The following is a 144179-nucleotide window of genomic DNA, read 5'->3' on the forward strand; positions in this document are numbered from 1 at the left end:
GAGAACAAATTTTAAACAATTGTCAGAACCAGTTGTTGCATCAGCATCTTGTCGACTCGGATCTGACCTCTCCCCAAGAATTGGGAAAGAAGGCAGACAGATGGGTTCGTACGAGAGTTAAACAGAACCAGGGCCCGAATCAAGGTGGTCAGAAGAAAGCAGACCAGAAGGGTAAAGATTCTAAGGGGGAACAAAATGACCAGAAGTCTTCGACAGGTCCCCAACAACCCAAAGAGGGTGGGGGTCAGGCTCCCCAAAAGAAGAAAGAAGGCCAATCCAAACGATGGTGCCAGTACTGTAAAAGTAAATCTCACTGGTTTAGTGAGTGCACCAAGAAAGGAGGAGGGCAGACTCCTGCCACTGCAGCCCCTAAGGCACCTGTGCCCCCTAGTACAGCCAGCAGTGGTAGTGCGCCTCCCAAGGGTTTAGTAGGGTTAACCCTGGGTTCTGAGGGGCGTGACAACTTAGTTGGCACACTCACTCAGGCTGTCCTTGTCAGTACAGGGGATGCGGACGTGTCCCCTGACATAAGTCCCAGTACTTTGGGCAAATACAGACAGACGCCTTTCATAAATGGAAAGATGGCTCAGGCCTATAGGGACACTTGTGCCAGCGTCACCATGGTGACGCCTAACTTTGTGGACCCTGGACAGATCATGCCAGGTACAGAATTCCTGGTGACCAATGCAAGCAATGTCACTACCAATCACAGTATGGCAATTGTAGCTTTCTCCTGGGGAGGGGTAACTGGCCAAAAGAAGGTTGTAGTTAGTCCAGACCTCCCAGTGGATTGTTTGTTGGGCAATGATTTGGAGTCGTCACAATGGTCAGAAGTGGAGCACCGGACTCACATGGAGATGTTAGGTTTGCCAGCACATGTGTTCGCTGTGACCAGGTCACAGGTCAGGAAATGCCCCACTGAACAGGTGCTGGATCCTGGAACAATGGACCAGACGCCTTCCAAGAAAAAGAGCGGTAGGGTTAAGGCTGCGCCTTCCCCCTTGCCCCAGGTCGTGGATCAAGTCTCAGAGGAGGCTGACCTACAGGAATTGAGGGAAACTGAGCCCAGAGAGTTCGAGCTTGATCAAGTGGAATTCTTGGGTTCAGGGGGACCCTCAAGGGAAGACCTGGGGAAGGACCAATTAGACTGCCCTTCTCTTGAACCCCTCAGACAGCAGGCTGCTGCTGAGGCTGCTGGGAACGCCACAGGTGCCCACAAGGTATACTGGGAAGATGGACTCCTGTACACTGAGTCAAGAGACCCCAAGCCTGGCATGACCAGGAGGCTGGTCGTACCCTTGTCTCAGCGTGGTTTCCTACTTACCTTGGCCCACGAGATTCCCTTAGCAGGACACTTAGGCCAGACGAAGACGTGGGACAGGCTTGTCTCGCACTTTCACTGGCCTCACATGAACGAAGATACCAAGGAGTTCTGCCGCTCCTGTGTCACTTGCCAAGCCAGTGGTAAGTCAGGTGGCACGACAAAGGCCCCCCTTATACCAATGCCTGTGGTGGGGGTGCCCTTTGAACGGGTGGGGATCGACATCGTCGGTCCCATGGAACCACCTACAGCCTCAGGGCACAAGTTTATACTGGTGGTAGTGGATCATGCCACCAGGTATCCTGAAGCTATTCCCCTTAGGACCACTACAGCACCTGTTGTGGCACGAGCCCTAGTTGGAGTGTTCTCCAGAGTGGGCTTCCCTAAGGAGGTCGTCTCCGACAGAGGTGCAAACTTTATGTCGAGCTACTTAACTGCTATGTGGAAGGAATGTGGTGTCAACTACAAGTTCACTACACCCTATCACCCACAATGCAATGGGCTTGTTGAGAGATTCAACAGGACCCTTAAAGGGATGATTCATGGACTACCGGAAAAGCTTCGGCGTGGATGGGACGTCCTGATCCCCTGCCTCTTGTTCGCATACAGAGAAGTCCCACAGAAGGGGGTTGGCTACAGCCCTTTTGAACTTCTGTACGGGCATCCTGTAAGGGGACCCCTGTGTTTGGTGAAGGAAGGATGGGAGAGACCTCTCAAAAAGCCTGCAGCCAACATAGTGGACTATGTGCTTGGCCTCCGCTCGCGGATGGCTGAATACATGGAAAAGGCATCTGAAAACCTTAAGGCCAGCCAAGAACTCCAGAAAGCTTGGCATGACCAAAAGGCTGTCTTGACTGTTTACCAGCCCGGACAGAAGGTGTGGGTGTTGGAGCCAGTGGCCCCAGCAGCACTCAAGGACAAATGGTCCGGGCCCCACACCATCCTGGAGAAAAAGGGAGAGGTCACCTACCTGGTCGACCTGGGAACTCCCCGGAGCCCCCACAGGGTGCTTCATGTCAACAGGCTCAAAGCGTATGTCGACAGGAAGGACATGAGTTTGCTCATGGCCCTAGATGAGGGACAGGAAGAGGAGAGTGACCCTCTCCCCGACCTGCTCACTCAGAATCCTGACGATGGATCGGTAGACGGTGTTGTCTTTTGTGGCAGCCTCTCCGAACATCAACAGAGCGACTGTAAACAGGTTCTTCAGTCGTTCCGACATATGTTTTCTCTAACACCCAGTCAGACCAATTGGTGCACCCATGAGGTTGACACTGGTGACAGCTTGCCCGTGAAGAGTAAAATCTACCGGCAGCCTGATCACGTTAGAGACTGCATCAAGAGTGAGGTGCAGAAAATGTTGGAGTTGGGAGTCATTGAACCCTCGGATAGCCCCTGGGCTAGTCCCGTAGTTCTAGTGCCGAAACCTCACACCCAGGGTGGTAAGAGAGAGATGAGGTTCTGCGTAGACTACAGGGGTCTCAATGCAGTCACTAAGACTGACGCCCACCCAATACCAAGGGCAGACGAGCTTATCGATAGATTGGCTTCGGCCAACTACCTAAGTACGTTTGACCTGACAGCTGGGTATTGGCAAATCAGGTTAGCTGAGGACGCCAAGCCTAAGACAGCATTTTCAACCCCTGGTGGGCATTATCAGTTCGTGGTGATGCCCTTCGGTCTGAAAAATGCACCTGCCACCTTCCAACGGTTGGTGAATCAAGTCCTTACTGGGCTGGATGACTTCTGTGCGGCGTATCTTGACGATATTGCTGTCTTTAGCTCCACCTGGGAGGATCACCTGGTCCACCTGCGGAAAGTGTTAGAGGCGCTGCAAGCGGCAGGCCTCACTATCAAGGCCACCAAGTGCCAGATAGGGCAGACACAGGTTGTATACCTGGGCCACCTTGTCGGTGGAGGCCAGGTTCAGCCACTGGAGAGCAAGATACAGTCAATCAGGGACTGGGCTCCTCCAACCACCCAGACTCAGGTTCGAGCTTTCTTGGGCCTGACTGGTTACTATAGGAAATTTGTCAGGAACTATGGTTCAATTGTGACACCATTAAACGAACTGACAAGTAAGAAAATGCCAAAAAAGGTTCAGTGGACAGCGAGCTGTCAAAAAGCATTCGATGACCTAAAGCAGGCCATGTGCACGGCGCCTATCCTCAAGAGTCCGGACTACTCCAAACCATTCATTGTCCAAACATATGCTTCTGAGTTGGGTGTGGGAGCTGTTCTTTCTCAACTGAATTTTGATGGTCAAGACCAGCCCATTGCTTTTATAAGTAGAAGGCTGACCCCTAGAGAGAAGAATTGGTCAGCTATTGAGAGGGAGGCCTTTGCTGTGGTGTGGGCCCTGAAGAAGCTGAGGCCATACTTGTTTGGCACTCACTTCAAGATTCAGACCGACCATAAGCCCCTCTTATGGCTAAATCAGATGAAGGGTGAAAACCCCAAACTGCTAAGGTGGTCCATTTCCCTACAGGGGATGGACTTTACAGTGGAACATAGACCTGGTACTGATCATGGCAATGCCGATGGGCTCTCCAGATATTTCCACTTAGAACAAGAAGACTCACCTGGTCAAGGTTAGCTTAGTGTTCCGACGTTTGGGGGGGGGTCATGTAGGAGAGTAGGGTCTGCAATCCTATGATCACCCAGATTTTTTGCTTTTGTTTCACTGGTTTACGACTTTCTCTGGCTGTGGGCCTGCTAATCAGACCCACAGCCTGGCTGTTCTCTTTCTAAATTACGAGATGTACCCTAGGTGCATTTACCAATTGGCACTGGGCCACCCTATCAGACCCTGTAACTCAGGGCAGAGGTGTACCCAGGGCCGCCAGGGGCTGCAGCATGTATTATGCCACCCCTGGCTGGCCGCCTAAATCTGACACAACTGGCTGCACGACAGCTGGGGCGAAGTCGTGTAATCACGCTTTGCTATAGATATAGTAGCCCTATATCTAACCATCCAATGGACACTCGAGTCCCTATCAGTCACTCCTATGGCAGGCCTTGACAATCCTGAAGGCAGAGTGCATGGGCTCGTGTGAACTAGGCTCTGGCCCGAGCCGAGCCCGGTTGCAGCTTGCGGAATCAAGACCCAATGGCTGTTCCATGATAACGCGTACCACATCGGTAACTTCGGTGTCGCGTTATCAAGACATGTCGAGTAAGGTGTCATACGAATCGGGGTGCTGCCCTCTCACCAACTCTGGCGACGAGGTTAGCATTCCACCCTTCTAGAGGGACACGACATGTACGTAACTGTGAACCCCGGTTAAAGTTAACGAAGGCCTCAGCTCCACAAAATGGATGCTGCCACCACAGACACGAGTCTGACCTCCTGCTGCTGGGAGTCCTTCCAGCGAGGAGCGCTTGGACAAAGGGTTTCCTGTCGAGGGCGGTGTTCGCACCGTCCCAGACAGGGTTTGTGTATTCTGGGTAGGTAGGGCTTTTGCGAGAAGGTGACTGCGGAGTGGCACCCCGGTGCTCACTACGCATCTGCCGGTCTGAACCAGTTCCAGGGGCGCCAGCCCTGGCCTGGGGAAAGTCCGACAGGGGAGAGGGGTGTAACTACCCCCCTTCCTGGTCCCACCCTTAGGGCAGGACCTAGTCATGCACCCGCCCCTTTCTTTAGGATAAAGGCCGGAGCGGGGACCCTTCCAAATTAGATCATCTTTGAATCAAGAACTACTTTCTACGAAAGGACATTCGAGACTCTTCTCAAGATTTCTCCCTTGTGGCTATGGAGTAGTCACCCTGCATCAGCGGGCACCATCTAAGAACTCTGCGGTTTGCTGCAAGTCCTTCCTCAAGGAATCCGACGGCCCAGCTCGACGAGAACCGGCTTCCCTGGCACCTCTGACCTCTACCCACGTCATCAGCTCAGCTGTGATCTGTGGGTGCGACGAGACCTCGAGGGACCGGCCATCATCAGAACCTGCACGCTCTTAATCAGCACGACCTACGAAGCAATTCCCTGGTGAGTGCTCTGGGGTCCGAGAAGCCCCGACCCTGAGCCGCTCCAGCACCGAAGTGCAGCCTCCCAGCATCTCCACGATCTGCGTGGGGCCCTTCTGCTCGCTGCTCAGCACGTTGTCTGGTCACTAGCCGCTGGCTTGTGCCCTTCTTTGACGACAACCAACAACCAACGCTGCTGGTCTGGTTGCTCCAGACTGGCCCTTGCTTCCGTCTCTTCGAGAAGCACCCCGGACCCTCCTGGTCCAACCAAGACGCCATCTTAGGCCCACCACGTGGCCCTGAGAACTGCCAAGGCTTGTTGCCCCATCCTGGGCCCAGCGACGCCGACAGCATCATCCTTCGTGGGACAGCTCGCACCTCCACCGTGGTCGCCGACAACGCCTCCTGGTCCGTGAGACTGCAGAGCCTAGCGTCGCCCACTCACCTAGTCGAGGTGACGGCCAACCGGTGCCTTCCTGGTACCACTCTAACTACTGGCTAGTAGTACGAACTTGGTCCCCTCTGCTTTCAGGTGTCATCACTTTCTGATCCAGGCTTGGATCTCTCCGAACTATTCAGCACTGGTCGCCGGCCAGCAACTCCTTTCTTCCGGCTCCTGGCTCGTCAGCGAAGACCCCGACGCCTGTAAGACTTGTGCAGCCGCAGCCCTCGTGGCTAGGTAACTCGGCATTTCGGTGCCTGCATAGCCTCTTTACTCTAGGGTCCCGAGTCCCTCGCTTCCGACTTGCCTTATCGGGTCCGCCCGAGACCTTAACCTTTCCGTGTCCCCGGACACTTGTTTTTAAACTGTGCACTTGAAGTATTTGCCTAAGAGATTTGGTTTGTGCTTAGTACCCTGTCCTCATAAAGAGTACAGGGCTGTTGTGATTCTTAATAAATATATTGTTTATTTTCATAACACTTGTGTGGTGTCCTTTCACTGGGTGTTCAAGGGGTACATGTGTGGTAAACAGCTGGCTTAACGCGCCCTCTCGAGTCTTTAGCCTTAGACTGCTCGTATCCACGCTACTAGGATAGCTGGTCTATAGGTTGACTTACAACCAAACACCATAAGGGTCGTTGGAACGATACATAGCGGTCGCTAGAATAGCGAACGTTGCATATCGGGCCAACTTCTCACAGCAGGGACCCTGCGGCTGCACTCTAGGTGCACAGTTCGGGTGGCACTACATGGCTTTAAATATTTGGTTGTGTTCATTACAAGAGAGCCACAGGCAGGAACATTCTCCCGAAATTAGACCGGTGTCGCAGGGATACCCCAAACTGGCAGGCGCTCTGGCTCTCCTTACTGGGCCGGGTGGCCCTATTTAAAGAGATGACCCTCCAGGGTCTCCCGTACATCATGCAAAAAACGTCCTTTAAGATCCCACCAGACATTTTCTTTCAAAAGATAGACTGAGAACTTTGGCTCCTGTTGTGGGATGGTGGCACTTCACGCTGAGTAAGTTGCAGAGGGGAGTTTAATAAGGTGGACTGGCGGTCCGGAGCATTCTCAAGTATTACTGGCCCACGCAGCTAGTGGCAGTCAACAACTGGGTTTTTGCGGACCGTGAGGAACCTGCTTACCAGGTAGATAGATTGGCCATGGGCAAGAGAGGTTACCCCACCCCGGTGTTGTAATGAAGAACGTTCCGCCAGCCTCGGCCCAGAATGTGACGTAGGTGGTCCGCCGACCCATGCGGCACCGCCAGGGCCGATTCAACCTCCGGCTCGGCCTCTGACAGCCACCTGCGTGGAGGGCCGAGAGGGGCCCGGAGCGGAACGAAGGGTCCCCGACCAGCCTCGACCCAGAGCGGGACGAGGTGGTCTACTGACCCCTGTGGCGCCGCATGGGCCAGCCGGCGCTGATGCCGTAGCAGCATCAGCTCAGCCGTGGACAAGGTTGTTGTCTGTCTAGAGGGCCAAACAGGGCTCGGGGATGCAACCCGAGCCCTGCTGACCTCCTGAGACACCACAGGGACTCCCGCAGGAGTTTGCGGCGAGGCAGAGGTGCCGAGGTCCGAAGGTGGGAGCCCTGAAGGGCCGAACCCCAACAGCACCACATCCTCCAAGCCTGGAGACGAGCCAGGCGGCACCAGGGCGCCGCGGGGACCCCCGCGCAATGCAAGGGATCTACCGACGTCCTAGGAGGGGAAGGAGAAGGAGACGCCAGCGAGGCCTGCAAAGACGCCGCATATGTCTCCATCTGGGCTCACGACGCTCCCTCACCGGGAAACGGTTGATAGGAGGACGACACGCGGGCCGCATTACCCATGGAGAGCCCATGCCCCCGGCAGGCCGAACACCAGCCCCCGGGGACAAGCTGCGACACTTACCCACTGGGGAGCGACGCTCGTGCGACATCAGAGAGGGATGAGGACGCCGACGATGACGGCCGCTTCTGATCCATCTGCGGAGGCTGATCGAGGGGATAAAGCCGATTTTGAGAGACGCGCCGAGAGTAGTTTCTTCCGGCGCTCCCGCCGTGACTTTGGCTTCAACTGTTGGCTCGCCTCACAATCAGTGGTGCCCTGATCTTCCCCTAAAACCACATGCAAATGAGGTGAGGGTCTGTCGCCGACATAAGGCGCCCACACGACGTGCCTGTCTTAAAGCCCGAAGGCATTCCCACACTGTTCCACCAAAAGATATCACAACGATGAAAGAAAAAGGGGCCTAAACAGGCCCGAACAGAGACCGTATCTGCGTTGCACGCAGAAAATAAAAAAAACGACGTAGGCGCGCCGGGGTGGGACTTATGTGACCTCGCTTATGTCAAGTACGCAGACGACGCCTGGGCGGAGTCGCGTGATGCCATCTCCCCGGCACGCAGGGATGCTGTGGCAAAAAGTTTTCCAGATCCAGTCTCATGCCTAGGGGATAATTCTACGTCAAGGAATCTGCAGCTAGTAGTCTCTATCAGATACTGAGGCTTTTGTGCTTAGTACAGGTTTAATCTTACGGTGTGTGTGTGGGTTTATTTGAACCTTGTGGTTTAATCTGCACTTGTTGTTTATGCGGTGTTGTCACATCCTTCTAATTATAAAAGGTATGTTACAGGCGACTAGCTGTTTCTTGTCCGTGACTTCTCAGAAAGTAAGTGTGCACAGTTAACAGCAGCAACATTGTAAAGTGTCAAGAGCCTGATTTAGAGATCGCTAGCCGAGTTACTGGCCGGGTTACTCAGACACAAACGTGACGGATATCCTGGCCGCCGTATTACAAGCACTACTGAATATACTATAGGGGAGCCTTGTTTCTTTCCTTCGTACTTTCTATTTCTCTTGTTTATATTATCTTTATTTTACTTTTTTTTTCTCTTTCTTACTGCTTTTTCTGTTTCCCTCTATTCCTGGTTTATCTTTCTTTCATTTCTTAATTTAAGAGTGCTCAGCCTCCTAAAGCATTTTATTCATTCATTTTAATTTCTTTTTTCCTGTCACGGGGATGACTGCACAGATATCCTTATAAGTAGGATCTTATGAATTCTGCATGAACCTGTTTACTAATGGTCCTAGTTGAAGGTGTCATTTAGAAGTTAAATACGTGTTTCTGATGTGAGGCAGGGTGGGTATGTGTGACAATATGTGTGAGAGAGAGAGACAGAGAGAGAGTGTGTGTGTCTGTCTGTCTATGTCTGAGTGTGTGTGAGTATTTGAGCGTGGGGAGCCGGCTCTCACTAGACTATACCAAAAAGAGGTATAGTGTGCAGAGAGTCCAGTGGATCCCCAGAGATTTTACAGAGGCTAAAGTAGATAATACTAATGCTCTTTTGTGGTAGTGTGGGGAAGCAGTTAGATTATACGAGGGTAGTTGTAAGCATTTGTTGTACACACAGTGCCAATACATGACACACACTGTTGTACCCACAGTGGTAATAAATGACACACACTCAATGAATAAATCTAAGACCAATTTATAAAATGACACTTTGTTAGATTTATTTTGCGGACCCACAGAATTTCATCTTGAGTAGATACGTTTTGCAATAGAAATTCTGTTCAATATAAAAAGGGGACAATTAGTGCAATTTCCAGACTTTGCAATGTTAACCTAGGGGGTGAAGAAAACATTCAACATACGTACAGGGAACATCTACTTAAAAGACCATTCTTCGGAAGTTAAGGTTAGTATTGGACAAGGTTCAGTTCAGAACCAACAGTGCATCACCAGCGGCAATGGGGCGCCCAGGTGCAAGTGCAAGTTCAAGGTTGGAAACCCAATACAAACTAAGGGGGACTGGGGCAATCGGACAGAGGCTGCTTACAGGTAAGTAACAGCGGCTTGGGGGAACTAGTCTCTGGGGGTTGAGGCCAACACTGGACATGGCCCAAGGCAGCACCATGACTACACCACACCACCAGCGGTACGGGGACGCCCGGGTGCAGGATGCCAACACAGCATCAAAGACAGGCCAAGTTGGAAAAGGTCTGCAGGCTCGGGCCAGGAGGCCGGTCGAAGGAAACCAAAAGCTGTCATGGTAAGTTTTGATTCTCAGAAACGTAGCAACACCCTTTGTCCTCTTCTCCAAAGCCCAGGACAATGGTTACAAGGGTGCCTTTTGGTGTCAGAAAAGGCATACCAGAGCACGTCAGGGTTGAGGGGGGTGTCCTTGCAGAGGCTGCAGGTAACGTTGAGGAGTCCAGACGAGGTCCGTGTAGGAGAGTAGGGTCTGCTATCCTATGGTCACCCCAGATTTTTGCTTTTTGCTTCACTGATTTACGACTTAATGTGGCTGTGGGCCTGCCAATCAGACCCACAGCCTGCTGTTCTCTCTCTAAATGTATGCCAAGGCACTTTAGGTGCCTTACCAATTGGAACATGGATCACCTTGTGAGCCCCTGTACAGTGTACTCTAGGTACCCAGGACATAGGTGCATCCAAGGCCTACCAGGGGCTGCAGCACGTATTGTGCCACCCCTGGCCTGGCCTTACTATTTGACACAACGGGCTGATCACTCAGCTGGGGCAAGGTGGTGTAATCACCCTTTGCTTTAGGTATAGTATCGCTATATCTAACACATACAAGGACACACAGTAACCTATAAGTCACTCCAATGGCAGGCCTTATCAATCCTGGAGGCAGAGTGCCTGGTTATGTGTGAGATGGTGCTCTAGCATGAGCTGAGCCTGTCTGCAGCTTTCGGAACCATGTCCTTTAGCTGTTTCCTGATAGCGTCATACCATATACTCTTAAGTGCATTATGAACCTCACGGTTAAATGCTAACTCTGGTTTGACACTATCACAACATGTCGAGTAAGGTGTCATACCAATTGGAATACTACCCCCTCTCCAATTCTGGCGACGGGGTAGCATTCCACCCTTCTAGAGGGACACGACATGTACAGAACCTGAACCCCGGTTAAAGTTAAACAGAGCCTCAGCATCACAAAATGGATGCTGCCACCACAGATACAAGTCTGACCTCCTGCTGCTGGGAGTCCTTCCAGCGAGGGAGGCTTGGACAAAGGGTTTCCTGCCTTGGGAGGTGCTAGCACCACCCCAGACAGGATTTTGTGTATCTGGCTAGGTAGGGCTGAATAGAATCAGACCTGCCCGGGGCACACAAGGTGTCCCCGTGCATAGGCCAGTTCAAACCGGTGCTGGGGCACTCCAGCCCCAGCTCTGGCGCAAAACTGGACAAAGGAAAGGGGGTGTAACCACCCCCCTTCCTGGTCCCACCCATAGGAGGGACCTAGTAGGTAGTCCAGCCCCTAGAATTAGTTTAAAAGTAGGAGCTGAGCCCCAAGACGGCAGATTACCCTGAAATTCGACTACAAGAAGAAGAAACTCTGGACCTTTCGACGTTCTGCTGCTCAGAAGACTGAAGAATCTCCCTTGTGGCCAAGGAGAGGCCACCCTGTGAACATAGGCACCATCCAGCGATCAATGACTTGCTTTGCCGCCGCCTCGAGCCAGAGCCCGACAAGAACCAGACTCCCAGACATCTACCAGCCCGATCCACAGTCCCTGCTAAGCTTTGACGAGTGGAGGCGACCTGAGACGTGGGACCGGACCTCTTGAAACGTCCACGAGAAGCTGACTGCGCAGCCCCTGAGGTACCCTCATCACTGTGCTTGGGGTCTTGAGAAGCCCCACCACCGAGCTACATTTGCACCAAGGACCAGCCCCCCAGCTCTCACGAGATCTGAGTGGGACCCTTCTGCTTTATTCCACTCGACTCGCCTATCTGGTTACTAGTCCGTTGGCCAGTGGCCATTTTGGTGACCAAGCGACAACTTTCCACCGCTGGTCTGGGTTCCCCAGCGGTCTACAGCGCGGAGATACCCCATGTGGGGTGATTCATGCGCTTTACAAGACATCATTACATTACATTACATTACTGTGAACACTGTCCCCTCTGCTTTCAGGTCTTCACCTCTTCAGATCCACCCTTGGATCCACCGGAACTCTTCACATCAGGTCGCCTGCAGCATCAAAACTTCAAGGCTCCATCCGGACTCCTCCAGAATCCCGACACACATTGGCACCACTGCACCCGCCTTCTCGGGGTGGTAATGCTGGCACTCCGGTGCCCCCGAGTAGTTTAACACTTCTAGTGTCCAGATTCCAAAGGGTTAAGTCTTAGACTGACCGGAAGACTTCCTATCTTCGCCTTTTTAACTTTTACGCATCCATTGACTTCAATGTAACTTGCTTCTAACTTTGCGCACTGTAAACCAGATCCCGTGGGACTCCTAGTTCCTAACCTGTGTTAGTCCAGCGTAGCCCGAGCGATTCCCAAGGCCCTAGGCCTTACTTCCTTTCAACTTGTGGTACTTATACCACTTCTTTAGTATATGGTTTTAGGGGCCACCCGGGCCTATCCATATTTGTGCTACTTTTGTATATTATCAACTGAATTGTTTTAACGTGTTTGCTCCTGTGCTCATAAAGAGTTCAGGGGACTATTTGTAGTAATAAATACATATAGATTTTGAATATATATCCTGTGTGGTGTCCTTTCACTTGGTGTTCAAGGGGGTTACATATGGTAATACAGCTGGCTTTACATGCCAAAAGAGTTTAGCCTAAGACTGCTTTGTCCACGCTACCACTAGGATAGCTGGTCTATAAGGTTGACTTACAACCAATCACCATAAGGGTTGTTTGGACTGATACAAGGTGGTCACTAGAACTAGTGAACATCATATATCAGGCCAACTACTCACAGTCCGCTCATGGTGGACTCTCGCTCTAGACTGACTGGGAGCGATCCTCTAGAAAGGAGCTAATCAAACTAAGGGCTGAGCCCTGAATGCCACTCCTCCTTGACATGCTTCACCAAGATCCCCTGGTTGACCGTGTCAAAGCGACCGAGAGATCCAACAGCACCAGGGCCTATGGAGTACCCCTGTCAGCCCTCTTTCGCAGGGAGTCTTATACCGCCAGTATTACGGTCTCCGTTGAGTGGGCAGGCCAAAAACCAGCTTGGTGTGAGTCGAGATAGTTGGATTGTTCAATAAAATTGGACAGACACTTCACCACATGAGACTCCAGTACCTTTGCCAGGTATGGGAGCAGAGATTGGGCGGTAATTCAACAGGATCTGGGGGTCTTCCCCTGATTTCTTCAGAAGGGAAACCACAATTGCCTCTTTAAAGGCCTTAGGCACACAACCCTAAAATAGGGACTCATTCAGAAGAGAGAGTGCTGGACCCGGGAGGCCGGTGAAGGCTTCTTTTAGGACATGTGGTGGGCAGCAGTCCGTAGGGGATCCAGATTTTTCTTTAGACAAAAGGTCCTGGTACACCTGTGTACAGTAGTTCTCTGCAATCTTCTCTGCTGGTGCACATCGGTAGTGCCCGGCTCTTCTTAGGCCATCAGGAACTGAAGTTCAGAGACTGGGGATGCCACCTGAAAACTAGATTTAAGGGCGTCACAAGGGAGTGACAGGTAGTGTCCAATGGGCCCTCTTCCTGGGGTGTCTACGCCCTCTAACATGCCCACCTTCTCTGAGAGGAGGACACAGTCCTAGCCCTAACTGGATAAGTCCCATCATCTTCAAGATGGTGGGCACTGAAAAGTGTACTTGACCTAGCCTCAAGCACCCGAGGGCTGGAGTTGGCAGAGGGGGCACATCTGCTCTTCTATCACAGGTTTCCCACCTGTCCTGCCGCCAAAAAGGGGGTGAGGACAAGATGGAGGCCAGCTCCTTCGAACAGGAGAGGCTGGGGTTGCATTACAAAGGAGGCAAGACCTTTGAAGCTCCCCACCACGGATGGCTCTTCCTGTCCAGGGGAGACGTGAACACCTCCACCCAGAAAAGTCATTGTTCTCAGCCTCAGAGTGCGCAGGCACTCTCCCCTGAGGTCAGAACACACTCTGGTGGAAGCAGGCTGGCTCAGGCCAGTCAATGACCACACTAAGGATTGGTAGGTTTCAGGGGACACCTCTAAGGGGCCCTCTGTGTGCAATGTTTAATAAAATCTACACTGGAATCAGCACAAGTTTATTATGTTGAGATGCTTGGTGCCAAACATCACATATTTCAGTGAAGCCATCATGGAGCTCGCGAACTCATAATGACGAGTGTCCAGCCTACGTATAGACTATGACTTCCCTGGTCACTTACAATATCCAAGAATGGACTAGGATATTGCAGGGGCATCAGGGGCATTTCATGCAGATATGCCCTCACAGGGGGGAGAGGATGTGGTGCAGCAGCCAGAGCTGCCGACTCGGGAACTGGGGATCCGGGTTCAAGTCTGTGCTTCAGCGCAACATCCCGTGATTCTGGGCAATCACTGTATCTCCCGATGCCCATAGACAATGTCTGTAAACCCTCACAGGTGATGAGCTGCAATATATAAATCTGCGAACTTTAACTCACTGCCTGAGATATGTGTAAGACATCCCTCTAGCAGTGTTAATGGGAATGGCACACAGGGATGTGTGCCAGGTCGGCTCTTCAGTTTTGTCAGTAGGTGACGGAGTCTGAATTTAATAATTGTCCCACTAAGTAAGGAGGGGTCTATCACCCACTCCCCTTCTTCTCTGTTGTCGTCAGTTGTGTGTGCGTCCTCCGGGTGATGAGACATCGATGCCACCGGAGGGGGCAGCCCGATGATTGATGAAGGCAGAGGAAGAGGCGTCTGTGGGACAGATGAGGCCAACTCCGAGGGAGGAAATCGGTGGTAGTAGTCATTAAACACATGTTGCAAATTAGAGATGAGAGACATGGGTATCTGCACAGTTGGATTCTCAAGTGGTGGTTCAGTATTAGGCTCAGGGTAATAATCATATCCTTGGTCATCATCAATATCTTGTCATTTGATGAGAAGCTCGGAAGGAGTACGAGCAGCACGGAACCGGTCATCCTCTTCCGAATCCTCCTCATTAGCCCCATAGTCAAAAAGCTCCACAGAAAGATTTGGAGATGGTTGAATTGGCAATAGATCCAAAGAAGAGTTCCTACGTTGACATTGAAGTAGGTAAACATCCGTCGTTCCTGAAGGCGGCAAAAGTGTTGCTGAAGATTTCAAGGAGACTAAAAACATCAAAGCTGAAGGTGAACCAAGGATGCCGCCGCCGACTCAGCGGTCGACGACGAAGAGCGTGGTTGAAGTTCCATAAGGAAAGGTGTCTGTGCTGTCAACGAGGCAACTGTCGACGAGGCAACCGTCGACGAAGCAGGTGGAGCCTTGAGAGCCATCGACCGTCTCGTCAGCGAGGAAGCATCCGTCGATGACTGACCGGAGACAGACCTCTTTTATGTCAACGACGAAGTGAGGGAGGTGGCAGACGAACGAGGCTTCACCGACACCATGACAAACGTCGACGGAGAGGACGCTGACGACATAATCATTGTAGGTTGAGGAGAAGAGAAGGTGGAAGTCGTCGTTGTAGAAGTGGCGACGGAAGTCATTGTCGACGAGGAACTAATTTTTTAGGCAAATTTGTTGCAGGAATAGACTAAGACGTCTGAGACTTAGAGGCAGATCTCGGAGGCTTAGAGGGCATAAGTAGTCCCTTAGAAGGAGCAGGAGCCCTTTTTGAGGAGGAAGTCTGGCCTTCATGAGTAGAGGTGTGGTGTTTCTTGAGCATCTTAACCTTAGCAGATACCATCTCCGCCTCACAAGCCCTCTTCTTAGAGATGACAGTCCCGAGAGAGGAATCACTCTCAACATCTGATATCCTTAGTCTTGAGTTTCTGTAACCACAGAAGTAGACGTCCCTCTCTGTCTCTTAAAGTCTTTTGAGGGAAAGTCCTGCAGATTTTACAATCTCTCACCTGATGCTCAGGGTGGAGGCAGTAGATACACTTTTTGTGGGGGTCTTCGGAATGAAGCTGGAGTTTCCCACAAGACTCACAGTGTCGGATGAGTGACCTCTTTGTAGTAGACAAAGCAGTGAAGATATTCTGACGAGTTTCTGAAGGGAAAAGGTAGAGGTGCTGAGCAGAGCTCAGGGAGACTCCCTTCACACGACGTGCGGTAGAAAATCTGAGAGCCTGAGCCTCTGAGGAGAAGGTTCCAAAGGGTGCTGTCGCCTGATTGGCTGGAGTTTGTACCATATCTAATGACTTGGACAAGTTATTAAAGTGGCAACTACCCATTGTCTGTATCTACTCGGGTCCAGAGATATATCCACACTCGGGATCTTAGGTCTTCCCATTTGAATCCCCTAGCTACTTCGTCCTTTAAACGCTGAAATTGAGGGGACTAAGATTTGCAGTCCTGGACCCTCAATTTTGGAATACTCTCCCTCAGGACATTAGATCAATGATATCATATCCTCAATTTTGGAAACTCTTTAAAACCTGGCTCTTTCACCAGGCTTATGAATGAATCACTTAGCGGCAGGACTCCCTTGTTCGCAGCGCCATGAAACCTTGTGGTGTGCACGCGCTTTATAAGTATTTTTAACATAACGTAACATTTAACATCGTCTAAATAGGACAACCTGGTAAGTCCATCTGCATTGGCACTCCCAGGTCTCAGTTTCACTTCAAAGTCCATTCCCTGTAGGGAGATGGACTACTTTAGCCAATTGGGATTTTCACCTTTCATTTGCATTAACCATCCGAGAAGCCTGTGGTCTGTTTGAACTAGGAAGTGAGAGCCAAAGATGTTTGACCTAAACTTCTCAAGGGACTAAACCACAGCAAAGGCGTCCATCTAAATGGCACTTCAACGCTGTTCCCTGGGGATTAGCCTTCTACTGCAGAAAGCCAGAGTCTGATCTTGACCTTGGTCATGTTTTTGGGATAGCACTGCTCCTATACCATGTTCAGAGGCATCAGTCTGCACAATGAATTGCTTGCCATAATCTGCAGCTTTCAGAACAGCTGCAGAGCACATTGCTACCTTCAGCGTGTCAAAAGCCTTTAGACAGCTCACAGTCCAGTTCACTATTAGTGGGCATTCTTTTTGAAGTCAGTTCTTTGAGGGGTGCCACAATGGTGCCATAATCCCTCACAAAACTCCTATGGTCGAAGGGAAACCAAGGAAGGCCCTCACTTGAGTCTGGGTAGTTGGAGCCGTCCAGTCCAGAATGGTCTAGATCTTGGGTTGTAAGGGTGAACCTGGTCTCCACTCACAAGGCGACCCAAGTATGCAACCTTTCCCTGTCCTATCTGGCACTTGCATTTCTTGATAAGCCTTGCACTTCTCAGAGCCTCCAGTGTTTTCCTAAGGTGGATCAGGTGCTCCTGCCAGGTGGAGCTAAAGACAGCAATATTGTGTAGAAATGCTGCACTCAAGGATTCTAATCCAGCAAGGGCTTAGTTCACCAACCTTTGAAGAGTGGCAGGTGTATTTTTCAAACCAAAGGGCATTGCAGTGAACTGATAATACCCATCTGGGGTTGAAAATGCAGATATTTCTTTTGCTCCTGCAGTCGTCAGTCCTATCTGCCAGTACTCTGATGTGAGATCAAACATACTCAGATACTTGGCTGCTCCCAACCTGTCAATAAGTTCATCTGCCCATGGAGTTTGGTATGCATCGCTTTTGGTCACATCATTCACGCCCCAATAGTCCACACAAAACCTCATTTCTTTCTTACCATCATGGCTATGAGGCTTGGGGATTAAGACAACTGGGCAGGCCCAGGGGCTCTCGGAAGGCTTTAGAACTCCCAATTCCAGCATCAGGCTTACTTCAGCTTTGATGCTCTCTTTCACATGTTCAGTCTGCCTGTATATTTTATTCTCAACAAGTAGTCTTTCATCAGCGTCTACATCATGGATACACCAGCGAGTCTGGCGAGAGGTCAAAAGGAAGAGCACAGCAAACTGATTTAGGACTTGCCTGCAATCAGTCTCCTGATGGGCAGGTGGGGTGTCTGACAAGACCACACCTTCCACTGACCCATCTTTTGGATTGTCGGACAGGTCAGGGGCAGGTTCACTCTTTGCTTCCCGATCCTCATCTGGAACCATGAGCAAGGTCACATCTGCCATGTCATAGTAGGGTGTAAGGCAGTTGAGATGGAAGACCTCTTATGGTTCCTATTAGAGCCAGGGTCTACCAGGTAGGTGACCGCCGCTTTTTCTTTCTAGGATAAGGTAGGGTACACTCCACTTACCTAGCAGAGCCCTAGGAGCCACATGACCTAAAACCCACACCATCTGCCCTGGCTGGAACTCAACCATAGCAGCCTTTTGGCATTACCAGGGCTTCTGCAGCTAGGCTGGCCGCAACGTTTTTGCTTGCTTTTTCCACGTACTCATACATCCTGGAGCAAACGCCAAGCACATAGTCCACTATATCTGCTACGGTTCTACAAGAGGTTTCTCCAATCCCTCCTTCACAAGGCACAGTGGTCCCGACAGGAAACCCAAACAGAAGCTAAAATAAGGAGGACCCCACTCCCTTCTGTGGCCCTTCCCAATAGGCAAAAAGCAGGCATGGAAGTGAGACATCCCTTCTTCTTTTGAGTTTTTCAGGAAGTCCACCGATCATGCCCCTCATGGTCTTGTTAAATCTTTCAACAAGGCCATTACACATAGCAGAGTGGCTTTGGCCACACTGACCAGGACGTATGCAGCGGGGGGTTGGAGGTCCCATATTTAGACCCCTAATATTATGCCGTTCAATTGCAACACGCAGCTCGATGGCTCAACCCAGACCCTAGTTGGGAAATGCAGCTCTTGGCGGGAATAGTGGACGCTGGTTGTCTTCCAGAGCTGTTAATGGATGGAATCAGGTACATCGAGAGATACTCCATATATTGTGCGACAGATGGCAATGGTTTGTAGTGAGAGTACTTAAGCACGCACCATTCCATAGGGAGCTCCCAATCTAGATATTAAAACCAATCAGGCAGATAGCACTCAGTATGTCCTTCCAGGCATGGAGGGAGGGGGCTGTGAGAAATAGGGTGAATTGTACCCAGATGAGACTTATCCCCTTTAAACATGCCCGCAAAGAGTTTGGTCTAAGTCAAGGGCAATTTTTACAACATGTGGTGCTTGGCAGACACAACTAAGCACACCTGGCCATGCTATCCGACAGCTCCGCAGCATACTCAAACCCTTGAGATACTGCTAACGTATGGAGCGTGTAGACACCTAATTAAACATCTTTACAGAACAATGTGATCAAGTACAGTAGGCACTACACACGGGCCCGAGAGGCCTGGAATTTAGACTTTGACATTCCAATGGAAGATCAAGACTGGCAGCGGGCCTATGAACTAATACGCATGGTTTCTAGTAATGCCTATTTTCGACTGATACATTATAATTTTCTGCATAGATCCTACTTAACGCCACAACACCTTCATCGAATGGTCGGGTCTTGCCCAGATATATGCTTGCGCTGCAACACTGTGGGGTCTGATTTCTTACATTAACCATGATCCTGCGATGAAATACACTCCTTCTGGCAACTAGCTGTCGAAGAAATGGTGCATGCCACATAACTAAGTATTGAGCTGACACCCAAATACTGTTTATTAGGCCTCTTTAGATGCCAGAATGGCACAAGATAACCTATACATTTCGTCAGTCGCCTATGGTACTGGCATGATGTAGAATTGCAATCACATGGCTGCCCCAGATTGCCCCAACGATTGCGCTCTGGCACAGAGATGGGCCTCTTCTTCTATGGCGGGCGCTTCTATCTCGTCTTATTCAGTTTCTTTCCCAAAGATATCCAGAGTGTGTTGAATGCTTTGACGCTGCCTCTCTCGTCATCGAGCCTGATGATCGGGTAGAGTCCTCTTGGACCGAAACGACTTAGAAGCGACGCAGGCTTCCTCCTTGTGCTCTGGAGAGAGGCACAGGTTAAAAACCTGATGTACGTCGGTGCGAGGGTACTTGGCGTGGCACCCAGGACAGAAATAGAATGGAGTCCATTCCATTTGCAGATGGCTGGCCCAAAGCAGCAAAGCCCGACGGTGGCCCACAAGGTTTTCTATCGAAAATGGAGAGTTTGTCGATCTATTTGAAACGCGGAGAACAGGGAAACGGGTACTGAAACAATACCGTTGAGGGTAGAGTGGACTGCGAGGAACCCAAAGAGCGGTTTTGGAGCCCAGCAATACACATCCGAACCCGTTTGGGGTAAAAAACAATCTATCAATGGAGTCAATGCCCATGTGCACTATCACCGAAAGGTGGAGTCACCTTACCTCGTGACTGGAAAGACTTCTTCAAAGAAAAACAACTTGCAAACATCCGGACCCAACACAAGATGGCAGGAGTATGCAAAGCATGTGCATCTACAGCACACAAGCCTCGAACAGAGGATTAATGGCCCCAGATCCCTGCTGTGGTATCTTGTCATGTGGCTGAGTGTGCCATGTGATGTGGTAGGCTATAGTGCTTGGTGTAATTTGGTCATTTTTAACAAGGTGGAGTGCTGAACGGTTAGGCAAATTTAGATTTTCTTTGTTTTTGGGATCGTGTGAAATAAGTGCGGTACCTACCGTATGCTGTAAATAAATTACATTTCTAATATACCATAAGGATGTGGAGGTGAGTGTTATTAGGGCCGAAGCCTTGCTGATTATATGCAGAATAACAGGTCTGGGAGATCACTATTCTATTTCTATTTCTATTTTTAATGTTTATAAAGCGCTCGATTGCCGTGGCGTCTTGGCGCTAATGTGTGTGAATCCATAATCCTGAAAGCTACAACCTGAGCCAGTCTAAGTTACAAAGAGCAGCGTCTTCAGACTCTTCCTAAACAGCCTTGTGTTTGGTTGAAATCTCATGTCCAGAGGTAGTCTATTCCACAGGTGTGCCGCTCTGTTGGATAGTGTCCTACCTCCCCATCTGGCTCGTTTGACTCTGAAGGTTTTAAGAAGTCCTACATTAGTGGATCTCAGAAGGCGAGGGGGAGCATAAGGCGTAAATAGCTTGGAAACTTCAGCGGCACCCCCTCCATAAAGAGCCTTATGAACCAGGCACGAGGCCTGCAGTACTGGTAACCAATGCAGTGATTTAATACCTGAAGAGGTGGGGCAGCCCCTCGGAATTTTCAGAAGCAACCTGGCTGCCGCATTCTGAAGTGTCTGAAGCTTTCTCATCTGCAATCTATCTATGCCCATGAACAAGGCGTTGCAGTAGTCTAATTTGGAGAGCAGAAGGCTCACCATCACCGTTTTCTGTAGATCCTGCGCGATGAATGGGAAAATCTTTCTTAAAGTTTTAAAGAGAAAGAAACCGGACGATGTCAGGCTATTAACCTGAGCTGAGAGGTTTAGCTTATCATCAAAAATGACCCCCAAGTTCCTAACCTTAGAGACCGGGACCGGGCATTTCCCAGCCTCAACTGGCCACCATGAGTTGTTCCATACGGGGGGGTCCCCCTCCAAATTCTATCACCTCCGTTTTGTCTGTGTTGATCTTCAGAAAATTGTGGATCATCCAGACCATGATCTCAGATATGCAAGCGTGGAATTTAGCAGCTGTGACCTCAGGCTGTTTACCAATAGAGATAACCAGCTGTGAGTCATCAGCGTGGGATACCAACACGAAACCATGTCTTTTGATGGGCCTCGCTAACGGGGTGACATATATGTTGAAAAGTGTGGGGGATAGGGATGATCCTTGTGGGACACCCCAAGGAAGATGGAAACTCTTGGACTCCAGTCCATCCCAAACCAGCCTTTGCTCTCTACCCTCCAAGAAGGAGGTGAGCAGGGAAAGGGCAGTGTCCGCAACCCCCAGATCCTTCAGCCGTTGCACTAACACCCTGTGATTCACGGTGTCAAATGCAGCCGATAGGTCTAGGAGTATGAGGGCTGCTCTACCCCGTTCGTCGACCACCCGTCGAATTTTCTCAGTTGCAACAATCAGAGCTGATTCAGTGGAATGGCAGGCGCGAAAACCATGTTGAGTTGGGTCTAATAGCTTGTTAGCATTTAAATAATCACCCAGCACTTTGTTCATTGATTTCTCAATGACCTTCGCCACCATCGGTAATCCTGCAATCAGGCGGTAGTTCTTTAAAACCTCTGGGTTTAGGTTTTTTTTTTTAGTAAGGGCCTAATGGCCGCTTGTTTCCACCGAGCCAGATATAATCCCGTTGTCAGTGCCTGGTTGATAAGGGGCGTCAACTTTTCGCAAATCTTCTTAGGGGCTAGATGCATGATGGCAGGGGGGCAAGGGTCACTTGGAGAACCTGATTTTATAGAGAGGAGCAGCTCTTGCACCTCCTTGTTTACCAGTTCAGGGAAACAGGAGAGTTTACATTGCGTCGCCGGCCAGGCATCCTCTGCATTGCGTATGGTAGTATACTGGAGTCCCTGAGCTTTTAGAAGATCATCATATATCATCTGTACTGTATTTTGAAAGAAAAGGGCTAGATTGTTACATATCTCCTGATCAGCCTTAAAAGCATTGTTCTGCTGAGGTTTTGACAAAGAGTTAACTACTTAAAAAAGTTCTTTACTACAATCGGCCGCATTTCTAATTTTGGTGGAAAAATAATGCTCTTTTGCAGAGATGATCTCATTTTTATATTTCTGCAATGCAAGATTGTACATTATTTTGCTACTCTCACTATAATCTTGTCTCCACCGGCTTTCCGCTCTTCTACATTCAACCTTTAGAGCCTTAAGCTGAGGACTATACCAAGGAGAAGATATCCTTGGCTTCCTTAAGGCTATCTCTTTCACAGGGGCTACCTGTTTAGCTGCCCTATCAATCCATTCGTTGAATGCAGAGGCCGCGGCGTCAATATCAGATATGGGTAGGTCAGGGCCCATATTCAGAGCGGTCTCAAAATCACTGCCCTGCACCTTTTTCCAACCTCGAATCTTGATTTTACCAGGGTTCGTCACAGGCTCTCGGCCCGGATTTGTGGTTCGGAGAGTAAAATAGATAGCCTTGTGATCCCTCCAAGTCAAAGGCCTTATGTCTCGGAACTTAAGGTCGGGATTGTTGGTGAAAATGCCATCTAAAGTATGGCCTGCCTTGTGAGTCGATCCTGTGACTATTTGACTAAACCCATACGCCTCCAGGGTGTCTAGTAGTTTGGAGGAGTCTAGGTTGTCTAACAGTTCTAGGTGATAGTTAAAATCTCCCTATTGACTAGAGCAGGTTAGCAGCTGCACAGGCCTTTGGCATTGATCCTATTGAGGATAATATGTGACGGACACTGGTAACTGGAGCTGGCTAGCAACAACGCTGGCCTCTGGTATTCATTATAAGCAGGGTAACAATGCATGTCAATATTGACTGGAACTGGTTGGCAGTAGAGTTGACCTCTGGTTTTGTAGATTAGCAGGATGTAAGGTACAGGGGTCACTACTGACTGGAGTTACTTAGCAGGATAATAGATCTCAGGGAGCCAATACTGACTGAAGCTGGTTAGTATGATCACTAGTCCCAAGGTGCTACTAATGACTCAAGTTGGCTAGAATGATAACAAGTCCCAGGGGCCAGTACTAACAGGAGCTGGCTAGTAGGCTTAAATATAGGCCCAAGGGGCCACTACTGACTGGAGCCGGCTAAAAGAATAACAGGCCCAAGGGTGGTGGGGGTGCGAGTGGCACCAGTGACCGGAGTTGGCTAGAAGTATTGACGACCTATGGTATTGATTAAATGCAGGATTCCAGGTCACAGGTGGCACTGCTGAACACAGCTGGATAGCAGCAGAGGTGGCCTCTAGGAAGAAGGAATTGAGAAAGCATAACTGGATATACTGGTTTCTTTAATACCGATAATTGTTTACACATCATACACATCAATGCCACAACGTGCATTGATATATTACATTACCAAATTACAATATTCTTATATTAATTTGATGTGACTGTTCGCCTTAATATGCCTGCAAAGTTACATGATTCTATTAGGGCCCAGAACCCTTTTATTTAGTGATGTCCATCTGCACACTTTCCTGCATCTTGTAGTAACTTGAATATTGACAAACAGAAGTGTTATTTCCAGAAACAGTGACTTCTGCATCTTTCATCTGCACCTCACGGACTCCTCACATTCCCCTCGAAGGAAGATCCTACCTCCTACTCATTAGTGATGTTTCAGTAACTGTTTCTATCACGTGTTCATGTTTCATTGACTTGTATTAGGAGACAAGTGTATAAAAATACATTGTGTAGCATTAGCATTATATACTCCAACTTGCTTTAGGGTGGATGCTCTCGTCCATTGCAAAGACAATTGTCACTTGTTAGTTTGCTTGGCCTTTTGCTATTTTTGCATTACATGTATGATAGATGTGTTGGCCTCCAGATGTGTTGTGTTTTATTTTACATATCATAAGAAATGCTGAGGAAAATGGCAGTCCAGTATACACATTCTTCATATAAATCAACTCACAGTATACTGTTCTGGAGGTTCAGTCCCACAGACATTATCTCTAACTGAACGCAGACACCCTAGGAAGCATGTGCTTTTCAAACCAGTTGCCCTCTGATGCGGCGTCCTCGCTATTGGATAAGTCAAAATGACCTGAATTTTAGGAGGGTTACCGTATCTAGTGCACTCTGTTAGACAGTGCTCACCTGTGGTAGTAAGAGGTTAATAGGCACCGTATCACCTATGCACGGTGCAGGGCTTTGAGTTACAGAGCTCCTCACGCTGTGGAGAAGATTAGGTCACATTTACCCATTTTCCCATATTTGTTCCTGATGAAATGCCAACAGATTGCTCCATGACTACACAGGGCATGAAAAAGGCTGACCTGAAGTATAGACCCCAGCTTACCAGCAGATCCATAGATGATCGACACTTTCACAGAGTGATAGGGGCCATTAGTTCCTCAATTTCTCTGCCACTGTTTTTATCTCAACATGGACCAGGAAGATCACATTAACTATATTGTGGCCAATGGTCGATAGTTGATCTTATATTCAGACTTTCACCAATCTCACATCTTATGACACAACATCCTCTGTCCTACTATGCGCATCTGGAGTATTTTTAAAAGATCTCTGACAAAGTGCCCTCTTGTGGTGCCCGCCAGGCATTGTAGCGCCGGCCTGGTGAGGAGTATAGCCCAATGATGAAGCATGTCACCTTCAGGTGAGTGAACGCAACTTGTCTTAAAAGCACATGCTTCCTAGGGTGTCTGCGTTCAGTTACAGATAATGTCTCTGGGACTGAACCTTCAGAACAGTATACTGTGATTTGACTGTGTTTTATTTTAACAAATGTACATAGCAGATATTGGCCCTTCCTTGTTTCACAAAAATGATCGGATACCTTCCTCGGAGCGCACTTCTTACAGACGAGTATGGGGTTATCATGTTGCTTCTACAAGCTCCTTACCTGTGCGAGTTATCGGGAACGATGCAGGGGGCAGACCCAAACCAGCCACACGTGGAGATCAATGACAAATTCAGAAGAATTAACAGAGCTTCCAAGTGACCATTACTTATTTGACCTTGAAAATAAAAGACACGTTTTTAGTATTCTGGTGACTCATGACCATAAAAAACAAAGGTTATAAATTCAATATTGTGTAAAAATACTTAAAAAATGGAACTGGATGTGCTGAATCGGATGTTGCCCAAGTCATGCGTGACACCTTCCACCACTGTTGATTATGGGACTTGTAGTTTTGTTTTTCTCATTAAAAGGATGGTCTCTAAAGTCCCAGTGTTCTAAGCGATGTTGGTCAAAATCAGAGGCCTGAGTGAGGGTGAAGCATGACACTGCTCTGCTTAGCAGTGAGATGAATGACAGTTCCCCAGCCCTTCCATTCTTTGACCTACAGAGGTTCGTCGGCCATTCATATTTTTTTGCAGCGACAAAGAAACTTATATTGCAGCTTGTGTCACTAAAGAGATAAAACCCCAGGGCGTATTTAATTAACTACTGACAAACATGAACAATCAAGAACATGAGTTTCTAGAAAACTATCAAGCACCCAATCAGAATCAGCCGCCCTTCACACCCAGGAATTCTTGAGGCTTTGGAGAGGGTGAATTGCACGTGGTATAAGAGGAACACTACATTGACTCAAAGCTCACTTCTCAGGGATGTACTGAACTGCCAGCCTCAGGGCACACTTAGCCAGCTCTTCACCTCCTCCACCTCAAACTGTTGACCAGCTATCAGGGCAAATGAGCCTGCAGCAAAGCATCGCTGGCTTGGTTCCACTCCAGACCAGGCAAGGTGGTCAACTCCATACTCCTCCAAGTCAGCAAGCACTCTGGTCGGGCCAGTCCTAACCCCACATGAATGTTCCCCATCACAACTATTTTAATGGTACTAAGTTATGTTTCTGCTAAATGTACGAGTCAAAAAATGAAAGGCTTTACATGAAGTGCTGAAAGAGAAATCAAGAAGTTTTTCAATATTCTGAGTCTGCCAGAGTACACAGGAGCATTATTTCTCTACAGCAGCAAATCATGTATGTGCCCTGTAGAAAGCATGTTTGAATGAAACATGGAATGCATTGCAACCAAAAATCTGTGCAACATCATAGCAGAGTACAAGATAACTTGTGCTATTATTCCAGCAGAACAAAATGCCATTCCTAATGTGTAAGTCATTTTAAAGACGGTGCCAGCAAATGTATGGTCAGTGTTGTTCTTCTGCCAGTTAAAAGACTATCACCATTAATGTGCCAGGAAATAAAATACTATGAGAAATCCTACTTGTTGGCAGGGTGCTGCCTGCCACTATATTGCAGGTTACTTCCAACATAATCTGATTTATACATACATACTCCAGGGTGCTGCCAGCTATCGGGTCTGCACACAGCAGTCTGGAGCCACTCAGGAAGGAGGTAAGCTCTTCATTTCATCTTAAGCCCTTAGGTTACATTCACAGCCTGATGGGTCCGGATAACTTTATCCGCGCTCTAACTGCGCCAAGCAGATAGACGTAGCCCTTCATAGGCTGTGTTGTGTGCTGGGTGATGCCTGGCATCATATTATCGTTGGCGGGAGGATGAAGCTCTGATAGGAGCTACTACAAGAAGAGCAGAGAAAGAGGACCACAGATCGCCACAGAGCGACAACTGCCCAGAAGCTGAAGAAAGAACTCTGGAACAGCAAACCTCCTGCACCCCGGAGATTCCCAGGATAAGCAAATGATGGTAATGAAATGCAAACTGCAGCATTAAGGTCACACACTACAACATCTTTCCCTTTAAACCAAAGGTATCAGCCTACAAGAAAAAACTAAACAAAAAGCATCACAACTAGAAAATGCTTCAAAAGAGGAACAGTTAATACAAATGAAAAACATGAATCTCTGTTGGTACCTTAGTAATGTGCTGCTTCCGGCTTCACTCCATCTGCAGCAATAACGCTCTGAAAGGAGAAAATACTGCTGTGAGTCTCAGAGTCTTCAGTGTTACTGGTCTCAGTCACGAAGACTGCGGTGTCGGAAGATAACTTTCTCTTATTTGGCTTTATAGATCCACCAGTCATGCCATCGCTTTTAGCAGACACGCTACTGTCGGCAGCATCATAACTTCAGCCAGACCAGCAATTCGGATCTCACCACTCATATTGGTTGAATATTCAACAAGCACGGTCTCGGCTTACCAAGCAGCACAAAAGTATTGGGTCTCATAACCATACCCAGAGCCACAGTTAGCTCTGCCGCCACTTGAGCACACCCAAACACCTCAGCACTTACGCACCAGTCCCAGGGGAGACCATCTATGAAGTCCTTGTTAACTTGCACCACTCCTGGGTGAGCACAAGCAGCATCATGGACAGCGTCTAACACCGCTGCCACAAACATTCATCAACATCCAAATCCTCGTCACCCAAACGTGGCTTTCTAGATAAGCAGCCAGCCCTGTAGTGTCTGCCTCTGTGCACTAATTTGATGCCAAAGTCATAATTTTAAAAACAGCATTCGTTACATTACAGGGGCCTGACTGACACCATTATTGGGCATTCTGCAGATTAAAACATCACCCTCTTAGCTTGCAATACTGTCCATGTTTCGCCAAACACTGGCAGCATGGAAGAATGGCAACAACTGTTGTCGCACTCGAGTTTGATTTTTAAAGTCGCGCCCCAATGGGCGTATGCGCGCTAAGCATTGTGGTTCGTGCAGTTCAGCCTTATCACAACCATAGTGAATGCCGCTTTTACTTCTCAAAATTCAATTGTTAGAAAAGTTAATTAAGCAGCTTTTGTAGGTGATGTTAAGCTCTGCATTATTTTTCGCCTCACCCCAAACGGACACGCCGTTCCACACGCACCTTTCAAGTTTCTATGCACGGACCTGCATGTTTGCAGTGGGATGCCTTCCTGGCCGGAGCAGGCCATATATATTCCGTATGAAGGTGCTCAAAAGTGAAGGGGCCACACACGACGTTGGTTTATCCTTTTTTTGGGCAGACTGCAGATTAAAACACCATCCTCTTCGCTTGCAATATTGTCCATGTTTCCCCAAACGCGTTTCGGGTAAGTACCCTTGACCTCTGTGTGTGCTGCTGTCTGCCATTAAAAGGTTAAATTGGAAGATTGGGCTCTTATCGCCCATTAGCACTCCTCAACACTGACTACAAAGTTTTTGCATCACTATTGGCAAGGCGTCTATCTCCCGTAGTGAAAACATTGGTACACTCTGACCAAAACGGGTTTGTTCCAGCCCGGTGCACTTCTCTTAATATTCGTAATTTTTTAGAATACAGCAATATACAACGCATAGTTGGCCTAGGTCGGGTTGCTTAGTTCTTGACCTGGAGAAAGCCTGTGACTCTCTGGAATGGCCTTATCTGGCAGCAGTCTTAGGCAAATTTGAACTGGGAGATCCCTTTTTAAATATGGTTCACCTATTGTATCAGCGCCCCAATGTCCGAGTCCCCATTGGTGGGTTGATCTCGGACCAATCAGGGTGAGACGTGGGACACGCCAGGGCTGTCCCTTGTTTCCGTTGCTATTCTCCCTAGCAATGGAGCCACTGGTAATGATGCTCCGAGGAGATGGGGAGGCATGAGGCATTCCGTTAGGGGATGGGCTACATACTATTTCCCTTTGCGCGGATGACCTATTATTATATCTTCGGAATATCACTGCGATCGCGACGTCCATTGCAGATATACTGAGACCTTTTGAGGAAATGTCTGGACTCCGGGTTAACTGGACCAAGTCAGAGATGTGGCCCTTCAGCGCTGCCACAGCAGAGAAAGCTGTGATCTTAAATGGCTCACCTCTCACATGGTATCCCACCACGTTTAGATACCTTGGGATCTTTGTATATCGGATGCCTGACGACCTGTTTGAGGGTAACCTGATGAGAGCAATCTCGGCACTACGGGATCAGATGCGCTTCTTGAAGACACTTCCCCTAAACGTTATCAGTCGTATTGCGCTGTTGAAAATGATTGTGTTGCCTAAGCTGCTGTATTATTTTTCAAATCTCCCGCTCTATGTTCCGCCCAAGCTATCGAGAGTTAGAATAGCTCTTCCGGAATTTCATATGGAATAACGGGAGGCCGCGAGTGGCTCTGTGGAAATTGCATGCTCACACTGGTTGGGGAGGACTGGCTGTCCCTAATATGGAACTGTATTATTTGGCTGCCCAACTCCAATGGGCAACAAAATGGCTTGCTGGTCAGAATCTGGAGGACACGGCGGCCATGGCACGGCCCTGGACCCACTCTCAGATCTGCCATCTGTTTCACCCCGTTGCAAAACTTCCAAGGCCAAAACAACTACATCTCGGATTGGCAATACAATGTTATAGGAGAAGCTTATATATTACCCATGCGACCCTCCCATATGCCCCTATATTTCCACTGCTCGGTACATGACGTGGCAGGCTGGGTACATCAGAAACAGCTCTGATGATCTGGCACGCTGCAGGTTTGACCACGCTGGGTGATCTTTACAGCGACGGTGGGCTATTGCCGTTTGCGACACTAGCTGAAGACGCTGAGTTGCCGGCAGGTCAATTCCTTTTACACGCCTCCATTCTGAAAGCACTATCAGCTGTCTGGGGGGACTTAACGGTGGAACCACCGACACACTTGCAACTTCAATACCTGCATGTAATGGGGGAAGGCTCCCATGTGGTGCACTGGTTAGTGGAAGCGCTCCTCATGCACACACTCCAGCCCATGTTGCGACTTCGTGTTAGTTGGGAAACAGATAGATGTCGGCCATGGACTGATAAGGAATGGGATGCTGTGTTAGCAAGCTCCAGGCACATACGAAGAAACTCCAGATTCAGACTTATACAGACGTTTATCTTCCAGAGGGCGTATCTCTCGCCTGATAAGATAAATAGATATTTCCACATTGCCACCTCTGCATGTCCACGCTGCTAACAACCAGACGTGGATTTACTACACGTGCTTTGGGCCTGCCCATCCCTGCAGCAATATTGGCGGGGGTAGTTACTACGCTAGCCTTATGCACAGGCACGCCCTTACCGCTGTCTTGGGAGATTTGCCTTTTAGGACTCTATGCCAGATCAAAACACAATAAAATCACCTCAAGATTCCGCGATCTGGGTTTAATCGCGGCAAAAAGACTAATAACCAAAAAATGGAAACATGCGGAGAGATGGTTGGCTGGAAAAGTTCACTTGTAACATGGGCACAGGCGGAGAGCACGGCGCTACACAGGGAGGAAACGGCAGGGCTTCGTAAATACCCTATAGCGCAGGACTGGGACTCTATGCTAGCTGCCCTTCGAAGCGGTGCCGCGGTGAACGATGAAGGTGTGCAACCTGTTGATCTGCAATAGACATGATAGTACCCAGTGTCATGATTACAGGACGATGTTGTGCCCAGACATGCAGACAATCACGTATTCATAAGATCCCTGGTACATCAGTAGTAACCATCAAGGTCCGGCACACTTTTGGGAGGGGGAGCTGTTGTCTTTATGGCTGTACGTAGGCACATGCCTTTGTTTAGCCCCTGCATAGGCGAGCCATAAGATAATAAGGTGCAGATAATGAATCATTATGCTCAGATATGAAACGGTGACCCGACTTACATAGTTTAGATGGCAGTTAGTAGTATTGTATGTTTTCGTTTTGATTATATGCTTATTGGATGTACAGGTCTTATTGGTATCCACGAGTGACTACCTACTGCGAAATGCCAATCTATATTATTTCCCTTATATTGTTGTTCAAGTCTGAACAACAGGTTATTTTTGTGTGTTAGAATAGAATGTACATCAGATATTGTAGTACTGGCCCCGATAAGATATGTATGGATCATGCTATGTATGGCCTTGTTTCTGATTCATAGACCATGAAGTAGCAGCACCGGCGAGTAATAGCACACTGAGATTTTTCCATATGTGTCCAACATAATGCATGTATCTGGCAGCAGGACTGCAGTGTTGGTTTTATGTTCTCATTATTGACACTTGCACTATTGAATGTCACAGGGGTTATATAATTTTGCGGTGGGCAACAGAAAGTACTGTATAAAACTATGATGCCAGGTATGATAAAATCCGAAAATACCAATAAAGATATTTAAACAAAAATAAGCAAATAATAAGGCCACCTTCATCAGGACCCGCAGATTATCACACAAAAAAGTTCTCAAACACCCTGGGAAGACATGGAAAAAACATGTATGGAAACGTCCATCGGTTACTAGCCCAAGGCGACACAAACTCTTTATATATGGACATTGATTGGACCGAACACATGCAAACATTATACTATACATAAGTCAAGTGTGATACAGTACACACGCGCCACCTTATACCCAGAAAAGATAGTGTCATCCATTATCAAGGTCATCCTAATGTGTTCATCCTATAAGGCTCACTAAGGCACAAAATAAAACACACATTGTTAATCTGCGCCACCATAATCCCTAAAGTTATAAAAAAGCAAAGGGGGGAAAACCAAGAGCTTACTCCATTTGTCCTCAGATACTCACTGTAATGTATCATGTATCAAAGAGCACACTGCTCATCACTTAAAGGTTAGTGTGCCCCAATACTCTGTAAACGTTCAAAGGTCTGCCTGGTTCCTAGCAGGGAGTAGGAGGTGATCTATCACGGTCAGATAATTTTAAACCTACGTATAACGCATCTCACCCATCAATAGACAGCTTTCTTACCAACAATATTATATTTTTTTCCCATAGTTCCTTTGATATGAATTTGGCACCTATGGAACACCCTGTCGTAACATCGGGTTTCCGCCTAGAAAACAACAACTTGTCCGAGGATTTCATTAGACTAAGGCATCCTTTTATAGAGTGGTTAAAAGGATTCTCATTTAAGGACTTAGGGCAGGACAAAATACCTTGAATAAATGGGGGTACTCCCAACAGGAAGATCTTCTAAGAGTAGCGTCTCTGTGTACACACACAGCCGGAGGTCCAGAATCTTGGCTCCTTTTGTAACTTAGTTTTGATACTGTCAAAGAAAATAAAAATAAAAGAGGAGGAAAGTAATATCTAACCAAGCTTGGGACCCAGTCGCATACCAAAATACACTAAGATCTAGGACTCAGGCATTGAAATGTAAACCAGCCCTTCAGATATTCCTATATGTCTACTACTCCTATAGCAAGACTGAATCAATCATAATGTTTGTCATCCCACTGTCTCAAACTGCATAGTGGTTAACACATCCAGCAGGTATGTCGTAGACTGGTTACCCATATTAAACCACCAAAGAGGTGGTAGTATTTGATAACATCCTCAAGACTCTGGTATGTTTCTTATACGGAACATGTCCCACCGGTTTTAAAAGGCAAGTTAGTAATATCTGCCCTCCATGCCGGTAGTGATGTGTGACAGTTTACTATCCTCCGCTAGACTGTACATACGGGCTGGACTCCCATATTTTGCCCCGGTCGTACCGCTTCCCATTTTTTTATTCATAAAACCCATTTGCCTGTTTTACCTCTGACTGCCCCCACCTTACACGGAGCATTCATGAAACCCCTAAAAATACAATACCGAAACTGACTGGATAACCCACTTCAAAAACTCACCTTCAACAACGACATGTGTCTCATCCAAAATAGCGTGGCAGATCTGGGGTCTGAAGGGGGCAGATTTAGGGTCTGGGGGGGCAGATCTGGGGTCTGAAGGGGGCAGATCTGGGGTCTGGGGGGTAGATCTGGGGTCGGGGGGGCAGATCTGGAGTCTGAAGGGGGGCAGAACTGGGGTCTGGGGGGCAGATCTGGGGTCTGATGGGGCAGATCTGGGTTCTGAAGGGGGCAGATCTGGGATCTGGGGGGGGCAGATCTGGGTTCTGAGGGGGGGCAGATCTGGAGTCTGAAAGGGGCAGATCTGGGGTCCGAGGGGCAAATCTGGAGTCTGGGGGGCAGGGGGAGATCTGGGGGGCAGTTATGGGGGGTCTGTGGGGTCTGAAGATGAAGTTAACTGCCCACCAGACAGGGCTCCTTCCTCCTCTGCAGCAGGCTGTACACAGGAGGAGAGACAGGAAGTGATGTCAGCAGCGCTGCTGGTGCTGTCTCTGCCACCGCTGACCTCCTGAATGTCACGTCTGTTCCTTTGCAGAAGTTTAAAAAAATGAACACATTGCTGGTATTTCACTGAGGGAGGCGGCAGAGCTGGCATGAGGGGCTGAATATGAGACTCCTCAAGAGCACACCAAGTAAGGGTGAGGCCTGTCCTTGGACTGTGAGTGTCTTAAAAACACCCATGTCTTTGTCTTTACAGGCGCCAGTGCTTGTTTCCCTGCTGGTGCCTGGAGGCGGCGGTTCTGTCAGGGGCCACCAGAGGGCGCTCCTCTCCTGCAGATGAACCCGCCTGAACTGCACATGGGATGGGAGAAGAGGGGTTTCCTCTTCCGGGTCAGCGGTGGCAGAGACAGCACCAGCAGCGGTGCTGCATCACTTCCGGCCTCTCCTTGTGTGTTCAGCCTGCTGCAGAGGAGGAAGGAACCATTGTCTGTCTGTGCAGTTACCTTCATCTACAGTCCCCCCTCAGACTCCAGATCTGCCCCCCTCAGACCCCAGATCTGCCCCCCTCAGACCCCAGATCTGCCCCCTTCAGGCTCCAGATCTGCCCCCCTCGGACCCCAGATCTGCCCCCCTCAGACCCCAGATCTGCCCCCCTCAGACACCAGATCTACCCCCCCAGACCCCAGATCTGCCCCCCTTCAGACCCCAGATCTGCCCCCTTCAGACCCCAGATCTGCCCCCTCAGACCCCAGGTCTGCCCCCTTCAGACCCCAGATCTGCCCCCTCAGACCCCAGATCTGCCCTCCCTTCAGACCCCAGATCTGCCTCCCTCAGACCCCAGATCTGCCCCCCAGATCTGCCCCCTCAGACCCCAGGTCTGCCCCCTTCAGACCCCAGATCTGCCACGCTATTTTGGATGAGACACAAGTCGTTGTTGAAGGTGAGTTTGGGAAGTGGGTTATCCAGTCAGTTTCGGTATCGCATTTTTTGAGGGGTTTCATGAATGCTCCGTGTAAGGTGGGGGCAGTCAGAGGTAAAACAGGCAAATGTGTTGTATGAATAAAAAAATGGGAAGCGGTACAACAAGGGCAAAATCTATGGGAGTCCAGCCGTATGTACAGTCTAGCGGAGGATACTAAACTGTTACAAATCACTACTGGCATGGAGGGCAGATATTAATAAAACCTGTGGGACATGTTCCTTATAAGAAACATACGAGAGTATTGAGGATGTTATCAAACACTACCACCTATCTGGTGGTTTAATATGGGTAACCAGTCTACGACATACCCGCTGGATGTGTTAACCACTATGCAGTTTGAGACAGTGGGATGACAAACATTATTATTGAATCAGTTTTGCTATAGGAGTAGTAGACATATAGGAATATCTGAAGGGCTGGTTTACATTTCAATGCCTGAGACCTTTGAACATTTACAGAGTATTGGGGCACACTAACCTTTAAGTGATGAGCAGTGTGCTCTTCTCCCTGCTAGGAACCAGGCAGACCTTTGAACGTTTACAGAGTATTGGGGACACTAACCTTTAAGTGATGAGCAGTGTGCTCTTCTCCCTGCTAGGAACCAGGCAGACCTGTGAACGTTTACAGAGTATTGGGGCACACTAACCTTTAAGTGATGAGCAGTGTGCTCTTCTCCCTGCTAGGAACCAGGCAGACCTTTTGAACGTTTACAGAGTATTGGGGCACACTAACCTTTAAGTGATGAGCAGTGTGCTCTTCTCCCTGCTAGGAACCAGGCAGACCTTTGAACGTTTACAGAGTATTGGGGCACACTAACCTTTAAGTGATGAGCAGTGTGCTCTCCTCCCTGCTAGGAACCAGGCAGACCTTTGAACGTTTACAGAGTATTGGGGCACACTAACCTTTAAGTGATGAGCAGTGTGCTCTTCTCCCTGCTAGGAACCAGGCAGACCTTTGAACGTTTACAGAGTATTGGGACACACTAACCTTTAAGTGATGAGCAGTGTGCTCTTCTCCCTGCTAGGAACCAGGCAGACCTTTGAACGTTTACAGAGTATTGGGGCACACTAACCTTTAAGTGATGAGCAGTGTGCTCTTCTCCCTGCTAGGAACCAGGCAGACCTTTTGAACGTTTACAGAGTATTGGGGCACACTAACCTTTAAGTGATGAGCAGTGTGCTCTTCTCCCTGCTAGGAACCAGGCAGACCTTTGAACGTTAACAGAGTATTGGGGCACACTAACCTTTGGGTGATGAGCAGTGTGCTCTTCTCCCTGCTAGGAACCAGGCAGACCTTTTGAACGTTTACAGAGTATTGGGGCACACTAACCTTTAAGTGATGAGCAGTGTGCTCTTCTCCCTGCTAGGAACCAGGCAGACCTTTGAACGTTTACAGATGATTGGGGCACACTAACCTTTAAGTGATGAGCAGTGTGCTCTTCTCCCTGCTCGGAACCAGGCAGACCTTTGAACGTTTACAGAGTATTGGGGCACACTAACCTTTAAGTGATGAGCAGTGTGCTCTTCTCCCTGCTCGGAACCAGGCAGACCTTTGAACGTTTACAGAGTATTGGGGCACACTAACCTTTAAGTGATGAGCAGTGTGCTCTTTGATACATGATACATTACAGTGAGTATCTGAGAACAAATGGAGTAAGCTCTTGGTTTCCCCCCTTTGCTTTTTTATAACTCTAGGGATTATGGTGGCACAGAGTAACAATGTGTGTTTTATTTTGTGCCTTAGTGAGCCTTATAGGATGAACACATTAGGATGACCTTGATGTTTGATGACACTATCTTTTCTGGGTATAAGGTGGCACGTGTGTACTGTATCACACTTTGCATGTGTTCCGTCCAATCAATGTCTATATATAAAGAGTTTGTGTCGCCCCGGGCTAGTAACCGATGGACGTTTCCATACATGTTTTTTCCAGGTCTTCCCAGGGTGTTTGAGAACTTTTTGGTGTGATAATCTGCGGGTCCTGATGAAGGTGGCCTTATTATATGCTTATTTTTGTTTAAATATCTTTATTGGTATTTTCCGATTTTATCATACCTGGCATCATAGTTTTATACAGTATTTTCTGTTGCCCACCGCAACATTATATAACCCCTGTGACATTCAATAGTGCAAGTGTCAACAATAAGAACATAAAACCAACACTGCAGTCCTGCTGCCAGATACATACATTATGTTGGACACATATGGAAAAATCTCAGTGTGCTATTACTCGCCGGTGCTGCTACTTCATGGTCTATGAATCCGAAACAAGGCCATACATAGCATGATCCATACATATCTTATCGGGGCCAGTACTACAATATCTGATGTACATTCTATCCTAACACAGAACAATAACCTGTTGTTCGGACTTGAACAACAATATAAGGGAAATAATATAGATTGGCATTTGGCAGTAGGTAGTCACTCGTGGATACCAATAAGACCTATACCTCCAATAAGCATATAATCAAAACTGAAACATACAATACTACTAACTGCCATCTAAACTATGTAAGTCGGGTCGCCGTTGCATATCTGAGCATAATGATTCATTATCTGCACCTTATTATCTTTTGGCTCGCCTATGCAGGGGCTAAACACGTACAGCCATAAAGACAATGGCTTGCACCTCCCCTCCCAAAAGTGTGCAGGACCTTGATGGTTACTACTGATGTACCAGGGATCTTATGAATACGTGATTGTCAATCAATCAATCAATACATTTATAGAGCTCGCTACTCACCCGTGAGGATCTCAAGGCGCTGAAGGGGGGAGGGGGGTCACCAACTGCTCGAATAGCCAGGTCTTGAGGTGTCTCCTGAAGGTGAGATGGTCCTGGGTCAGTCGTAGGTGTGCCGGGAGGGAGTTCCATGTTTTGGCTGCCAGGTAGGAAAACGATCTTCCTCTGGTGGTGGTTCTGCGGATTCGTGGGACGGTGGCGAAGGTCGAGGTTGGCGTAGCAGAGCTGGCGGGTGGGGGTATAGAACGTGAGGCGGCTGTTGAGGTATTCGGGGCCTTTGTCGTGGAGCGCTTTGTGTGTGTGGGTGAGGAGCCTGAACGTGATCCTCTTGTTGATGGGGAGCCAGTGCAGGTTTCTCAGGTGGGCGGATATGTGGCTGTGGCGGGGAATGTCGAGGATGAGTCGTGCGGAGGCGTTCTGTATGCGCTGTAGTCGTTTCTGAAGTTTGGCTTTGGTTCCTTCGTATAGGGCATTTCCGTAGTCCAGTCGGCTGGTAATGAGAGCTTGGGTGACGGTCTTTCTGGTTTTGGTGGGGATCCACCGGAAGATTTTTCGGAGCATGCGCAGGGTGTTGAAACAAGATGATGAGATGGCGTTGACTTGCTTGGTCATCGTGAGGGAGGAGTCCAGTATGAATCCCAGGTTGCGTGCGTGGTCCGTGGGTGTTGGTGCGGAGCCCAGTGCTGTGGGCCACCAGGTGTCGTCCCAGGCCGATGGGGATTGTCCGAGTATAATGACCTCCGTCTTGTCTGAGTTCAGTTTCAGGCGACTGAGCTTCATCCATTCTGCGACGTCTTTCATTCCGTCCTGGAGGTTGGTTTTGGCTGTGGCTGGGTCTTTGGTGAGGGAGAGTATCAGTTGGGTGTCGTCGGCGTAAGAGATGATGTTGATGTTGTGTTTGCGTGCGATGACAGCGAGGGAGCTCATGTAGATATTGAAGAGGGTTGGGCTGAGCGAGGAGCCTTGGGTTGCGCCGCAGATGATCTCGTTGGCTTCTGAGCGGAAGGGAAGGAGGCGGACTCTCTGGGTTCTGTCGGAGAGGAATGAGGTAATCCAGTCTAGGGCCTTTCCTTGGATCCCGGTGTGGAAGAGGCGGGTTATTAGGGTGCGATGGCAGATGGTGTCGAAGGCTGCCGAGAGGTCTAGGAGGATGAGAGCGGTTGTTTCTCCTTTGTCCATCACGGTCCTGATGTCGTCTGTGGCTGTGTTGAGGGCGGTCTCGGTGCTGTGGTTGGCTCGAAATCCGGACTGGGATGGGTAGAGCGAGTTGTTTGCCTGGAGGAACGCAGTCAGCTATTTGTTGACGGTCTTCTCGATGACTTTAGCCGGGAAGGGAAGAAGAGAGATGGGGCGGAAGTTCACGAGGTGTATGGGGTCTGCTGTAGGTTTCTTTAGGAGGGCGTTGATTTCTGCATGCTTCCAACTCTCAGGGAAGGTGGCTGACGTGAAGGATTTGTTTATGACGTTCCAGAGATGGGGTGCGATGATGGTGTCGGCTTTGTTGAAGATATGGTGGGGGCATTGTTCAGAGGGGGAGCCGGAGAGGATGGAGTTCATGACGTTGGTGGTATCTTCGGTGCTGGTGGGGATCCAGGCGCTGAAGGTGTTGGTTGGGGTTGTTGGTTCGGTGACTGGAGGTGGAGTGTGTGGTCCGAAGCTGTTGTGTATATCTACGATCTTCCGGTGGAAGAACGTTGCGAGGAAGTTGCAGAGGTCTTGCGACGGTGTGATGTCGTTGTTGCTGGCGCTGGGGTTGGAAAGCTCTTTGACGATGTTGAAGAGTTCCTTGCTGTTGTGGGTGTTGTTGTCCATCCGCTCTTTGAACGGTGTCTTTTTGGTGGTGCGGATCAGCTGGTGGTGTTCGCGAGTGGCATTCTTGAGGGCTGTCATGTTTTCTGTTGTCCGTTCTTGGCGCCAGGTTTTTTCGAGGGTGCGGCAGGATTTCTTTGGGTCTTTGAGGGCATCTGTGAACCACGGGGTTTTCCTGTTTCCGGTTTTTGCCTGGGTGGTTCTTCAGTGGAGCGAGGTCGTTGGCGCATTTGGTAATCCACTGTCAGAGGTAGTGGGCATCGAAGTTGATGTCGGCGGTGTCAGTTGGCGGGTTCTGTTTCAGTGATGCGAGTAGCTGGTCTGTGGTGATTTTGCTCCAGCATCTGCTGGGGATTTGTTGCGTGCGGTGGTGGGATGTAGTCTTTTTGAAGGTGAAGTGGATGCATCTGTGGTCGGTCCAGTGTAGTCCGGTGGAGTGGCTGAAGGAGACGTGGTTGCTGGCGGAGAAGATGGGGTCAAGCATGTGGCTAGCGAGGTGGGTGGGGGTGTTCACCAGTTGTTTGAGTCCGAGGTTGGCAAGGTTGTCGAGCAGGGTGGTGGTGTTGTTGTCGTCTTTTTTCTCCAGGTGGAAGTTCAGGTCCCCTAAGAGGATGTATTCTGGTGAGGCTAGGGCGTGCGGGGTGACGAAGTCGGCGATGGTTTCGCTGAATTGTGTGCGTGGGCCCGGGGGTCTGTAGATGAGCTTTTCTCTGAGGATGGTCTTGAGGTCTGTGTGAATCTGGAAGTGTAGGTGTTCGGCGGCAGGTAGTGTGTCTTCGGCGTTGGTCGTGATGTTGATGGTGTTTTTGTAGATGATGGCGATTCCTCCTCCGGTTTGCTTGATGCGGTCCTTCCGGATGATCTTGTAGCCGTCCGGGATGGCTATGGCGATGTCGGGGGCCGAGGAAGCGTTCATCCAGGTTTCCGTGAGGAAGGCGACGTCTGGTGCTGTTGTGTCGAGGAGGTCCCAGATTTCGATGGCGTGCTTGTGGAGGGAGCGGGTGTTGAGGAGGATGCACTTGAGGTGGTTGTTGTTGATGTTAGGTCCGGGCGGTGGTCTGCAGGTTCGGAGGCAGGTGAATTTGCAGGCTTGACAGGTGAAGGTTCCGTGTGTTCGCTTCGGGGTGGCTTGGTAGCAGGCGGGTGGTCGTCCGATGTTGAGTGCATTGAGGGCGGCGGTGTCGTATCTCAGTCGAGGTCCTCTGCTCCGTCCGGGGCCAGGGGTTCTGGTGTTGGACGCGGTCCAGGCGCGGACAGGGGCAGACGGGCTTGCTTTAGGCCCGCTACACGGCCTCCATATGAGGGGCTGTGGGAGGGAGGAGCAGCTGAGAGGCGGGAGCGGGGTGGCGAATGGGAACAGCGGGGGCGGGGCCGCAGGGGCACAGCGGCGGGAAAATAGCACAGAGGGAGGTGGCGGGGAGGAAGGGCACAGAAGCAAAAAATGGGGAAGGGGGCTCAAGGGCACAGAAAGCAAAAACGAAGGGAAGGGGGCACAGGACAAAGAAGCAAAAAACAAGGGAAGTGGGGGCTCAAGGGCACAGAAAGCAAAAACGAAGGGAGGGGGCACAGGGCACAGAAGCAAAACGAGGAAACGGGGCTCAAGGACACAACACAGCAGTACAGGGAAAAAGCGAGATGCAGTTGGCAAGGGCTCACGCAGCAACATACAGCGGGAGCAGGCTACAGCAGGCTACAGCATCACTGGAGGTCCGTGTGGCGGCTGGGGGGCAGCCTACCTGTGGACAGGACAAGGGTCTGCATGTGTGGGCACAACATCGTCCTGTAATCATGACACTGGGTACTATCATGTCTATTGCAGATCAACAGGTTGCACACCTTCATCGTTCACCGTGGCACCACTTCGAAGGGCAGCTAGCATAGAGTCCCAGTCCTGCGCTATAGGGTATTTACGAAGCCCTGCCGTTTCCTCCCTATGTAGCGCCGTGTTCTCCGCCTGTACCCATGTTACAAGTGAACTTTTCCAGTCAACCATCTCTGGTGGCTCTGCATGTTTCCATTTTTTGGTTATTAGTCGTTTTGCCGTGATTAAACCCAGATCCCGGAATCTTGAGGTGATTTTATTGTGTTTTGATCTGGCATAGAGTCCTAAAAGGCAAATCTCCCAAGACAGCGGTAAGGGCGTGCCTGTGCATAAGGCTAGGGTAGTAACTACCCCCGCCAATATTGCTGCAGGGATGGGCAGGCCCAAAGCATGTGTAGTAAATCCGCGTCTGGTTGTTAGCAGCGTGGGCATGCAGAGGTGGCAATGTGGAAATAGCTATTTATCTTATCAGGCGAGAGATACGCCCTCTGGAAGATAAACGTCTGTATAAGTTTGAATCTGGAGTTTCTTGGTATGTGCCTGGAGCTTGCTAACACAGCATCCCATTCCTTATCAGTCCATGGCCGACATCTATCTGTTTCCCAACTAACACGAAGTCGCAACATGGGCTTGAGTGTGTGCATGAGGAGCGCTTCCACTAACCAGTGCACCACATGGGAGCCATCCCCCATTACATGCAGGTATTGAAGTAGCAAGTGTGTTGATGGTTCCACCGTTAAGTCCCCCCAGACAGCTGATAGTGCTTTCAGAAGGGAGGCGTGTAAAAGGAATTGACCTGCCGACAACTCAGCGTCTTCAGCTAGTGTTGCAAATGGCAATAGCCCACCGTCGCTGTAAAGATCACCCAGCGTGGTCAAACCTGCAGCGTGCCAGATCATCAGAGCTGTTTCTGATGTACCCAGCCTGCCACGTCATGTACCGAGCAGTGGAAATATAGGGGCATATGGGAGGGTCGCATGGGTAATATATAAGCTTCTCCTATAACATTATATTGCCAATCCGAGATGTAGTTGTTTTGGCCTTGGAAGTTTCGCAACGGGTGAAACAGATGGCAGAGTGGGTCCAGGCCGTGCCATGGCCGCCGTGTCCTCCAGATTCTGACCAGTAAGCCATTTTGTTGCCCATTCGAGTTGGGCAGCCAAATAATACAGTTCCATATTAGGGACAGCCAGTCCTCTCCAACCAGCGTGAGCGTGCAATTTACACAGAGCCACTCGTGGCCTCCCGTTATTCCATATGAAATTCCGGAAGAGCTATTCAAACTCTCGATAGCTTGGGCGGAACATAGAGCGAGAGATTTGAAAAATAATACAGCCGCTTAGGCAACACAATCATTTTCAACAGCGCAATACGACTGATAACGTTTAGGGGAAGTGTCTTCAAGAAGCGCATCTGATCCCGTAGTGCCGAGATTGCTCTCATCAGGTTACCCTCAAACAGGTCGTCAGGCATCCGATATGCAAAGATCCCAAGGTATCTAAACGTAGTGGGGTACCATGTGAGAGGTGAGCCATGTAAGTTCACAGCTTCCTCTGCTGTGGCAGCGCTGAAGGGATACATCTCCGACTTGGTCCAGTTAACCCGAAGTCCAGACATTTCCTCAAAAGCTCCCAGTATATCTGCAATGGACGTCGAGATCGCAGTGATATCCCGATGATATAATAATAGGTCATCCGCGCACAGGGAAATAGTATGTAGCCCATCCCCTAACGGAATGCCTCATGCCTCCCCATCTCCTCGGAGCATCATCACCAGTGGTTCCATTGCTAGGGAGAATAGCAACGGTAACAAGGTACAGCCCTGGCGTGTCCCACGTCTCACCCTGATTGGGTCCGAGATCAACCTACCGGTGCGGACTCGGACATTGGGGCGCTGATACAATAGGTGAACCATATTTAAAAAGTGATCTCCCAGTTCAAATGTGCCTAAGACTGCTGCCAGATAAGGCCATTCCAGAGAGTCAAAGGCTTTCTGCAGGTCAAGAACTAAGCAGCCCGACCTAGGCCAACTATGCGTTGCATATTGCTGTATTCTAAAAAATCTACGAATATTAAGAGAAGTGCACCGGGCTGGAACAAACCCGTTTTGGTCAGAGTGTACCAATGTTTTCACTACGGGAGATAGACGCCTTGCCGATAGTGATGCAAAAACGTTGTAGTCAGTGTTGAGGAGTGCTAATGGGCGATAAGAGCCCAATCTTCCAATTTAACCTTTTAATGGCAGACAGCAGCACACACAGAGGTCAAGGGTACTTACCCGAAACGCGTTTGGCGAAACATGGACAATATTGCAAGCTACGAGGATGGTGTTTTAATCTGCAGTCTGCCCAATAAAAGGATAAACCAACGTCGTGTGAGGCTCCTTCACTTTTGAGCACCTTCTTGTGGAATATATATGGCCTGCTCCGGCCAGGATGGCATCCCACTGCAAACATGCAGGTCCGCGCCCAGAAACTTGAAAGGTGCGTGTGGAACGGCGTGTCCGTTTGGGGTGAGGCGAAAAATAATGCAGAGCTTAACATCATCTACAAAAGCTGCTTAATTACTCTAACAATTTTAATTTTGGGAAGTATAAGCGGCATTCACTATGGCTGTGATAAGGCTGAACTGCACGAACCACAATGCTTAAATCGCATACGCCCATTGGGGCGTGACTTTAAAAATCAAACTCGAGTGCGACAACAGTTGTTGCCATTCTTCCATGCTGCCAGTGTTTGGCGAAACATGGACGATATTGCAAGCTAAGAGGGTGATGTTTAATCTGCAGAATGCCCAATAATGGTGTCAATCAGGCCCCTGTAATGTAACGAAGGCTGTTTTTAAAATTAGAACTTTGGCATCAAATTAGTGCACAGAGACAGACACTACAGGGCTGGCTGCTTATCTAGAAAGCCACTTTTGGGTAGTTTGGGTGACGAGGATTTGGATCTTGATGAAAGTTTGTGGCAGCGGTGTTAGACGCTGTCCATGATGCTGCTTTTTCTGACCCAGGAGTGGTGCCAGTTAACAAGGACTTCACAGATGGTCTCCCCTGGGATTGGTGCTTAAGTGCTGAGGTGTTTGGGTGTGCTCAAGTGAGGGCAGAGCTAGCTGTGGCTCGGGGCATGGTTATGAGACCCGATACTTTTGTGCTGCTTGGTAAGCCGAGACCGTGCTTGTTGAATATTCATCCAATGCGAGTGGTGAGATCCGCATTGCTGGTCTGGCTGAAGTTATGATGCTGCCGACAGTGGCGTGTCTGCTAAAAGCGGTGGCGTGGCTGGTGGAACTATAAAGCCAAATAAGAGAAAGTTATCTTCCGACACCACAGTCTTCGTGACTGAGACCAGTAACACTGAAGACTCTGAGACTCACAGCAGTAATTTCTCCTTTCAGAGCGTTATTGCTTCAGATGGAGTGAAGCCCAGAAGTAAGCACATTACTAAGGTACCAACAGAGATTCATGTTTTTCATTTGTATTAACTGTTCCTCTTTTGAAGCATTTGGAAATGCATTTTCTAGTTGTGATGCTTTTTGTTTAGTTTTTTCTTGTAGGCTGTTACCTTTGGTTTAAAGGGAATGATGTTATAGTGTGTGACCTTAATGCTGCAGTTTGCATTTCATTACCATCATTTGCTTATCCTGGAAAATCTCCGGGGTGTAGGAGGTTTGCTGTTCCAGAGTTCTTTCTTCAGCTTCTGGGCAGTTGTCACTCTGTGGCGATCTGTGGTCCTGTTTCTCTGCTCTTTTTGTAGCAGATCCTATCAGAGCTTCATCCTCCCGCCAACGATAATATGATGCCAGGCATCACCCAACACACAACACAGCCTATGAAGGGCTACGTCTATCTGCTTGGCGCAGTTAGAGCGAGGATAAAGTGCTCCGGACCCATCAGGCTGTGAATGTAACCTAAGGACTTAAGATGAAATGAAGAGCTTACCTCCTTCCTGAGTGGCTCCAGACTGCTGTGTGCAGACCCAATAGCTGGCAGCACCCTGGAGTATGTATGTATAAATCAGATTACGTTGGAAGTAACCTGAAACACAGCGGCAGGCAGCACCCTGCCAACAAGTGGGATTTCTCATAGTGTTTTATTTCCTGGCACATTAATGGATTTAGTCTTTTAACTGGCAGAAGAACAACACTGACCATACATTTCCTGGCACTGTCTTTAAAACGATGTACACATTAGGAATGGCATTTCGTTCTGCTGGAATAATAGCACAAGTTATCTTGTACTCTGCTATGATGTTGCACAGATCTTTGGCTGCAATGCCTTCCATTTTTCATTCAAACATGCTTTCTACAGAGTGCATACTTGATTTGCTGCTGTAGAGAAATACTGCTCCTGTGTACTGTGGCAGACTCAGAAATATTGAAAATCTTCTTGATTTTTCTTCAGCACTTCATAGTAAAACCTTTCAATTTTTGAGTCATACATTTAGCAGAAACATAACTTAGTACCATTAACATAGTTGTGATGGGGAACATTCATGTGGGGTTAGGACTGGCTCGACCAGAGTGCTTGCTGACTTGGAGGAGTATGGAGTTGACCACCTTGCCTGGTCCGGTGTGGAACCAAGCCAGCGATGCTTTGCTGCAGTCTCATTTGCCCTGATAGCTGGTCAACAGTTTGAGGAGGAGGAGGTGAAGAGCTGGCTAAGTGTGCCCTGAGGCTGGCATTTCAGTACATCCCTGAAAAGTGAGCTTTGAGTCATGTAGTGTTCCTCTTATACCACGTGCAATTCACCCTCTCCAAAGCCTCAAGAATTCCTGGGTGTGAAGGGCGGCTGATTCTGATCGGGTGCTTGATAGTTTTCCAGAAACTTCTGTTCTTGATTATTCATGTTTGTCAGTAGTTAATTAAATACGCCCTGGGGTTTTATCGCTTTAGTGACACAAACTGCAATAAATGTTTCTTTGTCGTTGCAAAAATGGCCGACGAGCCTCTGTAGGTCAAAGAATGGAAGGGCTGGGGAACTGTCAGTCACCTCACTGCTAAGCAGAGCAGTGTCATGCTTCATCCTCACTCAGGCCTCTGATTTTGACCCATGGGACTTCAGAGCCCATCCTTTTAATGAGAAAAACAAAACTACAAGTCCCATAAGCAATAATGGTGGAAGGTGTCACACATGACCTGGGACAACATCCGATTCAGCACATCCAGTTCCATTTTTAGGTTTAAAGCATTTTATTAAACAAAAGAAACATGGGGAAGGGAAGTAGGAGGTCAAGGTTACATACAGTACAATGAATGAAAAAGGAGGGACATGTTGCAGCAGTTCTAGTTGGAAGGGGGGAGGTCGGTGGTTCAGGAGGGGAAGATAAAGCATAAACTGTAAGGCAATAAGACAGTGCGCACAACCCTCCTATAGTCCCCAACCTCCCACCCAAAGCTAAGCGCGAGTGGCGTTCTGCAACACAGTAAAACACACCACAGTCCCTCCAGGCACCCGTCCCCATGAAAAGGAAAAAGAAGAAAACAATACCCCAACATCCCCGTCCAGTAGCCCGTAATATTAACATCCACCCCGAACAGCCTACCCCCATCCCCCAGTCCCCCCGACCCCGTCCAACCTAATCCGCGGGGGCAGCCGATGGCGTCAACCTAAGAAGGGCAGGTACCTCGGACATGTGAGCTCCCGAAATTCTGTGGACAGTAGTGCCAAGAAGGGGTGCCAGAGCTCCTCGAACTGATCTATATTCCCAGCCACGGTGAGCGACATCTTCTCCATACCCAATACCTGCCAGAGTCTATGTAGCCAGCCAGTGATAGAGGGGGCAGTGGGGGTGCGCCAGTGGACAAGGATATTTTGAACCGCTGAGCCTAGCGCAATAGCAATCTGTCTACCCCTGCGGGACTTCAGTGGGTACATCAAGTCATTGGGAAGGCCTAGCAAGACGTATGCCGGGAAGCGCGGGAGCTCAATCTCAAAGTGTCTATCCACCTCATCTAGGACCTCTTTCCAATAGGCAGTCAGTACCGGGCACCCCCAAAGAATGTGCGATAGAGTACCTTCCTGTCCGCAGCCCCGCCAGCATCCCTTGTCGGCGAGTTTGTGCATCTCATAGAGCCTCTCCGGGGTGTAATACCAGTAGGTGGACACCTTGGTAAAGGTCTCCGTTAGCCCAGTGTGGTACGCAGAGTGCCGCGCCCGATATGCGATCTTGTCCCACTCCTTGTGGCTCAGGGCCCTGCCCAACTCTCTGTGCCAGCGCTCCCTCCCCGGATTGTGGTAATGAAACGGCGGAGGCTGGAGAAACTTATACAGATCGGTAATAAGCTTGGCATCTGAGGTCCGGGTCACCAGCCACCGTTCATAAGGTGTGATTTGACGGGCTGCGACGTCGCGCACTTGGGGTTGGAGAGCCCAGTGACGGACCTGCATGTAGCGCAATCTGTCCAACTCTGTCACACCAAATTCCTGTCGAAGTTGTTGGAAAGGGAGTACGCCCTCCGGCCCGTAAATCTGAAAGAGCACCCTGCAACCTGCACTCACCCAGTGGGAAAAAGCCCCTGGTTCTAGGCCCGGGGTAAAGTCCGGGTTACCAACTATGGGTGTAAACGGGGACGGGAAGGTAGTGAGCTCGCGGAGTCCGCCCAGTTCCATTTTTAAAGTATTTGACACAATATTGAATTTATAACCTTTGTTTTTTATGGTCATGAGTCACCAGAATACTAAAAACGTGTCTTTTATTTTCAAGGTCAAATAAGTAATGGTCACCAGCTTGGAAGCTCTGTTAATTCTTCAGTATTTGTCATTGATCTCTACGTGTGGCTGGTTTGGGTCTGCCATTTGCATCTTTCCCGATAACTCGCACAGGTAAGGAGCTTGTAGAAGTAACATGATAACTCCATACTCGTCTGTAAGACGTGCGCTCTGAGGCAGGTAACCGATCATTTTTGTTGAAACGAGCAAGCGCCAATATCTGCTATGTACATTTGTTAAAATAAAACACAATCAAATCACAGTATACTGTTCCGGAGGTTCGTCCCAGAGACATTATCTGTAACTGAACGCAGACACCCTAGGAAGCATGTGCTTTTAAGTCACTTTGCGTTCACTGACCTGATGGTGACATGCTTCATCATTGGGTTATACTCCTCACCAGGCCGGCGCTACAATGCCTGGCGGGCACCACAAGAGGGCACTTTGTCGCAGATCTTTTATTAAGTACACCAGATGAGCATAGTAGGACAGAGGATGTTGTGTCATAAGATGTGAGATTGGTGAAGTCTGAATATAAGATCAACTATCGGCCAGTTGCCACGATATAGTTAATGTGATCTTCCTGGTCCATGTTGAGATTAAAAACAGTGGCAGAGAAATTGAGGAACTAATGGCCCCTATCACTGTGTGAAAGTGTCGATCACCTATGGGCCTGCTGGTAAGCTGGGGTCTATACTTCAGGTCAACTTTTTTCATGCCTTGTGTGGTCATGGAGCAATCTGTTGGCATTTCATCAGGACCAAATATGGGAAAAGGGGTAAATGTGACTGTAGTAATCTGCTTCTTATGTAATGCATCTCCCTGGCCCTGGTTCTCTGCCTGGTGCTCTAGCTATATGATGTCATTTGGAATGTTATGGATGTTTGTACTTGATGGTGGAGCTGTTGGAGAAGATGGGCTGAGCAGCCAGGAGGCTGCTCCTGGTGGGGCTTATACTAAGACTTATATTGGAATTTAATAAGCTGTAACTTGAAGAATAAACTACAACTACAAGGGCTGTCTACCAGACTTCATTGATTTCTACAGTGACCTAATCTTCTCCACAGCGCAAGGAGCTCTGTAACTCAAAGCCCTGCGCCGTGCATAGGTGATAAGGTGCCTAGTACCATATTACCACCACAGGTGAGCGCTGTCTATCAGAGTGCACTAGATACGGTAACATTGAAGAAATCAAACTTCATTCTCAGGGGTCTCACTAATACAAAGAAGAATCTGACATAGAAGCTCGAATATAAAAAGAACATCTTTATTAAACTCAAATAAGTGAGGCTACGTCACACAGAACCCGTAGCAACTGAATGAGGCAGTCTGAGGAGTACAGAAAACAGAGGCCTTAAATATGCTTAGGGTTACAAACTCAGCATAAAAGTAAGGGGCAGTCCTAGCTCATACAAGCATGCAAAAATGCCTAACATGGACATGCAAGATCTGCCAAATATTAGCCAATAGGAAAACATTCAAAACAAGGCATCATGTAACCAGAACGTCCCCCTTGAGTCGTGTTTTTGCCCAATCCCATAAGTCAATCAATGACAGCACCTAGAGGTCAATCAGTAATGGCAGAACATGTTAACGTGCTTCAAAGGGAAGGTTTGTGTAATAGGAAAACACAGGGAGAGAATAGCGAAGGCCAAAAGATAAGATACAGCACGAAAAGAATACTAAAGGCTAACAGATAGATGATACAGGAATTAGGTAGTCCAGACAAGGATTAGTTTAGGCCGGCTGGCGTCTGAGATGGGTTTCAAGACAAGGACGGAGGGGGTTTTCAACACATTGCAGTCCAAACGGCAGGGACACTTCGTGAATCATGCAGCCTTTGTAAAGGCAACACAAAATGAAGTTGGATGTAAAATGGAGTCGAAATTAAAGAACCTCCACCCTCCTAAAATTCAGGGCATATTGACTTGTCCAATAGCGAGAACGCCGCATCAGAGGGCAACTGGTTTGAAAAGCACATGCTTCCTAGGGTGTTCAGTTAGAGATAATGTCTGTGAGACTGAACCTCCAGAACAGTATACTGTGAGTTGATTTATATGAAGAATGTGTTTACTGGACTGTCATTTTCCTCGTCATCTCTTGTGCTATGTAAAATAGAACACAACACACCGGGAGGCCAACACATCTATCATACATTTAATGCAAAAATAGCAAAAGGCCAAGCAAACTAACAAGTGACAATTGTCTTTGCAATGGACGAGAGCATCCTCACTAAAGCAAGTTGGAGTATATAATGCTAATGCTACACAATGTATTTTTATACACTTTTCTCCTAATACAAGTCAATGAAACATGAACACGTGATAGAAACAGTTACTGAAACAACACTAATGAGTAGGAGGCAGGATCTTCTCTCGAGAGGAATGTGAGGAGTCCATGAGGTGCAGATAAAAGATACACAGACAAGCTGCAGAATTCAGTGTTTCTGGAAATAAAACTTCTGTTTGTCAATATTCAATTTACTACAAGATACAGGAAAGTGTGCAGATGGACATCACTAAATAAAATGGTTCTGGGCCCTAATAGAATCATGGAACTTTGCAAGCATATTAAGGCGAACAGACTATTGTAATTTGGTAATGTAACATATCAATGCACGTTGTGACAGTGATGTGTATGATGTGTAAACAATTATCGGTATTAAAGAAACCAGTATATCCAGTTATGCTTCCTCAATTTCTTCTTCCTAGAGGCCACCTCTGCTGCTATCCAGCTGTATTCAGCAGTGCCTCATGTGACCTGGAATCCTGCATTTCCCTTAGTGCACCGCATGTTCGTAGGGCACCCGGTGCTAAATCATTCGTAGATGACCTGATTAATCAATTAATCAATACCAAAGGTCGTCAATACTTCTAGCCAACTCCGGTCACTGGTGCCACTCGCACCCCACCACCCTTGGGTCTGTTATTCTTCTAGCCAGCTCCAGTCAGTAGTGGCCCCTTGGAGCTGTATGTAAGCCTACTAGCCAGCTCCTGTTAGTACTTCCCCCTGGGACCTGTTATCATTCTAGCTAACTTGAGTCATTAGTAGCAACTTGGGACTAGTGATCAAACTAACAATCTTCAGTCAAGGTTGGCTCCCTGAGACCTATTATCCTGCTAAGTAACTCCAGTCAGTAGTGACCCCTGTACCTTAAATGCTGCAAATCTACAAAACCAGAGGTCAACTCTACTGCCAATCAGTTCCAGTCAATATTGACATGTATTGTTACCCTGCCTGTAATGAATACCAGAGGCCAGCGTTGTTGCTAGCCAGCTCCAGTCACCAGTGGCCCGTCACATATTATCCTCAATCGGATCAATGCCCAAAGCCTGTGCAGCTGCTAACCTGCTCTAGTCAGTAGTGACCTCCCAGACCTGTTATTCTGCATCTAATAAACAAGGCTTTGGCCCTAATAACACTCACCCCCACCCCCAGATCCTTACCGTATAATAGCAATGTAATTTATTTACTTACATCATACGGTAGGTACCGCACTATATCACACGATCCCAAAAACAAAGAAAATCAAAACTTGCCTAACCGTTCAGCACTCCACCATGTCAAAAATGACTAAATCACACCAAGCACTATAGCCTACCACATCACATGGCACACTCAGCCACAACATGACAAGGTACCACGGCAGGGATTTAGGGCCATTAATCCTATGTTCGAGGCATGTGTGCTGTAGATGCACATGCTTTGCGTACTCCTGCCATCTAGTGTTGGATCTGGATGTTTGCAAGTTGTTTTTTCTTTGAAGAAGTCTTTCAAGTCACAAGGTAAGGTGACTCCTCCTTTCGGTGATAGTGCACATGGGCTTTGACTTTATTCTTAGATTGTTTTTTTTACCCCCCAACGGGTTCTGATGTGTATTGCTGCGCTCCGAAACTGTTCCTCGGGTTCCCCTCAGTGCGCAGTACACTCTACCCTCCGCCTTATTGTTTCAGTATGCATTTCTTTGTTCTCCGCATTTCGGATCGATCAACAAACTCCATTATCGATAGAAAACCTTGTGGGCAACCGTCGGGCTACGTAGGACCAGCCTTCTACAAATGGAACGGACTCCATTCCATTTCTTTCCTTGGTACCACGTGAAGTACCCTCGCACTGACCTACATCAAGTTTGTAACTTATGCCTTTCTCCGGAGCACAAGGAGGAACACTGCGACACTTGTAAGTCGTTTCGGTCCAAGAGGACTCTACCAGATCATCAGGCTCGATGACGAGAGAGGCAGCGCCAAAGCATTCAACACACTCTGGATATCTTTGCAGAAGAATCTAACCTAGAAGAGATAGAAGCGTCCTCTGTTGAAGAAGATATAAACAAACAATAATGCCTCGGGATGAATAAAGATACTCAATAGTAAGATAAAGAGAAAATGAATTTGAACTCTTCCTATCAGAATAAATCTTCCTCAATGAATCTGATATTTTCTAGTATCTGCAGTCAAAAGAACCAACATCAAACATACACTTATTTTTTGATTCAGATTAATATGTATTGAATTTCATTCCTCTTATTATGAACACAAATACATTAATATCACATATATTTATATATATACACAATTATTTACATTTCTACATATAACTCAAAGACAAGTACAAAACAAGAGACTTTCTTGCTCTCTTAGCCCTTATTATATATTCGATGCACCTCACACATTGTATATATTGTGCATTCCATTTCTAGATCACTGTAGGAAGGTGGATATCTGACTATGGTTTCCCCCAACTTTTGCCTAGTGTTTAGCTGGTTTTCGACTTAGTTGGGCTGGGATCCTGCTATCCAGAGCCCCAGGCTATCTGCTCTCGCCTTAAAATGGACTCCATGTACCTTAGGTACATTACCAATTGGATACTGGACCACCTTATAGGCCCCTGTACAGTGTACCATAGGTACCCAGGGCATAGGTGCCACCATGTCCTATCAGGGGCTGCAGTATTATGCCACCCCTGGCTGGCCCCACAATTTGACACAACTGGCTGATCACTCAGCTGGGGCAAGGTGGTGTAATCATCCCTTGTTTAGATATAGTATTCCTATATCTAACCTTATATCTAGACGCATATAAACCTATAAATCACTCCTATGGCAGGCCTTAACAATCCTGGAGGCAGAGTGCTTGGTTTCATGTGAGATGGTGCTCTGGCGTGAGCTGAGCCTGTCTGCAGCTTTCAGAACCACTTTATTTAGCTGTTCTAGGATATTGCCATACCATATACTCTTAAGTGTATTATGAACCTCGCGGTTAAATGATAACTCTACTTTGTCTTAATTAAAACATGTCGAGTAAGGTGTCATACAAATAGGAATATTACCCCCTTGCCAATTCTGGCGACGGGGGTAGCATTCCACCCTTCTAGAGGGACACGACATGTACCTAACCTGAAACCCGGGTAATGTTAAACAGAGCCTCAGCATCACAAAATGGATGCTGCCACCACAGACACAAGTCTGACCTCCTGCTGCTGGGAGGAGTCCTTCCAGCGAGGGAGTCTTGGACAAAGGGTTTCATGCCTTGGGAGGTGCTAGCACCACCCCAGATAGGATTTTGTGTAGTGGGTTAGGGAGGGCTGAATAGATTGAGACATGCCTGGGGCACACAAGGTGTCCCTGTGCATATGCCAGTTCAAACCAGTGCTGGGGCTCTCCAGCCTCAGTCCTGGTGCGAAACTGGACAAAGGAAAGGCGGTGTAACCACCCCCCTTCCTGGTCCCACCCATAGGAGGGACCTAGCAGGTAATCCAGCCCCTAGATTTGGTTTAAGAGTAGGAGCTGTGTCCCAAGATTTTAGTTTATCCTGAAACTCGACTTGAAGAAGAAGAAACTCTGGACTTCGACATTCTGCTGCTCAGAAGACTGAAGAATATCTCCCTTGTGGCCAAGGAGTGACCACCCTGTGAATACAGGCACCATCCAGCGATCAACGACTGCTTTGCCGCTGCCTCCTGATGGAGCCCGAGCCCAGGGCCTGACAAGACCCAGACTCCCAGACATCTCACAGCCCGATCCACAGTCCCTGCGAAGCTGAGACCCGTGGAGGCACCGAGAGACGTGGGACCGGCCATCTTGGAAAGTCCAAGAGAAGCTGACTGCGCAGCACCAGAGGCACCTTCGACGCTGTGCTTTGGGGTTTGAGAAGCCCCAGCCCCGAGCACTAATTGCACCAAAGATCAGCCCTCCAGCATCTACGAGATCTGCGTGGGGCCCTTTTGCTTTTTCCTGCTCTACGCGTCTGCCCGGTCCCTGACCCGTTGGCTAGTGGCCATTTTGGCGATGAAATCTACAATCTACACCACTGGTCTGGTTGCCCCAGACTGGCCCCTGCTCCTGTAAAAAGGAGCAGCCCCTCAGACCTTGCTGGTCTGAGTAAGAAGCCTTTTCGATTCCTGCGTGGCTTGCATTAGCCAAGGCCTGTTTGCTCCAATCAAGAAGCCAACAACACCATCAGCTAGAGCCTTCGTGGGACAGCTCGTGCATCCCTTCTGGTTGTCGTCGATGACTCCGTGTCCACGTGGCTGAAGAGACAAACTTCTCGACATCAACCTGAAGCATCCCGACATCGCCTGGTTCCCTCCTGGTTTCACGCTGGTCACTGGCTAGTGACTTTGAACACTGTCCCCTCTGCTTTCAGGTCTTCAGCATCTTCGATCCACCCTTGGATCCACCGGAACTCTTCTCTCCTGGTCGCCTGCAGTATCTTCATCTTCAGGCTCCAAAGAACTGCACGACGAAACCTGACACAATTTCACACCTGTGCACCCGCTTCCTGTGGGTGAGGTAAAGCTGGCACTGCTCCTGTGTAGAAATACACCTCTAGTGTCTATGTTTCAAGTTGCTAGTTTCTAGGCCATCCGGAAGAACTCTTTTTCTGTAACTTTGTGACTTTTACGCACCATTGTAATCAATGGGTGCACGCGTGTAACTTTTAGCACTGCACGCGCATCCCGTGGGCCTCCTGTTCACTAACTGTTGTTAGCTCAGTGTAGTCCCAGCGATTCCCAAGGCCCTAGGCCTTACCACTGTTCGATTGGTGGTTCTTACACCACTATTTTAGTATATGGTTTGACGGGCCACTTGGCTCATCCATTTGTGCAACTTTTGTATATTTTATCATTAACTTGTTTTAACAATTGTGCTTCTGTGCTCATAAAGAGTATAAGGGATACTTTTAGAAATAAATACATATATATTGTCAATATATATCCTGTTTGGTGTCCTTTCATTTGGTATTCAGGGGGTTGCATATGGTAAAACAGCTGGCTTCACATGCCCTCTCGAGTTTAGCCTAAGACTGCTCTGTCCACAATACCACTAGGATAGCTGGTCTATAAGGTTGACTTACAACCACCACCATAACGGTTGCTTGGCATAGTACAAGGTGATCACTAGAACTAGAACTAGTGAGCAGCATATACCAGGCCAACTTCTCACATTGGTGTGCAGCGGTTGGGATTTGAGCTTGCTGTTACCATTGTAATCTTTTTTAATATCATTTGAAAGATCATACAAGTACCTTTAGGTACATAAAAAACAAGGATAGAATACTTAAGTTCTACTGAACTTAGCTGTTGTAGAGGATAGGGCTTAGCACACCCTGACTACAACACCTGGAGAAGGTTTAGTAGGTAAACACCAGTGTATGTAGATTGCAACACATCCACCTCACTAGAGCAATGTCTGGAGCAAGAGAGCCCAGTGGACTCAACCCTGTTGGTGGTGACCCTCCAAAGGCACCCTCCAAATTTGCTATGCTTAATTTTAATGAGTTGAGGCACTTGTGTACCACAAGAAAGCTGAAACAAGGGCAACACCCTACCATTCAACAACTCCTAGAGCTCTTAGATGAGTCGGAGGCTCTAAAAATCCCCAAACCAGACCCTACAGGGAATGGAGAAGAGGTTCCTCCCTCTGAAGATGATACTACTGGAGCCCCTATCACTGATGTAGTCAATGATGATGAAGATGATGATAATAATGATGATGATGATGAGGATCAGAATCAGGGCCAGGATGATTCAGAAGAGGATGGGGATAGCCAGGTCTTAGTTGGAAGACTAAACCAGGCTAACTTAAGTCTACATGGTAGTCTACATGGGCAGGGCCCATACAGACCCTCAAGCAGACTTAACAGGGAGTATAGAAGGAGAAGGTCCAACTGAGGTGGATCTGATCATTCCAATGCTTCCAGAGGCTCACATGCCCCTACCAGGAGGAGGATGACTACCCCTCAGAGGAAGGAGCATGAGGCAAAGATGAGAGAGGCTGAACTGAGGATCCAGAAGCAAGAATTAGAAGTTGCTTTGACCAAGGAGAAGCTGGCTCGTGCCAGAGAGCCTAGACAGAGTGGATTAGATTCCACTGGTGGCAGCAATATCCCTAAGGATAACAATAGGTCCTATGACAATAGAAACCTAAGTAAGATTGTGCCCCCCTAAAAAGATGGGGCTGACATCCACAAATGGATAACTGCTTTGGAGAGGGCCTGCAGAGTTCAGCAGGTACCCCAAAGTCAGTGGGCAGCAATCCTGTGGCTCTCCTTCTCAGAAAGAGGGAGAGATAAGCTCCTTGCTGTTAGAGATGAGGATGCTAACAACTACCCTGTCCTGAAGAGTGCTCTGATTGATTGGTTTGGATTAACCACTGAGCAATATAGGTTGTTGTTCAGAGACACCCAGAAGACATAGACTCAGGACTGGACTGATTTTGTAGAATGTGCTACTAAGGCTCTGGAGGGCTGGTTGCTGGGAAGTAAAGTTACAGATTTTACAGGATTGTACAATCTAATCATGAGAGAGCAAATACTTAGTAAGAACCAGCGTTTATATCAGCACCTGGTTGACTCTGATCTTACCTCTCCTCAAGAATTGGGTAAGAGGGCAGACAAATGGGTCAGAACCAGGATTAGGCCTAAAAATCAGGGTGGCGACCAAAAGAAAGATACAACCAAGCCTCAGGAGAAGGGTGGAGATAAATCAAAAGACAAACCCACAACAGGGCCCCAAAAATCCTCTGAGGGGGGTGGGTCCCAAACTCCTTCCACTGTAGCTAAGAAACCTTATTGCCATGTCTGTAAACAGCCTGGCCATTGGAAAACTGACAGCAGATGCCCCAAGGCCAGCAATAAGGAAAACATACCTCCAAGTAATACTCCAACACCTCCTGTTACTACTAGTAGTAATCCCCCAGGTGGTGGGAGTGCCCCCAAGAATTTGGCTGGGTTTACTTGGGAAACACAGGTGGACTCTGGCCTAACCAGGTCCCCTACCACAGCTACTCTTGTCTGTGAAAATGGCATGGGGTTTGCCAACTTCACTGCTTGTCCCAACACTTTGGGCAAGTACAGACAGGAGCCCCATATCAATGGCCAGAAAGTTGAAGCCTACAGAGACACAGGGGCTAGCATCACCATGGTGACTAACAGTCTAGTCCCCTCAAGGCAACTCTTACCTGGGTTCACCTATCAGGTGACCAACATTGATGGCGTGCAGACAAATTATCCCATGGCAGTAGTTAATGTCAGCTGGGTAGATGTCACTGGACCCAAGAGAGTGGCAGTGTCTTCTAACTTGCCTGTAGATTGTCTGCTGGGGAACGATTTAGAGATCTCAGCCTGGGCTGAGGTAGAACAGGAAACCCATTCCAGAATGGTAGGCCTTCCCAAAAAGGTTAGTGGGGCTGTAACAGTTGCAGCCCCAGCTCAAGCTGATTTCCTCCCTGAGAAGGTTGGAAGGGCTGTGATGGCCACAGCCCAGGCTCAAGCAGACTTCCCTGAACAGGTTGGCAGGGCTGTGATGGCCACAGCCCAAACCCAGACAGAGTTCCTCCCTGAAAAGGTTGGAAGGGCTGTGATGGCCACAGCCCAGGCTCAAGCAGACTTCCCTGAACAGGTTGGCAGGACTGTGATGGTCACAGCCCAAACCCAGAGTTCCTTCCTGAAAAGGTTGGAAGGGCTGTGATGGTCACAGCCCAAACTCAAACAGATTTCAGTGTTGTGAAGCCTGAAACTATGGATCACTCCACTCAGAGAGCATTGGGGAGGAAGAAAAGTCTTCCCCCAGCAGACATTAGGTGAGAGTCAGCCTCCTCAGGGAACTGACCCTACCCCTTGTGAAGAAACTGCCCCAGAGGTAGCCAGGCCTGGCCTGGCAGACCCCTGATGTCAGTGGACCCTTCCAAGGTGGGACCCAGTCTGGAGCAGGTAACCTGCCCCTCTCTACCCTGCCTCATTCAGCCCAGGGCTGTGGAGGACAGGGAGGCCAGTGGACCCCAGGGGCACACTGTCCCCAGGAACCCCCATCAACAGAGTAGCGGCACCAAAACTAGCAGCCCTAGCCAGGTGAAAATTCCTGAAAGTCCGGAGGGATCCCCCTTAAAATTAGTTAGGGACATCCCCCAGAGGGACTCTGTTGGGCACAGCCAAACCTGGACAACCCTCTCCACCTTCTTTTCCACAGGTAATAATTGAAGAGCCCTTACACAAAACACCTCAGGGATCTCCACATCCAGATCCAGATGTGGACAAGGTGGTGCTGATACTCATTTGCCTGCAAACCCATGGAATGATTACATCATTGACCTCCAGTAGACAATGAAGACAGTGAAGTAGTGTGGCTTAGTGAAGTAGTGTGGCTCACTGGTTAGAGGCGGCAGACCCGAGAGCAGAGGATGGCCTGGACCAGGGTTCGATTCCCGGCGCGGCAGGTTTCTGGACCAGGGTCAGCGGACTCGATAATTCTCTTGCCTTGGTGCCCACTCTGATCAGCGATCACACTCGGCAACTCTGGGCATTAGCTTGCCTCATCTTCACTAACGGCCCCACCAGACCGCCGGGGATGCCTGGTCTCACCCTGGAGATACCCATTAAGGGACCATCTCTCAGGGAAGCCAGGAATGGTTTCGCAGCGGTCGATGCGCCTTGGGACCCTACGGGTAAGTAGTGCGCTATATAAATGCCTATACATTACATACATTACATTACAATGAGCCAGACCTTTACCCAGCAAAGCCATCACCACCAGATGATAATATGGCTTATGAACAGCTCATTGCCAGAACAGCAGAGTATAATGGGGGTACCATTACATAAAGAGACATTAGAGGAGGACTTTCTATTTGAATCATTTGAGTCTACGCACAGGTCAAGTCAAACACTCCCTATGCTTGAAGGTATGATGAGGCATGCAGATGATATCTTTAAAGACCCTGTCAGAGCATGTATTTTCACTCTAAGGTTAGATAAAAAATATAAACTCTCACCATCAGAGCCTGTGTTTATGAAGGGACAATTACCCCTTGACTCTCTACAACGCTCGCAAAAGAGCTAACTTGCAAGGCTGTGGGGATGCACCGCCCCCAGATACAGAATCCAAACTTACAGTTGCCTCGGGGGAATGAGTAGCTGTTCAAGCCGCTAACCATTGACGCATCGCAAACACACGGGCCTACTAGCTAAGTACGACGGGGCACACTGGGATGAGATGGAGCAACTGCTCCAATATCTCCCAGACGAACACAAAACTAAAGCACAGCAGTTAGTTGAAGAGGGGAAACTCATTTCTAGCTCCTCAAGGAGATGTGCTCTAGACACAGCAGACACCGCAGCTAGGGAGATCAATACCAGCATTCTACTCAGAAGGCGTGCATGGCTTAGGGTCTCAGATAGGGAGGTCAATTCCAGCATTCTCCTCAGAAGGCGTGCATGGCTTAGGATCTCAGCTAGGGAGATCAATACCAGCATTCTCCTCCGAAGGCGTGCATGGCTTAGGGTCTCAGCTCGGGAGATCAATTCCAGCATTCTCCTCAGAAGGCGTGCATGGCTTAGGATCTCAGCTCGGGAGATCAATACCAGCATTCTCCTTAGAAGGCGTGCATGGCTTAGGATCTCAGCTCGGGAGATCAATACCAGCATTCTCATCAGAAGGTGTGCATGGCTTAGGGTCTCAGCTCAGGAGATCAATACCAGCATTCTCCTTAGAAGGCGTGCATGGCTTAGGGTCTCAGCTCAGGAGATCAATACCAGCATTCTCCTCAGAAGGCGTGCATGGCTTAGGATCTCAGCTCGGGAGATCAATACCAGCATTCTCCTCTGAAGACGTGCATGGCTTAGGATCTCTGCTAGGGAGATCAATACCAGCATTCTCCTTAGAAGGCGTGCATGGCTTAGGATCTCAGCACAGGAGATCAATACCAGCATTCTCCTTAGAAGGCGTGCTTGGCTTAGGATCTCAGCTCGGGAGATCAATTCCAGCATTCTCCTCAGAAGGCGTGCATGGCTTAGGATCTCAACTCTGGAGATCAATACCAGCATTCTCCTTAGAAGGCATGCATGGCTTAGGGTCTCAGGTAGGGAGATCAATACCAGCATTCTCCTCTGAAGGCGTGCATGGCTTAGGATCTCAGCTAGGGAGATCAGTACCAGCATTCTCCTTAGAAGGCGTGCATGGCTTAGGATCTCAGCTGAGGAGATCAATACCAGCATTCTTCTCAGAAGGCGTGCATGGCTTAGGATCTCAGCTCGGGAGATCAATTCCAGCATTCTCTTTAGAAGACGTGCAAGGCTTAGGGTCTCAGCTCGGGAGATCAATACCAGCATTCTCCTTAGAAGGTGTGCATGGCTTAGGATCTCAGCTAGGAAGATCAATACCAGCATTCTCCTCAGAAGGCGTGCTTGGCTTAGGGTCTCAGCTAGGGAGTTCAATACCAGCATTCTCCTCAGAAGGCGTGCATGGCTTAGGATCTCAGCACGGGAGATCAATACCAGCATTCTCCTCAGAAGGCGTGCATGGCTTAGGATCTCAGCACGGGAGATCAATACCAGCATTCTCCTCAGAAGGCATGCATGGCTTAGGGTCTCAGCTTGGGAGATCAATACCAGCATTCTCCTTAGAAGGCGTGCATGGCTTTGGATCTCAGCTAAGGAGATCAGTTTCAGCATTCTCCTCAGAAGGCGTGTATGGCTTAGGATCTCAGCTCGGGAGATCAATACCAGCATTCTCCTCCGAAGGCGTGCATGGCTTAGGATCTCAGCTCGGGAGATCAATACCAGCATTCTCCTCAGAAGGCGTGCATGGCTTAGGGTCTCAACTCGGGAGATCAATACCAGCATTCTCCTTAGAAGGCGTGCATGGCTTTGGGTCTCAGCTCGGGAGATCATTTCCAGCATTCTCCTTAGAAGGCGTGCATGGCTTAGGGTCTCAGCACGGGAGATCAATACCAGCATTCTCCTTAGAAGGCGTGGATGGCTTAGGATCTCAGCTCAGGAGATCAATACCAGCATTCTCCTTAGAAGGCGTGCATGGCTTAGGGTCTCAGCTCGGGAGATCAATACCAGCATTCTCCTTAGAAGGCATGGATGGCTTAGGATCTCAGCTCGGGAGATCAATTCCAGCATTCTCCTTAGAAGGCGTGCTTGGCTTAGGGTCTCAGCTCGGGAGATCAATACCAGCATTCTCCTCAGAAGGCGTGCATGGCTTAGGGTCTCAGCTTGGGAGATCAATACCAGCATTCTCCTCAGAAGGCGTGCATGGCTTAGGGTCTCAGCTTGGGAGATCAATACCAGCATTCTCCTTAGAAGGCGTGCATGGCTTTGGATCTCAGCTAAGGAGATCAGTTTCAGCATTCTCCTCAGAAGGCGTGTATGGCTTAGGATCTCAGCTCGGGAGATCAATACCAGCATTCTCCTCCGAAGGCGTGCATGGCTTAGGATCTCAGCTCGGGAGATCAATACCAGCATTCTCCTCAGAAGGCGTGCATGGCTTAGGGTCTCAACTCGGGAGATCAATACCAGCATTCTCCTTAGAAGGCGTGCATGGCTTTGGGTCTCAGCTCGGGAGATCATTTCCAGCATTCTCCTTAGAAGGCGTGCATGGCTTAGGGTCTCAGCACGGGAGATCAATACCAGCATTCTCCTTAGAAGGCGTGGATGGCTTAGGATCTCAGCTCAGGAGATCAATACCAGCATTCTCCTTAGAAGGCGTGCATGGCTTAGGGTCTCAGCTCGGGAGATCAATACCAGCATTCTCCTTAGAAGGCATGGATGGCTTAGGATCTCAGCTCGGGAGATCAATTCCAGCATTCTCCTTAGAAGGCGTGCTTGGCTTAGGGTCTCAGCTCGGGAGATCAATACCAGCATTCTCCTCAGAAGGCGTGCATGGCTTAGGATCTCAGCACGGGAGATCAATACCAGCATTCTCCTTAGAAGGCGTGCATGGCTTAGGATCTCAGCTACGGAGATCAATTCCAGCATTCTCCTTAGAAGGCATGCACGGATTAGGGTCTCAGGGTTTAAGCCTGAGGGTCAAAAATCCATTTTGAACACTCCCTTTGACAAAGAACACCTGTTTGGTCCTGCAGTTGACCAAGCCTTAGAAAAGAAGGAAAAAGACACTGAAGTAGCCAAATCCATTGGAGCACTCCAGTCCCCATCCAATAGAGGCTCCTTTCACCGCTCGTTTTACATAGCAGGGTCCAAAACAACATCCTCAGACTCAAATGCTTCCTCTTACAAAGGTAACATCCAATCCTTTTCCTTTAAAGGTTTCTACAGAGGAGGATATAGAGGAAACAATTCCAAAGGCAGACCCCTGCTCAAGAAGCCCTCAGCGCCCCCACCGACCTCAAGAACTACCGACCCATCTCCCTCCTCCCCTTCGTGACCAAAGTAACAGAGATGATCGTCCATGCCCAGCTAACAAAATTCATCGAAGAAAACTCCATCTCGACCTCTCCCAATCCAGATTCTGAAGCAACCACAGCACCGAGACCGCTCTCCTCGCTGCCATAGACAACATCCACACCCTGCTCGACCAAGGGCACACTGCAGCTCTGATCCTACTCGATCTCTCTGCGGCATTCAACACCGTCTCCCAAAGTCTTCATGCATCTGCTGGGAATGATGGCATCCTGCGTTGCAATCGTACCTCATGCAAGGCTTCACATATGTCCTCTGCAACAATGTCTAGCGAGTCAGTGGAATCAATCACAGGGGGCCAGATGTACAACGTGATTTTGCATACGCAAATGGGTTTGCGAACCCGCTTGCACATGCAAAATCACTGTTGGCCATGTACAATTCCAAAATAGCGAATCGCAGTTTATTTGCGACTTGCTATTTAGGAAATGTCGGAGGGACGGTCGGAAGCAGAAGCGAGGAGGCCGTATGGGGTCAATATTGGAAGGGTTTTATTTGGGATTGTAACAAAAGTAGATAAAAGTAACCGTCTTGAGAGTCCCAAAATGTAGCAAACAAAGAGGAGTTGAGGTAGCTTCTTCAAGGTCCGGAGGGCTCCCTGGTAGGTTGGTCTTCTACTTGGCCCAGAAGTCTATTACGGGCTTCTACAGTTGTATCTCCGGGAGTGTCTCAAAACAAAAACAAGAGAGAATTCGGTTAAGATTCCCCTGTTTTATTCTTTTCAGGATACCGTCACCAAAATGAACCACATGAGTGGGAAAGAGCTGTGACTGAGGGAATAGGGCCGGGTGTGTGGGTACTCGAGGTAAGGCTTCTAGGTAAAGCAGTATAGTGCACGGGAAGAGTCAGACAGAGCGTGATTCAGGCATGAAGATCACCCATTGACCCTTGGTTGCACACTTACACCACTGCGTCTATCCAATGACACCCGCCGCCCTTAACACACTCCCTTACCCCTCCCTAAGCCCATTTCCCCAACACATACCGCTAGGAGCCACAACTCTCCTGAGTTGTGGCGGCGGGCGCGACTTTCAGAATCCACCACTCTTCGGTCCACGTTTCCGCGTCGTCGTCTCCGGGACCCCAGGCTCCGGCGTCGTGGGCTGCGAAGACTTCCCGGTCCGCTGCTTGGGTGTCGGCTTGGTTGCTGGGCTAGTCTTCGGCCCGGCTTCCTACGTCTGCTCCTAGGCTGTCCTTGCAAACAAAACAGGTGATGGACAGAATGTGGATCAATGTCACACATTCACCCCAGTCCAAAGATCTGGGCCCAAATCCATCGTTTATTTGCACTCCACACCACCCTGGGTTAGACAATGGCGATATGCAAATCAGCTCTGACCCTGTGCCCCATGGGAACAGTCCAGTCCAAACTACAAAAGCCATGTCCTTCCCAGAACGGAATCAAGCATCCGAGGACCGGACCGGTTTCGAGGTAACACCTCTTATCAGCCCGGCTAGCTTGACTCCAGTGGTGTGGAGTGCCTGGGACCCACGTCTGAGCATCCCCAGCGCACTTATGGCGGTAATTGCAAACAAAACAGGTGATGGACAGAATGTGGATCAATGTCACACATTCACCCCAGTCCAAAGATCTGGGCCCAAATCCATCGTTTTTTTGCACTCCACACCACCCTGGGTTAGACAATGGCAATATGCAAATCAGCTCTGACCCTGTGCCCCATGGGAACAGTCCAGTCCGAACTACAAAAGCCATGTCCTTCCCAGAACGGAATCAAGCATCCGAGGACCGGACCGGTTTCGAGGTAACACCTCTCATCAGCCCGGCTAGCTTGACTCCAGTGGTGTGGAGTGCCTGGGACCCACGTCTGAGCATCCCCAGCGTACTTATGGCGGTAATTGCAAACAAAACAGGTGATGGACAGAATGTGGATTAATGTCACACATTCACCCCAGTCCAAAGATCTGGGCCCAAATCCATCATTTTTTTGCACTCCACACCACCCTGGGTTAGACAATGGCGATATGCAAATCAGCTCTGACCCTGTGCCCCATGGGAACAGTCCAGTCCGAACTACAAAAGCCATGTCCTTCCCAGAACGGAATCAAGCATCCGAGGACCGGACCGGTTTCGAGGTAACACCTCTCATCAGCCCGGCTAGCTTGACTCCAGTGGTGTGGAGTGCCTGGGACCCACGTCTGAGCATCCCCAGCGCACTTCTGGCGGTAATTGCAAACAAAACAGGTGATGGACAGAATGTGGATCAATGTCACACATTCACCCCAGTCCAAAGATCTGGGCCCAAATCCATCGTTTTTTTGCACTCCACACCACCCTGGGTTAGACAATGGCGATATGCAAATCAGCTCTGACCCTGTGCCCCATGGGAACAGTCCAGTCCGAACTACAAAAGCCATGTCCTTCCCAGAACGGAATCAAGCATCCGAGAACCGGACCGTAAACCCGAAACACGTGTCCAGGGATGGCGAAGACAGCAAAGATAGCAAGATCGAAAGATGATGCATCGCGAACACTCTACTACAATGACCAGAGTCCTTAGGGGCAACTTCCGCCGGTGTGTAAGTAGTGTGCGACCCCACCCCCTTTTTGTAACTTAAAGCTTCCTTGAGCAGCGGGCTGACGAGCCTGGGATCCCGCACCTACGCGCCGGAGTGGTACTATACCTGGCAGATATTGGCAGCCATCGGCGACCCCAGAACACTGCCTATCCCTGCTGACGAGGGTTGAAAACCCGAAACACGTGTCCAGGGATGGCGAAGACAGCGAAGATAGCAAGATCGAAAGATGATGCATCGCGAACACTCTACTACAATGACCAGAGTCCTTAGGGGCAACTTCCGCCGGTGTGTGAGTAGTGTGCGACCCCACCCCCTTTTTGTAACTTAAAGCTCCCTTGAGCAGCCGGCTGACGAGCCTGGGATCCCGCACCTACGCGCCGGAGTGGTACTATACCTGGCAGATATTGGCAGCCATCGGCGACCCCAGAACACTGCCTATCCCTGCTGACGAGGGTTGAAAACCCGAAACACGTGTCCAGGGATGGCGAAGACAGCGAAGATAGCAAGATCGAAAGATGATGCATCGCGAACACTCTACTACAATGACCAGAGTCCTTAGGGGCAACTTCCGCCGGTGTGTGAGTAGTGTGCGACCCCACCCCCTTTTTGATCTACATTCTGTCCATCAAATTGTTTGTGCACCTTCTGAAGCATCTTCCCCATTTTCCAGCCAGTCGTGACCTCTTTCTTCTCTCGCATTGGCTGGCTGAGGTTTCGTTCCCGCCTCCTACGTGAGTGAGCGCTTCCGCTTCCGGGTAACTTCCTGGGTTCTGCGGAAGGGAAGAATCAGGAGTGGAGCGGATGCTTCTTCGTACCAATAAGGAGTCCAGGCCGGCTTTTGATGGTCGCGGCACATATTGTTAGAGGTATGCCCGCGGTCTCCCTCACAAGAATTGCGAGTCGCAATTAGGAAGGGGCATTCCCTTCCTAATTGCGTCCGCAATGCTATGTGTGAATCTTTTGTGACCACAATTGCAGTCGCAAAACACTTGCAAATGACCACCCTCTTCAAGAGGGTGGGAATGCAGTCGCAGTTTTGAAGGGGTCCCCAGGCTACCACTTCCACTTTGTGACTGTGTCTAAAAATATTTTTTAAGGGCCGGCAGTGGTCCCAGGGACCACTGCCGGCCCTTAAAGAATGACATTTTTTAAATGCACCCCGTTTTCCTTTACGAAAAACGGGCTGCATTTTAAAAAAAAGAAAGAAAAAAAAAAGCTGCTTCATTAAAAATCAGTCCCAGACATGGTGGTCTGCTGAGCCCAGCAGGCCACCATCCCTGGTAGGGCTGGCATTCCCAATGGGCTCGCAAATTGCGGGAGACTCATTAATATTAATGAGCCTCGCAATTTGCGACCCCGACCTAGTGTTGGTAGACAGCAGCAACCATCGCTTGCTACAGTGGTGGAACCCTCAAAACTTAGCAAAAGGGCGGCCTTTCATAGACCCGATTCCACAGTAACCGGTTGGGGTGCCCATCTTCAACATTACAAAGTCCAGGGGCTGCGGTCGGACAAACACAAACGTCTCCACATCAACTACCTGGAACTTCTAGCAGTGTTCCTAGCACTCAGCTTTTCTCACCCAACTTGTAGGCAAGACTGTCTTAGTTCGCACAGACAACATGACAGCAATGTACTACCTACAGAAATAGGGAGGGACTCACTCTCTCCAGCTGTCGCACGTTGCACAAAGCATTTGGGATTTGGCGATTCGCCAGGAAATCTATCTCCTGGCAGACCACCTCCCAGGAGTAGAACATCAGATTGCAGACCTGCTCAACAGACACAGGTAGCAAATACACGAGTGGGAACTTCATCCCCAAGTTCTTCTTCCCTATGTTCAAAACTTAAGTTTTCCACAGATAGATCTGTTTGCCACAGTGCACAGCGCAAAATGCCCAAACTCTGCATCCAGGTTCCCACACCAAGCATCCGAAGGCAATGCCCTATGGATGATTTGGTCAGGGATATTTGCTTACGCTTTTCCGCCTCTCCTGCTAATTCCATTACTAGTTCGGAAGCTCAGGCAAATGTCCCTCACTGATCTTAATAGCCCCCACATGTTCTCGTCAACCGTGGTACTCTCATCCTTGGAACTCTCTGTGGTTCCACATCAAAATCTACTTCTCACACCTTGTCTCCTCACTCAGAGCCATTGAGAAATCAGACATCCAATTCCCAGAGAACTCAACCTAGCGATTTGGCTCCTGAAGTCATAGAGTTTGGTTATTTACAACTACCACCAGACTATATGAATATTTTCAAGGAAGCTAGAAAGCCTACTATAAATGGAAACTTTTTGATGCCTTTTGTAACAACAACAATATCAATCATCTTGATGCGTTTGTGCAGAACATTATTTGTTATCTGTTGCACTTACAGCAATGTGGATTAACATACACATCCATTTGTTTACACCTGGGAGTCGTAGCTGCATACTTGCAAAATAGACAACACCTATCTCTCTTCAGAGTACCAGTGATTAAAGCCTTCATGGAAGGATTAAAAAAGGTTATACAGCCAAGTATTCCCCCTGCTCCAGAGTGGAACTTAAACAGTCCTTACAAGGCTAATGGGCCCGCCTTTTGAACCAATGCACAAGTGTCCGTAGAGTTGATGAACTTCAGGCATTACCTATACAAGAGCCTTTCTTTCAACTTCACAAAGATAGAGTGGTTCTACATACTAATCCTAAATTTCTCCTTAAAGTAGTTTCTGCTTAGGGGTAATTCATGTGCGATATCAAATTAAAATAACATAACCTTAGCATTTTCATTATTTATTGAACCGTCGTAATTCTTGTATAGAATTTATGTGCTGCAATGATAATAGAGCAAAAGACACACAATTGATGGACGGAATGCAGAACAAATCAAAACATTCACCCCAGTCAAGAGATCTGGGTAAATCCATCATTATTTTGCTCACCATGCCACCCCAGTTCAGACATGGCCATATGCAAATCAGTGCCTCATGGGAACAGTCCAGCCCGAACTGAAGTACCCAAAAATTATATACCATCGGACTATACTTACCAATAGCCCATATACCAATTACCAATAATCAATCAGTCGGCAATGGAGAAGGTTCAATCGTTTATTATGCAAAGTACTCTATATAGAGGAGCCTCTCTCTCGTCCTCACCCTCAAAGGTGCTGTAGAGGAGACTGCTGGATCACATTCAAAACAGTGCATATATACTTTCAGCATAACACATGAAACCCCTTACATGTGCTATCAGTATCGAAACTCCTACTAACTCGTATAGGGGCTGAATTCTTTTTTATTAACTGATGATATTTATGATAATTTGAAGGGGCTGTGTCTACTGGGGGGTAAAGGAAAGATAGATAGCAATGCCACGCCCATCCTCGAGGAAGCCAAGTGTAAGCATTTTCACCACACACAAAGTATACATTAGGGGGAGTAATCAGAGGCGGGCTGCTACTGGTGTGTTAGGTATAGGTATAGTTACACTTACTATTTCCTACCTTAACATGTCCTTTACCCTCAATACAAAATGAAGCAGAACTATTCACAATGGGAACCGGCATGGCCTTATCATCTGTAACATTACGATCCTGGAAGTGCTGAAAATATTGTGTGGAGTTGAAGCGTTCAAAATCTAACATTTCTTCCTTCAGCCAGGTAGCATTTTCATGGGTGGTATACATATTCATGCATGCAGCCGGGTCCAAGGACCCTTCTCCCTCATTCCCTAATGGGTTAAATCCCTGATGCTGTTCTATATATCTCAAAATGGCTTCATAGTCCCTCTCAGTATATCTTTTAGGTTCAGCCACATAATGCAAATACATCAAAGACAACAATTGGGACCAGGCTTCACAGCTTGCTAGATGTGGTAATGGTAAGGAAATGAATAAGTCATGATGATGCATTACAGACGGCAAGAGGCCGCACACCCAACAACTTGTGGTGTTAGTGGCACTATGGGCCTGATGCAACACTTCAATAAATACATTTTTACTGTACGTTTCTCGGTGTCTTTCCTTATGGGGAGGCAAAGTATAAAAGAAGTGCTCTGGGGGAACTGTAGTGGTACCTAACACCTTATGCATAGGATACTGAAACTCTAAATACACGAACACACTCATTAATATTACGATTATCGCAGTAATGGTTACCACAAAGGCTATCTTCATTCTGATAGCCCAACCAGAGAACATAGGGACATTTGTGGTACACAGACAAGGATGCGTAGTCCAGGTGTAGAAGTAGATCCCTCTTTATCAGCAGGTAGTATGGTGGCAGGTTACAGGATAGGAAGCTATAAGGAGAAACCCCACCAGGAGAGAGCTACCAGCTCCTCAGCCTCAGATGACCAACTGACAAACTCAACACAGGGAGGCACACGAATCAAATCAAAGCAAGCTTTATTCGATTTGAATTAAAATCATAAAAGCATTCATATGACATTTATACATACAATAATAAAAATGACATATACATAGTCAATACAAGTGGGAAAAGCTTACTAGATCCTTAAAAACATTTTTCATAAAAATTCATAAGAACAATAATTTAAAAACAAGCATTTCATTTAAGGGCCTGAGTGGGCTGCAGCAGGAGGGTCAGTTAATACATTGAGTTTCTAAATATTATAACGGATTTTAGAAAGCAAGAGACAGCATAAACAACATGATTTTCTTCTAGCTGTAACATTTTCGTGTATGCTGATCTACATTTTCTAACCCCCCAACGTTTGAGGAAAGGCAACAGGAATTTTTTCCTGGGACTCGTATATAGCTTGCAGAAAAACATAATGTGAATATTGGACTGTGACGAAGTACTGTCACAGGGACATATTAGTTTCGGGGAAGACCAATCATTAAGGTTAGGCAAAGTGACCAGGCGGAAGAAGGTGCCAAGACGTAACCGGGTCAACAGCATTCGAGGATAGGGATTTTGTACCAAGACGAGGTAGGATTGTAATCCCTCAGTTGGTGTTATTGTAGTTTAGCACTGTGTTTTTAGCTTTTTCAATATTCCATCTAACGGTTTCTAAGTGGATGGTTATCATTTTTTTCAGTGCTAGCCTAGTTATCCCTTCTAGAGTTGTTGGATTATCAAAAAATTCTGGATGTCCTAGTTCGGAAAACATAGATCTCACATGAGATAACCACATAACATTAGCTGCACCGTCTAAAGCCAAACAGTCTTTAATGAGATCTCTATTAAAAACACATTCCTGTGTAGACCAAACCTTGTGCCAAAGCAGGATGGGGGACATCTTGATGGTATCACTAAGATAATTGACTCCTACCTCAATGTGTGACATAAATGTGGAGGAGTTTTTTGCCACGCCCAGTAGGTAACAGATAAATTGATTTTCACAACTTTGTAGGGAGTGAACTTTCTCGATGCCCCAGATGCCTGCACCATAGGTAGCCGTTGCTACGCACTTTGCTCGGTAGATCTGGATTAATTCTTTAATCGGTTTACCACTAACATTCCATGATGTCACAGGACATTCTGCTAAAGAGGTAGAGAGGGAAAATACATAGAACCATTTACCACAACATTGTCAAGAAAAGGCCGGGGTGCAAGGGGCCGTTCATCTTCAAAGGCAAAACGAGCAAAGGGATACATCCTAACTTAAAGTCCAAGCACTAAACTCAGGATGAAGTATAAGCCAACTGCCAGAGGGTTTCTTCTTTCCTGTGTCCGTCTAGAGCCTCACAGGCAGGCTCCTATTGTTCATAAAAAAAAACAACTCCCAAAGTGGATTCTGTTGTCACAACTCAGGCCCACAATGCAACACAGTCTTTCTTTCTGAACAGAGCAACACAACAGTTCCAAGCTCTCAACGGGTTCAGTCCAGTGTCTCGCTCAGTACCCCAGTAAAGAGCTAATTCAGCCCTGCAGCTCAAGTCTTTACCTATCTCCCAGCATCCGTACCTGGGGTACTGTGTCGTCTTCGGGGCCGTAAGTTGTATCTGAGGTGGCCAGGTTGTTCCTTATCATGAAACAACACGGCAGCAGAAATATTCAGTGCAACAATTCTCATGGGCCCCTGAAGGATCAGCCTCTCTAACGGATTCTGGGGTAGAGGCTGATTCAGCTGCCTGGGGCGCAGATGATCCTTCCCCTTGCCCGCACTCAAGGGCGTCGGAGAAAGGCACAAAACTTGAACTCCGCTCTCCCTCCTGTGTTAGAACTCCTTCTCCGTTCTGCTGATCAAAGGGAAGCTGAAAAGGTAATTTCTTCAAATGGGAGACGTGAATCCAATGTTTCTTCCCGTCCACCTTTACTGCTATCCGGGTGGCCAGGGGGATTTGGTAGGGACGACTCAACCTCGGTTCCAAACTCGATTTCCGCTGGTAATTTCGGACCAGAACCCACTGTCCTGGCTCCAGGCGGTGTCCGGGACCCTCAGGCAGTGGCTGCAATACTGCTGACACCTGTAGATGAATGGAACGCAAATCTTTAGTTAAAGCGTACAGGTAATCTGTCATCATAGGATAGTCAATATCACGGAAGGACCTGGGTCTCGGGACACCCCAAACATTAGCAGGTCGTCCAAAAACGACCTCGTAAGGTGACAACCCAGCTCGGGTTACTCTCAGTGACATTAAAGCTAGAGGCAACGCATCAGGCCAACTCAGGCCTGTGCTTTCTTGGATCTTTGCCAATTTTAACTTCAGGGTACCATTATATTTTTCAACCAGTCCTGGGGACTGTGGATGCCGGGCTGCATGAAATTTCTGTTTTATTCGCAAACCATTACATACATGTTGTACAAGTTCTGCATTAAAATGTACCCCGTTGTCTGTCCAGATCACCCGGGGCAAACCAAATCGGGGCAAAAATTCTTTGATTAGGGCTTTTGCAGTGGCCAGGGCGGTATTATCTTTGGTTGGATATGCTTCAACCTATTTGATAAAAGCACACACCACCACAAGCACGTATTTAAGGTTGTTCACTCTCTCCAGCTGGATATAATCCATTGGTATCACCTCAAACGGTAGGGAAGGGGGTGCAAAATTCCCACTGAGGACTGACTCCCTCCCCCCGGATTATGCTGCAAGCAAACCATGCAGTAGTTCACCACATATGCAGCAATTTTGGGAATATTCGAATTGTTCCATACGGGCTCTAAAAGTGCACAGATACCTTTTGCACCAATATGAGCGGGACCGTGAGCCATAGTGACTACTGCATAGCCTAGTGCATTTGGCAGCAGCCATCGCTGTTTTTCTGTTAAATCAATCCAGCAGTTATTTTTATTTAATCTCCCTATTTCTTGTTCCCATTGCATCATTTCATCAGGGGTAGCCTCTTTCTGTAATTCTCAAACACTGTTGTCTCTGCCACCCACCTTGCAGAAGCACTGGGAAACATAGTGGACAATTTTGTTTGTGCTGTTTCTTTTGCTACATGGTCAGCAAAGGCATACCCCAGTGGTATCAATGATTTTTTTATGCGCACTACACTTGATAATGGCCACCTTCTCTGGTTATGTTAATGCGTTCAATAGCCGTTCAATCAGGGGGCCATGTTGTATTCTCTGACCATGGGAAGTGAGAAACCTTCGCTCTTTCCACAGACGCCCAAAACTATGAGCTATGCCAAAGGTGTACTGGCTGTCTGTGAAAATATTTACTCTTAAGCCTTCACTCAATTTTCATGCTCTTAACAGGGCTATTAGTTCAGCTGCTTGCGCTAAATGATAGGAAACCCGATAGGCCTCCACTATGGTTCTGAGGGTCGTGATGACGTATGCAGCTGTTGTTGTGCCATCTGGTAAGCCATCTGGTGAGCCATCCACATTAACTCTCCTTGGAGGTCAGATAAAGGAGTGTCTGTGAGGTCTACTCGTCCCTTTGTTTCCTCTTCAGTCCGAAATATGCAATCATGGACATCGTCCTTTTGATCATTCGAAGGGAGGGGTAGTAATGTGGCCGGGTTCAGAGTGGCAAATCGCTTGATAGTAATGTGAGGTGCAAATAAAGTTAATTCTTAGCCGGTCAATCGTGCACTTGTAAGGTGCTGGGTTTTTGTTCGATTCAACAATATATCCACAGCATGCGGTACCATTACTGTGAGGTCAGTATTTAAAACAATTCCCTCCGACTGTCGAATAGCCACGCCACAGCATCAGTAGCCCTTAGACAGCTAGGAAGGGCTCTGGCGACATTATCCAATACCGATCGAGAAATACGCACACGGTCGTTGTTTTCTACTGAAACCTTGTGTCAACACTGAAAGCGAACAACCGTCCACCTCATGCACATAGAGCACAAAAGACTTTCGGTAGTCAGGAGTACCCAAGACGGGTGCAGAACAAAGTGCAGATTTCAGAGAGTCAAAGCGTCCTGACATTCATCCGTCCAAGGTAGGGGTTCATGCACATCTTTGGTAGTCAAATGCAACAGAGGTTAAGAAAGAAGGGAAAAATTAGGTATCTACTGGCGACAGTAAGAAGTTATGCCAAGAAAAGCACGAACATCACGTTGAGTACAAGGCACGGACATGTTAGAAATAACAGCTATTCGTTCGGGGGTTAGTCTTCTCCATGCTTTTGACAGTAGATGACCGAGATAGGTCACCTCGTTGACAATACTGACATTTAGACAAAGACACTTTATTACCATACGCAGCTAAATGAGTCAATAGTTTAACGGTGTCCTCTTTACAACCTTCCTCCGTATCTGAGGCCACTAATATGTCATCCACATATTGGATAAGTACATTACCAGGGGGTAGAACTAATTCATCTAACACAGCTTTCAGCGCTTGGCTATAGATACTGGGACTTTCTGTATACCCCTGAGGAGCGCTGCAAAATCTAAAGCCGCGACCAGATAATGAGAAGCCGAAAATATGACGGCTGTCAGGGTGTATTGGAATGCTAAAGAAAGCATTTTTCAAATCTGTCGCAGAGAAATATTGGGCAGTAGGAGGAATCATGGTGAGGATTGCGGTAATGTCTAGGACTACAGGATATTGGGGCACCACTATTTTATTAACCTCTCTTAAATCAATTAGAAATCGATAAGTATCTTTATAATCAGGGTCACCATCTAATGGTGCCTTCTTCAGGATCGGTAAAATGAGACTATTACAGACATTAGCAGCCGTCTCCTCCACCACTCCTTTCTTAATCAGATCATGAATAATTGCTAATAGGGCTTTCTCACCTTCCGGTGAAATTAAATACTGAGGGATATGTGGCAAATGTGCATTAGGTTTCAAAGTAATCGAAACAGGGGGTACTTTCAACAAACCCACATCTGTGTCCGCCGATGCCCAGAGAGTCTGAGGAATTTGAGAGAATTCAGGAGTGAGACGTTCATTTCTGGCAAAGCATTGAGACACACATTTAATAGGGGGTTGCATAGTCAAATAAACACCATCAGGAGAACAGTAAATACAAGCATCCTAACAAATTCTCACCACAATTAGAAGTGAGCAAAAAGGTAGAGTCTACTGTAATTGGACCAATGGTAAATGGAAGAGGTTTAGAAACGGGGCTCACTACGGGGATTTCCTGAGAAACCCACTGACACATTGTTTTGCCCAGACAGAGCAGCCCCTGGGACCAGTGAAACAGCAACGGAACTATTCATTGCTCCAGTATCCACTAGAAACTTCTCAGACGTCCCCATCAATTGCCCGCTCACATAAGGCCCCTGTTGGTCGACTGGTACTGATATCTGACCCCTGCTCTGTCCATGGCTATCTCATGCGTAACCATCCTCATCAAATCCTCCTTCCTGATAGTTTGCATTGTAATACTGCCTCCCTTGGGGATCATCAAAGTAATTCCTTCCTGACTCACCACCGGAGGTGTCCCCACGTCTCATGCTATTTCGATCGGTACCACCTCGTCCCCTTCCTCTTCCTCTTGACAGACCGCCTCTAGTGTATAACACTGGACACTGAGCTCGCCAGTGTCCTTCCTGCCTACAATAAGAACACTGATTTATCCCTATTTCAGCAACTGGACCCGTTCCTCACAACACTCGGGTCTTCAAATCCTTAACTTTTGTATCAGACATGTCCTTGCTCTCATTTTCCCGAGGTTCATAATATTGACCCATACTGAGTATAACGGAAAGGGTGGAGGTGGTCCACGTACTTTCGGCAGCCTGCAATCGTGCCATTATCTCAGGAAGCAAATTAGTGACAAATCTGTTTACGAATAGCCGTATACCACCCTCCGTCGACAGATCCTGACCACTGAAATTAATGAATACTTTCTCAAACCGAGTAAAGAAATCAGACACATTTTCGTCCTTTTTAGGGCTCGACCTCTGCCAATGCGCTTGCGCATTGCAGATGTCGAGACATATTGGGGCTTAACGAGAGCTGAACCAAACGAGCGATTTGATGCTGTGCCCGTGAAAAAAGTGCGTGCACGCATCAAAGCCACCAGCCTCCCTCCCACAAGCTTCCTCCAGCGTGCGCTCTGGCATTTCTCCACCCCTAATTATTCACTGCCCACGGCCGGCCGGCACATCAAAGGCTGCTGCTCCCCGTGCGTCTTGTCACCCTTACTCTCCCCTATTCTTCCCTTCTTGCCTCTCCATGCCCCCCCTCCCCACCACAGCAATGCAGAGGGTTTGTTTTTTAAGGTTATTGCCATTGTGCTTAGTGGTGGGTTCATTTGACGTAATACGGAGCTTTCAGTAGTTTGTTGGCGCACGTTAGTTTTCGTCTCGGATTTTGAGGGTGTACTTTAATATCGGATGTGCAGTGCCAAGGAGGGGGTAACGGACACGTGTGTCAGAATTATGCCCAGTTAAAACCCGAGTGCGATCTGTAGCTGGTAGGCCATGTTGTCTCAGTAAAATTTCTGCCTGCAGCAGCAGTGTCGTAACCTGCTTGCTGACCACCGATGCGATGCTGCGCTTTGATAACTTGGCATATCCCTTTTCGGGCCTGCTGCTGGGAGCTGCATTGCTGTGACATTTTTCTCATATCTGATTCGCAGTGCTCAGCTGCCGATGAGTCATAGCTGCTGGTACGGGCGAGTGCAGGTTTCTGTCTGATGGTTTCTTGCTGATGCTAAATGGGCTGGCTGCTCGGCCAGTACAGGTCACTGGCAGCCCAGACTGTGGCTCCCGCGTAAACAACGTGCACGGGAGCCGGCCGGGCTGATGGCACTAGTGCACACAGGTCCGTGGAAGATTTACTGTTTGTAGGAGAGTTAGGCTTTTGTTTAAATATTTAAAAATATCAAGTAGCCTAATATCTACTTGATGCGCCTAATTAGCAGAAAATAAATGTGCTTCTGCACTTGGGATTAATGCAGCTTTGTAATGGCCCTGACAAGTGTGCAAGGAACCGCACGTGCTAGTGAACCACAGATGGTCTCTGTTGTTGCGTTTAGAACGCTAGTGCAGACATATCCTGAATCGTGGATAAATGTTCACCATTGGCACAGTGTTGTGGCAGAGGGAGGAATGGTAGTGAACAAGTTATGTCCGATATTGGAAATGCAATCGCAGTTCATCACTTGCGGTTGTTGATTGAAGGCATTATGTGGTACATACGCTAAGCTGGTCAGTCGTATAGTATTTAAGTTTTAATATTTGCATTTTATGTGGAATACCTTATACTGTATGCGTCCGATATCATTTGCCCATGTCTTTGTGTAGTGGGGTAACTGTGTCTTTTAAAGTAAAATGTGTGTTTATCAGCACGTTTTTAATGCAAAAATCTAAAGATAAAGGTCTTGATTTAGAGTTTGGTGAGCAGGGTACTCCTTCACAAGCGTGGTGGAGTACCCTGTCCAACAAACGGATGGTCTGCCTGTAAATACATCGGACGACCATTACTTTTTAGATCAAGCAGTCTGATGTATTTTTCTCTTATTCATTACCACCAGGGAATACCTGGCAGTCGTTATGAGAATTTGTTTTCAAATGAATCCCACTTCCTGGGAGTAGATTAATCAGGGAGAAAGTTCCAAGGGTGTGAGGGTGATTAGTTATTGGTTTTTAAAAACAAACTCCAGCTTTGGAAGCTTGTTTTTGAAAAACACAAAAGTTGGTGAATGGCCGCCTGAAACATCCCCAAGGGATCCAGAGAATTGTAGATCAACTTCCTATAGATGGTTGAGATTGCTTTTTTTGGTCAGGGGATTAGTTAGCAGCTGGTCCTCCAGTGGGGATGCATCAGGCAACTTCCCCCCTTCCCAGATGTTACCTTGCAGAGCGTGACCCTCCTGCAAAAGTCAGAACCGTTTTTAGTCGCCTAATTCATACCATCGGTCCATCGAGTTGCACCTCCACCAGCGAATGGTCTGAGATTCCCCCTGCTATATGCATAGCGGCCCTAAAGTCATCTTTATGGACAGTCCGGGTGAAAAGATAGTGCAGGCATGCCAGACTACCATGTGCTGCAGACAGGTGCGTCCGGTTCTGATACCCTCTTCCGCTCCAGGGGCATTTAGGAGTATCATGAATATAGTATTGGGTCAGTTCTGTCACTCCAGTCACCCCAATACGTGTATGCTCTGTCGTAAGTGTCTTACCCTTTCACAGGATGAGTCAGTCTTGTCTAGGTCTCTTTCCTGTTTCCCGACATTTGAATGGCACGCCCGAAGACTCGAGAGAGCAGTGACCCACCTGCAGGTTTTTGTGGAGTGCTTTTGTCCTGGAGGTAGTGCTGCATTCAGTAGGGCACCCACTCTGTCTTTTCATTGCAGTTGCCTGAAGATCAGCAGTTCCAAGGTAGCAGTCACACCTGGCCTGTCTGTAAGTGCAGCCCCCTCTGGAGGCCCGACCATCAGCAATTGAGCCCACACTGTGGCCGGCTGGACCACAGGCGTAAGCTCAGACAGGGTGTTCGACACTGGAGTAGTTGTAGTCCTTCATGGGCCTCTGACACAGAGTAACCAGAAATTCAGCTGCTAAAAGCCCAACACAGGCTCTCCAGGAAGTCAGTAGATTCAGACTCTGTTGTGTTAGGAATTTGGCAAATGCAACCTTGAATGGGCCTGTTGGCAGCACACAATCGTCCTACTGGGCCTCAACAATCATGTTGTCGTAGAGTTTTATTTTCTGCCTTGAACGGTTGGGAGAGTCTTGGCATCCCTCAGACTAGCTGGTCCTGCTGGATGGCTTTCCGGCTCGCCCTACAGATAACGAGGATGTGTCGGACCTTGCTTCTTCCAGGACAGCCTTGTCCTCCTGCTGGATAGTGAAACTCCCTTCCCTTTCTCACCAGACAGGCAGGCTTCTAGGCAGACTTCTAGGCTCTTCAGGACAGGTACACAGCTTCTCCATTAAGTAATTCAGCCTGCAGGTGATGTCCCCTCAACTTAGATAAACTGTCAGGCTGACACAATCCCTGGTGTCACAGCAGGCACCTGCGTACTTTGTAGAGCACATTATTCCTTGGTAACAGAGGACTTTGAACTCTGGTATAAATGAGGGATAGGTGGTCCCACTTGTATACACAGCTGGCAGGCAGGAGATGGTGTTTACTCTGTCGCACTCTCACATTGCATTTATGTTACGCACACCAACACCCTAAACATGCACTTGATGTTATCGCAAAGTCTGGGCACAGGTATAGAAATGGAGCATTACATGGGTGTATCAGTAGAAAGCCACTCCACTGACCATGAATCAAAGATCTAATCAGGCTATTGATCCTTACAACAGGGTGCATTGCCATCACCGCTGTAGCTGTTAAACCCATGACAGTCCTCTGCCTTAAATGAGGGCACACTTGGTGTGACCCTCCAGGTCACAGGACCGGTCCAAGATCTCTCATAGTCCCTTGTTCGAAGTTGCACAGTACTGCGGTGGCAGAAAAATCTCATGTAATTGTTTTGTGGTAGATTTACCCCAGTAACGTGCAGTACAGTTTTGACGCCATGTACTGGGAAGTTGCCACGAGGAACAGATTCTTCTGCCTGTCAAACCACATGCCATTCACTATTTCATAGTGTTTTTCTGCTTTTATTTACCACTTGTTTTAAGCAGGAGGTAGATATATGCATGTGGTTGGTTGGGGGGGGGGGATGGGCGAAGCAGGGGAGGGAAGGGGAAAGATATTTCTAACAGAGGGAAGAATTGTGTGTTTCCCCCAGTTAGTAAAAAAATAGCATAAGTCTTGGCTGCTTCTGCTGCACCGAGTTTTGTGGGTCTTTTCTGTCTAATTTTTCTGTCTGGAAAAAAATTGTGTCCTGGTTTTCTGCACCTGGTAAATCCAGGTGCAGAAAAGCCTAACAACTGATAATCAGGTGGAATAAAATGAACACATGAAAGTACTCCTTAATTTCATTGCCCTTGATTCATACTCTGTACCATAGTTGAGGGATAGGTCTAGGCATAGTCCTCGCAATACACAATAGATTTGCGTGCGGCAGAGACCAGAACTGAAAAGTCAGGAAACCAGATACAAGTAGGTGGTAACTCAGGGCATGGGAAAATGCCTGTTGTCCGTGGAGGGGAAATTCCCATCCTAGAAATCTACATTAAAAATTAATTAATAGTATTCTATTTTAAATATCTTTTTGGTTCCAGTCCATATGACTTTAATTTCTGCTTTAGGATTCTATGTTACAAGTCCATAGGGTACATGTATCCTTTCTGAGCTTAATGAAATGTTGGACATTCTACAATTCCTCACTCCTACATCCAAGTACTCTCAGGCTACCATTCTACACTCTGCTCTGTCTGAAATACAGCTCAACACTTTCAAAATTCTGCAATTCTGCATTGATATGGCTTGTAAATTATTTTTGTGGTTATTTACATGTATTAACTATTTAATTTTAATACTATAGGTGATTGAAATTACGGACGAAGAAAGCAAGATTTAGCACCAGCCAACTGAATGTTAGTGCCATAAGAAGGATTATTTTGAAAAACTGAAGGACATCCAGCATTCTAAGTTTAAACAATTTCCAAAATCTAGGTGTGGCGATGAAGTGGGTGCTGAGGAAAGTACTATACATGTAAGTGAAGTCTCTCATTTTGCATTTCATTAACCCAGAGCAAAGTCATATCTGTCCACACAGCATCAGAAATAATGCCAGAAAGACCAATCACAACATCCTCATCTGAAATATTATCAGAAAGACAAATTGCCTCAGCATGACAGATTAACGTTCATCTAAAGCTCGCATGATCTAAAGCATCATGTAATTCCAGAGTGGAAGCACACACTGCATTAAAGAAAGATATAACAAAAGGTTTCTTCTGCAGACCATCAAAGAAAATACACTGAAAGAAGACTCCGAAGCTGACACGCTAACAACCAGAAGATTGGAAAATCACCTTTGTTCAACAACCGTTTTTAACCACTTACGCAAGTTTGAGACTATCTGCCTCGGGATACAACACTGTGACTCACTCTGGCGAAAATCTTACAAATTCACCACTTTATTGTATTCATGAACATCTCAGATTGTTTCCTTTTTATTGTGTACTGTTCTGTAATTCTATGTAAATCGCCTCAACATTATCTGTTGTGCAGGAGTGATATGTAAAACTGTTAAATATAAAAATGGATTACATGAGCACCATTGCGTTATAGCAATGTAAATAAATCCTCGTCTTCAGAACTGCAAACCTTAACCTTACACCAAACATACAAAGGGTAAAAGGAACTGATGTTCTGTGACTGGTGAGCCACAATAGTTCTGTGCATGTTCTAATGTTCTCAGTTACTGCCATTACGCCAGTGCAAAAAGGTACTTCTCAGTTTAATCATTAACCCCTTAAGTTCTGCCTCGGTGCATTGGCCGACGGCAGCACTACCTCCCCAGTGCTGCGCACGACCATTGGACGTCCATTCAGCACTAGTTCCAATGGACAGCGCAGCACTGGGGAGGGATGTTTAATAGCATCTATGAGGTTAAATATCAGACTAACACCTTATCACTGCATTGCTAAGAACCTAAACAAATAGATTTGAGAAAAACTTCAGACACAAAATAGGTTGCTGTCGGAGAAGCTATCACCAAAAGACTGTTATCTGCTAGAAACATTTCAACAGGTTTTAAAGGACTGCATCCAGACATATTTTGCTCAATTCAAGTGTTAAGAAGATTACACACAATTTCTTTTAGAGATAAATGCTGAACATTATCTAAACAAGCCCAACTCTAAAATCGGGTTCACTCTTACCGTGGCATATAAGAAGGGGAAACTAAATGTAACTCTAGGAATCCACCTTATAAAAACGCGTACTGTGAGAACAATTTCAGTGTTCAAACCCGCCTCAATCAAAGCAAAATAACCCAAGTTGAGGAAATAAGTTACCTGTGCCAAAAAAGATTCAGCCATCAATCTCATCTCACTGAATTTGAGAGAATGCACACTGGGAAAAACCTCTCTCAGTGCTCTGAATGCCAAAAAAGTTTCAGCAGTAAATATTATCTCACTGAACATTTGACAATCCACACTGGGGACAAACCTTATCAGTGCTCTGAATGCCAGAAAAGGTTTTGTAACAAACGAAGGCTTTCTCGACATGTATTAACCCACTCTGTGGAAAAACCTTACCAGTGCTCTGAATGCCAAAAAAGTTTCAGCTGTAAATCTTATCTCACTGAACATTTGACAATCCACTCTGGGGAAACCCCTTACCAGTGCTCTGAATGCCAAAAAAGGTTTTGTAACAAACAAAGGCTTTCTCGACATGTATTAACCCACTCTGTGGAAAAACCTTATCAGTGCTCTGAATGCCAGAAATATTTCAGTCAAAAAAGAGACCTTACTGTACATACAAGGACGCACACTGGGGATAAACCTTATCAGTGCTCTGAATGCCAGAAAAGGTTTTGTAAAAAACAAAGGCTTTCTCTACATGTATTAACCCACACTGGGGAAAAACCTTATCAGTGCACGGATTGCCAGAAATGTTTCAAGGTCAAAACCTGTCTCGCTCGGCATAGAAGAACTCACACTGGAGAGAAACCTTATCAGTGCTCGGAATGCCAGAAATGTTTCATTGACAAAAACAGTCTCACTCATCATATAAGAACCCACACTGGGGAGAAACCTTTTCAGTGCTCTGAATGCCAGAAATGTTTCAGTGTAAAAAGAGACCTTACTGTACATACAAGGACCCACACTGGGGATAAACCTTATCAGTGCTCTGAATGCCAGAAAAGGTTTTGTAAAAAACAAAGTCTTTCTGTACATGTATTAACCCACACTGGGGAAAAACCTCATCAGTGCTCTGAATGCCAGAAAAGGTTTCGAAAAAATCGAAGTCTTTCTCTTCATGTATTAACCCACACTGGTGAAAACCTTATCAATGCACAGATTGCCAGAAATGTTTCAAGGCCAAAACATATCTCACTCGGCATAGAAGAACTCACACTGGAGAGAAACCTTATCAGTGCTCTGAATGCCAGAAATGTTTCAGTGTAAAAATCAGACTCACTGAACATACAAGAATCCACACTGGGGAAAAACCTCATCAGTGCTCTGAATGCCAGAAAAGGTTTTGTAACAAACAAAGTCTTTCTCAACATGCAATGACCCACACTGGGGAAAAACCTTATCAGTGCTCTGAATGCCAGAAATGTTTCAGTTTAAAAAGTAGTCTCAAACGGCACATAAGAATCCACACTGGAGAAAACCCTTATCAGTGCTCTGGATGCCCAAAACATTTCTACTGTAAGTCACTTCTTACTGCACATGTGAGATGCCACACAGGGGAAAACTTTATCAGTGCTCTGAATGCCAGAAATGTTTCAAAAAGAAACTCAGTCTCACTCAGCATATAAAAACCCACACTGAGGAAAACCTTATCAGTGCTCTGAATGCCCAAAAGATTTCAAACTTAAATCACTTCTAACTGCACATGTGAGTTTCCACACTGGGGCAAAACCTTATCAGTGCTCTGAAAGCCAGGAAAGGTTTTGTAACCAACAAAGTCTTTCTCAACATTCAATAACCCATTCAGTGGAACATCCTTATCAGTGCTCTGAATGCCTGAAATGTTTCAGTATAAAAAGTAGTCCTACATGGCACATAAGAACCCACACTGGGGAAAAACCTTATCAGTACTCTGAATGCCAGAAATGTTTCAGTCAAAAAAGAATACTCACTGCACATACAAGAACCAGCCAAGAACTCCCTGGACTGGAAACAAGCATCCAAGGACCAGTTTCGGGCTTTCAGCCCTCATCAGCCTGGATAGCTTGATTCCTGTGGCATGGAGAGAACGGGACTCACGTCTGAGCATACCAGTCCTACTCGGAGTGACAAATGCAAAATCAACAGGAGATGGACAGAATGCAGAACAATGTCATACATTCACCCCAGTACAGATATCTGGGCCTAAATCCATCATTTTTTTTGCTCACCATGCCATTCTAGTTTGAACCCAGCCATATGCAAATCAGTCTTGACCCTGTACCCCATAGGTACAGTCCAGCCCGAACTGCCAAGCCAAGTCCTCCCTGGACTGGAAACACTTTGCTCACCATGGGTTGGCAGGGTATGCTCAGACGTGAGTCCCTAGCTCACTTTGCCACTGGATTCAAGCAAGTCGGGCTGAAGACGGCTGAAATGCCAGAAACCGGTCCTCGGAAGCTTGGTTCCGGTCCAGGGAAGGCATGGCTTGGCAGTTCGGGCGGGACTGTTCCCATGAGGCACAGGGTCAGACTGATTTGCATATGGTCATGTCTGAACTGGGGTGGCAGAGTGGGCTAAAGAACGGTGATGGATTAAACTCAGATCTGTTGACTGGGTGTGAGTGTTTGATTGGTTCGGATGCTCCGTCCATCACCACCCCCTTTTGTACCACTTTGTTCGCCATGGGTTGGCAGTGTATGCTCAGACGTGAGTCCCTTGCTCACTTTGCCACTGGATTCAAGCAAGCCGGGCTGAAGACGGCTGAAATGCCAGAAACCGGTCCTCGGAAGCTTGTTTCCGGTCCAGGGAAGGCATGGCTTGGCAGTTCGGGCGGGACTGTTCCCATGAGGCACAGGGTCAGACTGATTTGCATATGGCCATGTCTGAACTGGGGTGGCAGAGTGGGCTAAAGAACGGTGATGGATTAAACCCAGATCTGTTGACTGGGTGTGAGTGTTTGATTGGTTCGGATACTCCGTCCATCACCACCCCCTTTTGTACCACTTTGTTCGCCATGGGTTGGCAGGGTATGCTCAGACGTGAGTCCCTTGCTCACTTTGCCACTGGATTCAAGCAAGCCGGGCTGAAGACGGCTGAAATGCCAGAAACCGGTCCTCGGAAGCTTGTTTCTGGTCCAGGGAAGGCATGGCTTGGTAGTTCGGGCTGGACTGTTCCCATGAGGCACAGAGTCAGACTGATTTGCATATGGCCATGTCTGAACTGGGGTGGCAGAGTGGGCTAAAGAACGGTGATGGATTAAACCCAGATTTGTTGACTGGGTGTGAGTGTTTGATTGGTTTGGATGCTCCGTCCATCACCGCCCCCTTTTGTACCACTTTGTTCGCCATGGGTTGGCAGGTTATGCTCAGACGTGAGTCCCTTGCTCAGTTTGCCACTGGATTCCAGCAAGCCGGGCTGAAGACGGCTGAAATGCCAGAAACCGGTCCTCGGAAGCTTGTTTCCGGTCCAGGGAAGGCATGGCTTGGCAGTTCGGGCTGGACTGTTCCCATGAGGCACAGGGTCAGACTGATTTGCATATGGCCATGTCTGAACTGGGGTGGCAGAGTGGGCTAAAGAACGGTGATGGATTAAACCCAGATCTGTTGACTGGGTGTGAGTGTTTGATTGGTTCGGATGCTCCGTCCATCACCACCCCCTTTTGTACTGCTTTTAAATAAAGGCATTTTTAATGCACCCCATTTTACTTTCAGATTCACAAATGTCACCTTGGGTTACTACCTCCTTTTACTGTTTTTCAGGTATGGTTTCAAAGCTTAATACATACCTTAAGGATGTATTACGTATTTAGAAGGGACACTATTAACATTCCCCTTCCAAATTCTTAATTGTTAAATGGGCTTAGTACATTTCAAAAAGGGGTTTAGCATTTGCAAACTCTGTGAATTACCGAACCAGTGGATTTTTTAACAATAAAACCCTTGGTACATGAGTCAATTTTTCTCAATTCCCTCCAAATTAGGTTAGCTAATAATGTTAGTTGAATGATAACCTGTGCACATACCTATTTAGGGTTAGTGTTGCTTCAGATCAAATAAAAATTATCACACATAACTCTTACACAATTCTTAAAGACAGAATTTCTTACATCCAGCATTAATCTTTTGTTAAATATATTTGCAAATGTTGTTACTTAAACAGGAAAGCATCTAAACCGGTCTCTGGACATAAAATAGGATGTAATCATAATCTTTAAATACAATTTCTGAGTTTCAGGAACAATGTGTGTCATCTATGTTTACTCTAAACCACTATAATAAATATGCCCTTGAGGCAATTCCAGGAGGGTATACAATACATAGACAGGATAGACCCACAGGCAGAGGAGGTGGAATCGCAATTATAGCCCGCGAAACCCTACGATGCCAGCTAGATAGCTCTCCCATCCTGGACAGTGAAGCAGGGAACAATAACTACACGCTAAAGGGCATACTAATTTACAGACCCCAGGCCCCATAGCCAGGTTCGAGGAGAGTCTAGTTGAAGGAATCATGGAAACCGCACTGTGCTATGACAAGTTTCTGGTACTCTGGGATGTCAATCTTCATCTTGATAACCCCTCAGACTACGTCAGTAAGAATTTTGGTCAGGCACTCCAACTTACCCAAATTGTTAGAGGCCCTACCCATCAACTGGGTCATCTGCTGGACCCCATATTTGTCAACTGGGGGGAAGCGGAAGCTATGACCCCAATTCCCATTCCATGGTCGGACCACTATTTGGTCCCTTTTTCCATGCGAATCCCTGGAAGCAGACCCCCACAGCCACCAGTTATGTACCACCTCAAACGGAAATGGGCTACATTCTCTCAGTCTAAATTCTGTGCAGAATTAACGAAAGGAGGAAGCCCAGGAGGGAAGGATGCTGACACGGCCAATGCTAACCTCTGCATACGCATTAATGAGGCACTAGACTGCACAGCCCCTTTGCTAAAAACCAAATCTGGGGGACGCATAAACAAAACTGCCCCGTGGTTCAACGCTGAACTAAGAGTTCAGAAAACCGCACTGAAAAGAACCGAAAGAGAATGGCGCAAGACTCTCTCTGAAGAAACCAGAACTAATTATCTAACCGAGAGACGAACCTACCATGGACTAATCAGAAAGACGAAAACAGCATATTTTACGACTAGGATCAGTGAGGCTGGTAACTCGACGAAAGAGCTATTTTCACTCTACAAAACTCTTTCAAGCGGAAACTCAGCTATTGTCCCCGATGACTGCTCGCCAGAATTGTGTGACAAAATCGCAGATTTTTTCTCAGATAAAATAACAAAAATCTACTCAGCATTCGCTACGCAGCCCAAAACCGGGGCAGACTTTGTTGAAAGCCCAAGGGAGTGGGGAGATAAACCAAGACTTACCAACTTTGCTACCCCTCCCACGGAAGATCTTCTAAAAATCTGTAGGTCGGTGAAGTCGGGCTCTCCTCGAGACCCAACCACACCCAAACGCCTGACGGATAGTCTAAGGGTACTAGAACCATACATCAGACATCTACTCGATGTATCTTTTAGCACCAAGACAGTACCTAGGGATTGGAAAAAGGAGGTTGTTCTGCCCCTCAGGAAGAAACCTACCATCAGTTTTGAGAAACTTGACAATCTCCGCCCAATTTCACTCCTGCCCTACCTGGCCAAGGTGGCTGAAAAAACGGTCAATATACAACTAATGGACTTCGTGGAAAAGGCTGCCCTATTGCATGACACCCAATTCGGATTCCGCCCCCGCCACTCTACAGAGTCCGCACTGCTTACTGCAGTTGAGACCCTACGTCAGGGGGTGGATGAGGGACACACCATGGCCCTCATCCTATTGGACCTGAGTGCAGCTTTCGACACTGTGGCGCACGACAACTTGCTACAGTGTCTGAACAACGGAGGAATATCCGAAGCTGCACTCCAATGGTTACAATCCTTCCTGACAGGGAGAAGCTTCCAGGTTCGCCAGGGCGACCACTACTCGAGAGACATAGGTTTGGGACAGGGCGTTCCCCAGGGTTCGTCCCTGAACCCAACCTTGTTTAATCTCTATGTCTCTCCAGTGGCTTCAATTGCCGTGAGTCACGGATTGAGCATTGTGTCATACGCCGATGACACGCAGCTGGCTATCTCCCTATCGCGTGCACCCGGTCTTGCGATGGACAGTTTCAGGGATTGCATGCAAGAACTTGCAGCCTGGATGTCCACCAACTGCCTTAAATTAAACTGCAACAAGACCGAGGTGCTCGTTGTGGGGGGGGAACCCATCTGTTTGGTCATCGGCGTGGTGGCCTCCATGCCTGGATGAAGCTCCCATACCCCGCCAGGGAGTAAAAAACCTTGGCGTATGGCTCGACGCTGACCTATCTTTTGGACCCCAAATAGACCGAGTTGCAGGAGTCTGTTTTAGCGTCCTAAAAACCATAAGGAAGGTCCTTGACCTCCTTCCTATGTCAGCACGGAAAACACTGGTACACGCCCTTGTGACATCACGCCTAGACTACGGCAACCTACTTTACCTGGATACCACCTGCAAAGCTATGAATCGCCTTCAGGTAATACAGAACGCGGCAGCCCGTCTCATCCTAAAAATCCCTAAACGATCAGACACCAAAGCCGCTCTCAAAACCCTCCACTGGTTGCCAGTAAAAAGCAGAGTGGAATTCAAAGCCCTCTGTACATGCCACCGCATCCTGGCTAAGAAATCACCTATCCCACTCCAGAACTTAGTGACAAGGTATACACCTGCACGCGATCTGCGCTCCTCATATGGGGGCCTACTTCAGGTTCGTAGGGTCAAAAGGGCCCGTATGGGCGGACGCTCCTTCCGTTATCTGGCAGCGAAAAGCTGGAATTCCCTCCCTCTCCATCTCCGTCTGGATCTATCCGAATCCAGCTTCCGCAAGAACCTAAAAACATACCTGTTCTCCAGATAACTGATCACTGGTCTCCACCTCGCACAGAGTTCTTCAGTTGCAGCGCGGGGACACGCTTCTGCGTAACCAAGCGCTTTATAAGCTACCCTTATTATTATTATTATTATTATATTCAATGCTTTTATATTTGATCTGTTTGTACTAGTTTCTGTTGCAGACAATAATCTTGATTTAGAGCAAGGATCAATTCCACCGATGGCTTTTAAAATCTATTTATTATTGATCTCTATCAGTGTTATCGCAAATAAAACTGTAATATAACTGATTTGAGAGATGGACCTTCAAGTATTATGCTCAGTCAATTTATTGAACAAACTATGGAGTTAACATCTAAATAGATTAGATCCACAAGCATTGCATTAAACATCAATAGATTGCTAATCAGCACATGTTGTCTAAGTACAATTCACTCATCTTCAATTTGTCACGGAGCTCATGCTAGGTCTGTGTGAATTCTTTTAAAATGTGACATTTAAATGTCCAAAAGTTCAGGAATTCTAGTTTCAAGCCTGGTCAAACCTCAATGAATGCTATACCTAAATATGCCCTTCTGTTACTACATTTTATTGTGCACCATGATTCTGAAACGGCATGTTTTTGCTTTCGGAGGTAAAATACTAAACATATCTATTGTTGTTGCCATCTGAAACATTATCACTAATTGGGAAGATAATAACAAATGGCCCTGTGATGCTTGCTGGAATGGGAAGTGTTTAATCAAAAGGTGAATTGAATTCAAGTTTAGGTGACAATTTTACAAAAGTGTATGGATTTTGTATATATTTAAAATTGCTTATCTCCAAAAAAGCCTGAATCAATAAATTGAATTGAAATTCAAGATTATCATTTTAATCCTATTGTTGGAAAAGATGTGATTTTGAACCCCATGAGGCGGTTCCTTTCCAGAAAGCATTCAGGTTGTAATCATGAGTCAAATAATGCTGAGGAGGTTAACATATTCAAATTGAATTCTAATTACACATGAAATGTTCATTGTTCAATATATTTCTCTTAGTATTTTAATGTGAGGACTTTATTGCTTAAGGAAAATAATTAGTATTTGTTTTTTCTATATGTAGGAAGCATTTCATTAATGAAATCACTGTATCCCCCTTCTTTCTCTCCTTTCCTGTTCTTTATTAATGTTTCTATTGTTAAACTTTAAAGATTGCCTGAAATTAAGAATTGTGCTCTACATAACTTTGCTGTGTTACAGTATGTTGATTTGTATGTACAACTTTCGTCTCTTATGTGTATGGCAACTGATGTTCTGTTTTGCTTTAATAATCAGCTTATGTTTATTAGGTTTTATTATTCAATAAAATGTTTCAAAGACAACAAATGGTAGTTGATATGTATTTACAACTGCAGCATTTTTATTGTATGGGCAGTTTCAAAGCGGCCAAAAAGATGGTCTGCGGGATGACGGAGGACCACATAGGCAACAGCAGGGAGAGGTTTGGGCAGGTGATTGGGGGTATATGTAAGGTTGGAAGTAGGGGAAACAAAGCATGTACATTGTGTGGACTGTGACTCCTGGAGTTATTGTGAGGGATATTATGCTACCCTGTAAATGAATCCCCTAGTGGTTATTATCAACAAACTTTATTCGGTTTTATAAAAGAAAACCATAAAAGTCATACATAAAATGATAAAACATCTTCCAAGTTACAGATTGACAAATATAATATGTCCTAGTTAATCAGAACACAAGATAAAAATTCATGAATTACAGTACAGAAGTTAATCGCAGCTTGACCTGAGTCTAACAGCGACCCATAAAAAGTTAAGCGTATGCAAAACAGTGTCATTAGAGAGGAGTTGTTAAAAGATAAGAGCAGGTCTCACCCGCCTAAAACCCGCTAATTTGAGAATGGGAATAATAAATAACTTTCTAGGGATAGCATAAAAACTACTAAACATTAAAAAAGTGCATCATGTCCTGAGGAGACTCACCGTTGCAGCCACAGGGCATGAGGCACTAGCCTCTGTGGAAGCCGCAAGAGTGTGCCAAGAGGTAATGGAAGAGGCTGAGCCGAAACCGGGTCAATAGAAAAAGTTAATGGATGCTTTTAAGCCCTAGAAGATAAGGTTAGTTAGTTGGTGCAGTTTTTAACACAATGTACTTATGCACACTAGGCTTACACAGCTCATTTCCCTCTCTATCACAGCAAGTCATTCTTTAAAAAACACTCTTGGACCAGAGAAAGTTCCCTCTCACATATGCGCTCAGGGTTAGCAAATAGTTCCTACCTATCCTCGAGAGGCCAACTCTTATGTACTGGAGCCATCGGATGCTTGAGACATGGTCAAGTGAAAGGCATTCCCGTAGGGCGTCTTTGTTAAGTGTATTTTCTTAATTAGCCCAAATATTAAGCCACAAAGCCAGGGGACGGAAAGCCAGTACATCTGAGAGGAAAGGCATCCCCAACTCTTCGTGCACGACATAAAACGGGGTGCTTTGTGGGACAGAAAGGGCCCATCGCAGGAAAGAGTTTTCAGCACTTTGCACTGCCCTACCCCAATGTGGCCCCATATCTCACTCCCATAACAAACCTTTGAGATATATTTGTCTTCATATGTCTTCAAAAGAGCCCCTATTGGCTTCCCTCCCACTCTGCTGGCAAAGTTAAAAACAGCTGCTAAAGCTTTCACTAGATCCCCTTTCTTCCAAGTAAGCAAAGGAAACAGACATTCCAGCACCTCTCCAAAGGCCCACTAGCTTAGCAGCAGGCATCAGCAGTGATTGTACTCTTTCCTGGTGTGCTGGAGCCTGCCATGGTCAGGTCAAGAGAGCAGTCGGTCTGCAGCATCCTAGTGCCAGATATCAGTGACAACTCGGACGTCTTCATGTCTGCAGCCAGCAGACTCGCATTGAGGTGGACTTACAGCAGCCCTGAGCCTAGGTCTCAGCACGAGCACCACTGCCACGTCACCAGTGAAGCACTCCGATGGGCAGACACGCTACCCCACGCACTTGTGAACTGACAGCCTGGGGGAGCCCTGCAATAGGGCCAAATTCACAAATGTAAACTGAGATGACAGTCTATCTATACTACTCGTACATCACCTTTGTGAATACCAAAAGTCGTAAAGTTAGACCTTTGTCTCAGTTTCCCTTTGTGAATCAGGCCCGGAGTCTGTACTGAAGTTCACTCTGACCGCTGCAGGCATATGTTTTAACAGTGGTAGGCCGTAATTCCAATCAGTTTACACCAAAATGAGACAGAGGCATAGTTTTCTTCATTTATATCTCACTCATTTGAAACAGACAAAAATGTTATGCAAGAGTGAAGGAAACATGCACGAAAAATATGAGATGAATGTTGTGTCTTCAGGGACTTCTTAGAGTTTGTCTTTGCTCAAATGGGTGTAATTTCTGATATTTATGTTCCCTATATGTTTCATTGCTTGATTTTCCTTGCGAAAAAGTGTAACTCATAACCATTGAAATGTCACTCATAATTACACTGAAATTATGAAAATGTCGCACATAGCGATCTGAAACCTTGGCAGGTCTGTAAATGTTTTCAAGATACGCTCATTCAAGTGCAGGCCTCACACTTGGTTGCTGCTAGAAAAGTATTTATAGCTTCACTCCACATGAGCATCTTCCAAAACCTGATATTGAGAACTAAAAGTCTATACAGAAAGTTGACATCTGGAAGTGACAGATTGTATTTCATGGGATAAATGAGAATATAGGTCAGTGGTGCAATTTTTAAGAACTTTATCAGGTTTTTTCAAATGCACAGTGTGGAACATAGCAAAGCAAACAGGGAAAAATACCACACAGTTTTATGCACTAGATCAAATAAAGTGTGTGGCATAGTTCATGTGTCAAACAAACATTTTAAGAAAAGATTGCTAGTTTTCCTATGTCTTTGGAAAATTCCTAATATTTAACATGGTTTGACATAATTTTTATTTTTTTTGCAAATGTTTTCTTTATTAATGGAAACAACTTACAATAAGACTAACAATCCCAGCTCAGAGACAGGCAAAATTCCTATATTGAGATCCTAATAAAAGTGGGTCATGACAACGAAGCTCAAACATGAGGCGGAGCTTCATAATAGAAAATTTAAAACCAATTCTTGACAGGGGCACTTGGCCTGTTGGATCAGCTTAACAATTAGCTCTACTGATATCTATGTTTAAACAACTGGCACCAACCTTGGCCCGTTTTTGTTAGGTGCTACTTTCACATTGGGATCATTCACAGATCTCACCAGTACAAATTGCTTCCTGCCTCCAAAAATCGTTTTTTTTTACTTTATTCTTTCAGTTTATGTAATAAATAAAAACTCAATTTGCATCATTACAACACACGTACACAGTTCGACCCTCTCATTATGGCACTTGGGGATATAGGCTTCGCCTGGATAGGTACGGACACATGAGGAATAACAGATTAGCAGGCAAATAAATAAAATCATGAGGAAGCAGCCAGGCCACGCACAACTCCCTGTAATAAATAAACACTAGGAAACCCCCCTCCCTCCCCATCAGACCCCGACCCTATTGGCGACAACAATTCGTCACTTGCCCCATCAGACTCGCCCTGGGAAGACTGCCCTCTCTCCACCAGTCCCGAGGTACACTTGCTTCGCCAGGCAAGTAAATCTTCCTGCAGTTTCTCATCCCTCCGAGTGAGCTGCGTATCAGTTTCCTCAGCCAGGGACCACTCTCTCACATCTCTAAGCCAAGTTGGCACCTCTGGGGCCCTCTGTCCCATCCAAGTAATCGCCACCCTACGCCTGGCAAGCACCAACATCAGTTGCAATAGTTTATAAGAGAGTTTCCTTTTCTTGGTCTTGGGGACTAACCCCAGTAAACAATGCAAGGGATTCATTGCTATCTGAAGGCCTGTAGTGGTGACTATGTGATCTAACACGCCCGCCAAGAAACTCCTGATCAAAGGGCAGTCCCAGACTAAATGCAGGAAGCCCGCTCCCCCTGCACTACATCTGGGGCAGCTGTCCCCCCTGCCTCCAGACTAGCGCCTCAACAAGATCGGGGTTAGGTAGGTGCATGCAGGAAATTAAAGTGTATCAATTTGAATTGTGCATTGCTCGATACCTTGCGTGTGAGGGACTCTATTCGCTTACGCTGCCACTGTTCCAGTGGAGCACCAAGATCTGCCTCCCATGTCGCCCAGAACGGCGGCACTGGTGGGGTGGAGTCCTGTTTCATAGCCACATATAGCAGAGAGATTAGTCTACGCCCCCTGCCGCAGGAAAGAAGAATGTTGAAGTTGTGTGTCATTGGTGGGGCGTCCGGGCACTGAGGCCAGGTCACCTTTACCACATCCTGCAGTCCCCGATAGTGCAGGTACTGCCCTCTTCCTAGGCCGAAGGCCTCCTCCGCCTGCTCATAAGTCAGGAAGGACTTGTTGGGGTAGAGAGCGGCCAGAACCTCGCATCCCCCCTCCCGCCAGTGTGAAAGGACATATGTTTTTCCATAGCAACAAAAAGGGCCAGTATCCAGACCGGTAGCTCCCTATGGAAGGGCGCCAGCCGCAAGAATCTCTCTCCAAACCGCTGCCAGATGGCCGCCGTGTGATGCACAACATAAGGCAAATTTTCGACCGCTCCCCTTCCCTGCATCAATGCGACCTGTAGCTCCTGTACAGTCGCTCTGCCCGCCAAAAGGCACGTCTCCCATTTATCCACATCTGCGAACCACCTGGCCGCAGGCTGTAGTTGTGCCGCGTAATAATAAAAGTCGAAGCGTGGTGCCTCCAGGCCTCCCTCTTCATAGTTACTCAGTGTGGAGAGCTACCCTGCTGCGCCCACCTGCCCATAGCAGGGACGTGAGCAGCACGTTGAGAGTGCGAAAGACTCGTGGGGGCAAAGGACACAGCGAATTCTGGAGGACGTATAGCGTCCTGGTAAGCATTACCATCTTGGCGACGGCTAGCCGTCCCATTAAAGAAAGCGGCAAGGAATTCCAAAAGGACACCGATTGCTGTAGGGACTTAAGTATGCGATCGATATTCCGGGCCAGCAACTGTGAGTCCGCCGGGGCTACCTGAATTCCGAGATAACAGAATCCATCCCGTTCCCTGCGCAGCCGGAGATCTGGCAAGTCTTCTAGTGGCACCGAGTCAAAACCCGTCAGCGGGAAAATCAAAGACTTGCAGCGGTTGAGTTTCAGTCTCGACGCCTCAACGAACTGATCCAGGTGGTGCAGCAATATCGGCAGTGCCTCTCTCGGAGATGTCAAATAAAACAAAGCGTCATCCGCGCATAAAGAGATGACACTGCATGTGTCTCCCACCTCAATGCCCCACTGTGCCATCTCTGTTCGGACTCGAACAGCAAAGGGCTCTATGGCCAGGGCAAACAGGAGTGGTGAGAGGGGACACTCCTGGCGTGTACCCCATCCTAGTCGCCACTGTTCCGACAGTGCAGCTCCAAGTCTTATCCTGGCGCGAAGGGCCATATATAGGATGCAATTCCAGCTACAAAAGTTGGGGCCCAATCCCTCTGCCCGGATGACCTCCAGTAGATACCCCCAATCGACTGTATCAAACGCCTTAGCGAGATCGATCGACACCAGAACCATCTGCTCCGCACCGCACCTCATGCATAATGTGATTTAACCGCCACAGGTTCATGGCCGTGTTGCGCCCTGGAATAAACCCGCACCCGTCTCCATGGACCAGGTAGGACATATACGGCGCCAGGCGCGTGGCTAATAGCTTGGTCAAGATCTTCACGTCTGTGTTGATCATCGTGATTGGATGATGTGAAGAAGGGTCATGCTTGTTCCCTCCCCCCGGCTTCAGGATCATACAGACTTCCCTCTGTGTCATACTCAGCGGGAGAGTTTCGTGCTCAAATGCCTTGAAAAATACTTGCAAGACGAGGCGGGAAAGTGTACCCTCAAATGCCTGATAAAATTCAGGCGGGAACCCATTGCTCCCCGGGGACTTAGCACGCGGCAAGCGGCCCAATGCTGCACGCACCTCACTCAGCGTTAGGGCCTCATCTAACTCCTCCTGTGCCACCTTGGGAAGGGACTGCAGGGTCAACCTCTGGAGGCAAGGGAGATAATAGGCCTCAGTGATAGCGGGCTCTGTGGCATATACCTGTCGTCAGTGGGACCGGAGAACTCGGAGGATGCCCACTTTTGAGTGAACCATGGCCCCTGTAGGGTCGTTCATGGCTACAATACGCTCCAGGGCATGCTCCCGCCGAAGGATCCAAGCCAAAAGGTGACATGATTTATCGCCCTCCCTGTGAAGGCGCTGTCTATATTGGCCGAGGGTATATTTGTCAAGCCGATCGAGGATGTCATGTACGCGAGACTAAGCAGTCTGTTCCTCCTCCCGCTGTAAGGCATCAGGGGTTGTCGAGGTTTGCAAGTTTAAGAGATTATCCTCCGCCTTCCGTAGGTCCTGGTTGAGCTGTCTCTGAACCCCATAGGTGAGACCCATGCACGCCCCTCTCACCACCGCCTTCAGGGCATCCCACCCAGTGGCTAAGGGAAGCCCCCCCTCCCAGTTAAGGTCCACGTAGTCTTTAAGACCTTTCCCCACCTGGTCCTGAAGGATATCTGCCGGCAACCTCCAAGTCCGGGGGCGGGAAAACGGAGCTCCCCAAAGCACCACGCACGCCACTTGGGGAGTGATCAGATAAGAAACGAGCCTGAGGGGTAACCTCGAGGGACATATTTGACTCTGTGTTTGCCACTTGTACCCTATCCAAGCGACTATGTGTGTTGTAAGTGGGGGAAAAGCAGGTGTACACTTTCTGTGTCAGGTTTCTCTGGCGCCAAACATCAAGAGCTCCTATATTCCCCATGACCTCCCTAAGCTTCGCAGTCATACGTGGCTTTGTGCCAGCTCGGGCGGAAACCTATCCAGTGCGGGATCAAGGACACAGTTAAAATACCCAAACCAAAGCACCGGTGCCTCCAGGTCAGGGATTAGGACTTCCTGAAGGGTCTGGAAAAAGACAGGGTCATCTGTGTTGGGTGCGTATGAGTTCAGTATGGTGACATCCCTGCCATCCAGTTTCGCCCGGAGGAGCAGGTAACTTCCGAGTATGTCCACCTCCACATATTGGATAGCAAATGGGACCCCGGGTGCCACCCATATAAGGACCCCTCTGGCATATGTGGAAAACGAAGAGTGGAACACCTGACCCCGCCACTTTTTCCTCAATTTTTGTGCTCCATCATCTGCAAGGTGGGTCTCCTGGAGGCACGCAATGGAAACCCTATGTCTGCAAAGGAAGGACAGGACCCTATATCTCTTACGGCATGTGACTAGCCCCCTCACGTTCCAGTTCATAAACTTATACCCCATGGCTGATGATGGGGAGAGGAGTTGGCTTAACGGCTTAACGGCTAGGGCGCTCGACCTCGGACCTGGGGAACCTGGGTTCGAGTCTCTGTAATGATGCCAAAACATCCTGTGATTCTGGGCAAATCACTTAATCTCCCTGTGCCTAACAAAAAGGAATGTGTGTCCTCATGTAACATAACTGTTACTATGTAAAGCGCTCTGATAACGGATTCAGGTCTTGTTCGCGCTATATAAAACTCTAAAGAAAATTACAAAAAAAAGTTTGATGGTAATCTTTCCATGCAGGCACAGATCCAATCGGTGGCTGGTTCTTGCGTTGGCCTGCTCAAAATGCTGAAACAGTTCCTGCCCCTCCTGTCTACACCCACAGAAAAACGGTGGTCCAGGCATTAATAATCTCCAGGTTGGACTACGTGTATGTACTCTATCTGGGGCTGCCTGAGTATTTACTGACTAGACTGCAGGTGACCCAGAACGCTGCAGCAAGAACCATACTCATGCTTGGCCCCAGAGCCCGCATGTCCACACAGCTGAAATCCCTACACTGGCTCCCAGTCCACAAAATGATCAATTTCAAAGCCATGGTTTTGGCTTTTAAGGCTCTCCACAGTTTAGGGGCTGGGTACATCACAAAGAGAGTCCAATTTTACCACCTACACTGTGTACTCAGGTCTGCAGCACTGCAACTGCCTTGGACCCCCAGATACCTTCGGGCACGTATCAGGGGTCGTCCCTTCCAGGTGCAATTGTGGAACAATCTACAGGTGGATTTAAGTTTGACAAATGATCTCCTTGTGTTCAGAACATCTCTAAAAACGTGGTTGTTTCAGCTGTAAACATTCCAGAGCTTGGTTTTCCCCACCTGGCTTGGCCTTCATCCTGCTTCAGCGCCGGGACACTCAATTGAGTAGTTGTGCGCTCTACAAATAATCATTTAACATAACATAACATAGTCCAGACGGCTAAGCACAAGAGCCTGCATCAGGGTTTTTCTTGTGGAGGAAGGTAGCATGGGATACACTCCTCCATGAAGGCTGAGTGTGTGATAGCAGGTACCAGCGGTGGTAGTGGTGTGTGCTTCAAGGGTAAGATTCTTTTTGATCCGGACAACTTGGTTCTTGACCACTCCTTTTGGAGTGGGAGCAGATCCCAGTTCCTCCGGCCACCAGCTGGGAGTCCAGCTTATTGCTGCACCTCCAAACATCATGAACTCCAACTTTTCAGCATTAAGTTGTAGGTATTTAGCTCTCATCCAGGCAGTGATGGTCTTTATGCCCTCCAAGAAGGAGAATTGTATATTGGAATTGGATTTGTCGAAGGTGAGTAGGAGCCTGGTGTCGTCTGTATAAGAGATGGGACTGAATCCCAGGGTTCTCATCAGATTGGCCAAGGGAGTGACATAAATGTTAAAGAGGGTAGGGCTCAAGCAGGAGCTTTGGGGTACTCCCTTGGTGACTTTGGTGGTCTTAGATCTGAAAGCACACAAAGTGACTGCGTTCTATCTGTTAGAAAGTCTGTCAACCATTTTAGAGTGACCCCTTGAAACCCGATGTCCTGGAGACTCTCCAGGAGTATTTGGTGATACTCCACACTATGCGACTCCATTGTAAGACACTCCAATCTATCACACTCCACTCATCCCACTGCACTCCTCCCCACTCCACTGCACACCAATATACCCCACCCCCTTCAGTTTACAGCAATATACACCACTCAATCTATCCCGTCCGAATCTACCCTGCTCCACTTCAATCTACTCCACTCTCATCTAACCCTATTGACCACTCCCCAATGTACCACATCCCACTTCTATCTACCTAAATCCACAAAAGATTACCACTCTCTGCTACAGTCTACTCCAATCCAAACCATTGTACTCCACTCCAACCCACTGTACTCCAATCTACCCCAGTCTACTCCAATCCAACCCATTGTACTCCAATCTACCCCAGTCTACTCCAATCCAACCCATTGTACACCAATCTACCCCAGTGTACTCCAATCCAACCCATTGTTCTCCAATCTACCCACTGTACTCCAATCCAACCCATTGTACTCCAATCTACCCCAGTCTACTCCAATCCAACCCATTGTACTCCAATCTACCCCAGTCTACTCCAATCCAACCCATTGTTCTCCAATCTACCCACTGTACTCCAATCCAACCCATTGTACTCCAATCTACCCACTTTACTCCAATCCAACCCATTGTACTCCAATCTACCCCAGTCTACTCCAATCCAACCCATTGTACTCCAATCTACCCCAGTCTACTCCAATCCAACCCATTGTACTCCAATCTACCCCAGTCTACTCCAATCCAACCCATTGTACTCCAATCTACCCCAGTCTACTCCAATCCAACCCACTGTACTCCAATCTACCCCAGTCTACCCCAATATAACCCAATCCAGTTTTCCACACTTCATTCCAATATTCCACTCCAAACTCCACTGCAATCTATCCCATGCCGTATCAATCTACTCCTCTCCAATTGACCCCACTCCAGTCTAGCACAATGTACTCCGTTCTAGCACATTGTACCCCAGTCTACTCGCCTCCACCCAACTCTACCCTTCCCCGATGTTGGTGTGCAGTGGAGTGGGGAGGAGTGCAGTGGGGTGAGTGGAGTGTGATAGATTGGAGAGTCTTACAGTGGTGTGGCATTGTGTGGAGTATGCATGGTGTGGTAGCCCACTGCCATTACAGACAACACATTTTCAATTGAAAGGACCATTAAAACCGATAATGTGTGCTAATGTCATCACCTTGTGTATTGATGTCACATTCAAATATTTGTTTCCACCACACTTCAAAATAAAAAAAAAAGAAAATTTGCACTACATCAGCGTAGTTTATTTTTGTAGTGTAATAGGAAGAAAAGCGTCCAACAAACTCTCCTCTTACATGGGTACTTAGCAGGACTGTCACATAAATGCTCTCACTTTGAAGTCAGACAAAGAAAAATTGACACCAAGCTCCTTGAAAGAGAAAGCCTGACATTTGACCTCTGTCTCTGAATGCAAAGCAAATGTGATAAGATAAGAACAATATTTAAAAGCCTGTTAGCAGATAGCACATTTGTAAGAATACAGTAAACAAGGTTTAGACAACAGGAGGTGCGAACGTGTGCTGGACAGCCGAAAGCAAAATCAAGCCAGCCAATAGAAAGCCAGAAAAAGTGATTTACAAACCACAAAGCCAATGGTAAGCAAAGGGTGAATGCATTCCTAGGTCAGTTTTCTGAATCTCCCCAAGATGTTTTCTGCAAACCAGACAACTGCGCTGTTCGGCAGGCTTTAACCTAAAAAGGAGCTCTGTTATGTAGATTAAAAATAATAAAGAAAGGAAGAGTGTGAAACATGGTAGGAATAACTAAATTGTGATGAAACAAAATCGAGAGGAAAGTGACAAAAGTAGAAGGTGAACAGAGAATAAAGGGTAGAGAGGAAAAAGAGGAGACCGAATGAGCTTCAAGAAAAAAAAATGTTCTAGGTTATTCAGCCCAGGTGTTGGTGATTTCACTAAAAGTATTCATTGCAAGGACGTTCATGCAGGCTTCGTCTTCCACTGGCCTGTTGTATCATTTACATTTCTGTCCCACCCAGTGCAGCCTAGAGCATGGTCAGAGGGTCAGTCAGCTCAATGACTAACTTCAAAGTGACCCCATTCTTACTTTCATAAGGAAGACATTGCGAGACTGCGTAGTTCCTTTCAGTAACTGCTATAGCAAGTATGCTATCTGAGAACAAAACAAATCCTAGCTCTTAGCTATTTGTTGTAGGCTCACAAGGACGAAAAAGCTTCTGCTAACAATAAAGTTTTGCAAAAGACACGAAGGTACAAAACGAGCACAGACAAAGTCAGAAGGCTGGCGGGCAACGTCAGACCTTTTTTCTTTGCCTGGTCCGGTTTCCCACTGTATTCTGTACCTATAGGGCCAGTTTTATATTCTGATAAATATGACCACAAAGCACAGGCTCACCTGACTGTACATACATGGATGTGAGAAACTCAGAGGTCTGCTTGGATCTGAAACAATCATGCAGGAGGCCAAAGTATTCCAACACTGTGTTTCAACTACTCCGACATCTACATATATGTTTTACTGCGCACATGATGGCAGATATTGGCATTTGAAATAGTTGATTGCAGAGTTGGGGAGATCCAAACAGCTGGGACATTATAACTGACACCCCTGTGTCCCTTACCACGGGCAAGACTCAAAATCAATGTCTCCAGGGCACAGGGCACGAGTCAGGAGCAGTCTTTGTCGCAATGTGTGAGTTCGTAGAACGTTAGTGTAAAACAGCGCTATTCACAGCATTTCAAGAATCAAGGCACCCGTGATAGGAGGGGTGATTGGAAAGACAAACACTGTTATCCTGGTGGTCCCCAATGTTGAAAATGTCTCGCCCCAGCAGACAGGCCCAGCAGTGACTGAAGAATAGCTTTGCAAACTGCAGATCCCATGTGAGGTGAAACACAGCCGTGCGCCCGGAAGACGTCTCAAATCATGGTGGATAGAGGACATACCCCAGGAAAAGCCGGAGGACTGACCCCATGATGAAAAGCCCACGGACAGGGGTTGCAAATACGGAGTCCAAACCTAAAAGCAAGCATTTGCAATGCAATAGGTCTCGCATTAGGAAAGTCTGAGCTATTGGTAATGTAAATGACGCATTTTTTACTTATGTGTTGGTTTTGAAAATAGCTAAATTAATAGCTTTGTCATTTACAATGCCAATAGTTTTAACTTTCGCAAATGTGACACCTATAGCATTTGTAATACAATATGTGTTGTATTTAAGTGACTTAGATGTATTGATATTACAAAAAACAATGGCTTTTAATTTTTTTAAATAATTAAAACTTAAATAAAAGGTATGGTAATTTATAATGGCAATAGCTTAATAGTTTAAACTTTTGTAAATAACTTTTGTAAAGATTATGTTCAGTGTATTTTATTGTGACAAAATCCAAGAACAGAAGTGAAATATTTACATCTTTTTGTGACATTTGTAATAAAGCTTGAAACATTGAGAGAACATATTTGAATCAGTTATTGTTGAATGGTTGCACAGATTGATGCTGTGGTGGCTCTGAATGATGTTGTGGCAGCGACAAGGGATGCTGTGGTGTTCAGTGATGCTATGGTAGCGCATAGTGATGTTGTGGTTCCCCTGAGTGATGCTGTGGTGGTGCAGAGTGATGCTGTGGTGATGCGATAGATAGTGAGGGCGATAGATAGATAGAGGGAGGGCGAAAGATCGATAGAGGGAGGGCGAAAGATCGATAGAGGGATGGCGAAAGATAGATAGAGGGAGGGCGAGAGTTAGAGGGAGGGCGAGAGATAGATAGAGGGGGGGCGAGAGATAGAGGGAGGGCAAGAGATAGAGGGAGGGTGAAAGAGAGAGATAGATGGAGGGCGAGGGATAGAGGGTGGGCGAGGGATGGAGGAAGAGTGGAAAGGCCAAGACAGTGAAGGGGCAGGAGAGATTGAGACAGAAATAGAGGAAGAGTGGAGAGGCCAAGACAGGGAATGGGCAGGAGAGAGTGAGACAGAAATAGAGGAAGGATGGAGAGGTCAAGACAGTGAAGGGGCAGGAGAGAGTGAGACGGAAACTGAGAAAGAGTGGAGAGGCCAAGACAGTGAAGGGGCAGGAGAGAGTGAGACGGAAACAGAGGAAGAGTGGAGAGGCCAAGACAAGGAAGGGGCAGGAGAGAGTAAGACAGAAATAGTGGAAGAGTGGAGAGGCCAAGACAGTGAAGGGGCAGGAGAGAGTGAGACAGAAATAGAGGAAGAGTGGAGAGGCCAAGACAGTGAAGGGGCAGGAGAGAGTGAGACAGAAATAGAGGAAGAGTGGAGAGGCCAAGACAGTGAAGGGGCAGGAGAGAGTGAGACGGAAACAGAGGAAGAGTGGAGAGGCCAAGGCAGGGAAGGGGCAGGAGAGAGTGAGACAGAAATAGAGGAAGAGTGGAGAGGCCAAGCCAGTGAAGGGGCAGGAGAGAGTGAGACAGAAATAGAGGAAGAGAGGAGAGGCCAAGACAGTGAAGGGGTAGGAGAGAGTGAGACAGAAACGAAAGGCACATTGCGAATTGCAAACAAATGTGAACATTAACCATGCAAAAATACAACAAAGCAAGGCGAAGTTGTGGTGTGTATGGACCTAGCACTGTCTAGGCTCGGCCTAAAAAGAAGAAAAATCAGATTGTTTTATTAAAAAGCAATCAAAACCATCGTGGTCTCCTGACCCCAGCAGACCACCATCCCTGTGGTGACTACAATCTCTAATGGGTCACAAATTGGCCGGCCTCTGCACCCCCCTGGAGATGCCTCACCTCCTCTGCACCCCAACGTGACAGGCCTAACCTCTTCTGCACCCCTCAAGCACAGGACAGGCCTCAGCTACTCTGCCCCTTCTGGGCAGGCCTCACCTCTTCTTCATCGTTAAGGACAACCCTGCCTCCGCTGCACCACCTGAACAAGTCTAACCTCCTCTCTTCACTGATGGACAGAACTTACTTACTCTGCACCTTTCTTAGACAGGGCTCACCTTCTGTTCACCCCTATCAGGACAGGCACCCCCCATGGGCAGTCCTCACACCCTCTGCAACCCACAAGCACAGGACAGGCCTCACCCCCTTTGCACCCCAGCACATGACAAGCCTCACCTCCTCTGCACCACTTGGACAAGCCTCACTTCCTCTGCACTCCGAAGCACAGTACAAGTCTCACCTCCTCTGCACCCCTCTGGACATGTTTCACCTCATCTGCACCCCTCTGGACAGGCCACACCTTTCCTGCAACCCTGGACAGGCCTCACCTCCTCTGCACCTCAGGATATGCCTCACCTCCTCTGCACCCCTGCACAGGCCTCTCCTCCCCTGCACCCCTGGACAGGCCTCTCCTCCCCTGCACCCCTGGACAGGCCTCTCCTCCTCTGCACCCCTGGACAGGCCTCTCCTCCTCTGCACCCCTGGACAGGCCTCTCCTCCTCTGCACCCCTGGACAGGCCTCGCCTCCTCTGACCCAACCCGCCTAAACCCACGGAGAGGCCTCACCTTCTCTCACCCCCTACCCCACAGCAAAACAGTGGACAGACCTAAACTCCTCTGAAACCCCCAGCACATGACAGGCCTTACTTCCTCTGCACACCCCTGGACAGGCCTTACCTTCTCTGGACCCTACTTGACAAGCCTCACATCCTCTGCACCCCCTGGACAGTCCTCACCTCTGCACCCCCAGCACAAGAAGACAGGCCTGACTTAATCTAAACCACCCCTGGACAGACCTCACCTTCTCTGCACCACCCCTGTACAGGGCTCACCTCCTCTGCACCCCCCTGGACAGGACAGGCCTCACCTCCTCTGCATCCCTTGGACAGGCCTCACCTCCTCAGCATCCCTTGGACAGGCCTCACCTCCACTGCATCCCCCTGGACAGGCTTCAGCTCTTCCCACCTCCTCTGCACCCTAACTTCTTGTGCACCCCCTCAAGCACAGGATAGGTCTCAGCTACTCTGCCCCTTCTGGACAAGCTCCTCTTCATCGCTAAGGACAAGCCTTGCCCCCTCTGATGCACCCCTTGGACAGGCCTCATCTCCTCCTCACCCCCTGGACTGGATTTACTTCATCTGCCTTCCCCTCGACAGGCCACACCTCTTCTGCACCCCTGGACAGGCCTCACCACTTCTGCACCGCCTGGACAGGTATCTTCTCCCCTGCACCCTTCGGAAGAGGTGTGGAGTACCGGCCAGGGCTCAGCACCATGTGACTCTGTGCAATAGCTTGCTTAATTTTCCTGACGGCCCCAGCGCCTTGACGCCCTTGGGCAGTTGTTCGCGCTTTTCAAAAACTGGATTCATTCCTGGACACAGGCCTCACCTCTTATGCATCCCCATGAACAGTGCTCATCTCCTCTGCACCCACCCCACCCCAAGAAGAAGACAGGCCTCAACTGCTCTGCATCCCTTGTACAGGCCTCACCTGATCTGCACTCCCTGGCAGGCCTCACCTCCTCTGCACCCTTCGACCGGACTTATGGCATCTGCACCCCCTGGACTGACCTCACCTCCCTCCCCCCGCAGCCAAACACAGGACAGGCCTTGTAAGAGAGTAGGGTCTGCTTTCCTATGGTCACAGTGTACTATAGGTACCCAGGGCATAGGTGCACCCAAGGCCTACCAGGGGCTGCAGCATATCTTTTGCCACCCCTGGCTGGCCATCCAAGCTGAAACTGACACAACTGGCTGATCACTCGGCTGGGGCAAGGTCGTGTAATCACCCCTTGCTTATATATAGTATTCCTATGTCTAACCTTATATCTAGACACATATACACCTATAAGTCACTCCTATGGCAGGCCTTAACAATCCTGAAGGCAGAGTGCTTGGTTTTATGTGAGATGGTGCTCTAGCATGAGCTGAGCCTGTCTGCAGCTTTCGGAACCATGTCCTTATAACTGTTCTAGGATATTGCCATACCATATACTCTTAAGTGCATTAGATGCTAACTTTGGTTTGGCTTTATCAAAACATGTCGTGTAAAGTGTCATATGCTTTGGAATACTACCCCCTCGCCAATTCTGGCGAGGGGGTAGCATTCCACCCTTTCCATAGGGAGAAGACATGTTACTTCCATTAATCCCGGTTAAAGTTAACCAGAGCCTCAGCATCACAAAATGGATGCTGCTGCCACAGACACAAGTCTGACCTCCTGCTGCTGGGAGTCCTTCCAGCGAGGGAGGCATGGACAATAGGTTTCCTGTCACAGGGAGGTGCTAGCACCAACCCAGACAGGCTACAGTGTATTGGGGCAGGGAGGGCTGAATGAAATGAGACACTGCCTGTGGCACACAAGGTGTCCCATGCATAGTCCAGTTCAAACCGGTGCTGGAGTAGTCCAGCCCCAGCTCTGGCGTGAAACTGGACAAAGGGAAAGGGGTGTACCCACCCCCTTCCTGGGTCCCACCCATAGGAGGGACCTAGCAGGTAATCCAGCCCCTAGATTTGGTATATAGGTAGGAGCTGAGTCCCAAGACTTTAGATGTTTTCCTGACTGAAACTCTGAAACAAAACTCTGGACCTTCGACATCCTACTCGACGTAGAAGACTGAAGAATCTCCCTTGTGGTCAAGGAGTGACCACCCTGAGCAAGCAGGCACCATCAAGCGCTCAACGGTTTGCTTTGTCGTTGCTCCCGCCGGAGCCCGAACACAGAGCCTGACAAGACCTGGACTTCCAGACATCCAACAGCCCTGATCCACAGTTACAGCAAAGCTGAGACCCATGGAGGCGACGGGAGACGTGGGACCGGCCATCTTGTAAAGCCAGTGAGACGCTTTCCGTGCAGCTTCTGAGGCATCCTCGAAGTTGTGCATTGGGGATTAAGAAGCCCCAGCCCGAGCATTCACTGCACCAAAGATCACCTCTCCGCACTCACCGAGTGCTGAGTGGGGCCCTTTTGCATTTTCCTGCTCGACGCGTCTGTCCGGTCACTTGCTCGTTGGCTAGTGGCCTCTGTGACGACAAAACCCAAAATCTACACCACTGGTCTGGTTGCTCCAGACTGGCCCTTGCTTCCCTGCGAAGGAGAAGCCCCTCAGTCCTTGCTGGCCTAAGTAAGAAGCCCTCTTCGAATCCTGCGTAGGTTGCCTTTGCCAAGGCTTGTTGACCCCAATCCGGAAGCCGACACTGCCAACAGCGAGAGCCTTTGTGGGACAGTCCGTTCCCAGCTCCTGGTCGTTGTCAACACCTCTGCTGCCACGTGGCAGCAGAGACAAGCTTCGCGACATCACCTGATTGCTCCCCGACATCGCCTGGTTCCTTCCTGGTTCCTTCCTGGTTCCATCCTGGTCCCTGGCTAGTGACCCAGACTCTGTCCCCTCTGTTTTCAGGTACTCTTCATCCTCGATCCGCCCTTGGATCCAACCAGACTCTTCTCTCCTGGTCGCCTGCAGCATCTTTTCTCCAGGGCTCCATAGAACTCCGACACACTTTGGGACCTATGCACCCGCTTCCTGTGGGTGAGGTAACCTGAGTACTGCGGTGCTCCTGTGAAGATTAACTCTCCTAGTTTCCTAGTTTCAAGTGGTTAGCTTCTAGTCCAGTCGGAAGACTCCTAAAGCTTTAACTTTCTAACTTTACGTACCCATTGACTTCTATGTGTGCACGCGTGTGCATTTAGACTCTGCACCCGCATCCCGTGGGCCTCCTGCTTCCTAACTACTGTTAGCCCAGTGTAGTCCCAGCGATTCCCAAGGCCCTAGGCCTTTCCTTTGTTCGTGACGTGGTTCCTATACCAGTATTTTAGTATATGGTTTAGCGGGCCACCAGGGCCTATCCATATTGTGCAACTTATTGTATGTTATATTGAGTTACTTGTTATGCGCTTGTGCTTTTGTGCTCATAAAGAGTTCAGGGGATTGATTTAGAAATAAATATATATATATTTTGAATATATAACCTATATGGTGTCCTTTCACTTGGTATCAAAAGGATTGCATATGGTAAAACAGCTGGCTTCACATGCCCTCTTGAGTTTAGCCTAAGACTGCTTTTGTCCTTGCTACCCCTAGGATAGCTGGTCTATAAGGTTGACTTTACAACCATCACCATAAGGGTTGTTTGGACTGGTGCAAGGTGCTCACTAGAATAGTGAACATCAGATACCAGGCCAACTTCTCACAGGCCTGACCTCCTCTGCAACTCCTAGCACAGGACACGCCTTACTTCCTCTGCACCCCCCTGTAAAGGCCTTACTTCTTCCGCAGCCCTTGGAGAGGCCTCTCCTTGTCTGCACCCCTGGACAGGCCTCACCTTCTCTGCACCCCTGGATAGGCCTCACCTCCTTTGCACCCTCTGGACAGGCCTCACCTCCTCTGCACCATCTGGACAGGCGTCACCTCCTCCGCACCCCCTCGACAGGCGTCACCTCCTCCGCACCCCCTGGACAGGCCTCACCTCCTCCGCACCCCCTGGACAGGCCTCACCTCCTTTGCACCCTCTGGATGGGCCTCACCTCCTCTGCCCCCCTCTAGACAGGCCTTAGCTCCTCTGCACCCCCTGGAAAGGTCTCACCTCCTCTGCGCCCCTGGACAGGCCTCACCTCCTCTGCGCCCCTGGAAAGGCCTCACCTTCGCTGCACCCCCTGGACTGGCCTCACCTCTGCACCCCCTGGACTGGCCTCACCTCCACTGCTGCCCCGGGACTGGTCTTACCTCCTCTGACCCCCCTCTATCCCCAGAGAGGTGTCACCCTCTCTGCACCCCCAGCACAGGACAGGCATTACTTCCTCTGCACCCCCAGGACAGGCCTCACCTCCTCTGCGCCCCTGGACAGGCCTCACCTCCTCTGCACCCCCAGGACAGGCCTCGTCTCCTCTACACCCCCAGACTGGACTCACCTCCTCTGCAACCCCTAGACTGGACCTACCTTCTCTACACCCCCTGGGTATGCCTTACCTCCTTTGCATTCATTTGACAGGCCTCACCTCCACTGCACCCTCCTGGACAGGATTCACCTCCTCTGCACCTACTGGACAAGCCTCAGCTCCTCTGCACCCCCTATACAGGCCTCATCTCATTTGCACCCCCTTGGACAGGCCTCGCCTCCTCTGCACACTTGGACTTCCTTCACTTCTGTAGTAGGGGATCTCTGTGTATAGTCATAATCTAGTGAATAGTCCCGCTCATGTGCGGGGACCCCGGAGCAATCAAAAATAACCTCTCTTTATGTGCCGTCCTGCATAGATACTGAAGAGAGAATTTAAAGACAAATAATGCAGCCTATACTTGTCCAGTACTTCAACTAGATATTCCACCAAAATTAAATGCAGCACTGCCTGACAAGTTTCTCTCATAGAAAAACTTCCCCTTTTTACCAAGAAAGCCTCTGGAAGATAGAGAGGAAGGGTTGGACAGACAAGCCCAATATGTGGCTCAAAAAGGGATACTGTGCCTTTAAGGAAACGTTCTAGAACTCTCAGTATCCCATAATGCACAGCAGCTCCCCTCCACTTTCAGTTCTTTTTTCCGGCTCCTGCTAGCAGGACCCTGGGGCATTGAGCTCTCCCTTTTTAGGGCTTTATTATTTTTTTTTTTTTTGCACTTTTAAAGTGTTAGAGTGTGTTCACTCTACGTGTTTTTGAGCCTTCTTTAATTACTGGTGTTTTTCTGGTAATTCTGAGCCCTCATTTATCAAATATGCCTGCCTTATTTGATAAATGCCCTGAGTGCTCTAGGAAGAAGGCCAAGTCCGATCCACACGAGGTGTGTATCCTGTGTCTCCCTTCTGCACATGTTCCTGAAGAGTGTGAGATCTGCCAGACTTTCACCTCCAGGACCCTGAAGGACAGACAGAAGATCAGGCTCCAAGGACAGGAGCAAAGAAAACATCAAGGTCAAGGTGGGTCTGGGCATGCTGGATCTGCTTCATCTGCCTGTGCTGAGGCCTCTGGGGGGTCCCTGTGAGAAGAAGGCCAGAAAACGCGACCAGTCTCCGTCGACGTCGATAGCCTCGACGTCAGTGTCGAGAGGAATGACCACGGTCTGCTCCCCGTCTCCCCAGGGCTCTGGGTCGAAGCGGCGTCGACGTTCGATGTCGAGGGGACTGACGTTGAGACCTCCGTCGATGTCGACGTCGGGTACAGATTCATTGTCATCGTCGAGTCATCGACGTCGAGAGAAGTCACGACGGCGCTGGCGGTCGCCGTTGAGGCGACACCGCCGTTCGCCGCCGACTTCGACTCGGCGTTCGACATCGAAGAGGAGATCGTCGACGTCGAGAAAATCATCGACGTCGAGACGAAGAGCGTCGAGGTCACGGAGATCTTCGATGTCGAGAAGGAGAAGTCCGACGTCGAGACATAGATCATCGACCTCGAGACGCCGTTCGTCCGTGTCGAGAAGGCGTTAGTCGATGCCAAAATGGCGCTCGGCGCCTAAGAGGAAGGCTTCATCCTCCAGGAGACGTTCTGACGCCAGAAGCTCCTCCAGATTATCGGGGGCCCAGCGACGACTTCGTTCACCGACAGGAGGCACGGCCTCTCGGTCTCCCCAGTCGGGTCAGGCTAGGAAGAAAAGGAGAGAGAAGTCTCCAGGCTCTGTGTACTCTGTGGTATACTCGCCCCCTAAACCGAGGTCGCCTTCACCACCGCCTCCGTTGCCAAAGGATCCGTCCCCTCGGATTCCGCCGCCACCTCCGCCGCCACCTCCTCCTCAGCACCCTCCTCCTCCACCGCCTCAAGGGCTGCCACCGAATCCACTTCCGCCACCTCATGGGGGGCCGCCTGCTCCACCGAGGTCGACCTCGTTGCCGCGCTTTCCGACTCCGCCTGCAGGGCCTCTTCTACCGAGGTGGTCAGGCCGCCACAACTTCCGCAGCTGAGACCTGCGGAACGACCAAGGCCGAGGAGGTCTAGATCCCGCTGCGGCCGGAGAGGAAGATCCAGGAGTCGCCGTCGTTCGTCTACTAGATCTAGACGGTGCCACAGGAGAGACAGGTCTAGATCTCGTACGGATTCGTTCAGCGCCAGGGGCTAGTCTCCTACCCTGTCGGGGTCCCCTCGGACCAGGTGTCCCTGTGGACGACATATCCTTCCAGGATGTACTGCTGAGAGGGGCGAGCAAGCTGGGCATAACGCTTATTGTGCCCACACCGACGACCTCAGTCATTTTTGAGACCCTTCATAAGAAGCAATTGTCTCGACCTCTGTTGCCGTTCGTTCCGGGATTGGAGGAGCCCGCCATGGAGTTGTTCCTCACTCCTGCGACTACGAAATCAGCCCCCTCCAGGCTCCAAAAGAAGTACAGGGCTCCTGACTCGGACCTAGCATTTCTCAGGGTGGATCCAGCACCGGATTCGGTGATAGTGACGGCGGCGCGGAAACAACATGCCACCACCCCGTCATCTACCGTGCCTCTAGACAAGGAGAGCCGCTGGATGGATTTGGCAGGCAGAAAGATCTGCGGGACGTCCGCCACCTCCATGAAGGCCGCGAGTGCCTCGGCGTTGTTGGGAAGGTACGATCGGGCTCTGTGGGAGTCCCTCCAACAGTTTGCTGACCTCCTTCCCAAGGAGAAGAGGGAGGATTTCATGGAGATCCTGAATGAGGGGCTGCTGGTCTCTAATCAACTGATCAGCGCAGCTGCGGATTCATCTCTCCTGGCAGCCCACGGGTACTGCCATGGAGTCAACCAGAGATGTCATGCCTGGTCATGCCTGGTTGCGGCTTACGTCCTTGAAACCTGAGGCCCAACAGAGAGTGGCCAACTTACCCTCTTTGGAAAGCACGCTGACGATGAAATGGCCCAGATGAAGGCTGAGGCTGAAACCCTGACGGCTGTTGAGTTGGAGAAGCCCGGGGCGCAGGGCAGGGAGCGAGGCCAGCAAACTGAACAGCAACAACAACAGCAGTTCCAGAGGAGGCCCTTCTAAAAATGTCAGAAGGGCCGGGGTGGGCAGCAATCTGCCACCGCGACCCATGGCCCGGCCGGGTCTAGGCCCTGAGCTGTTACTTCCCCGCCCTCTGTTTCCCACTCCGGTGGGGGGAAGTGTCCAATACTAACTGGCAGAGTGGAGAAAAATTACTCAGGACAAGTGGGTGCTGAATATTGTTTGCAATGGATACAGTCTTCGGTTCATCAGCCCGCCTCCAGCAACTACACCGGTTTGCTCGCAGTTTCAGCTGCGCGAGCTCCAGGCGGAGGCCAATTCCCTGTTAAGAAAAAGGGCGATAGAAGACGTCCCTCTGTCTCAAAGGGGAAGAGGTCTTTACTCACGGTTCGTTCTGGTACGCAAGAAAGACAAGAACGAGTTCAGGCCCATTCTGGATTTGCGGCAAGCAAACAAATGGATTCGCAGGGAAAGGTTTTGCATGCTGTCTTTGCACCAGATTTACCCTCAGCTGCAAAGGGGAGACTGGCTGTGCACAATAGACCTACAGGATGCATACTTCCATGTGCCCATTGCACAGAAACACCGGAAGTTCCTGCGATTCCAAGTGGGCGCCAATCATTATCAATACACAGTACTACCCCTCGGGCTGAAGTCTGCTCCCAGGACCTTTTCAAAATGCATGGCAGTGGTAGCGGCACACCTGGGAAAGAACAAGGTGTTTGTCTACCCGTACCTGGACGATTGGTTGATCAAGGCATCCTCCTTCGCGGAAGCTCAATCGCACCACCAGAAGACGTCCGTTCTCTTGAACAAGCTGGGGTTGCACATCAACATGTCGAAGTCTGTCCCGACGCCGGTCCAGTGCCTCCAGTACTTGGGAGCCTCCATCAATACGCTGTCAGCAAGCTTGTCTCCTTCGGAGGAGAGACGTTTATCACTCCTTCGGAAGCCTCAGGCTCTTATGACCGTTCCATCTACAACAGTGAGGATGGTATCTTCTCTACTGATGTCGATAGCCTCCTGTATCTTCCTCACGCCACACGCACGTCTGCACATGAGACCGCTGCAAGAGTATCTGGAGGATCAGTGGGACCAGAGGCATGCTCTGCAGTCCCTGAAATGGTGGTGTTCAGCGGAGAACCTCCTCAAAGGGGTTCCCTTCCACAAAGACATTCCCACTCAGACCATCGTGACGGATGATTCTCTCCACGGCTGGGGAGCGCATTCCGGAGAGTTACAAATACAAGGAACGTGGTCCCCGACGGAGTCCACGTATCATATCACTTTCCAGTAACTCAGAGCGGTTCACTTGGCACTGAAGGCCTTTCATCCATCCTTTCAGACCAACTCTCTGCTTGTACAGATGGACAATACGACCACGATGTATTACCTCAACAAGCAGGGGGGTTCGAGATCGTACACTCCGTCGCAAGAGGCGCAGACGATCTAGCACTGGCTGCTGGCCAGAGGACTGACGATAACGGCTACCCATCTGCCAGGTGTGCAGAATGTTCAGGCGGACGCACTGAGCAGACTGATTCAGGAAAACCACGAATGGGTCATAAACAACGAAGTACCCAGAGACGTCTTCGCCAAGTGGGGCACTCCAGACGTGGATCTGTTCGCCACCGCCGAAAACAGCAAATGCTGAGACTTCGCGTCCAGGTATTACCAGCAGGGGACGCTGGGGAATGCGCTATGGATCAACTGGTCCAACAGCTTTCTGTAGACTTTTCCACCCATTCCCCTGATTCCGGCGGTGCTCATCAAACTGTCCCAGTCCAGGGCGCGGATGATCCTAATTGCCCCGGAATGGACCAGACAGTGGTGGTTCACGAACCCGCTTCACCGCTCTCTCCTCACATACGGCTGCCGTGCCGGCCGGACCTTCTCACGAAGTTCGGGGGACAGATGGTACACCCAACCTCTCGTCTTTGAGTTTGGCGGCATGGCTCCTGAGATATATGGCCATTTGAATCTCCCTGCAGATTGTATGGACATACTGAAGGAGGCTAAGAGACCTTCCACTAGGACGACAACAAGTTAAACATTATCTCCACGATTGGGTCTAATACGGAGCCACTATCTAAATACGTGGATAAGTTCTTGTGTCCATTGGCACAGAAATATGAATCTTTTATCCGCGACACAGGAGATATGATCAACAAAATAGAGGGAACTGCATTTGACTCGGCTACTGACATTCTGGTAACGCTTGACATTGAGGCATTGTATACCAACATCCCTCAATGTCAAGCGTTACAAGCAGTGTCATCCCTGCTGCGTAGATACCCTGGAAATCGACCAGATAGGTTCATCTTGCAGTGCTTGGAAATTGTCTTGTTAAATAACTTCTTTGACTATGATGGTGCCCTGTACAAACAAGTGAAGGGCACCAGCATGGGAGCTTCTTGCGCCCCCAGCATAGCGAATGCCTATATGGGCGAGTGGGAGCTAAGAAATGTATACAATGAGGTTGCCCCCTTTTTTGAGAATGTCCACCTATGGCGGCGTTTTATTGATGATATTTTTTTTGTTTGGCGTGGACCTGAGGCTCTCCTGCAAAACTATATATTGTGGTTGAATTCAAGTGACCCCAACCTTAGGTTCACCTCTAGTTACCACAAAGATAAGGTAGAGTGTCTGGACATAGAGATAAGTGGCAGTAGCGGAGTACTAGAAGTAAGTCTCTTTCGGAAACCAACTGCAAAAAATACTATTCTTCAGTTTGGGAGTTTCCATCCACACTGCCAAAAGGATTCAATACCATTTGGTGAATTCCTTGGAATACGCCGAAACTGCACAAACCTGATGGAATACCAACGACACGGTGAAGCACTAAAAACTAGATTACTCGCAAGAGGTTACCCTCACCGACTAATTCGGCAAGCATTTAAAAGAGCAAAGTTCTATGACCGGGACTCTTTACTGAGTGGCACCAAAAGGAAACCCTCAGACAGACTAACCTGTGTCATAAATTATTCATCATTGAACTATAAGATCAAAAACATAATCAATAAAAACTGGAGTATCCTGGAGACAGAAGAGAGTGACACCTTTACCTCTAAACCTCTGGTGGCCTATAGAAGGAATAGAAACTTAAAGGACCACTTAGTTCATACCAGGCACAAACAGAAGGTAGGTGGTACCCAGACATCTACAACAGGACATAATCCAGTACTTGGGAATCATAGATGCGGATCCTGCCATGCCTGTGTCGCTGCCATCATAACTGACTCAATAGAGCACAACAACTTTACAGTGACTTTAAGATCACTTACAAACTGTAGGAGCAGTAATGTTGTTTATGTCATCTTATGCCCATGTGGCCTCGCCTATGTAGGCGAGACAGGAAGGGAATTTCGCACTAGATTTAGCGAACATAAGTCAGCAGTTAGAATGAAGAAAATAACAGCCCCCTTAGTGCAACACTGCATTGACTTGAACCATAATGAGACAGAACTACGATGGTGCATACTAGAGAAGGTGCAACACAAAACAGGTCAACTAATGGAACAAACTCGTAAAAAACAAGAGAGTTTTTGGATATTCCAATTTGACAGCGTACGCCGGGGATTAAATGAAAATATAGCATGGTTTGTCACTAAGTAGACCCAAAATGGGCAGTTCTCTAATGTACCTCTAATGTACCTCTTGGATATTTGTAGACTGTCTAAAAAAATATCGTTTAGATAGGGAAGGCGTACCTACCCCTTATATGCTATCCATAATAACCAAGGATTAGGCCTTAATACATAAATATAAATGCCGAGTTGGTTACTCTGCCTGTCCACTTGCTGCCGATAAAAATATCAAGAGCATAGTCACAACCCGAATAACTCGCCCCTTAATGGCGTTTACACTTGTGAATACATACTCTATATCTCTGCCACTTGATAATTTTTCCATCGACCCACTAAAAGATGGCGCCCACATATATATTCACTATAGGTGTAATGGTCTTATTTTGGTGGGTTTGATGTAAATTAATTTCCACGAGAAATATCGACCACGATTTAGCTGTAAATGAGAAGGATGCCTGAATTCATGAGCAAAAATGCCTAACTGTTCATCCTCCATGTCCATAATCGGCCGATAAAAACATCGAGGCCACAGAGCTACATTCAGTATAACCTGCTCTAATATGGCGCTTAGACTTGTGAAACCGGTAGTACAACTTCCGGGTGCTAGAATTCACAAAGTAGACTGAAGTGCTTCTAGGTTCGGTGCCGCCGCGAACGCAAACCGCGCGGTTTTTAGAAATCTATTTAGAGTAATGACATCGGCACAACAAAGTCAGACTTCTTTGAAGCAGGGGAGACGAGGCAAGACAAGCGTACATATCGGTTAAGGTAAGAACGCCCTGTAATTGTAACCCCACTGCCAGGGTATTAAACTAGAACTATGCCCATGTGTCATTTAACAGCTGGTCATTTAACAGCTGGCTCTCACCCTGGGAATTACAAGTAACAGACTGCACGATACCCGACATTAGCCAGAAGGGGTTTCCAAGATGTGACAGCTATTTGTTCGCTAGAAACAGAAACAGCATGATAATTAAAACCGGCACTAATTAGAAGCTGAAGTGGACGCAGTGGCGGTCGGCCCAGGTGAGCTCGGAGGCGTGGCTGAAAGCGACATGGGGACTGGAGGTGAAGATGGCTTCGAGCATGTGGTCGGCGATGTGGGTGGGTGTCGTGACGATCTGTGTCAGTCTGAGGGTGGAGAGGTTGTCGATCAGGGTGGATAAGTTGCTGTCATTGTTGTTTTCCAATTGGTAGTTCAGGTCGCCAAGGAGGATGTAGTTGGTGGAGGTCAGTGCTTGCGTGCTGGTGAAGTCTGCGATGGAGTTGCAGAATTGGGGGCGGGGTCCGGGTGGTCTGTAGACGAGGGTGCCTCTTAGGGTGGTCGTGGGGTCCGTGTGAATCTGGAAGTGCATGTGTTCAGCGGTGTTGAGGGTGTCGGTGGTGCTTGTGGAGACTCTGATGGTGCTCCTGTAGATGATGGCAATTCCTCCGCCGACTCCTTTTGTGCGGTCCCTGCGGGTGATCTTGTATCCGTCGGGGATGTCTATGGTGATGTCTGGGGGTGGCGGTTTCGTTCAGCCAGGTCTCTGTCAGAAAGGCGATGTCTGGTGATGTGGAGTCGAACAGGTCCCAGAGCTCGACGGCGTGTTTGCTTGCAGAGCGGGTGTTGAGCAGGATGCATCTGAGCTGATTTGGTTCCGTCGTGGTTGGTGGCTCGGTGTCTTTGGTGCAGGAGAAGCTGCAATTCCGGCAGGTGAAGGGGCCGTGGGTGCGCTTGGGCGCGGCCTTGTTGCATTTGGATGGTTGTCCGAGGTTGAGTGCGATGAGGGTGTTGGCATCGTACCAGATGTGGCTTCGTGGGTGGTGCTTGGTCCAGGGGTCGTGGCGCTGGGCGCGGTCCAGGCACGGACAGGCGCAGATGGGCTGGCCAGCGGTGCACCCGTTGCGCGCATCCACTGCGCGGCCTTGCAGCGGCCACCATAAATGGAGGAGTGGGAGGAAGGCTCAGCTGGGAGGAGGGTGGGGCTGGTGGGAGTGACGAATCGGCAGCAGGGGGGCGGGACGCAGGGAAGGCCGCGTTGGGAAAAACCTGGCAGCAAGCGCAGGGAGCATGGGAGGGGGGCGGGGTACAGAAGGAAGGGGTTGGGGCAATCATCAGGAAGGCGGCGAAGCAATCAGGGCGGCGAAATCACCGGGGGCCAGGAACCGTGAGGCCAGGAGCACACAAAGTGCTCAGGAGTACAGGCAGGCACAGGAGCAGCGCACAGGCAGGTCAGGAGGCGTTCACAGAGACAGATGGTGGCGGAGCTGCAGCGGGAGGGGAGCGACCTACCAGAGGGTCAAGGGCAGCTGCGTGACTTGGAAGCCGATTACTTCCCAATATTTCTCAATTATTTCTCAATACATCCTTTGTTTGTGATTACCTTACAGTGCTCACATTATCATCCGCACTAGAACAGATGGGAGCTTGGGGTGTCTGCTCATAGAAGCTCATTTACATACAAAGAGGGGTGCTGTCTGTTTACAAAGCACAAATTGTTTATGTTAAATGCCTACACAGCACAGGGTAAAGTGACTCAGGTACCAGTGCAAGTGTTGCATGACAGGAGCAGGCAGTCTTAGTTGTTGAGACCTGAATGTCTGACGCCTGCATCTTTAAATACTTCAACTGTTTGAGAGAGGGTGGCAGTCCCAAATTCTGGGGACCCAGCTACCAACAGCTCCCCTCATAGTCTTTACTTTTTGCATCCACAGCAAGTGCTGATTCCACCTAAGACAGTAAGCTTTTCAGCTCAGTGGTCGGCTTCCCGGAGTCAGCCTGCCTTGTTCTTCCCATACTTCTTTCAGCAAAGGTAAATGTGTCTTCTACTAAAGTGTCCGTAGCTTGCTTTTGGTAATATGACTTGTGCAGTACGGCCTCGTTTGATGGTAAAGCAAAACAGTTCGAAGTCACAAATTTCAAAGAAAAAAGGGACAAGAACTTCAAGATTCTAACCAAGTTTAGATAAAGAAGAATATTTAATAATTATTCTGAAGCAAAATCAAAAGAATAATTGTGATTTAGGGATTATTATTTAGCAAAAACAACTGCCCCAAAGGAAATAAAGCATACAGTTAGTCATGTATTCTAAACCAAAAACAAATGCAAAAAAAAATGTAAATTAAAATGCTGATCCACTGATGCAGTGTTGAAGCCACATATGAAATAGTATTTGTCCTCGCTAGCCATGCGCAAGGGAGAAAGGTAAGTCTAGTCTCCGGTAATGATTAACACTGGAATTTGATGCAAGGGTTTGGAATGAACCAATCACAGAAGGTGACGAGGTGCACAGAAGTGGCTTGGAGTACAAAATTCTCAGAGTAGAGTTGGGTTATCAAGTCAAACCAAAATCTACGGCCATCAAAATGTCTGAAACTTCAGGCAGTTATAACAGGTGTGAAGTCTTCAGAGCTTACAGGTTATGGATATGGTCCAAGGTTGATGATCCAAACCAACTCAAAGAACCAGCCAAACAAACACATCGGACGAGTGCTTTGGTGTTCGCGCAGGATCATCTCATTCGCTCTAATAATAGCCCAAGTGCTGCGTCCACTTTAGAGTTACCACAAAAATGAAACACCCAGGTTGAGTTGGACACCTCGAAGGCTATTCACAAAGGTACCTTACACCTGTGAGTAATCTATACATGCAAGCATGCTCGTAGAGTAACGTTGCTAGTTTTAGCTATTCACCATTACGAGTATAAAGTTATTCAAAAATGTGGACTTGCACATCTGTACACGCTTAAACAGAGGTGGAGTAAAATGTACAAATGTAACTTACTAGAGCAAAAGTGGAGCAATAGAGAGTGCAGCACCACGCATGGCCAATCACTGGTAATGCAACACCCTGCCTTAGAAAATAAGGGAGACAGATACTTAACAAGCATTGACAAATCAAATAGGTTTCAGCAATTTGAGAGCTATAAACGTTGTCACTGTGAATGTCTTTTAGCTAAGGATTTTTCACTTAGTCCTGTTTTGAAGATGTGTGTTGCAAACATGGTATGAAAACATCTTTACTCTGGGTGGTATTTATCACACTTGAAACATTCTGACTCAGTAAAGTTGTATTTTATTTGGTGCAATAAATATATCACCAATTACAAACCACATGCAGTAAGGGACTGAAATGTATAAGAAACACCATGTGATGTCACTTTCTGCGATGTCACTTGGTCAAAGGTTATGTGAGGTCACTGACTCAAAGACCATGTAATGTTCACTTCCTATGATGTTGCTTTGCTCAAAGATCTGCTGGTGTGGCTTCCTTCGTTCAAGCTGCTCTGAAATGCTGATATTCATGTTATATGAAATGTTCTATAGGAGGCTCGTTGACCCTAAATAGCTGATTTACGATGATTGATAGAATGGTAGCAATGGGATTCCTGGTTGGCTGAGGTATGCACCCAGGCCAGGCAGGAACCACCGCTCTCTACAGGGTAAGCTAGATACACGCTAAAAGATAACCTGTGTTCACCCTCCGGTAACTTGGGACAGAGCAGTCAGGCATATCTAAAGATGTGTCCACAATTGTCTTCACTGGGAACCAAACACCCCATGGTAGCGCTCGACTCTCACAGGTTAGCTGGCGGAGTAGTCCAAGGCCTACTCAAGGGAGGTGGTGTGGGCTAGTAATCACCAATCACTGGCACGCAATGATAACACCCAATAACTGATTGTCCAGTCAGTGCCTTCTCTTTAGAAAAAGAAGAAGTACATTTATTTAAAACACACTTCTAAAAACTACAAAATATTTTACAAATATGTACAATGTCAGATGGAACATACATAGATGACATTGTGTAATCATTGGGGACCCCTTGGAGGGTCACCCAAACATCTCATATTCGTTCAATCATTTGTTTTGTGATAAACACATACCTTTTGCAAAAATCATTAACATTACTGTGATAACCAATAAAACATTTGCAATCATTATGGTAACCCCAGTAAGATTTTTTCAGTAATTAACCTTGTGTTTGTGTATTCTTTCATGGGTTTGATATCAAAGCTGCAATGGTAAAAACAACCCGTAGAGGCCATCACACTGAAAAAGCATTGAATTGCAACCATACAGTCAGTCCCTAGAGGGCATAGGATCAACATCACATTTGTGGATTTCCAGGCCTTCCAGGTCTGATTAAATGCCATTAAATTACCATGCATCTGGCCCCTAGGGGTTGAAACACTACCGGCTGTAGAGTAAAAGCTACAGCCGTGGGAGAGCTCAAAAAGACACGGAAATCCAGGGGAGGTGATCGTTTTGCAGTCCCTACTAAGAGTGAGGACTCTGACAGTACCTTTAAAAGAAAGGCTGTATTGTGTTGACTTTTTGGTGGTGGTCCCGTCATCCTGGGACCACCACAAGCAGAGATATGGGCCAAAAAAGTGTTCAAACAGCAAGGCCCCGAAGGCATTATGTGGCTATTTTCTGAGAAAGCAGTAAATACGGTAGCAGTGGCTCTCTCGCTGTGCTAGGGAGACCTGCGCAAGTTTTGTTACTTTGTCTTCCTTCGTTTTTTAAGCGGCCTCGTGTTGCGCTTCGTTTAGGGTAAAGCAGTCAGCAGATGAGACAGCATCTGACAATTGATCTCAGTCTTCTGTTTTCATGTGCGTTGTGAGGCGCGGCAGTGGGGGGGGGGGGGGGCGTAGAGCGGTGTAAGGGATGAGAGAGACAGATGCAGAACATAGGGAGGAGCCATTGTATAGAGAACGGTCAGCAGATGTGACCGCGTCTGACTTTTGATTTCGGGCTTCAGTTTTCATGCACATTGTGAGGCACAAACGCGCTGTATGGCGGTGGCGGTGGGGGGGGGTGCAGGTAACGTGAATGGGGCGGAACACAGGGCGGAACCATTGTGTATGATAGCAGTCAGCAGATGAGACAGCATCTGACATTTGATTTTGGTGTTTGAATGGACAGCAAATATTATGAGATGAGAACAGGAATTTCATCCCTGTTTTCAGCAGTGCTCCATAAACCATGAGCGTCCGTCTCAAGTGCTCTAAATTAAAGAAAAAAGTAGCACTGATAACAAATGCTAAAATGGCAGCTGGGGATGGATAGTAGTAATTGGTCTATGCTCTCGTAGGTAGAGACATGACGGATGTATGCCATGGACAAATGGGGATAAATAATATTAGATCGATGGTGGAGACAGCAAATGGTAAGTCTGTGAGTGGGCTGAAGCCCATAAAGGAGATAAGCATGTCTCTTTGAGACAGCACAAGCAGTGTCTTGCCGAGACCTAGAAATAGAACCTCATATGAAATAAAGGTACATTAAAATAATGTGTTTTGTCTTTTCAAAAAAATATTTCAATTAATTCAATACAAAACTTTTTTAAAGGCTTTGTCCCATCTGAGGCAATTTAGTAATTTAGTACATAATAAGAAAATACAGGGATTTTACTTTCAGTGGGATTTTTTCAACAAATCTTTAAAAAAACATTTTTAACATCTTTAAAATCAATTACATATTTAATTAAAATACAAGTTAAAGGTATTGAAGCATTTTGTTCTACATGTAAAGTATATCAAATTAATTTACAATAATATTTAACTTAAAAAGATTTATTTTTTTAAGTTTAAAAAACATTCAAAATATTCCATATATTTTTACACAGGGAGATTTCCACCCTAGTTGAACATATTAAAGATTATATTTTTTCTTAAGATTAAATTAAAGGTTTCCCACCTGAAGTAACATCTTGTTTATGTATTAATAATTATTAAATGTGCTGAACACATGTAATTTGACTTTACTAATAATTCATGTTATACTAGTGTTTAAATTTAAAAAATGCATTACAACATTAAAAAATAATGAAATGTTTTCTTTTAAATATTTTTTGCCATTAAATGACATTTATTTAGATTTTTTAACTAGTTTTAAATATTTAATTTAGCATTATTTCCTATAGGGTTTTATTTTATGTCCCTACCACCATTATTATTTATGGGAGTTTGCTGCAGTTCCAGTGGATGGCCATGTGTGATGTTGGACTTAATCCCCCTCTGAGCACAAGTACATTTACGATTGTTTTAGGTACATTATGACTTAGTGACTTTAGAGTTGTGGTTTATAAACAGAAATGGGCTTACTCTTTAGTGGGTGAGTGCCTGTCTTTTCCCTAAACCCCTCCCTAACTCGTCCTTAGTTCTGCCTTCACCCCTCCCCTTTATTTATAAGCATTCCCCATTTTACAGCCACTCCTTCTGTCCCTTCCACATTTACTACTAAAAACTATACTAACGTGTGCGGAAACCGTGAAGTCGGGGCAGACAACTACACACAGAAAAAGATAGGAGAAGCAGAACAGCCGCACGTAATTTGTGAAAAGCATTTTTTAGTTCTTTAGTAGTACTAAAAATGTAATACTCAGATTATCTGTGAGACTCTCTTGGGTATGTCTGATGTGATTTTAAAGCTTGTGAAACTATCCTCAGCAGATGGGAAGTAGGTTCCATTTGTAACATAAATGGACCTGGAAAGAGGTCACTAAAGTGGATCTTTGTAATACAAAGCTGTGTCCCATTGGAACAGAAGTCATTAGGACTTTTTAGGGTAGTGACAGGAATGGTTAGCATATGGTTGGTCTTGTCTTTAGTGGCACAGAAACACAGAGACTGGAGAATAATGTGGTGGGATGTTGCTGAGAATAATGACCAGTCCTTCCATCTCATTTAGTTTTTTTCAATAATCAGTCACAAATTGCACAGGCATGAACAGACGTTGGTCCCATAGAGTCCTACGACAAAGGGACTTCTGCCGCAGGTACCTGCTGAGGCTCATTAAGGCTGGAAATAGTTTGAGGTTACTTGGATTCCAGATCCTTGGAGGCGTGGCCTCAAAGTTCAGGATCGAATGGACCTTGTGGGTCAGAGCCATGGCTTATTAACACTCAGGAAGCAAAATACACGGAATGGAATGAGGCCACAAATAGTCACTAAGGAATGAGGTTAATTCACAAATTTCTATCCCTCATTGTGCGCTTTTCTCAGTAAACAGTTTGTTGGACGATAAATTGATTGATGTCTTTGTGGCTGCTTCATGTGAAGGTTTTGCAATGCTGAAAGCTTCTCCTCAGAGCACCTTTTACTCTCCCACCTTGTCTCTGTCATGTAGAGAGGTTGCTTTTATAACTTAAGTTTTTGTCACACTGAGAGCACTGATACATTTTTTTCTCCTGTGGATTTTCTCATGTTGAATCAAACTGAGTCTCCAGCAGATGCTTCTCTGGCATTTAGACCAATGACAAGGTTTTGCCCAGTGTGAGTTTTCTCATGTTCAGTGAGACCAGATTTCTGACTGAAGCTTTTCAAGCATTCAGAGCACTGATACGGTTTTAGTCCAGTGTGAGTTTTCTCATGACGAGCGAGACCAGATTTCTCACTGAAGCTTTTCAAGCATTCAGAGCATTGATATGATTTTAGTCCAGTGTGAGTTTTCTCATGTTGAATGAGACCAGATTTTTGACTGAAGCTTTTCCAGCATTCAGAGCACTGATACGGTTTTAGTCCAGTGTGAGTTCTCTCATGACGAGCGAGACCAGATTTCTCACTGAAGCTTTTACAGCATTCAGAGCACTGATAATGTTTTTGCCCAGTGTGAGTTACCGCATGTCGTGAGAGAGTAGATTTCTGGCTGAAGCTTTTCCAGCATTCAGAGCACTGATACGGTTTGAGCCCAGTATGAGTTCTCTCGTGTTGAATGAGATTGGCCTTACAACTGAAGCTTTGTTGGCACTCTGAGCACTTATATGGTTTTAGTCCAGTGTGAGTTTTCTCATGTTGAGTGAGACTAGATTTCTGACTGAACCTTTTCTGGCATTCAGAGCACTGATACGGTTTTAGTCCAGTGTGAGTTCTTTCATGACAAGTGAGACTATATTTATGACTGAAGCTTTTCCAGCATTCAGAGCACTGAAAAGGTTTTTGCCTTGTGTGGGTCCTTTCATGTAAAATAAGGCAGAATTTCCGGCTGAAGCTTTTACAGCATTCAGAGCACTGATAATGTTTTTGCCCAGTGTGAGTTACCGCATGTCGTGAGAGAGTAGATTTATGACTGAAGCTTTTCAAGCATTCAGAGCACTGATACGGTTTGAGCCCAGTATGAGTTCTCTCGTGTTGAATGAGATTGGCCTTACAACTGAAGCTTTGTTGGCACTCTGAGCACTTATATGGTTTTAGTCCAGTGTGAGTTTTCTCATGTTGAATGAGACCAGATATGTGACTGAACCTTTTCTGGCATTCAGAGCACTGATACGGTTTTAGTCCAGTGTGAGTTCTCTCATGACGAGCGAGACCAGATTTCTCACTGAAGCTTTTCCAGCATTCAGAGCACTGAAAAGGTTTTTGCCCCGTGTGTGTCCTTTCATGTAAAGTAAGGCTGAATTTCCGGCTGAAGCTTTTACAGCATTCAGAGCACTGATAATGTTTTTGCCCCGTGTGAGTTACCGCATGTCGTAAGAGAGTAGATTTCTGGCTGAAGCTTTTCCAGCATTGAGAACACTGATACGGTTTGACCCCAGTATGAATTCTCTCGTGTTGAATGAGATGGTCTTTCTGACTAAAGCACTTCAGGCACTTAGTGCACTGATAAGGTTTGTGCCCAGTGTGGATTCTCACATGTTGAATGAGATCGCTTTTCCGACTGAAGCCTTTCTGGCATTCAGGACACTGATACGGTTTTTGTCCAGTATGAGTTCTCTTGTGTTTAGTGAGGTGGGATTGATAACTAAAGTTGTTCTCACATTCATTGCTCTTATTCAAGTTATTTGTATCACTAAGTTGGGTTTGTTCCTGGCTACATGCCATCTTAAGTCTGAATCTAATTCCGGAGTCTGTACTTGTTTATGTTAAAACTCAACATTAACTTCTAAATTACGCTGCTGAAGCTCTTCTTCACATTTGCATTCACCTAATTATAGCTTTTATTTGGAGATCAATGTTCTTATCTTTGATGCCAGCCTATCTAACTTGTCTTATAAACTTTCACTGAGGGGCCCCTTATTTTTATTAAGATACCCCTCATGGATTCATTTTCTCCAAGTTATGCCCACAAGGATTCCCTCAAGTAGAATTAAGCTCATTCTGACTGCAGTTTATCGCATTTAATTTAGGAGTTTTAAAAGCACTGATAGGGTCTTTGAGGATTAGTACTTACAAGTGAGGTACATTTTTTATACAAGTAATGAACATGGATTAAAACATGTTAGGGTAGTTCTCAAATTATCAATAGTGTAACACTGGCCCTTTTTAAGCTTCCTATTCCGGTGAGGCCCAAAAAGGTACACCATTAACTTTGGAGGTCTGGCACACTTGGAAACAACATAGATCAACCCAAGAGACAGAGTTGGTGGGACAAATCTTTCTATATTGTAGATGTTAATCCAGTGTCTTTGCTATAATGACATCTGAGAAGAAAATTTTCAGTTATTTTTTAAAATACAATGTTTTCTTTCCTCCGAATCACAGGAGACGGAGACATAAGCTTGCTCGTGTAAACTGAGGTGATTAGCCTTCCTGACACTTCTGTCACATCACATCACGTCTACGGATACTGATTTGCTGGGAGAGGCTTAGGTCTCCAAGGCATTTCTCATAAACCATCAGGCAGAATTTGCAACACTGAATATTCCCAAGTGCTCTGTGTGAGGATCAGTTGTTGCCAATGTTCTTTGCTTGACCAACCGTGAAATGTTTCCTTTAAGTGAAAATATTCTTATATTTAGTAGCTGCCGTAGATTTTCAATTTACATGCAGGTACAGTTATTATTTCAGAGGCTATTCAATCCCAATAACTGACACTTGGTAAATGTTCCTGGTCATTGTACATCAAGGTTTGACAACAAATAATGATTGTAAGAAAGTCGATAAATCACTTTCACATTCAGCAGTTTCTTCTGCACCAAATTCCTCACCATTCCTGGTGCATAGAACTAGTTTTTCTTCAGAGATTTAGAGTGTTTCTACTTTCCTCAAAATAACCCTTTATAGAAATGTTTCCAACATTACAACATTTATTTTTCTTTTTGTTGCTTCAGTGACCTGTAAAAATAGAGTTAGAAATGATAAGTGAGTTGCACTCCAAGGGGGTAAAACAGTTCATGGATACTGCATAGACAGGGAACTTGGGACCACTGAGACTCAATGTTGTGAGAGCAAAAGTAGTGAATTTAGAAAGAAACACAAGTTACACATGTATCATGACACAGATTCTCAGAAGCATCCAACACCAACAATTTACTCTTCCTGTGATGATGACTGGCATCACAGTAAGGTATTTGTACCTCCTTTAATGAATTATCAGATGTTGTGTACTCCCCTGCCCATTTAAAGGACTCTGCTATTCCTTATTTCAGGCATCCATGAAGGGACATTTCATTGAACAAAGGAATCTGCCTTGTTGTAATCACTGCTTTAAATGCCACTGGCGGAGCGTGATTATTTTATTAAGAGTGTTTTGGTCACTCAATTCCTTACCCTTGGGTGTGATACTGATACATAATACATACTTAAGAAACATGACTAACAGTGTGCCTCGTGAAACACGTGAGAGTTTGAAACTGCATCGTAAAAGCAAGCAGAAGGGTCACAAACTGGTTTGAGATTAAGTCATTCATGACAGAGAGAGAAACCTACTAATGTGCTATGAAAATAATATGAAAGGTAGTAATGCAGTCTGTAGTTTTAAAACAAAATATGATTATGAGAATGCTCAAGTAAAATTAGTCCTGCTTATGTTTTCTTTGAGATGTAAATCCGAGAGAAAGTGATTGCATGTTTCTTAATGAAACGTAATTAGACTATGCTTACAAGTATAATGAAATGGTGTTTTTATATTATTTCTTATGCATCTCTAGTTCTTTAATGTTTTCAACATTAGCATGTTTTTTCTTTAGAAAATAGTGATTTAGTGGTTTTCCATGTAGGCCTCAAAAATGTATTTTGTCTTTCATTATTTCCTTCGAATAATCTAAAAATGTCCCGATTGCACTGAAGCTACGAGTATTATCACTGAAGTTTCTGTCCTACAGTTTGAAAAATGTACATCCTTTCTGTTAGAATAAAACTGTATTGACTATGTTGCAAGCTCAGAAGAGAGCGAGTGGAGTGGACACGTTGAGTTGCAAATGTATTTACTATTTCCGAAGGGAAGTGATATTGCACATTCTTAACCCTTTCGCTGTGGCGGCAATTCCGCCGCAGCGCTAAGGGGAGAGGGGGTGCGCGCGGTGCTCCGACGCTTGTGACGGAACCGCTCCGTCACACCCCTCGGGTGGGCTGTGCTTGTGATGGAGTGGTTCCGTCATGGCCCCGCCCGCTCAATAGAACACGCCGCGCAGGCGCAAGATCAGCGCTGCGCAGGCGCGGCGAGCGGGCCATGACGGAACCGCTGCATCACCAGCACAGCCCACCCGAGGGGCGTGATGGAGCGGTTCCGTCATAAGCGTGGGAGGGGTTAAAGAACAATCACCACTGAACAAGGGTATTACGTATGGGTTCCAGAAGATTTGGGTTAGAGAACGATCACATCACGGTTACACTATGGATTTTGACCAATGGAAATCATGCAAACTACCTAAAAGTTATTTTGTGGGCAGGAACTGAAATCGTTTGGAGGCATAATTGCCCCTTGGGAAAAGGACGGCACGCTGCTATTTTCCCTTGCAAATCCTTGGCCTGACCTGCTGTCGGTCTGAACTCTGATTTTTCCCTGAACTGAAATCTCCTGATTACCTCCGCACTTTACCGGCTGGTGAAGTTGAGCAGGTAAAATCTTTCAGCTGAAGAATTTATTAACCGTGGGCAATGAACTCAGGTCCACTAGTGGAGGTTGCAGAGATTAGCTAACAACGCATTAAATTGAAAACACAGAGTTCATGCAAAAACTCTGACTCTGCCACGTAGGGAGTTAGCAACTACACCCACAACCCTTTGATAAAACAACTTTACCTTTGCATGCTAAAAAGCATATAACCAATTCACAAAAGTGAGCTTCGAAAAATATCAGGCAATGAGAGAGGTGATGATTTTGGGGTCCCCCCTAACCTAGGGGAAGGCCCAAGCAGATGCCTTGAACACAAAGAGCATATCATGCTGAACGATTCAGTGGTGGTCCCATCCTCGTAGGACCATTCAAAGCAAAGTTATGGTCAAAAATACAATGCTAACCAGAGGCTCAGCAAAGCATTATGGGATGAGATTCTAGAGTGCAGTGAATATTATAGTATTAGCTCTCAGTTGAGCCGGGAGAGATGCAGCTTCAGGAATGTTTTGATATTGCATACTATAATATTCACTGCACTCTAGAATCTCATCCCATAATGCTTTGCAGGGCCTTTGGTTGGGATTGTAATTTTGCCCATAACTGACTGTGCTTGGGGTGGTCCTAGGAGGATGGGAGCATCATTGAATCGTTCAGCCTGATATGCTCTTTGTGTCTAAGGCTTCTGCTTAGTTCTCCCCTTAGGTTGAGAAGGACCCCAAAATCATCAACCCTCCCATGCTTGCTAAATTTTCATTTTCACTTTTGTGAGACGACTATATGCATTTTAGCATGTAATGATAGAGTTACTTGTTGTTTTACCAAAGGTATGTGAGGTTTCTGTTTCATTAATTGGGATGAGACGGGACGGAGTTACGGAGTGGAATTTCACCAAGTTTTTGTTCAACTCCGCAGAATTCTGCGTAGTGGTACTCCGCCAACTTCGCCTACCCTTAGAATTCATGACTCCGGCTATTGCACGCTGTGCTCTAGCGTTCTACTGAGTCCACCTTGTGTCCTGATAAATCTACAATCAATTCTTAGTTTGTATGATTCCAAATAATGTGTTCTATTTTGCAATATGTTTTCTCTCTTTTTCTCTCTTCCTTCCACAGTAGGTGTTATTTGACGATGTATTTGTTCTGAGCTGTGATGTGCTGTGATTTACCTGTATACAGAGGAATAACCATTATTAAACGATTCTAGTGCATGTTTGTGCTTTGACCATTCAATCTGAAGTTTAGATAAAGATAACTTAATAACTATTCCATGTGTTTGTCCTTACTTATTGATGATTTTATTAATATTGTGTGAATAATATTAGCTAGGCACTTCTTTATTACAGGTCCTCATGAAAGAGTGGCTTTCCATCTCTAGTTATCTGAGTCCCTATTAGCTCATACGGAGGACCTTAAGATTATGATTAAATTGTAGAGTTTCTATGGGCCAAACTCTGTGTTATTGTGAATTGTGTTGCTGAGGATTGAGTTTACGATGTGGTGGGTAACCTATATCTGAGCTCACAAATTTTACACCTCTTCCCCTGGATCACCACCGTAGACTGAGGCTGTGTCCAGTTGGCTCAGTGGAATTCACCATTTCAAATTATATGGAGGATAAGGACTTACCTGGTGGCCCGGAACTTGTCACACTCATTTGACAGGACCCAGACACTCCAACACCTAGAAAAAGAAAAAAAACAGCATAACGGGAAAGGAAAGTAAAATGGGATAAGAAAAGACGAATACTACAGAAACAGAAGAATAATAAAAAAGAGGCTATCTTCCACTCTTCTTCAAAGAGACCCAGTGTGGCCCTGGTGGTGACAAACAGGGCAGGAAAGGGCAGGCTGGGAGGACGCAAAGAGCTGGAAGTCAGATCTAGAGAGAAAGAACACGGAAGATATAGACCAAGGAGAGGATAGAATCATGAGGTGTGGAGGAGACAAATGTGTTGATAGTCAAGGGACTGCTTGGGAACATGGGAGGCAAGCGTGCTGATGGCCCAGTGCCTCCCGACCCGAGAAGGGTCCAGACCTGCGCTAGGGCCCCACCACATTCATATTCCTTGAGGAATGTGGCTGCATCAGGTGGGTGCCAGGGTTAGTGGGAACTCAAAAAATGATGGGGGAGGTTTGCAGGAACATGGGGTGGCTGCCCACTGCTACAACGACCATGTGTGGCGGCACGCTTTGCCAGATAAACCTTAGTATTTATAAGAGCCCTAAAGTAAGAGGCAGAAAGAAAAAAACTGTTATGAAGAGAATACACTGGCAGAGTTCAACAGTTCTTTATTAGCTTCCAAACCTTCAGGCCAACGGATGATAGAGCATTCCAAATGTGGCAGGACAAAGGAGGAATAGTGGGTTGTACCAAGTAGGTTAATTATAACAAAAACATCACACAATTTAGGAACCCGGAGATAAATAGCCTGACCCTGCAGTACACCAACATTTGTACAGAAACACGCTTAAAACAGCTAGCATAAAAACAAATAAGGAAGAGTACTACGTAAAAGCCATGTGTTTGTTGTATTTTATTTTATTTTTTTAAGATCATAAGCTATATAGCTTGAGAATGGTCTGGAGAGGGAGTCAAATTCTTGAAGCTGAAGAGAGATAAAAAACAGAGACACAGAGATACACAGAAAGAGACTTTAGAAGAAATAGAAGAAAAGGAAACAGAAGGCACTAGGAAACGTTACCTGATGGTTATCTTGTTTATTTCTCCAAGGGAGGCAGCCGCACCACCTGGCCCGTCCCAGAATACCTTGAAAGGAAGTAAAGATTTGCTTCAACCAAGAGCTTATCTGCATCAAACGTGAATCTCACTTCCTCTCATCTTCCAAAACAACTGTCCTTAACTTACAAAGAAAAACAAACTCTTGTTCTCTGCAAAACCGTTGTAAAGCACCGTTGGTCTATGATTAAATAGAATATTTTTTTTAACCTTTTTATGCTTCTGGTATCTACGACCAAACCCACAACACCCTCCAAATCCAAACCTTGCACTGCAATGGACACACAATGAACCATGATCACTTGCTGAACAAGGTCCGAGTGAAGACACAGCCCAGCAACAAGCTAAACAAGGTCTGAGTGCTCATACAGCGCACCCACAGGCTGGACAATGTTCGAGTGACGAGACAACGCACCAACAGGCTTAACAAAGTCTAAGTGCACATTCAGCGCACCCACAGGTATAGGGGACTCTGAGTGAACAGACAGCCTACCCACAGGCTGAACAAGCACTGAGTCAAAATGCAGCCCACCCACAGGCAGAACAAGCACTGAGTCAAAATACAGCCCACCCACAAGCGGAACAAGGTCTGAGTCAAAATACAGCACACCCACAGACTGAACAAGGTCTGAGTCAACATACAGCGCAACCACAGGCTGAACAAGGTCTGAGTCAACTTACAGCACACCGACAGGCTGAACAAGGTCTGAGTCAACATACAGCACACCTAGAGGCCGAACATGGTCTGAGTCAACTTGCAGCGCGACCACAGGCTGAACAAGGTCTGAGTCAACATACAGCACACCGACAGGCTGAACAAGGTCTGAGTCAACATACAGTGCACCCACAGGCTGAACAAGGTCTGAGTCAACATACAGCACACCCACAGGCTGAACAAGGTCTGAGTCCACTTGCAGCACACCGACAGGCTGAACAAGGTCTGAGTCAACATACAGCACACCTAGAGGCCGAACATGGTCTGAGTCAACTTACAGCGCGACCACAGGCTGAACAAGGTCTGAGACAATATACAGCACACCCACAGGCTGAACAAGGTCTGAGTCAACTTACAGGACACCCACAGGCTGAACAAGGTCTGAGACAACATACAGCACACTCACAGGCTGAACAAGGTCTGAGTGAACATACAGCCCACCCACAGGCTGAACAAGGTCTGAGACAACATACAGCACACTCACAGGCTGAACAAGGTCTGAGACAACATACAGCGCACTCACAGGCTGAACAAGGTCTGAGACAACATACAGCGCACTCACAGTCTCAGAGAGCATATCCAAACAGCTAAGCTCACTTCTTCATAACCCATTTTTTCTATTTAGCGCCCATGAAATATACAAATTAAACCAACCTGGTTGACAAACAGCAAGTTTAAGTCTTTGTACATATTTCTGCCAACCCTCCATAAATCAGTCAACCACACTCAGATTTACAGAAACCATGCAGCGTCCGACCGAATGCTGAGAAATGGCAGCAATAAGGCATCAATGCATCCAATCCCTGCCCTTAAGGTGAACTAGGAGTGGAAGCGAGGAGACCCACCTGAAGGAACAATGTGTGAGCCAAATGGCTGGTGGGCGATGTTGGAGTCAAATGAGGAACATTTGAGATGGCAAGACCTGAAGGCCCTCCGTTGTGAGGGGAACCAGTCAGCCCATGATCAAGTGAAAAAGACGCAGATTGGATGATGACGTGCAATTAGTGACCTCTGCCCTGGAAAGGCAAGGGGTGAAGCAATGCCTTGAACGATGGATGGTCACCCATTCCCTGGCTGTCAATAGTGAATGGAGGGCAGCAAGGCTTCCCAGCACAGGGTGGGGCAAGTATATGAGCGAACAGGGAAACTATACAAGGGCCCACTGGTCATGCCAATATGGATGAATGTATGTATGTATGTGGTATTACTATCAAATGACACACAATTGATGGACGCAATGCAGAACAAATTAAAACATTCACACCCATTCAAGAGACCTGGGTTAAATCCATCATTATTTTGCTCACCATGCCACCCAGTTTACACCTGACAATATGCAAATCAGTCTTGACCCTGTGCCCCATGGGAACAGTCCAGCCCGAACTGTTAAGCCAGGTCCTCCCTGAACTGGAAACAAGCATCCTTGGACCTATTTCAGGGTTTCACCCGCCTTCAGCCAGGATAGCTTGAATCCAGTGGCACAGGGAGCCCGGACCCATGTCTGGGCATACCTGGCGCACTTGGGGCGAGGAAGCAAAGACACACAATTGAAGGGCGGAACACAGAACAAATCAAAACATTCACCCCCAGTCAAGAGCTCTTGGTTAAATCCATCATTCTTTTGCTCACCATGCCACCCCAAGTTTAGACCTGGCCATATGCAACTCAGTCTTGACTCTGGTCCTCCCTGGACTGGAAAGAAGAATCCTAGGACCGTTTTCAGGGTTTCACACATCTTCAGCCAGGAAGGCTTGAATTCAGATGCACAGTTGCCCGGGACCCACATCTGGGCATACCCGGTACGCTTAGGGCGAGGAAGCAAAGACACATAATTGATGGACAAAATGCAGAACAAATCAAAACATTCACCCCCATTCAAGAGACCTGGGTTAAATCCATAATTCTTTTGCTCACCAGGCCGCCCCGGTTTAGACCTGGCCATATGCAAATCAGTCTTGAACCAGTCTTGACGCTGTGCCTCATGGGAACAGTCCAGCCCGAACTAAAAGCCTGGCTGATGAGGGCTGTTAACCCGAAACCGGTCCCAGGATGCTTGTTTCCAGTCCAGGGAAGACATGGCTTGGCAGTTCGGGCTGGACTCTTCCCATGAGGCACAGAGTCAAGACTGATTTGCAGATAGCTATGTGTTAGATTTGGGGGTCTCTGATTGGCACAGGTAAGTACTTGGGACATACAGGGACCCTCTCCTCTAGTCAGGGCAAGGGACTTACTCTTCAAAATAACCCCTGCTCACCCTCTAGGTTGCGTGGCGCGAGCAGACACGGCTAATCTCAGAGCATTATGGGTTAAGCATTTGTAAATACACACAGTAACTCAATGACAACACCACAAAAGGGATACCACACTATGTTTTCTATCAAAAATAATTACTTTTATATAAGGCTTAGCACAACAACCAATTACGTTTAAAATTAGGCCACAATACTATTCAGGCAAAGCGTCCTTGAACAAATGCGTGATTCTTTTGTTCTGTGCGTGTTGCGCACTGCATACATGTTGCGGACTTCACCGGTCCGGGGCACACACCCTGGGGGTGCACGTCGAATTACAGTACATTTAGAGATGGGGAGTCCGGCTCGAATGAGGCGTGACGGCGGACTTGGAGCGGTGTCGGCCTCTCAGGGCGGTGATCTCGGCTGGTCGCGGCGTCATCTGGACGAGGCGTAGAGCGGGGGCCACGGGGCGATGAGGCGGACGATCCAGGTCCTTACGAGATCACAGTGCAGTGCGTTCGAGCCGTACCTTCCTTTCGGGCTGCTGTGTGGATGCGGGCAGCGCGGCACGAGGCAGCCAGTACGAGGCGTACGGGCCGGCTCTTTAGTGCGGCGCGGTCACAGAAATCAGGAGCGCGGTGCAAGGCGGCCAGTACGCTTCGTGCGTACGGGCCGTACTTCGCCTTGCACTGCACTCCGGTCTGGCTTCCAGTGGTGGGGGGGGGGGGCGGCAAAGCGAGCAGTGCGGCTCAAAGGGGAGAAGGAGGTAGAGTGCGGGCGGCCCAAGCGGAACGGTGCGGACACGGCTCAGGTCAGAGCGGAGTCACCCGGGGCAAGGCGGCCAGGCACAGGCTGGACAACAGACGGAGGGGGCGAAGCACACTTGGTATCGCGGCTCCAGCGGCACAGAAGATCGGGCAAAAGTCCAGCAGCTCGTCAGGGAAGGCAGGGGAGAGTCCAATAATCCTGGGACTCTGTTCAGGGGGCAAGCTCTCCCACAAGCCCTTGGAGATTGTTGAAGCACAAGTTTGCAAAGTGTCTTTAGTCTTTTCCTCTCCTTTCACAGCAAGGCACCCACTGTAGGCCAATCCCCCAGGTTAGGGACAGTAATCCTCCTTCAGATTTTCCAGGTCCTTCTCGTCGGGCAGAGGTACTTCGTGGTTCAAGCAGGATCTGATTTCTTAGGAGCAGGGCTCCTATATTTATACCACATTTCTTTTGTTCTTGCAGGCCAGGGGGCCTTTGCCCAGTTCAACCAGTTCTGGAGCACTTTGTTTACAGGACTCTGGCTTCTTCTTTCAGTGTGCAGGGCAGAGACATCAGACGCTCCACTGGAGGTGGAGCCAGCATTGTGGTGGCAGAGCACAGCCCTATTCAGAGTCAAGGGGCACTCCTCCCACCCACCTGGCTTAATCTTCCTATTCACCACTTGGCCGCCCAGACTGTCTCCTGGAATCCCCCAGCCCTGTCACACACAGAAACCAGACAGCAGATACACATCAGAGCAGAGGCGGGCTGACATGGTTAGGCAAGCAAACACCAGCTTTCTAAAAGTGGTATTTGCAAACACAGAACATTAAAATAAACCTCACTAAAATATGTATTTTATTATTCTGAGTTCAGGCATACTAAACTCGAATTTCTACCATGTTTCCTGAGTCTGTTAGGATCATAGGGTGTAACAATTCTAACAGCCCATTCTGGCCTACGAGAACAGGTAGCCTTGCAATAGTGAAAAACAAAAATGGCTGTAATTCACTATTAGGACATGCCACACACATCATGGCTTGTCCTACCAGTGCTGCAAGCCCACTAGTAGCATTTGGATTTACAAGCCCTGGCACTCCTGGTGCCATTTACTGGGGTCTAATAGTAAACCAAATAAGCCAATCATGGAAATCAATCAACATATACACTTTATATAGGGAGCACTTGCACTGTGGCACTGATTGGCAGTGGAACAGTGCTCTGAGCAGCCAACACCAGCAAAACACATGAGGCAACAGCAGCAAAAATGGAAGGGAGATCCACACCAAGGATGCCAGGTCTAACACTATGTCTGAACTGGGGTAGCGAAGTCAGCTAAAGAACGATGATGGATTCAACCCAGATCTGTGACTGGGGGTGAGTGTCTGAAAAGTTTCAGCGCTCCGTCTATCATTCCGTGTGTTTGCTTTGTTTGCCCTAAGTTGGCAGGGTATGCCCAGAAGTGGGTCCCTTGCTCACTTATCCACTGGATTCAAGCTAGCCTGGCTGATGAGGGCTGTTAGCCCAAAACCAGTCCCAGGATGCTTGTTTCCGGTCCAGGGAAGACATGACTTGGCAGTTAGGGCTGGACTGTTCCCATGAGGCACATGGTCAAGATTGATTTGCATATAGCTGTGTCTGAACTGGGGTGGCGTAGTGAGCTAAAGAACTATGATATATTCAACCCCGATCAGCGCTCCGTCCATCATCTCCTTGTGTTTGCTTTGTTCACCCTAAGTTAGCAGGGTATGTCCTGACGTGGGTCCCTTGCTCACTTTATCACTGGATTCAAGCTAGCCTGGCTGATGAGGGCTGTTAGCCCAAAACCAGTCCCAGGATGCTTGTTTCCGGTCCATTGAAGACATGGCTTGGCAGTTCGGGCTGGACTGTTCCCATGAGGCACAGGGTCAGACTGGTTTGCATATGAACATGTCTGAACTGGGGTGGCGAAGTGAGCTAAAGAACGATGATGGATTCAACCCAGATCTCTGACTGGGGGTGAGTCTGAAAAGTCTCAGCGCTCCGTCCATCATCTCCTGTGTTTGCTTTGTGGTATTACTATGGCATGAACCCAGCGAAAAAGGCAATGGAGTGCTGTAGATGGCCAAAGACAAGCATAAAGTCAGGCGAAAATCCAAGACGACCTCGCGGCCATCTGTGAATGGATGGTAGTTAACTACTTTCAACTGAAGTCCACCAAGTCAGAAGTGCTCCTGGTGGGCTGAGATGCTCATCGATGGGGCAATCAATGGTGGCCTGTGGCCCTTGGAACCCCACCTCAACCGAAATCCATGGTCAAGAAACTGGGAGTTTCTATGGATGTGCTCTCTCATTTGAGGGGCACGCTAAGACAGTGGCTGGCACTTGCTTTGGTGTCTTACATGGCCTGAAACCCATTTTGGGACTTTGACGCACCTGCTCGATAGTTGATTGTCCTATCCACCGTGCTGTCACGACTAGACTGCTGTAATGGGTTGCTACTTGGTGTTAATTGTGCTGTGACCAAAAGACTTTAATGGGCCCAGAACGTGGCTGCCCGCACACTCTTTGCACTACCTAGCTCCCGTTCTTTCTCAGTCCATGCTGCGCTCAATTGTAGCGGCAACATTTATCTCAAGAATAGATTAGGGGAATGCCCTCTATCTAGGTCTCCCCAAAACTCTGACTAATAGACTACAGGTCGTGATAAACGACGTGGCGCGACTGATTTTTAGACTCCCCAGAAGGACCAAGGCCTCTCCCTTACTACAGAGCCTGCATTGGCTCCCCATAAAAGAGAGGGTAGAGTTTAAGAGTCTATGCAGGGCCCATAAGGCAATTTATGGCCATGCACCTGCTTACATCAGAGACCGTCTGGAAGTGTATAGCCCAAAAAGAACACTCAGATCTTCTGATTCTCAGCTGCTGGTCTGCCCTCGGTACAAACTGGTAACCAAGGGAGGGAGAGCCTTCTCAGTGTTGGTCCCTCAGCTATGGAATAAGCTGCCTGAGGGGCTACGCAGAGAAGTGAATCTCCTGCGGTTTAGAAAGTCCTTAAAAACATTGCTGTTTGGAAAGGTTCTGGGTGCAATGTAAGTTGGCTGCTGCACTACCTCTTTGTGTTGCATGAAGTTATTGTGTAAATTCCATAAATTTCCGAGTGCCTAGAGACCTGTAGGTGATTTGGCGCGATATAAATCTAATATAACAATAACAATATAACAAGTACTGCCGTGTTTCAGACCTTCTCTGCCCGCTCCACTGGCTATCTAAAGAACAGAGAGTCTACTTTAAGAATCTGTGTATGACACACAAGATCCTGTATGGCCTGGGTCCACAAATTTTGAGCGAGCTGTGCTCTCTGTATGTCCCGGCTCGAGCCTTGCACTCTGCGGACCTGCATTTAGCCTGTGTCCCACGAGTGCACCGGACAAGAACAAGGGGGCGCTCGTTCAGAGCACTGGCATCAGCCCTTTGGAATTCCATTCTCCTTGCTGCCCGTAGCACGCAAGACCATTGGGCTTTCAGGAAAATTATCAAGTAGTGGCTTCCTCACCGTCTGCTCTGTCAGATTTAGCGCTGTGACGCCCTGTTGTTAGGGCAGCCATGTTCTCTACAAGTGCGTATAACATAACATAAAGTGATAGAAGAGGAGGCAGTTTGTTCACGGTTAATGCACTAGTGATGTAGGGTTCTTTAACGAGATGCATCTTCAACTCTTTCATAAATCGGAGCAGCTTTGGTGCGTCCTGATGGATACGAGGAGGCTGCTTGAATGTGCACTGCTCACCTCTCATCCTTTAGATGAACCTGGTGAAATCTTTTGAGATGAAACATATTTTTGATGGAGAGAAGTTTGTTTGGAGGGAGATCTCCCTGATTTGGGGCCGATTAGAGCACTCGAGGGCAGTCATGTGGGATAAGATATTGGGGGGCTTCTGACATTCTGACAGGTAAGGTCAGGGAATGTACCTGAGTGCTTTGCTTCTGTGCCGCCGCAGCACCGATGGGACTGCACTCGATGGGGAGACTAACAGGAAGTGTCCAGTGTCCACCAGGTGGAAAGGTTCTATTCTGTCTGTAGTTGTTTCAACAGGTGAGCCTGCATTATCTGGAGGGATCAAGAGGGTGGGGTGGGGGAGTGTACACTGGTTTAATATGGACTGAAGGAGGGGCAAAATGAGCAACATTTCTAAGAAGTATTCATGTATTCGTAAATCATGCAGAGTCAGGACAGGCCTCAGCCCACCAGAGCACAGGCCTCACCTCTGCTCTGTACCATCTGGACAGGCCTCACCTCCTCTGTACACCGTGGACAGAACTCCATTCCTCTGTACCCCCTCTGTATTGGTCTCGCCTCCTGGGCATCCCCTCTGGACAGTCCTTACCTCGCCTGCATTCCCTGGACAGGCTTCACCGCCTCCTCACCCCCCTGGACAGGCCTTGCCTCTTCAGCACCCCCTAGAGAGGCCTCAACTCCTCTAAACACCTCCCCCAACACAAGACAGGACTCTCCTCCTCTGCAGCCCCTTGGACAGGCCTCACCTTTTCTGTACCACTTCCGGACAAGCCTCATCTCTTCTGCACCCCTCCTGGACAGACCTAATCTCCTCTGCACCCCTCAAGCCCAGGACAGACTTCACCTCCTCTTTATCCCCAGCACAGGACAGGCCATAGCTACTCTGACCCTCTGGACAGGTCTCACCTCCCCATCACCCTTCCTAGACAAGCCTCACCTCCTCTGCATCCCTTGGACAGGCCTCGCCTCCTCAGCACCTGGCACTGGCAAGTTAAACGTGAACATCAGGCAGCTACAATTCGAAAAAGATTGGATTATCGGTATTGGAATCAGAAGCTCCAAATCTACCAAACAAATGCTCTTGATCAACGTAGATATTTCACCAAGCGCCAGGGAGAAGAGGCTCAAGTTTGATCACCTGCTCCGGATCATGTGTAACCTATTAAGTGAGTATGAATGTCTGACAACTGGAGATTACAACACAAACCTCTTTCAAGACTCTCCAGACAAGCACGACTAATAAGTCCTCCCATCATGAAACAAACAAAGCCTACCAGCAACAAATACAGTAAACTTGGTGAATAGGTGGTACCACAGTTCAACATCTGGGCTATATAACTTTGAATGGTCTTTTCTCCATGGACAACCCTACAAACTGGTCAAAAACAAATTGCCGCACTTATTCTTTTTAAAACTACACTATATTCAATAAGGAGATGCTCGCACTGATCGAAAAAAAATTACACCATCGCTGCACGAGGTGATCGCGACCATCGAACCCAAGTAATCACCTTGTCACTTAGTATAGCTCGGCACGCCAAGACATGTCTGACATCAAAAGGAATTTTTACAGAGAACCTTAAAAAGTTAAAATGGTCAAATCCTTTGATAGCAACAAAATGACAGCATGCCGAGCCCAGTTAGCAACAAGGAACCTTGATGATACCCCGCTCTCTACATCATGGGAGATCTTTTCTAGCCAACTGCTCACAAAAAAACAAAAGAGGCAACTCAACCACAACATCTGCTGAAATTAGGAAATTAAAGCACCTACGTAACTCATCATTGTTGTGTGTTGTCGTCTCTCCTTTTCAACCTCTTCATCTCGGATCTAACACAGTCACGTGAAGATGTGAACTCCCTCCCTCCAAAACTCGGGGGAACCAGGGTCGGCAACCTTTTGTACGCAGATGACTTTATCCTGATTAGTCACACCAGGATAGGGCTGCAGAGGCTGCCTGATCAGTTGTTCTCCAACACCACCTCAAATGACCTGGAATTAAATCTATATCAAAGACAAGGGTGATTACCTACGGGTGAAGGAAATAGCAAGGAGGTGGATAGCAGTATGGAAAAAGCATCGCAAAGCCCGCCTCAGACAAATATTTAGGGGTCCACATGGATAGGAGGTGCACCTTTTCAAAACCCTCTAATACCTGTTTTCAAGGCCAGAATCTCCAATTATCTTACTTACAGTCAGGAGATTATGTTAGGGAAGGACAACAGTCTGGTGAATAAAATAACAACAAGGATCTTTAATCAAGTGTTGAGCCTACCAAAATCCTGATCCCCGGCATTGATTCGACTTGAGTTTGGCCTCCAAATCCTCGAGCAGTTGGAGCTGGAGCATTTATCAAGCTGTGCAACAAGCTACGCTCGCCCAGAGAATCGAGCCTGGAGGCTATGATGTGGCAGGAAATATCACTTGGTCAACAGAGACCATCATATCAATACTACTTAGATGATTCTTTACAACTTCTGGAGGCAAAAGAAATCTGGGACACTAATCCTTCTCAACAAGCCTCAAAATGTTGAATAAAATGACCATTCGTTCCAGGTCTTTTCACTCGGACAGAGCGAAACTGGCATATCGTAAACATACTTGGACGGTTTTATCAGGGTTTACCTATTCAGAGTACTGGAAAAAAATATGTTTGGCACCATACAAATGATAACACCATGTGTAGGGGAGCGGGAGTAGTAAGGAACCCATTGAGCACGTGGTATGTCTTTGCTCTGTATTTCTTAATGACCGAAGAATGTTGTTACGGGGCGAATGGAACAAGCTTGGTGTTCGCTCCTGCCGTCAAGCCAGCCTTACATCCATGAACAAGAGCGGCAAAAAGGCTTACTCAATGTGAGAGCCGATGAGCCAACAATAATCAATTAGCACTGGGCTGCTCCAACACCATAAAAATGCTAATTTGCACATTTTCCGAATCCCTTTAAAGTTGATCTGTACTAAATAAGTGGGATTGTTAGTAGGTTTTTAGTAAAGACGAGAGCCTAGCTCCCTTCTTTTAATACGAAGTTAAAATGTAACAAATTATTAGTGACTTTTGACTGTAACGTAATTGAAGTGGTCTTTGGTTCAGAACTCACCTGGTGACGCAGTCCCACTTGAAGTAGAATGACCCTAAGAGCCCAAAAGATTTGAACAGGTGCTGACTAGGTTTTATGCAATTATTATTGTTAAATATCATAAGTTTCTACCAACTGCTCTCACACATGACACCTTTATTGGCCCAAGGGCCGCATTTGGATTTTATAGATTGTGAGGAAACTATGTAGCATGAATTCAGAAATGAGTGAACCTCCTTTTTATTCTTTTCATTGTGAGTAAACATCTTAACAGTCAATTGATATATGCTTTAGTATCTGTACTTCAATATTGTAATGATTTTTATTAATCAAATAATAAAGTAATCTATCTATCCTCTGCACATCTATCCAGACATGCCTCACCTTCTCTTCATTCCTAGCTGGACAGGCTTAACCCAGGCTGCAACCCCAAGCACAGGACAGGCCTCACCTCCCCTGCATCCTCTGGACAGGCATCCCCTCCTCTGCACCCCCTGAAACAGGCATCACCTCCTCTTCACCCCTGCACACCTGGACAGGCCTCACCTCCTTTGCACCCCCTGGACAGGCCTCACCTCCCCTGCACCCTCTGGACAGGCATCCCCTCCTCTGCACCCCCTGAAACAGGCATCACCTCCTCTTCACCCCTGCACCCCTGGACAGGCCTCACCTCCTTTGCACCCCCTGGACAGGCCTCACCTACTCTGCACCCGTGGACAGGTCTCACCTCCTCTGCACCCCTGGACAGGCCTAACCTGTTCTGCACCCCTCTGGACGGGCCTCACCTCCTCTACACCCCTGGACAGGCCTCACCTCCTCTGCACTCCTGGACAGGCCTAACCTCCTCTGCACACCCTGGACAGGCCTCATCTCCTTTGCACCCCCAGGACACCCCTCCCCTCCTCTGCACCCCTGGACAGGCCTCTCCTCCACTGGACAGGCCTCTCAGGTGCTTCTAACAGGAGCTCTGGTGAAGGATTTTCATTAAGGACAGAGGAGCCCAGAGTTCATTCCACCCCATACAGCGCCTCTGACTTCGCCCTGAGTCTCGGGCGCTATACACAGGCCCGAAGAGAGACACTGCTCCCCTGGATAGGCCTCACCTGCTCTGGACAGGCCTCCCCTCCTCAGCTCCCCATCTGAACAAGCCTCACCTCCTCAGCCCTCCTGGACAGGCCTCACCTCCTCTGCACCCCCAGCACAGGACAGGCCACACCTCCGCTGCACCCCTGGACGGGCCTCACCTCCTCTGCACCACTGGACAGGCCTTATCTCCTCTGCACCCTTGGACAGGCCTCTGCTCCTCTGCTCTTCCTGGACAGGCCTCATCTCGTCAGCACCCCTGGACAGGCCTCACCTCCTCTGCACCACTGGACAGGCCTCATCTCCTCTGCACCATTGGACAGGCCTCTGCTCCTCTGCTCTTCCTGGACAGGCCTCATCTCCTCTACCCCCTGGACAGGACTCACCCCCTCTGCACCCCTGGACAAGCCTCACCTCCTCTGCACCCCTGGACGGGCCTCACCTCCTCTACACCCCTGGACAGGTCTCACCTCCTCTGCACCCCTGGACGGGCCTCACCTCCTCTACACCTCTGGACAGGTCTCACCCCCTCTGCACCCCTGGACAGGGCTCACCTCCTCTGCACCCCTGGACAGGCCTTACCTCCTTTGCACCCGTGGACGGGCCTCACCTCCTCTGCACCCCTGGACAGGCCTCACCTCCTCTGCACCCGTGGACGGGCCTCACCTCCTCAGCACCCCTGGACAGGCCTCCTCTCCTCTGCCCCCTGGACAGGCCTCTCCTCTTCCGCTCCCTAATCAGTCTCAGCAGCAGGAAGAGAGCTCCTACCTGAGCAGAAACCTGTCCGAGCTCTCTCCTCCTCCTGGGGGCCTGGGGGCAGAGGCAGATCTGTGGTGTGAGGGGGGGGGTCTGTGAGGGTTTGTAGATGGAGGTATCTGCCCACCAGACAGGGCTCCTTCCTCCTCTGCAGCAGGCTGGACACATCAGGAGAGGCCGGAAGTGATGTCACAGCTGCTGGTGCTGTCTCTGCCGCCGCTGACCCAGAAGAGGAAACCCTTCTCCCTTTTATCCAATGTGTGCTCGGTGGATTTCATCAGCAGGCGAGGAGCGCCCTCTGATGGCTGCGGACGGAACCACCACCTCCAGGCTCCAGCAGTAAATACATTTCACACAAACAAGCAATTATACCTGTAAAGACCTGGGATTTCAGACGTGAATGGTTTTAAGGGTCATACAGTTCAAGTACAGGGCCTCACACTTGGTTGCTGCTGTAAAAAAGTATTTATAGCATCACTTCAGATGAGCATTTTCAAAACACTGACGTAAAGGACTTGAGAGTGTTTACAGAAAGGTGACAACTGGAAGTGCCAGTCTGTATTTAAATGAACATATCTGAATTTCAATGAATATATCTGTATTTCAATGAATATATCGGTATTTTAATGAATATATGAGTATTTCGGTCAGTTTTGAAATTAAAATGGGCAGCTTATTTATTCTTTTAAATAATTTATTTAGTTTTTCAAATCCACAACGTGCTAGATAGCAAAGTAAACAGAGGTAAATACCATGGAGTTTTATAGACCATATCAGTGACAATGAGGCATAGGTCATGTGTCAAAGCGACAATTGAAGGAATAGCTTATTTTTACTTTTGCTGTGTCTGTGGCTTATTCCTTATATTTGATACGGTTTTATATCCTCGAACAAGACTGAATTGTAGGTTCTAATTAAGTTTTGAGTTTCTGGTTTAAGAGCACAACTGTCTCCTAAAATATTAAGATAGCGGCCTCTTCCAGGCTTTGTTGTTTTGTTTACAATAACCCCCTCCCTCTCTCAACAAAGATTCACTGACAAAAAATAAAGCAATTTATCTTTGAAACAGCTAATTCCTAACACAGAGATATCAAGTATGAACCAGAAATTTCTCACACAGTTTGCATTGTATCATAAAAATGAGTGGGTGTTACTGGTCTAAGGAACAGGGGAGGGGCATTTCACTACTCGAAAATATTTTACTCCTTCACATAGGCCCCTATATCATAGTACGCTCGTCATCAATACACCATTGATTAGTGAGTATGTCAACTCTTTGTAGCATTGTCATGCAAGCAGTCTTGAATGCCTCGACAGCAACATTAGTTCAGATATGCATACATCAGAGCCCTCAAACCTCACTCATCACGAGTGACACTCACATATTTGGAGGTCGGTCTGAAGTGTCACTCAAACCTGGCTCATTCTTCCAAAATATGGGGATTAACTATAACTTCACACGTGACTATTTGGCACAGAGCAGACCCTCCTCACATTTTAGTGGCAAAACTTTTCTCATATTTCACCATAAGTATTGCACACAGTTCAGTGGAATGTTAAATTGAATGTCAATTTTAGTGAGACTTGGTTGTTAATTTTATCACTTTACATTTGTTCTGATCATGTCTATAAATTCAGTAATGTCTTTTTTAAATATGTAATTTTTTTATTGACTTTTCATACACAATGAGCATATAACAGGGATTGAAATTTTTATCAATTCAGCAGAGTCGAAGGGGGGCGTGGCTAGAGCGCCGATGGTGGAGGTCGCCTGAGCGCTCGGCTCCGCAATCGAGCCGCCATTAATCCTGTTTCCCGGGCACTAAGGGCTCCCCAACCCACTGATTGTTAGATGAGGAGGGACGCTGAGCCGGGGGGCGACAACGGAGAGGCGCGGCGAGGCACGGCCGTGGAGAACGAAGACCGATCGAGTGCCTGCAGACCGGACGGCGCCGAGCTCAAAATGGCGCCTGTCCCATCTTAATGCTCCTGAGACGGCCTGCGGTCCTGGGAGGCTGAGGAAACCGGCGGGGCCTTCCTTCCCTTTCCCCACTGTGGTGGAGCGACGCAAGTACCAGCTGCCTGACCGGTCGACGGCGCTCGTAAAATCTTCGAGCGGTGCCCGACGAGGACGCTGCTCGGTTGGACCCCTGGAACGCTGTGTGGCGCGGAGTTGGGGAGAGCGGCGGAAGTGGACTAGAACCCCATCGGACTCTGTGCGCCATTGGCCTCCGCCGCTCCGGACCTCGGGCATGCCGATTTGTGAGCCCGTCCTGACCACGCTGTGAAAATACCGAGCCCAGTGTAGAGGGTTGGAAGCCGAATGCGGGGGAGGGGGTGGCCGGCCTAGCCTTGGGCCCAACGAAGGTGACGGAGGAAGCCTGCAGTTTGAGTCGGTGGTGGAGGTGGTTCGAGAGAGGTGCGGCCTCTGGCCGACTATTGCATATTGGTGGTGGCCCTTCTCCCCCTCCCTACCCTCTTCTCCGAGGGAGACTGCTGCCATCCCACGCTTGGCCCCCTGATACCGCAACCCAACAAAGTGACGACTTGAGTGATTCGTGTGGGCCCACGCCAGGAGGCGATTGCAGCGAGTGCCATTGCTATTTGATCTGAGCAACCCCGGCGGCTCCACT

At 47.8% G+C, this 144179-nt stretch overlaps 1 protein-coding gene and 1 pseudogene across 1 annotated transcript; one reads left to right on the forward strand and one right to left on the reverse strand.

The window, feature by feature from the left end:
* The first annotated feature begins 9612 nt into the window (after nucleotides 1-9612).
* Nucleotides 9613-110112, forward strand: LOC147737627 (uncharacterized; annotated as a pseudogene).
* An 11670-nt stretch (nucleotides 110113-121782) lies between these two features.
* On the reverse strand, nucleotides 121783-123461 carry LOC147737628 (uncharacterized). Its single transcript, XM_086939460.1, has 3 exons — nucleotides 123184-123461; nucleotides 122884-123099; nucleotides 121783-122799 (listed from the first exon to the last, which is right to left on the reverse strand). Exons 1-3 carry the CDS (start codon nucleotides 123459-123461, stop codon nucleotides 121854-121856), a joined length of 1440 nt encoding a protein of 479 aa, XP_086795586.1. The 3' UTR covers nucleotides 121783-121853.
* Nucleotides 123462-144179: the final 20718 nt, after the last annotated feature.

This window comes from Lissotriton vulgaris, chromosome 1_1 (genome assembly GCF_964263255.1).
Source record: "Lissotriton vulgaris chromosome 1_1, aLisVul1.2, whole genome shotgun sequence".
Taxonomy (NCBI): domain Eukaryota; kingdom Metazoa; phylum Chordata; class Amphibia; order Caudata; family Salamandridae; genus Lissotriton; species Lissotriton vulgaris.

Excerpts from the sequence above, each read along its gene's own strand:
- LOC147737628 (XM_086939460.1), bottom strand. The coding sequence starts at position 123,461 with ATGGCATGTAGCCAGGAACAAACCCAACTTAGTGATACAAATAACTTG. Across the intron at positions 123,100-123,183 it reads CATCTCATTCAACACGAGAG|AACTCACACGGGGCAAAAAC; the intron begins AATTCATACTGG and ends ACGACATGCGGT. Across the intron at positions 122,800-122,883 it reads TGCTCTGAATGCCAGAAAAG|CTTCAGTTGTAAGGCCAATC; the intron begins GTTCAGTCACAT and ends GTGCCAACAAAG.